The sequence below is a fragment of the Aphis gossypii genome, chromosome X (genome assembly GCF_020184175.1).
Source record: "Aphis gossypii isolate Hap1 chromosome X, ASM2018417v2, whole genome shotgun sequence".
Lineage (NCBI taxonomy): Eukaryota > Metazoa > Arthropoda > Insecta > Hemiptera > Aphididae > Aphis > Aphis gossypii.
In genome coordinates, this window is record NC_065533.1 from 45,574,940 (window position 1) to 45,716,410 (window position 141,471).

The 141,471-nt window shown below is 26.5% G+C and overlaps 12 protein-coding genes across 43 annotated transcripts; 4 read left to right on the forward strand and 8 right to left on the reverse strand.

Moving 5' to 3' along the window:
• The first annotated feature begins 6,757 nt into the window (after positions 1–6,757).
• Positions 6,758–19,713, forward strand: LOC114122701 (histone-lysine N-methyltransferase SETDB1-B-like). Of its 2 annotated transcripts, XM_050206246.1 has the most exons (4): positions 6,758–7,283; positions 7,369–7,700; positions 17,624–19,058; positions 19,125–19,713. In XM_050206246.1, the coding sequence occupies exons 3-4, from the start codon at positions 17,852–17,854 to the stop codon at positions 19,478–19,480; spliced, it is 1,563 nt and encodes a 520-aa protein (XP_050062203.1). In that variant the 5' UTR covers positions 6,758–7,283; positions 7,369–7,700; positions 17,624–17,851; the 3' UTR covers positions 19,481–19,713. The 2 variants fall into 2 exon arrangements, with proteins under 2 accessions (XP_050062203.1, XP_050062202.1); XM_050206245.1 differs by having other exon boundaries at positions 6,758–7,700.
• A 638-nt stretch (positions 19,714–20,351) lies between these two features.
• LOC114122710 (E3 ubiquitin-protein ligase UHRF1-like) lies at positions 20,352–26,366 on the reverse strand. The gene is made up of 13 exons (XM_050206243.1): positions 26,131–26,366; positions 25,841–26,062; positions 23,231–23,416; positions 22,970–23,169; positions 22,548–22,897; positions 22,296–22,482; positions 21,995–22,214; positions 21,718–21,929; positions 21,497–21,640; positions 21,136–21,292; positions 20,800–21,066; positions 20,629–20,727; positions 20,352–20,555 (listed from the first exon to the last, which is right to left on the reverse strand). Exons 2-13 carry the CDS (start codon positions 25,988–25,990, stop codon positions 20,409–20,411), a joined length of 2,319 nt encoding a protein of 772 aa, XP_050062200.1. The 5' UTR covers positions 25,991–26,062; positions 26,131–26,366; the 3' UTR covers positions 20,352–20,408.
• A 2,556-nt stretch (positions 26,367–28,922) lies between these two features.
• On the reverse strand, positions 28,923–35,486 carry LOC114122704 (beclin 1-associated autophagy-related key regulator). Of its 2 annotated transcripts, none has more exons than XM_027985445.2 (10): positions 35,390–35,486; positions 34,576–35,231; positions 32,842–32,947; positions 32,674–32,755; positions 31,906–32,146; positions 30,367–30,560; positions 30,128–30,281; positions 29,878–30,054; positions 29,320–29,443; positions 28,923–29,249 (listed from the first exon to the last, which is right to left on the reverse strand). In XM_027985445.2, exons 2-10 carry the CDS (start codon positions 34,809–34,811, stop codon positions 29,118–29,120), a joined length of 1,446 nt encoding a protein of 481 aa, XP_027841246.1. In that variant the 5' UTR covers positions 34,812–35,231; positions 35,390–35,486; the 3' UTR covers positions 28,923–29,117. The 2 variants fall into 2 exon arrangements, with proteins under 2 accessions (XP_027841246.1, XP_027841245.1); XM_027985444.2 differs by having other exon boundaries at positions 30,116–30,281.
• Positions 35,487–35,489: 3 nt separating this feature from the next.
• On the forward strand, positions 35,490–44,217 carry LOC114122709 (sperm-associated antigen 6-like). The gene is made up of 11 exons (XM_027985451.2): positions 35,490–35,621; positions 36,572–36,673; positions 36,756–37,021; positions 39,989–40,202; positions 41,048–41,232; positions 41,984–42,157; positions 42,512–42,664; positions 42,751–42,897; positions 42,960–43,121; positions 43,764–43,909; positions 43,994–44,217. Exons 2-11 carry the CDS (start codon positions 36,643–36,645, stop codon positions 44,160–44,162), a joined length of 1,647 nt encoding a protein of 548 aa, XP_027841252.1. The 5' UTR covers positions 35,490–35,621; positions 36,572–36,642; the 3' UTR covers positions 44,163–44,217.
• A 1,739-nt stretch (positions 44,218–45,956) lies between these two features.
• Positions 45,957–60,492, reverse strand: LOC114122707 (uncharacterized). The gene is made up of 5 exons (XM_027985449.2): positions 59,785–60,492; positions 48,894–49,227; positions 47,473–47,544; positions 46,925–47,014; positions 45,957–46,856 (listed from the first exon to the last, which is right to left on the reverse strand). The coding sequence occupies exons 1-5, from the start codon at positions 60,246–60,248 to the stop codon at positions 46,734–46,736; spliced, it is 1,083 nt and encodes a 360-aa protein (XP_027841250.2). The 5' UTR covers positions 60,249–60,492; the 3' UTR covers positions 45,957–46,733.
• Positions 51,231–57,610, forward strand: LOC114122706 (uncharacterized). Of its 4 annotated transcripts, XM_050206875.1 has the most exons (4): positions 51,231–51,684; positions 56,049–56,778; positions 56,812–56,910; positions 56,944–57,610. In XM_050206875.1, the coding sequence occupies exons 1-4, from the start codon at positions 51,670–51,672 to the stop codon at positions 57,546–57,548; spliced, it is 1,449 nt and encodes a 482-aa protein (XP_050062832.1). In that variant the 5' UTR covers positions 51,231–51,669; the 3' UTR covers positions 57,549–57,610. The 4 variants fall into 4 exon arrangements, with proteins under 4 accessions (XP_050062832.1, XP_050062831.1, XP_050062830.1 ...); XM_050206874.1 differs by having other exon boundaries at positions 51,232–51,684; positions 56,049–56,910; XM_050206873.1 differs by having other exon boundaries at positions 51,233–51,684; positions 56,812–57,610.
• Positions 60,493–62,916: 2,424 nt separating the features above from the next.
• LOC114122723 (uncharacterized) lies at positions 62,917–68,901 on the reverse strand. 23 transcript variants are annotated; one of them, XM_050206708.1, is made up of 5 exons: positions 68,678–68,901; positions 65,272–66,213; positions 63,860–64,595; positions 63,605–63,649; positions 62,918–63,391 (listed from the first exon to the last, which is right to left on the reverse strand). In XM_050206708.1, the coding sequence occupies exons 1-5, from the start codon at positions 68,681–68,683 to the stop codon at positions 63,174–63,176; spliced, it is 1,947 nt and encodes a 648-aa protein (XP_050062665.1). In that variant the 5' UTR covers positions 68,684–68,901; the 3' UTR covers positions 62,918–63,173. The 23 variants fall into 23 exon arrangements, with proteins under 23 accessions (XP_050062664.1, XP_050062665.1, XP_050062663.1 ...); XM_050206701.1 differs by having other exon boundaries at positions 62,919–63,772; positions 63,857–63,898; positions 64,025–64,595; XM_050206707.1 differs by having other exon boundaries at positions 62,917–63,265; positions 63,605–64,595.
• A 9,108-nt stretch (positions 68,902–78,009) lies between these two features.
• On the forward strand, positions 78,010–82,497 carry LOC114122722 (mitochondrial import inner membrane translocase subunit Tim23-like). 3 transcript variants are annotated; one of them, XM_050206025.1, is made up of 5 exons: positions 78,010–78,258; positions 79,963–80,118; positions 80,229–80,481; positions 80,604–80,772; positions 82,196–82,497. In XM_050206025.1, exons 2-5 carry the CDS (start codon positions 80,082–80,084, stop codon positions 82,241–82,243), a joined length of 507 nt encoding a protein of 168 aa, XP_050061982.1. In that variant the 5' UTR covers positions 78,010–78,258; positions 79,963–80,081; the 3' UTR covers positions 82,244–82,497. The 3 variants fall into 3 exon arrangements, with proteins under 3 accessions (XP_050061982.1, XP_050061980.1, XP_050061981.1); XM_050206023.1 differs by having other exon boundaries at positions 80,604–80,776; positions 82,196–82,489; XM_050206024.1 differs by having other exon boundaries at positions 80,070–80,118; positions 80,604–80,776; positions 82,196–82,489.
• Positions 82,498–86,609: 4,112 nt separating this feature from the next.
• On the reverse strand, positions 86,610–88,402 carry LOC114122711 (uncharacterized). The gene is made up of 3 exons (XM_027985453.2): positions 87,599–88,402; positions 87,426–87,521; positions 86,610–86,882 (listed from the first exon to the last, which is right to left on the reverse strand). Exons 1-3 carry the CDS (start codon positions 87,839–87,841, stop codon positions 86,784–86,786), a joined length of 438 nt encoding a protein of 145 aa, XP_027841254.2. The 5' UTR covers positions 87,842–88,402; the 3' UTR covers positions 86,610–86,783.
• A 2,713-nt stretch (positions 88,403–91,115) lies between these two features.
• On the reverse strand, positions 91,116–103,304 carry LOC114122716 (venom dipeptidyl peptidase 4-like). The gene is made up of 16 exons (XM_027985457.2): positions 103,188–103,304; positions 101,709–101,916; positions 100,766–100,860; positions 100,607–100,681; positions 99,042–99,094; positions 97,725–97,930; positions 97,002–97,171; positions 96,824–96,924; positions 96,513–96,645; positions 96,223–96,440; positions 95,335–95,542; positions 94,451–94,638; positions 92,950–93,144; positions 92,157–92,317; positions 91,419–91,624; positions 91,116–91,353 (listed from the first exon to the last, which is right to left on the reverse strand). Exons 1-16 carry the CDS (start codon positions 103,188–103,190, stop codon positions 91,264–91,266), a joined length of 2,310 nt encoding a protein of 769 aa, XP_027841258.2. The 5' UTR covers positions 103,191–103,304; the 3' UTR covers positions 91,116–91,263.
• A 3,596-nt stretch (positions 103,305–106,900) lies between these two features.
• On the reverse strand, positions 106,901–111,979 carry LOC114122721 (terminal uridylyltransferase Tailor-like). Of its 3 annotated transcripts, none has more exons than XM_050206341.1 (6): positions 111,886–111,979; positions 111,725–111,801; positions 111,006–111,218; positions 107,762–107,984; positions 107,461–107,687; positions 106,901–107,308 (listed from the first exon to the last, which is right to left on the reverse strand). In XM_050206341.1, the coding sequence occupies exons 2-6, from the start codon at positions 111,792–111,794 to the stop codon at positions 106,923–106,925; spliced, it is 1,119 nt and encodes a 372-aa protein (XP_050062298.1). In that variant the 5' UTR covers positions 111,795–111,801; positions 111,886–111,979; the 3' UTR covers positions 106,901–106,922. The 3 variants fall into 3 exon arrangements, with proteins under 3 accessions (XP_050062298.1, XP_050062296.1, XP_050062297.1); XM_050206339.1 differs by having other exon boundaries at positions 110,961–111,218; XM_050206340.1 differs by lacking the exon at positions 111,886–111,979 and having other exon boundaries at positions 110,961–111,218; positions 111,725–111,879.
• A 3,505-nt stretch (positions 111,980–115,484) lies between these two features.
• Positions 115,485–130,659, reverse strand: LOC114122720 (relaxin receptor 2-like). The gene is made up of 21 exons (XM_027985468.2): positions 130,000–130,659; positions 129,801–129,926; positions 129,278–129,364; positions 125,597–125,708; positions 124,594–124,662; positions 124,428–124,499; positions 124,163–124,306; positions 124,033–124,101; positions 123,848–123,919; positions 123,665–123,736; positions 123,507–123,578; positions 123,372–123,443; positions 121,631–121,705; positions 121,488–121,558; positions 121,205–121,372; positions 120,987–121,132; positions 120,398–120,551; positions 117,098–117,227; positions 116,801–116,994; positions 116,566–116,706; positions 115,485–116,271 (listed from the first exon to the last, which is right to left on the reverse strand). The coding sequence occupies exons 1-21, from the start codon at positions 130,085–130,087 to the stop codon at positions 116,132–116,134; spliced, it is 2,274 nt and encodes a 757-aa protein (XP_027841269.1). The 5' UTR covers positions 130,088–130,659; the 3' UTR covers positions 115,485–116,131.
• Between the last annotated feature and the right edge of the window lie 10,812 nt (positions 130,660–141,471).

The window sequence follows — 141,471 nt, forward strand, 5'->3', positions numbered from 1 at the left end:
AGAATTTTTTTTATAAGTTTTAAAATTTATTTTATCGAATTTATTATACGTAGGTATTATATTTAGTAATCGTGCATGGAGAGTAATAAAACAATATTATATTCTACATTCAATCATAATTTTTCTGTATTATCTTTTGTGGTTAAATTTAAGGGCCCACACAAAAAAAATTTACTGGATCCGCGCCTGAATAAATATTAAATAGTTTAAATAATAATATTTACAACATTTACAATTCGAAATCAATGATTTAATCAATCATTCACATACATACGTACTATATTATGCTGATCGCGTCTAGTAATAATATTGTAAGACATTAGACAAGAATTATACGTGCTTAAAATATTATATACCTATCATTATAGATTATAAATGTATAATATTTATTACCTAACTAATGTCAGATTTAACGGATCATTGGCATTAATTCACTATTTTCCGCTCATTGATTCAACTATTTCAACTTGTTAATATTCTATGATTTAGTTTAACTTAATATGTTAAACCAAAATAAACTTAAAACGTTGAACAAAAAAAATATGTATTGTCTATAAAAGATTAAATGCTCAAAAACGAGCCAAAATATTTAAAAAATCATATTATACATAGAAAATCTTAAATTTGTTGAAAAATGCATAGGTTATCTACGATTATTCATTTTTCGATTACAATAAAAAAAGAAAATCGTTATTTTAAAGGTGAATATCCAATTTCATAAAAGTTAAATATTTGTGGATTTGTACAATTTTATTCGTATTTGTAGTGAACGGTGAACGATATCCTTCTTACATGAATAATATTCACAAACATATTATTCTATGATAATTGTATACTTGCATGTATTAAAGGTGATAAAAAAATCGAAAATCATTAATTATTACCATAGATTAAGATATATCTTAGTATATCTTAGTCCGTGATTACTACACATTTTTGTATAAGAAATTAGATATTCTAAATAACAATAATTGCTGATAAATCGCGGACTTGAACGATGGGCGCAGCATTGCACTTATAATAAATTCATGACTTCATGAGAATATCCTAAGACAAGTACGTCGTACAGTCGCAACCTCTGACCGCTATCGTATGAGTTTCGCGTCCGACGAGTGTAAAACAATAAATACATAATACATTACCTATGATGTTATAGTTTTTTTTTAGTTATTAAGTTTAAATCTTAGTTTTATATTACGTCGTAGACTCGTAGATATACGTTTTTCCGTAATCTTAAAATAAACGATATAAGTTTATGACTTTTGGTTCGTTTATAATATTATAAACATATTACTTATTTGATTATTCTACACAAGTACCTAAGTATATTATTATAATTTGTTCATTTCGGTTAATTGTTATTAATAATAATTATAATTAAATAAGTATTTCCCAATAGTGTTCCAACTTTTTTCTTTTATATTTCTATCCATATAATCTTTTGACCCTAATTCCCAAATTGATGAATTATTTTGGATACAAGAAATAAATTTGTCAGTTTCAAAAACCATTGCAAGAGCTAAAATGTTTAAGATATGAGAAATAAATTTAAAAAAATTAAATAATTTTAAAATAAATTTTTATAAATTCAAAAGAAACGCAACCGCTAAAACGCACAGTGTGACACGCGCAATATAATACATGTTTTGTATATACTTCCCGTCGACTTGGTTCATGCCAAACCGTAACATGTTACGGTCGGTAAGCGACAGGAATCCACTGGTCCCGATAAAATGCACTCACATTAGTGTGACATCTACAATTAGAACTTAAGCGATTCGTTGTTCCGGTCGACCGAATGCGTTTTGACCGGACCCGCCAAAACGCATAGTGTGGCACGGCCCTAAATCGCAGCTTAAACGTACTCGCTGGCATTCAGAATTATATTTATAATTACATATTCAAAATTATTATTGCTGAATACACGGACGACGCTGTGTGTGCAGTGTGCATGCGTACTCGGTAGTCGGTACTCATTATGCTTCTGGTATATGAGGGAAATAAATTTAATGTTAGCACACAATAACTATTTTCTATTTAAAAGTTTGTCATTTTTTTTAAATTTAGTTTTTGATTTTAATAGGAGGTGCGGTGCGATCGTCTCGTCGTCCAAGCCACGAGCCCGCCACTGCCCACTGTTCATAATGAAATATTTTTTGTATTAATAAACTGTTTAAATTTTGTATATTATTTTAATTTTAGTTCAGATTGAATGGGCTTACAAAGCTTTTACATTAATTAACAACATAAGATTGGATGTTGTTGAAAAAATTATTGGCGAATAGGTAGCTAAAAAATCTAGAAGGCTACAGTTTATTTTATACATATAATAAATAAATAAATGATTCATTATTTAATATGTTATATGTTATAATAATGATTACTATAAGTTATAAGGTTTATGCACATTCCTATGAATAAATAAGAAACGGAAAAAACCCAAAATGCGGACTAATTGGTTATATTGGATTATTATCGTTTTCGTTATCGGCTTGTTGATTAAATGTATATACTGCCTATGTACGTATTATACTATACATCCTGTAGTACCTATACGGTCAGTCAATATGCACTTTGCCTACAACCACGTCCACGGTTTAAGATAAACTGTGCATACAACATCAATATCGATGGTTTCAAAATGTAAAATTTTGTGTTATAATTTGAAACCTCTGGTATGAAGCATTTACCGATCACTAATTCAGTGGACGTAAAGAGTTCGTTTTATGTGTATAAAAATATTCCGGCGGACAATAATCAGTTTTACTACTACCATTTTATTTTTATCTCCCTCCTCAAATAAATCTTAAATACGCCACTGCGTACCACAGCGATCGAACAAGTATTTTGACCATTTGAGATTCTGAAAAATGAAATATCTACATGTTATTATAATACGTTAAGTTAACGTTTGTTTTAAATATTCTGAGGAGAGTGTCGGGAAATATTAAACAGATGTCGTATACCTACTTGCATATTATTATATTGTTGTCTCCTTGTCTAACCAACAAAGAAAATGGGATAAAATGTACACACATCCAATGTATACAGTATACACTCTAATTCTATTAGTTTCTAAATAGTACCTAACTATCAAAGCATAATATTATATATCAGAAAATTATTATTATTAATTATTATCAAATATTACACGTATCGGCAGCTCGTCAAATAGTAACTAATTTTATACTTACAGACACCATATTGAATTATTCTGTATTTATAACTTATTATAATATGAGTATATTAGTAATAAAATATTGGAAATAATTACGAGTATTATGTGTTTTAATTTTTCATTAAAATATGTATTTAATATTTATACACCATATTTTGTCCATATCATAATACCATATATTAACTTACACGACGCTAATATACAATATCAATATAAAATTATAAATGTTTACATTTACTAATTATTAAAACAATTTTCTACCTACCGCGTACTTAGATAAACTGTCTTCAGCTAGTAAAACATTGAAGGTTTAGCCTAAAAATATTGTTTATACCTACCTACATAAAAATATAGAATATAGAAAATGATTTTTCTACGTCCACCGAAGTTATTGAGGGCTGGTATTTTCTAAATAAATAATTATTTAAATTAATAAGCCATTAATTTAAAATAATTTTAAACATAACATCGGCAATGCACCGTCTTCACAAGCTCTTATCGATTTATACCGTTAATACGTGCCTATATGTATGTTGCGTATAAAAATATCAGATCAATTGTAAATTCCTACACATGATAGTCCTCAGTAAGTGGTTACGATAAACGATTGCCATTTTTGTATTACTAGATAGAAAAACCAGTATAAAATGACTAAAATATTATCAAAAATAATTTAAAAGATTCTAGTTTCTACAACGAAAAATGTCTCTCATTTCGTAATGTATCGTCATAATATTTGTAGTGACGGAAAGGAGGTCAACATACATTTTAGGCGGGCTTAGCTACCTCAAAGTTTATATTATGCATACTAATAAATTATATAGACCGAATTATCGAAACCGATAATTTATTTATCGTAGTAACACACACGGATGACTCACGGTTATAACTAACAGAATTTTGATGTAATAATAATAATATTGGTAATGTTTAGATATAATTTATTTTTTTGAATTCATAATTCTTATTTTTATTACTAATACATTTCATACAAATTGAATTTACATACCTAATAATATTATTATCGTAGAGTTATTAAAAACAGCCATATGTTTTAGATCTGAGCATAGCAATATGAATGTATTTATTTTATGTTATAAAATGTATAATGTTGTTTTATTCATTTTTGTTATTACTTACTGGAACAGCAACAATTTCTTATAGTAAATTGCATCTACTTAATTTGCGATCAAAAATAAAAAGTATAATACAATATAACCGGGAAATAAACAAAAAAAAATTGAGGAAATTCTAAAAGTTAAACGCAAATATATTTTTTTACAAAATCGATTTTTATATGGTTGTAGGTAATTACTGTAAATACTTGAAATTTTTACCAAATGTTCATGTTAGCGTTATCTATACACGGTTACATTTAACAAATATTTTGAGCTATTTATAGACCACTGAAATTAAATTATCAAGTATTATAGCAATAATAATTTAACATTTAAAACATTAAATTTTTACTTTTATAGACTTGATACTTTAATAGAAGGTTCCTCATATTAAAAGTTCATACTGATATTAAAAATTCTAAGAAATTTATAATTACAATTTATTTATGACTATTTAATTTGAAAATCCGATAGAGCAGAGGCTAAATATATTTTTTTTCGTATTACACACTGTATATTAAACTTGGAGTTACTGTGGGGGGCTATGCCCCCCACACCCCCCAAAAGAGTTTTTTTAATCTATACACATAAGCATAAGGTAGTAAATTTTTATTTTTATTTTTTTTTTTTACCTACAAAATACAAACTACATTACAATAAAATATTATCAAACTTGAAAACACTATCTATGATCCATTCATTATATAAAAATTATGGATAATGTTCAATTTACAAACTGTGAATATATAGTATGTAAGTACCTAATCTAACTATTAGTCTTCTTTTTATTATTGTTTGTATATATTTAATTAAGTTATACAATATCAATGATGGTATCATTGCTTGTGATATTATCATGAATAAAGATATCTATAGACAGTTTTAAATAATGAATAGTTTACAATATGTTATTATACATTAAATTCTTATCTATCTATTTACCAACAATAATTCTTCAATTATTGAAGAATAAACTGTAAAAAAGTTACTAATTATTACAGGTCATTGCTCATTACACACTTTTTAATTTCGTATTACACACTTAGCATTTCGTACTACACAAAGTGTGTCGTACTACACACAATTTTAGTCCCTGCGATAGAGTAAATACCTATTTAAACGATGAATAATGATTTTAATTATTTTATCGGAATACAAAAATATTATTAGTCGGATTTTAAAACTCCTCGTTAATGTCGCCTAAAAGCAGTATTATATATTTATAGTTTATACACAATATACACATCATAATAAAATTTTCAAATATATTTATTTTTAATTTTTGCGCCTGTGATCAGTGTTCACTGAACCGTTTGAGAAAGCAGCTAGTACTTTGGATAACGATATTTATTATTTAGTTATACCTAGTTTAAAAATATTATTTGTCGGGAACTCGGGACTTAAAACTCTTACGTATATTATGATTGAAAATTACGATGAAAATTTCAAAATAAGTAGATTAATTTATAGATAACACGTATTTATACCATAGGTAGACTTATATATTCACACTGTTTTTTAGTTCGTTAAATTGTATCAAAAGTAATAACAATATTATAATATAGTATGAATATATATTATATTATAATGATTTAATATTAATTTGATATTTTTAGTAAAAATTAAACTAACCTATTGGGATAGTAAAAAAATAATAATGAAGTATACTTGGTGATCAATTTCTGCACAGAATAATTTTTCACTTACAATCATAATATATAATTGGATTCAAATTTAATGCATCCACTACTGAAATGATTACAGTGAATATTGATCCGATACACACACCTATTGCAATGCATTATAGTATCTACTAACCCAGAGGTCGGCAAATAATTTCTATTTTAGTCTTAAAGATTAAAATAATAAATCAATGAGGTCCAGTGAAAAAAATTTTTATATTTTAAAAATGGTAGTGTAAAAATAAAAATAATTATTTAGTAATTACAATTAATTTATTTTATAAATTACAATATTAGGAGTACCTATGAAAATATATGAAATTATCCAGTTATTACAGTAATTTAGATTTTAGATTTTAAAATTACAATATTAGGTAAATTATTATACAATAACAATAGTAATATTTTACCACGGAATTTAACATAGGCGAATGTACACGTACTAAATCGTTAACTAAATTGTTACCTATTTAGAAAATACGAATTACAGACAAATAATGGAACAGTTTTATTAAGTAATTAAGTTTAAAGAAATAGTTACTATTTCAATGGATAGCAACGATAAGTTATAAATGTAATTTTACTCCGTCGGTATATTCGATATTTAGTATTGTCGCGACTCGGCTGTCAGCCGATAACATCGTAATAAAACCGATTACCTGCCCGATAAAATATTTGCGATGAATTATGATTTAAGATATAACTATAATCCGAGTTTGATAAATTAAATTAAATAAATATTCTCTATTCACACTAAGCGTTTTGTCGGTTGCCGATCAACGGCAAGTGAACCGCAAAACTCAAAATAAAATAGGTTTAAATATTATAAAACGCGTTATCAAGGCCAGTCTATACCGATTTCGTCGGGAGTTCGGGACGCAATCGCAACATACGATACGTTGCGTAACATCGCAACGTAGTCGAACCGACAAAACGCATTAGTGTGATCCTGACCACGGTAAATAACAACATAATGATGTACAATTATGTGTTGACAGAGTCCAGAGTTTTGCCTTCCGCCAGTTGCCGACCTCTGTACTAACCGCTCATCTTTTTTTCATTTCTTTATCAAAAATATTCGAGTTTAAAAAAAAACCAAAACGGCAAGATGATAAAGCCATTTTTACTGTAGTAGTGTAGTGTAAGCATTCGGTTAATCTAATGTAAATAATGTAACGTCTTTGACTGCGATCACAGATATTTTTTTTGTACACGATTGTATATATATTATATATTATATTATACATATTGTATATATATAGTTCCATGCAGTGGCGTAGACGGGAATTTTCATTTAGAAGAAAGGTATGTAATATAAACCTTATAAAACTATAGCTAATTTTCGTAAAAAAATTATTTTTTATTATTATCGGTAAAATGTATAAAGTAGGTACCTATACATAAAAAAAAGGTCATGAAGGGATCCATTTCCCATCTCACCCTTTCTCCCCGTGTCTACGTCCATGGTTGTATGCATTTATAAAAGAAGATTTTAGTATTTAGTTGCTACAATGACCACAGCATAGCGTTGGTGCTGCATTACCTTAAGAAGTACGTGTGACCTATAGCGCCTACGGGGTGGTTGTATGTCAATCGTTGTTTGCTGTTCCACGAACGTGTACCTGTTGTTCCAAACGTGTTGCCGGTGTTCAGAGCGCATTCCTCGTGGACCTCATTTTTTGCTGTCTGAAGATTTTATAAAAAATACACTGTCATACTTCAGTAAGTACTTAATAACTTTAATTATTAGAACATTCTGGTACTAGTGGTCGTAAATCGGCTGACTACGGGGCGCATCCGACTCTCGAGGCTATTGTATACGGGCCGTTTAAAATTCTGAAATGACGATATTCATAGCAAATAATTTAAGAACAACAATTTTTTATTTTTGTCTGGCCCACGAACTCTTTTTAATTTGTGAATGTAGCCCAAGAGTTCAAAAGGTTTCCGACCACTACTTTATACATTAGTAACATTACTATATATTATACAAAACGAAACTATGGAATAGTATGTATAATAATTAATATAGGTATTGCCATACTGTGGAAAATAAATGTGCAATATGTATAGAAGTTGTTTCATATTTTTAAATACTTAAAACTTAAATTTATTCTTTAATAAAATGTTTTTGTTATTATTAATTACTATCATGTAAGTGTCGTATGTGGTAAACAGATGTACAATTAGGATAAATCTGATATAATCGTTTTTTTTTTTTTTAATTTTAATTTTTTTTAATTTTTGATATTAGTAAAAGCCGTTTATTAACTAAATTAATAACTTCAAAAGTAATTATACTTTAGTTTTCTAATAAATCTGTACTATTTTATTACCTAGCTTCAGGTCCGAATTGGGCCGCCGAGTTACCGAGCAAAACTCGATGGGCCGGGGAAAATGTGAAAATTTTAGGCCGGTGTTCACTACTCGATAATGGGGCTTATTAATATAAATTTTTGCATTACAAAAATTAGAAAATAATAATTTGTTGATAAATTATAGTAACTAATTTTATACTTACAGACACCATATTGAATTATTCTGTATTTATAACTTATTATAATATGAGTATATTAGTAATAAAATATTGGAAATAATTACGAGTATTATGTGTTTTAATTTTTCATTAAAATATGTATTTAATATTTATACACCATATTTTGTCCATATCATAATATCATATATTAACTTACACGACGCTAATATACAATATCAATATAAAATTATAAATGTTTACATTTACTAATTATTAAAACAATTCTCTACCTACCGCGTACTTAGATAAACTGTCTTCAGCTAGTAAAACATTGAAGGTTTAGCCTAAAAATTGAACACATGATAGTCCTCAGTAAGTGGTTACGATAAACGATTGCCATTTTTGTATTACTAGATAGAAAAACCATTATAAAATGACTAAAATATTATCAAAAATAATTTAAAAGATTCTAGTTTCTACAACGAAAAATGTCTCTCATTTCTTAATGTATCGTCATAATATTTGTAGTGACGGAAAGGTTAAATTTTTGCATTACAAAAATTAGAAAATAATAATTTGTTGATAAATTATAAATATTGTAATACGTGATAAGAGTTAATTGTCTATCTCAAAAAAAGTTAGAATCATTTCTTTTGATGTCTGTAAAAAGAAATATTTTGAATTTTTAATGTTAGTAACAGTTCCGTATTAGACAAAATGTGTCGAGAAAGCAACACAATCAAAAATCTGTTGTCACTAAAATAAATAATGTGAAATACAATAAAAAAATTATTTATTTTAAATTTTATTTAGATAGCAATTTTATATGACCTTTTTTTTAAATAATAAGAATTAAGATATCAATAATATAATTATATTATATAATTTTTAATTTTACGTATTATTTACTATTTAGCAATTTTATACGACCATTTTTTTTTTAATATAAATTAGCAATTGTATATGACATTTTTTTTAAATAATTTTTAGTTATGCGAGCAATTATTTCTCTTCTATCAATTGTTGTTTATGAGCAATTGTTTTTCAATCAAATAATTTTCGAGCAATTGACGGGATACCCAATTAATTAACACATTTAAAAACAGTAATCATTATAACTGTCACATTTAGCAAAAACAATTTTAGAGGGAGTAAAACCATCTTCACAAGTCCCTCTAGCTACGCCTATGATTTAAATATAATTTTATAATTTTAAGTAGTGGTGGTTGAGGGTGGCTTTAGTTGTTGTCCTCGGGTCCACTTTTCTTGTCAATCCGGCCCTGCTTAGCTTCCTTATTAAGTATTTATAGTCCTTGTTTTCGCCGCTTATATTATACACCAGCGGTTCCCAAACCTTTTTAGTTTACGCCACCCTAAAATTAAAAATAAATAATTGCGTCTGCCGTAAATAAATAACGAAGTTATAGTATTTAAACATACAAATATTTTTATCGTTATGACAAAATAACAAGGCGCGAGCCTCCCCCGTCAAGTGCTCGCGCCTCCCAAGGAAGGCGCGCCGCACAGTTTGGGAACCGCTGCTATACACAATACACTATTGGGAATATAGCCCGTACGATTAGGTACCGTACACCCTTATTCAACTTCAACAGACAAAATAATACCGTCTACATTTGAATTTACACTACAATAATGCACTGCTATCTTTGTTACCTAGTCCATTCAAGTGTGCCTATTTAAATTTAGTATATATATCTACATATACAACCCAAAAAAAGTAATTATTTTATTTTGAGTATGTATAAAACTATACGTCGAGTATTGGAAAATAATTTTGAATACCTGCTATATTGTTATTATTTTCAAACCAAGTAGTGAATCACGGTACAAATATGTTTGGTAAGTCTATTCTATATGTTGAAGATACCACACCCTTATTTATTATCCTCGTCTTACCGGCGCCCTGCATCGTACTTAATAGATCGGTAAATGGACGCTTCGACCCCACCATGTAGTCCCTCCGTCAAAAAATAAACTAGCCCACGGACGTTTCGTCCCTATAGCAGTTATTAAAATAGGACGTTTCGTATAGGAGAGTTATTAGCCATAAAACATTTGATCCGTGGCATACTCTGATAATCTATAAAAACAAAAATGAAAAATTTAATGTTTAATTGGCAATACTACAAAATATATAAATACATAATTAATAATCATACAATATACTGAGTCAACACAAAATTTCGTTCAAATAAATAAATTAAAATTAAATATTATAATACTAAGATATATTATACATTTATTTTTAGGTCAACTGACTTATGTTTATTTCATAGTATAAAATATCATTATCGTTATTGTGTTTAAATCCTGTACATTATAATATATATTTTTTTTATACCCATGTAGTCGTTATCGCAGATGCACGACTGCACATCTGTATTGATTCAACAAATATGTATACTGTATAGGTATCCGACCATACTCTTATTTTATGGTATTTTACACATTCCAGATGTACGATATGACGAATTTCTTTTCCTTTAAACTAACAATTTTTAATACATTTATATTATCTCATTTTTTTTTACCAATGCAGTCGTTGCAGACCCACTACACTTGTATTTTACATTTGTAAATACAGCTTAGGATATTGAGTTCTTAGAATTTTTTGAATTTCATGTTGTACCTTTCAGACAATGTTGTTGGTACGGCCATAGCCTTCTTTTGTGGCAGTGTACACGTTGTTGGTCCGAGTGTCCGGTCATAGCCTTCTTTTGTTCGTTTGTGGTATTGTACACGTAACAGATGTGTGGTGAAAATATTGGTGCATGTCGTAAGAAGCTAGTTGTCCGAACCTCATTGTTATGAATTCATTTGTTTGTACTTGACCTAAAAATATTTAACGCCGAGGACAAAACGTCCGTGGAATGGTTTTTTGACAGGGCCGAAACGGTGAGGGCGAAATATCCATGTTTTAATAGATCATGTTCAGTAATGCGTTTTAAATTTTAATATAAGTGTAAAATTGTAAGTTAATAATATTAACTGTATTTGTTATTCTTTACGATACATTAATATTTAATCAAATTTATTATGAGGATATTGAAAATAAAATATCAATATTTTATATGTTTTATTAGTTAGATTCGCTTAAAAATTTTAACACAAAAATAAGCCGATGTACAAACATAAAAACGTTGTTTTCCTTTAAGTTTAAATTAAATAATTCATCTTAATATTATAAGACTGACAAAAATAACATGATCGTCATGAGCTGTAAATTTTTAATTTATCATGTTTAATTTGAAATATACAACCTAACATAACGAAGACAACTATATTATGAACTAGTTAACAAATATACAGATGTGATGTCCTTTTAAGTTTTAATAATATTAATTATATTTTAAAATTTAAAATTTAGTATATAAAGAATATAAAGAACGCGAAGTAAAAATAATATAACATATTATTTATTTTTAATTATAGAAAAGTAGATATTAATTTGATTTTTTTATACAATCCAGTATTTTATACGTAGTATTATTACACTATTATTAACATATTATTAATTAAATTCTCGAATTTGACTTGAGTAAGTACAACGGACAAATATGTTCCCGTCTAAATGTCACTATAATATTTAAACTTTCAAGTATATTTAAAATAATATACATAATATACAAAATAAATTGCTTGTCGTAACATTTTTATTCCGATTATAAACTTTAAATTAAATAAGTCCTAAGTATGTCATTATACATTTTTATATTATAAGAAATACTGTTTATAAATAACTGAATGATATATAACTCCGGTCTCCGACAGTTTTTTTTTGTCTATTAAGTGGTACAAGAAAAACACATATTAGAATATAGGTGTCCATACGTTATAAATCATAACTAAACATATCATAGCAATATAGTAGACACTTGTTTAATAAGTTTAATAAATAAGTAACGATTACAAAATACGTACGTCCAAAAAGCAATTGTTAAAGACGTTTTTTTCATAAACATTTTGTATCTGTATATAATTCTGTCGTTTTCACTTAAATGGGATTCAGGCGAGGTAAGCTATATTGTTAATCGCAGTCCTTTGTATACGGCACCCGGGTGGTGTTAGGGGCGAATAGGGGTGAATGGCTGGGTATGTTCTTACCTGTGAATTCAGAAACAAGTAATTGTCTACCGAAAACCCGACATTACAATGAAACCTTCAGAAGGTAAAATATCACTGCGAAGACAAACATTTATATTATTACCTATATTTTTACATATGACTTTATGTAAAAACTGTTTTTAAAACATGGCTTATTTTATTGACGATTTATAGTGTATTACCACTATTACCTCTATAATTTATACACTCATATAGCCACATGTGTCATTAATATAATATTTTATATAAGATTACATTAGTATTATTCATGACTAGCGCATAAAAATTATAGATAATAACTATAGTTATTAAATTTTCTCATTTTATGAAGATGTATACATGTAGAAATTAATGATCCATTTAAACATAATTTTACTGTAGCTCATAACTGGTCTAAATTAAATTTTAGTATATTTACACTTATTAATTATTATACTTACCAAAAAATTATTTAACATTTCCAGTACCTGTAAATTCAATTTCATTTTTAATATGTTAAAACGCTATGTAGGTACATTTAGTAATTGAGATATAAAAAAAAAAAAAACAAAATACAAATTTCACAATTACATTATCTAAAAAAATGAACAAAATACTAATCTCAAAATTTAAAAAAAAACAATGAAAAGTGAAAGTGTAAACCGGAGTATTTCGCCTTAAGCCGGATTCCCATGACTAGTGTACTTGGCCAATATTAGGTGCTAATGTGGTTACTTGCCATGCCGTCGAATCGGAATACTTGTACAATTATTTGTCACTGTTACTGTTCCCGAGAATTATTGTTAAATGTCAACACAAGTCAATGGAACGGCCAATATTACTTGTAGAGTACTTACACCAGTCGTATGAACACCGTAATTGTGCATTAGTGACTAGTCAAATGCACAATTATTGGCGTATTTGGTGAGTACACCAGTCGTGAGAATCCGGCTTTATATACTAACTATATTACGTTAGATTATGCTGACCTCGAATCAATAATGCAATTATTGTGAAGAGAAAAAAATACAAGTCTTTAGATAATTTTAAAATGTTTAGTTCATTTAGTTAACACAAATCATGTATAATACAGTATGTGTTTTTTTTTATAGAATCAGGTGTATTTGATCCCATACTTGGATAAGTCGATTTATTTGTGATTTTGATCTGTTAAGCATGGACCTAAAACCAAAGTCAACTTAAATTTAAATTATTGAAATATAATTAATGTTATTCTTTGTTCAAATTAAATACAGTTAGGAGTAAAATGGGCAGTTAATAACTTTCAATATTTAGGTAGGTATTTTAGCTAAATAAAATATAAATACTAATATATTTAAACTTCTTTAATGTCAAAAAAAAGAGTAATTTTAAAATATTAACTAACTTTAAATAATTATAGTTATTATATTATATTGCAATTAATATACTTGTTGTAAGCATAAGGCATGTACAATACTAATTTTAAGAATAAAATATATTAAAATTAGTGATAGTAGTTTAATGATATGATATCACCTAATTTAGCGTTTACTTACATTAATTAAACCATATTTTGAAGTTTTATATTAGTCAAACTCATCTTCAGTTTTTCTGTGTTCCTGTAAGCTTATTTAAATAACGATGCACAACTCTGTGCGTTTATGTTTTTAATTTACATATATTTTATCAATTTGACGTTATTGCCGATCCGCCGATAGGTTGTTGTTCACATAATTTAAGATAGAAAGGGGTAGGTTGGGGATAAGATTGTAGGTAGATATTATCTTAAATCGTAGTTGTTCGTGATGCTATTATAGATCTTTTTCTAAAAGAATATATGGATGTTATACACAAGGTATAAACATCACCTTCTCTGACATCACATACTCACATAGTCTGACACATTTATCAATTAAGGGAACTTCAATCAGTCGTGCTTTAAGGCAATTAATATAGGTAATTTAACATGATGACATTCAAGTGACTTCTTGTAAGTCTATGCTATCTCGACGAACATAAGTGTATGTGAGTCTAATTTGTCTAATTATTTTCGGTCAATATTTCCTACAAACCATCGTTCATTGCCAATATTCATCTGATATTAGAATATCCTGTTTAATTTCTCTGAATTTACATTAGCCATTATTGGACAAGGCTTTTGAATGACAACTACTATAGGTTAAGGTTTTTAAAGTATATAGATAATAGATAGAATTTTATTTTAATATTAAAATGACTTCAAAAAACGAATACTGTTTAAACCCAATCTGTAATTCAGTTTAAGATTTGAGAATAACAACCAGAATGGTGTGTGATAACTTTAATGCTATACATGAACTATAAACAATCTAAAAATGTACATTATTAAGTAATTTACTTTTATATTTAACAGGACTAGCAATGGATATGCTAGCCCGACAGGGTATTAAAACTTTTCTCTGGGGCCTCAGCTAGTAATGGGTAACACACAATAACTAATTTATTATAATTTATAAACTATAATTAATAATTAGGAGTACCCTTGCTTTACAATTATAAAAAAAAATATATTGAATATTGATGTTGAAGACATTGAAATTGTTAAAAATAAAAGTAACTTATTGGGTAAGATAAATAAAACTTCTTATGTACATTTTTTAAATATAATATTATATTTTTATGAAGTACAAAATATGAGTTATTTTATTTGAATCTTCAAGCAAGTCTGACAAAAAAGACTGGTAAAAAGACAAAAGTTCAGGAACACCCAAATTAAATACTTTTATAAAATTATTGTTTGTAGGTAATTCATAAAAATTCCTTATACCAATCACAAACTTAAAATGTCTCTGAAATTATATTAAATAGTGAACACAGATATAAACTAACATATGAAGTGTAGTACGATAAATTCAAACATGTAGTAGGACATATCCATCCAACAATATGGACTTAATTCCAAAAATTATGTATACAAATTAATTGCTCTGAATTACGCAATGAAGTGTTTTCTTAACTCATGTAGGTCCTAAAGCATTATTTATTTATATAAGGACATGGCACAGATTATACACTAAATCAGGATATTTTGACATCCTCTCTGGAAAAAATGTATTATATTTATTTGTTATAATAATTTTATTCCACGTTCTATATTATTATAAAGATAATATACATATTTTGTAGCTAATATATATAAATATTAAATATACTCACTGTAAATTGTTTTTAGTTGACAAAAAATATTCATATAAATTTGTATTATTTTTTAAAGATTTTTCATAAGACTAAATTATTTGTTTACATTATATACAAGTATTTAAACAAAGTTAAATGTTAATAATAATTAGTGAATATGTTAATTTCAAAAAATAATAATACCTGCAGTAAATCTATTACATAATAATAAAATAAAATATTAGATTCTTACCACTTTTATTTCTGAAATTTAATTCTATCAGACTTTTTAGCCAAACTTTTAAGCAGAATACCTCGAATTTTATTTTTTTTTATAGTTTGAAACTTATCTATCTGAAATCTTTTTAAATGCTTGATTATTAAGATTTAAATAAAATGGTTCAAATACTTTTTCCGTTTTCGTTCTAAAATATATATTTTAAATACTTAAAAATATATACATAGGTATTAATTTATTTGCTGAGATTTGGTTAAGTATTTTAAATATTTTCTCAAAATATCTGTATTCAAAATCAAATAGCTATATTTAATTACTTTTTTTTCTAGTAGCTATTTATATAATTTCTATTTTAAATTTAATAATGTAAAATTAAAATAAATATTGATAATAAGTTTTAATAGTAAAATAATATATTGTTTTATTATGAATTATATTAAAAATATTAAAATACCTTGATAAAATAAATAGATGAGTAATTTACAGTTTCATAAAATGATATGATGTAAAATTTTCTATACAAGTAATGCATAACATAAAAATACTAAAATAAAAATCGGTTCAATGGATTAAAAGGTATAAATTTATTTTTGTTACAACTTAGTAAATATTTGAAAGTATTTACAAGGCTAGTAAGATAGAGCTATAGAATAAAAATCTGACAGAAAACTTACAGAAATAAGGATTATATTGCTTAATCAAGTAGATAATCTAGTTTACTACTTTAAGTGTTAAAGATTACATCACTAAGATAGCAGCCATCAGCAGTGATGATTTCTTGAATCTCAAATACATATTTTATATACTTTTCTAAATAATATTTGTATTTGTACCTGATAATTTTAAATAGTACCTTTTATAACAGTAGCAGTAGCTATTTTTTTTATTTTCTGTAGTGCACATATTTAAATTTGAGCTTATAGTTACTATCAATTCATCCAAGGTATGGTTGCAGAATATAATGTAGTACTATTAAGATGGTGCATATTTTTATTTTGCGTAGTGTATAAAATGTGTCGTAGTACATTTTATAAAACTAAGCAAGGAAAATTAATTTACAATCAAACATCCAATTACCATAATGAACAAAGGAATATCATACAAAGCATGATTATTTACATATTAATGCACGAATACTTAGGAATAAGTATGAAAAACATAAATAATCTGCCTTACAAAAATTAAAATATGAATGTTATGAAATACTATGTATTGTACCTTATTATTAAAATTAAAAGATATCGACAATTTTTTTTTTAAATGGGCCAAATATTCTAAAATATTATGCTATATATGTTAAATATTTCCAAATATTCAAAAAGACCTTTTTCATTTGAAACTCAATCGTCCACAATTTTTACTCTTGTGAGACTGCATTTACTCTGTAGCAATATGTAATAACATATAAATCCTGAACCTATAAATTATCAACAATTTTAAGTCTAAAAATTGTAAATGGATAGGAATATATTATCAAGAACCACAATAGTTTAATTCACGCAATACAGTATAAATTATAAATACTATAACACAATTAATTTTAACCACACACAATTTGTATAGGTAATAAAAAGTGAATTGGAAATTATGAAACAACTTAGCATAAAAATAAATACATAAATTGATAAAAAATAATTTTCTTAATTGTTTGTTGAATATAACTTAAAATTTGATTTAACTTTTTTTTAGATTTGTGTGCGCTGTTTAAGTATAATAAACAAAATAAAAAGAGATTTGAAGCTGTAGAAGGTTAATGAAACATATTTTGTCGTTAAATCAGAAGAAGATGAAAATACAAGAATTGCTTTAGATATTTCAGAACAAAGTATAGATATTACTAGTACTAAAGAAAATAAAACTTTTAAATGCAACAAAAATTATAATTGTAATTTGAATTATATTACATCTATAGAAATCATGGAAGAATCATGTAATTTTAAGTTTTGCAAAATTTGTTCATCAACAGTAAAACAAAAGAACAAATCAAATACACAATTACATTTACTTAAATCTAAACACAGTGATTCAAATAAAACAATTCTTAAGAGCACAACTAAATATGAAACCAGCCACAATATAGTACAACGTATAAAAATTAAAAACACCCCTATAGGAGATATAACTAAATCTATAAAAAAAAAAAAAATTCAATGTCCAAAATTCCTCATCTTGAACTTACCAAAAATTATTTTAAAACCAAAAACAAGGAATATTCATAAGTGTAATTACACTTGTGTAAAATGGACAAACTATAATCTGAATAAAACAGCACCTATGTATATGTTAGCAATACCATTATATTTTGGTTTCAAAAGACACACAACAAATGTATATGGTGTGCAAAAATCAATAACATATAAGACTCCTTGTGGAGTTCATATTAAAAGCATAGAAGATATGATGCGTTATCTCATGATAACTAAAAGTAAAATGACAATCGACCAATTTGATTTTGATAGTGATATAGATCCAATGGCCAAATTTCGTTTTTTAAAGCCCATTATGTTTTTAGATGATATATCTGAAGGTTTAGAATTTAGACCAATAAGTTGTGTGAATGGTATTGATAGTGAACAGTCACCAAAACTCAATTATATCACTAATAGACAAGCAAAAACCGATGTAAATTTAAATTTAGATACTGATTTTCTATGTGGATGTGATTGCTCAGATAACTGTCAGGACAAATCAAAATGTGCTTGTTGGCAGTTTACAATTGAAGCACAAAGTAGTATACCAAACTCAGATAAAAACGAACATTTAGGTTATGAGTATCGAAGATTATACACAGCTATACCAACTGGTATTTATGAATGTAACAAGACATGCAAATGTAACAGATTGTGCTTAAATCGTGTTGTACAACAACCATTATATCTTGACTTACAGTTGTTTAAGACGGAGAAAAAAGGTTGGGGTGTTCGTTGTTTAAATGATATACCAAGAGGAACTTTTATATGTTGTTATATTGGAAATATATTAAATGAAACTAATGTCGATGAACAAGGTTTAAATTACGGAGATGAATACTTGTTAGATTTAGACTTTATTGCTAAATTTAAGAACCATAAAGAAGATTATGAAGAATATGCTTTTCCAAGTTGTCTAAACAATACGATAGATGGTAATATTTTTTTTTCTAAAAATTTATAATATGTATTACATTTTCAAATTTTTATCTATTTTTTAGATGAAAACTCGGCTTCAGATAATACATTACAACGGTTGGGAAATCTCAAGCTTAAGAATTTCAAAGATTCAATAAGTAATTACTATAACGGCAATAGTGAGTATACCATAGATCCAAAATATAGCGGCAACATCGGGCGATTTTTCAATCATTCGTGCAATCCTAATTTATTTGTACAAAGTGTATTTGTGGACACACATGATTTACGTTTCCCATGGATATCGTTTTTTTCGCAATGTGTTATAAAAGCAGGAACAGAACTTACTTGGGATTATGCTTATGAGGTAGGCAGCTTACCAGGTAAAGAAGTGGCTTGTTATTGTGAATCAGTTGAATGTAAACAAAGACTTCTCTAAATAATTTAAGTTTAATGATGTATTATTGTGAATTTTTGTAAAGTATAATTAACACCATATTATAATGTTATGTTTACATTACTGACACCAAAATAACTTTGGCCAGAATGTTAAAAATGTTATGTAATTTTAATATTTGTATAACAGACAACAATTAATTGTTAATACGTTTACATTACTATTAATAATAATGATAAACACTAATGAATAAATAATTTTGTAATTAAAAATTAGTAATAAATACAATAAATAATAAGTATTATTATACAATTAAAATACATACAAACGTATGTCTTCTTTTGAAATGACTGTTGTATTTTTTTTTTTTTAAATAATTATCAACATGTTATTTTATATACAACCAATATTAAGAAATTTCAATTATAAAAATTTATTGATAATTTACTAACTTTGAAATTCAAAATATAACTATTAGTTTTGAAATAATATTTAGAAATTAATTCTAGATGTGATAAAAATGTCAATTTTTAAGAATTTATAGAATCATAATTGAATGAATCAATTGGAAATTCTTTGACTTAACTAAATTCTTAACTGTATCATAATATATTTCGATATTTTGTGTAATAAAATAAGCAAATCAAAAATAAATTCCATTATTATTTTATTAACACATTCTCAATCTATTAAAAAAAAAAAAAAATAATTGATTCAAAGGACAAGATATTACTGATATTTAATGTAATTTTTCATAATTTATTTATTAAAAAAAAAAAAAATATAAATAAAGACATAAAGAAATGCGATATAGAAATCAAATTTAGTATAAAGAGATATAAATCAATATGTATAAATGTATGAATAAGTAAATTTTGCAATATAGAAGCAACTGAATTACCCTATGTGTTCATGCTGAGACAAATAATGAAAATTATATTAAGTAATGTTTAAGCCACAAAAAAAATTATTAACGGCCAGTGTTATATCCAGGGAAGAAATATAAAAGTGTGTTATCTAACATAGTATTAATGTTCATGAGATAAGTTTTTCCCAATTCAGCTCTACATGATGGGCATTGGTAAACCTTAGAAGCAAATGATCTTTTCAAACATCCCTAGAAAAATAAAATCACTGTAAGAACAATATTTTTTAACAAAAACAAAAATAAATATTTTTCACAAGCTTACTTTACAAATATTATGAGAACAGTTTAATGTGATTGGTTCATAGACAATATCCTGACAACATATGCACATAAAAGTTTCTTCAACTCTATCCAAAAATGCCTATAATGGATTATATTTACAAATTAATTATACAAGGAAATTATGTATATTAAAAATTAAATAGATGCATACCTTTTTGCCGTCTTTTAACATCTCTTTACAATCATCCCAATATTTTTTATTGGCAGCATCAGCTTTGATTAACTCTTCCGCTTCTTTTTCGAGTATATATTGCATTTTTGCTTTCTTCTCAGAACTTTTTCCTTCATCTTTCTTTTTTGGTAAAAGTTGGTCTGTTTCATTATTTTCTATTTCAGTATCATGTAGTGTTCTCTTTCTGTTAGAGCCTGGTAATTTTGTATTGTCAAGTCCAGTAGAAGGCATATAGTTTTCTGGATACTAATAAAATAACCACATAAAACGACTGAATAAATAATGAACTATTATAATAAATATTATTCAACTAACAATTATTTCAAGACCAAGTTGAGCTATACGCTTTTTGCCTTTGGCTGTCCAAGGTGCTGGAGCAGGATCATCTCTTTTCAATACAAAACGCCATACAACAAACCCAGATATTCCAGTTTCTGGATAATACTTTGTGACTTTGTAAAGACCATCGTAACTTTAAAATAAATGTTTTTCATTACATAAAATTTATAAACAAAAAGTTTTAAAATTCGCAATATTTTTAATTAATATAATAATTTCCTTATGTTTGGATGATAATTTTTCTCATAAATCAATTATAATATCTATTTATCAATATTTCATTAGTATAAATATATATTGATATATAAATATGTTGTTTTTACAATAAAATTCATACCGATTGCCCACTTCGGGTGCATATTTGGAATGTTTATGAAGTTTATAATTCCGTACAACTCTAACCGGTTTGCCTTTTTTCCAATCCACAGCTGTCGCTCCTTCCTTATCATTGATTTCTGCATTACAGTTGAGAGCTAAAGCCCTAAAATAAATATTTTAACAATTGTAACAATAATAGAGATAGACAAGATATTAAATAAATAACTGATTGTGGATTACCTGTTGTTACGTGTCAATTCTTGGTCACAACTCTGCAGAGCAGTGCGTTTGTTCCCTGACAGATCTCTACCACCTGAACCAGTGTACATGAATTCTTCACCATTGTCAATGTCATCTTCATAACCACCACTCAATACAATACTAAATGCACCTTGATTATCACGGCCATGTATTCCTCCAACTGGTGGACGGTGAATACCACTTTCAGATACCTTAATAATAACAATTTAAAAACCATTTTATACGCTTTAAGAAGAACAATTTTTCTTTAACTCACTTGAACGCGAAATAGCCATGTTGTACCGACTTCAACACCAGGAATAGCACCAAAATGATTTGGTGGAACAATGTTACACTTTTTGGTTCTACCAACACATGCCATACCTTTTCCCCAATCACGTTTTGATGTCGAAGCTAATTTCTTCTTTTTGGTAGCTTTTAATTTTCCACCAGCTTTCACAATTTCGTTTTCATCATTTTTGCAAGTTGGACAAAACCTTAAACAAGTGTTTTAAATTATTAAGTATAAAGAGTTAATGTAAAAAGTAAATACCTACAATTCATCATTGATCACTTACCATTCATCATCTTCTGGAATTTCTGTCAAGGGTGGTGAAAGGCAAGTTATATGAAAACCTTCATTACATTCATCACACATTAATTGTTTTCCTTCGTCTTCTTTACCACCACAAATACTACATCCGCAGTCAACACATAGTTTATTAATGTTGTCTTTGCACTTAGTACATGTTAAAGCTCCAGCTCCTTTTTAAGAAAAAGAAATTTAATATTTTTTAATAAAAAAATTTGGTTCAAATTGTTATTTTTACTTTCAATGGAAGGCATTGTTTGCATGATTGCATCATCATCTTCAGTCCTCTCTGCAACCAACTTATAAGGTTTTATTTTTAGGATATCATCGAGGAACATCAATCGACAATTGTTCAATACTGCTTTATTCGATCCAAGTATTATATCTCCTATTACTTCACGGTTTCGTCTATTAACTGTTATCTGTTTCACTTGCACGTCATACCAATATCCACGTTCTTTGGGATGCTCAGTATTATAATTCATAAGAACTTTATCATTAATTTTTAATTGATCAAATGGCAAATTTTCAGTAGAATATGGTCTTATATCTTTCAATGTAACTTCAGTGGGCGGATCATTAGAAGCTCTAAATAAATATTATTAATTTACCTAGACTTTAACTTACAAATATATTTTAAGTAAAAACATTAAGACATACCCTGCATCTTCTACAAAATAAATAAGTCCATCATGTTCCTCTTCTTTATCATAAGAAGTTTGTCCATTTTCTACAGAATTATCTTTTTTTATTTTCACTATTTTACCCATGTACCACAAACCATATTCAAAATCTCTTATATCAACATAATCGCCTAATTTGAAATACTTGCTATTCTCAGAAATATCCTCTAAGTCATTCTAGAATAAAAAAAAAAAATTATACATCATGAATATTTTATTAGGTAAAGAAACTTTTTACTTCTTCTATTGCAGAACTGGTGGCTGTAGAACAACTTTGATTATATGTTTCATCTTTTGAATTCTTAGGAGCTTTTAGAGGCAAATTTTTAATAGAGTTATTTTCAGTTATAGTTTCCATAACTATCAATTGTATAACATCGTTTATATTAATACTATAATCAAAGAGGTTATACTGGTTTTCAAGCTGAAACATACACATAATAATGAGGTACCTATTTATTAAAATAAATACAAGGTGTACATTTAATGTTAAATAGTTTAATGGTTCATAGTTATGAATATTCATTTATGAAGTGTGAACTCAAGTCATTTTCGGAATCTATTAACTTAACACAAAAGTCAAGAAATGGACTGTTAAATAGGTTTTATAATTTTTATAACAGTTAAAAATGTCAACGTAAAGAAATATTATGCAATTGAATAATGATAGTTAGCATGCCACTGAGTCTGATCTCATTGTTAAAAATAAGTCTTATGCTACCAAAAATACTTTGAATGAAATAAATACAGTTAAAAATAAACTTGAACATTATAGTATTTACCAATACTATTTTAAATATTAAGGTAGATACATATTTTATTTTTAAATAGAAATATAGAATAGCCATAAAAGACTTGTAACAAATAAATTTAAAAAATAGAGTACACTTATAAATATAGCTGATATTTCCTCATTAGTATTAAATACTGGTTGCTGCCGAGTATAGTAATTAACTTAAGAGTATAAATATTTATCAATAATCAATGTACTAACTATGTATTATATAAAACTAACATATTCTATATACTTTTACAAGGCTTCTTATCTATAATATAATATCATTGAAAAATAAACATATTTTTTAAGATTCTTAAAAAAAATATTACTAATTTACTTAATATTTATTTAAGGGGGGTTGATAGGGTGTATTATATCAAAAAAAATGACTTCACAGGAATAATTATCAAAGAATTGTAGGATTGTCGGATTTTGGTAACTATATTTTTATTTGAAAGAAGACATCCTATAGGCCGCATCAAACTCTGATTTTTATTTTATTCAAAATAATAGTAAAATATAAGTTATACAAAATTGCTGAAAATTGTATTATTTTTGAAGATAGATTACAATGTTTGAGATTAAAATATTGAAAACGGAGATCGATGCGGCCTGTAGAATATTATTCTCTATTAGTTAAAAAAAAAAATATCAAATTTGGTTGATTCTACAGAACAGGATTCCTATTCCCGTAGAACATATTTTTGTGTACAAAATCGGATTGGCACTGCGCGCCGTAATTCATAACTACCTATAGATCATAGGGTATAGATTACTCAGTTAAATAGGTACTAAAACTCAAAAAATAATGATGAAATATGAATTTAATATAATTCTAAGTATAATGGAATTTAAAGTTTCTAATCTAGATTATGGTATATTATATTAGAATGGTAGATATACATAATATATAGTTTACATAAACAGTAGCTTTCATTATTTATTTGTGGCCCCCAAAAAATGATAAAAATTTTAATAAATAAATATTCTAGGATTGACAGATTTGAAACAATTCAGCATCTAATTTAATCAACACTAAGTATATTAAATAAATGAGACCCATCAGATAGGTAATTCATCTTTACAGGAGTATGTGGATGATATGAATAACACTGAAATAAATTATTAATTTAACTATTACCTATGATTCATCATGCTCAAGTATTACCAAGCTGTAATAACCTATACAGATAAACTTTTGGTCTACGACTATAGCTTAACTTTTTATTTTTTAAACACAAATAATAAAATAAACGTATTATTCATTTATAGTTATTGATAGTAATGCCATTACAAATGTAAAGCAAAACAGTAACAGTATTCTAACAGCAAATTTTTAATAAATCTTTCGTTTTAAAAGAGATTCGAACCATAATTTTTCTTCTTTGTCTAAGTACAAAACATAGTTTAGAATTTTAGATATGTTCTAGCTCTAATTTGTTTAATGAAACTATAAGATTTCTGAAAACAGATTTAAATTTTTTGTAACCAAATCTCTATCAGAGATCAACTTTTTTAGGTTTTTGATTTCATTGCTCTAAAACCTAATCCTATATTAAATCATATATTTATTAGGTACTTATTACCCCGCTAACTACTTACATTTTTAAAGAGATTAAATTTAAAAAAAATCAAAAATGTAGGAGTTTATTTCAAGTGGAATTGATGACAAATTCAAATCTGTTTCCAGAACTCTCATCACTTCACTTGGTCAATCGATAGGTACATTGGAAATAGAAAACATCTATTTCCCTATGTTACGTAACGTGTGCATAGGACAGAGAAAAATTCACCGCTTCTAATTACTTAAACAACCAATTTAGTATATTATCCAAATTAATTTATTATGTAAGTATATCAACTCTTTACCACGCAGTTACTAAAGTAGGTGAAAATAAAAAAAATAAAAAACCAAGTGTCTAAATATGGGACGAGATATTTGTAGTAGATGTATCTTTGCAGGACGCGAAACAGCTCGTGAAATAGTAATTGATAGGTATACAAAATATAAATACAGACATTAAATAAACTGAACTCGAACACGGGAGAGCGGTTATCGAGAATAATCACCTGTTTGCCGGCGAAGAACAAACGCTGGTTTTCCGGTTTGACGTCGAATTTCTTCTCGACGAGCGTCTTCAAGTCACCGATCTTCGTCGTCCTAGACGTGGGTATGGCGATCGACACACCGGAATTCATCATCCTCACTAGCACGTGCATGGCGACGGCGTTGTTATCCTCGCTCAACTAAACCACGTCGGTGCAGCCCAAAGCGGGATAGCGGTAAGGTAACTATACGATTATTATAATATTATTGTAGCGTTTTTTTTTTTTTTTTATTATTATAGTTCAAGACTCACGTTTTTGCACTTTCAATGTGGCTACTGCCCCTGCTCAGTAGTGGTCAGTGGACCGCTGACGCGACAAGAAATGACGGACGACGAGAGCGCGCGCAAAAGACGACCGGTAAATAACCGAACAACGAGAGTCACACGATGTATCGAGATACGACACACACACACACACACAACAAGTGAAACGACCGACAAGTAACGGAAAACGTGTTCGAATTCGATAATCGATACTGCGCACCGTACGACTTAGGAGTGTGTACGCGTGTAATGTGCACTATCGATATATTCTTTTGTCTCGGACGAAGGTAAGCCTCCGCTATAAATATACTCGAAATACCCGAAAACGATATCGACAAACGACGGTCTCGGCTGCGATTAACAGGTATTGCGCGCGTCGTTGTGGGATGGAGTGAGAGGCGCGGGGCACACGACGCGTTATTATTGATGTTATAAATAATATATTATTATGACAATACAACATTTTACGAATTTCGTACCGAAATCACTGATATTATTATCGTTGTTCATTCGCGCTCGTACGAGCCCCTCACAATTATTACTATTAAAAATACGATAAAATTATTATATACCTACTACATTAATACCTACGGGGAATATTTGATTATGTAATATTATATTACATGAGAATTAATATTGTTTTGTCGTCTATTAATTCGGGAATAAAAATATGTATACCTATACCTATTCGTATTTAAAACACTGGACTTTATGCACACTTGAAATCATAAAAAATACAGTATGCGCTCACATAATATTATGCATAATAAAATATCGAAATATGTGTTAATTTTAATAAAAAATTTAATTAATTTGTTTTTGACTCGGACAAATTCAATTAAAAAAAAAAATCTTATTCAAACTGTATTACTAAACAGGACCTTGAATACAAGTAGGATAAATAAAAATAATATTGTTTCCCCGAATAAAATGTGGTCACGTTATCGTCTTATCGGCTTTATTGCAAACGAAATCCTATGAAAAAATTTAATTTAGAATAAACATAAAACAATGTATCTATTATCCACTCGTTTTTTTCCTAAATAACATAATTAGAATTTAGAACGCGTCAAAAATAAAAATTCATCATTAATATTTTTATTTTTTATTGCTATTGCTTAATGAAATTCAAAAAATATGTAGAATATGCATTAAAAAACGATTAAATCTCATCTTTATAATATGGATTTGACGAAAAAAAAACCTAAAATAAGCAATACAATTTTTTAAATTTGAAATCCTTATACATCCAAAAACATATATATGTATTGAATCCGATTACTCCTATCTATTACTCAAAGAAGTATGCGAATAACTGTCCCAAGTTGTAGCATTTAATAGTATTATACTTAAAATAAAAACACAATTTATTTAGCTATGATAGAACTAGTCTTGTGATCAGCTTAAAATGAAAGAAATAGAAAAATGGTGATCGAATATTAATAATTACTCTATACCATCAACCAATACTAAAACTGGCGAAGTATATAAAAAAGAATGAAAACATCAGATACTGTTAAAAAAATGTTTTACGACACTATGGGCCTAAAGAACCAAAAGAAAACCCAAATCAGTTATTGGTGAAGTCACTTTATATTTCACTGTTGACATGAAAAATACTAGACGTTAAATTAATTTAGGAGTTTGTGGTTTTGATATACTTGAATTCAAAAAGAAAAGTTATAATTTGATAATATCTTTTTTGTGCTATCTTCATTGATTTAATAAAAATAATAAATAAAATCCATTTTAAATCATTTATGAAATACTTTCTATACGATTAAAACACTTATACAACACCAACTATTATTCAAAAAATTTCTCATGTAAGATGGACAAAATCATAAACCATAATAAGATCTCAAATTTAGAAAAATATTAACAATTTATATAATAATTTTATATGGATTGAATTTTGACACCAATGATTTTTAAGTGAATAGATCATTGAGGATTTCTATTTCTATAATGTTTTCTGAATAATTGGGTTTTAGTACATGATAGTTTTATGTGTCATAAACATTTAATTTATTTGACTATTTCCTCTAAGTTTCAATACCAAAATTGTGTAGTTAATTTTACACTATTTAAAGCTATTAAGAAATACTACGAATCAAGGTAAAATTAAATTATTGCTTTTAAATAACAGAACTACAGTTAAGAGGATTTAAAATGTTAGAATATAATGCAGCACTTCAATTTTACAATTAATATAAATCAAAAATATTTTCTGTATTTTAAACCGATGAAATTGTAAATGTTTATTAACATAAATATTTATTTTTAATACAATTGGTTTATTGAATTTCATAAATAAAAACAACTCAATTTTCATATTTTGTTAATGTCTTTATTTTCAACAAATTAATTCTTAAAGGTATTATTTAAAAACTTCATTCAATTGCCAATTGGTATACAATAAATATGTTATTTAAGATTCTAATATCTTAAAAAAATAATTAAAATTTTTAACAAATATAATTACAGTAAATTTTAATTGAATTATTATAAAAAAATGTTCCATAAATTATTTTTATAATCTGATTATTGGTCATTAATATTTTGTGTTGGGGTCTTATAATAATTCAACATTTTATAATTATTTAGCTAGTTCATGACTTTATAATAATATATGTATACATATTATTATTGATTTGAAAATGAAACAATATTTTGAAATCAATGAGTACATGAATAAAATAGGTACAATATAATTTTTGGTAACAACAAAATAAATTTTACTCTGTTTCTAATTAATATAACATACATTTTAAAAAGTAAAAAAAGCTGAGGTTTAGTATAATATCTAAACAAATAATTTATATTTGCTATCTAAATTTGCACTGTTTCAGATAATGAAATTTGTGATGTGCACAAAAATAGTCTTAGGCAAGTGCAAATTTGTGGGATCATAAATTGATTTTAGATTAATACAATAAAGAAGAAAATGTTTGTCAATTAGAATTTATTATTTATTATTTAGTCCAACCACGCCACATAGAGGCTAAACTGGCTGCTGTACTAGCTACAAGTCCTGCTCTAACAACACTACTAGTAGACTGTGAAGAGAATTGAGTATGATCTGCAGGGTATTCCACATTAGGTACCTTGAAAAACAAAATTTTATTATTAATTTAACAAATTAAAAATTGAATTTGTCAATCATTTTAGACTCACAGCTTCCCATTCATAATAATTATCTTCTTCAGAATCCGAGTCCCCAGTAAATGAAAATAATTGAAAAGTTATCTTTTCTTCGAATGCATTGCATAGTTTACTATCAATGTCTGGTGGCTCCACTCTAAAACAAAAATGTATTATAAAAATTAAGATATTAATTCACAGTTGTACTTGAGTAAATATACATAAATAAGTAGATTATGTATCATAATACATTTAAAGTATGAATCATTTTTTTAAAATGTTATTTGATAACTTAAAATTAACACGTTGACTCCATACTGGCACAAGACTGACATCACAAGGATTATTAAAAAAAAAAAAGAAAAACGCGGTTGACACCATTCCCTACTGAATTTTTTTTGAATGTTATTTTATTATCATTTAGTGACTAAACGTGTTAAAATATGTATTTATACACTTTGAACACAAAGCTATATAGGAGTAATTTTTATGTTATTTAAAAAAAAAAAGATACACATTGGATGAAAGCTGCAAAGACATACGTAGTCAACGTGTTAAATTTTGATGGTTCATAAAAAATGTTGATTTTACCTTCCCAAATCACTAACAGATGTATCCAATAGTAGCAGCAAATTTTTTAATGTATGGTCAGGATGTAGTAATTTAGGATCAACATTTTGTGAAAAGCACAAGTAGAGAATGTTAGCATTCAAGTGGGTAACATATTTTGCAAATTTTGTTTCATTCAGCTCATTGCCACAAAATTCACTACAAATATAAAAATATTAAGTAATATACTTCAATTCTAAGGTATTTAGTGTATGTTTACCGATTACAGTACCTAAAATTTGGACGTCTAGGTAAAAAAACGTCTATAAAAAAGGAAATTTGCTTTACTAACTGCGAGGTATATGTAAGAGCAGCACTTATTGTACACGCAGGATTAGGTTCAACAAAAGTTTGATGAAATGCATAATCCCTATTCTTATCTGAAACTGGAAAATAAATAAAAATGAAAAAAGCGTTATTAAACTGTACTATTGCTTAAATATATTAGATACATTTATTTTAAATATAAACCCCATTCATTATATGCAGAGTAGTCTCCATTTGCTGGAAGAGTGGGTGCTACGATGCGGTATCCGAGTTCTGTTTGTCTTGACCATTCTTCACAAGTATCAACCCATTGGCCACATACATACGTCAGTTTTGAAGCTTCTGCTAATGCATGACTTAGACTATTATTACTATTATTGACATCCAATTCTTCATTCCTATCACAAAATAAAAAGTATAATTTTATTAAATTTCAAACAAAGTATTGTAAAAAAATTATTAACATTTTTAAAATAAAATGTATTCTAATATATTCTAAATAAAATTTCAATTATGATATAATTAGCTAATAATAATATAACAACTGGAGCTATATTCAGTTAAAAAATAATTTTAATATTGTTTTTTACGATCTTATATATTATAATAAAAATAGTCAAAAAGGACAGGTATTGTAGGTAATACAATGTTTGTTACTGAGAATTTAACTCGTATAATAGAATTATAAAAAATTGTAATTTTAAGATGTTTTATATGTTTATAAATGATTCAATAGATATAAGATGTAAGTTTGGTTATCACTAATCATATTTAATACATTTGTTGTTTTAAGATTTAAAGAAAACATCTAATTTTTAAGTGTTATACCATTTTACTAATACATAACATACTAAAATAAATATTCAGCATTACTAATTTTGTGTGGTTAGCTTTAATATTAGAATAAATTTACCTATTAACGAACCTTAAAGACATCTGTGTTCTTTGAATGGTTTCTGAAGATATTTAAATTGTTTATTGTATTATGAACATTTTTAATATATAAATTCATAGTTTGCTTAGTTGTTTACAAATTATAGTAAAAATCTAACAAGAGAATACAGATAATTTTTTTACCTAAAGTTTCATAAGAGAACAATTCACTTTAATACATAAGCTTTAACAGCATACAAATGGAATTGCTGATATCTTCAGCATAAGTAAGACTCAGATAATATATGTGAGTATGACTGTAATATGAAAAGTGTAGGCAATTTTTTTAGACAAGTGTTTATGTATAGGAATTATATATATATATTGTACGGGGTCAAATATTTATTTTTAAATCATAAAATTATCTGTAATGTATGTAATAAATAATAATCATACATTTATATAATTTTAAAATAATTAACTTGACATATTAATTTTATAAAAATGAAGCTATTGAATTTTATGAATTTGACATAATAATTTAATATAATGGTATAATCATATCATCAATCAATATAAAATAATAACTTATTATTCACTAAGAGCTAATACAAAATAAGTATAGTATACATAATACTAGATAAATTATTTTTTAACAATCTAACCATCTACATTTTACGTGGTTCAAAATATCAATTTAAATGCATACTTAATGTCACTGGTATTAATAGTAACATAATGGAAAATAACCAATAATATTTATAATATTAATTTTGCATTACCAACATTAATGTTAAAAATTATAATTCATAGCTTGTAATCAAATATATTATAAGTACAATTTAAAGCATAATGAAATATTATACTCACTGTAAAATAGTTGGATGCACTTCATTCAACGAAAATATATGAGTTACAAGTTGATTAATACGTGTTCGAATTACATTTTTTAAATTGGGTCTAATAGCAAATAGTTCATTATTTTTATCATTTAAAACAGATAATTGACCTTTGGTAAAATCTTCTAATCGCACCACACGACTTCCATATCGATCGACTCTTGATTTTTGATTATCTATTTCTAATTTTATTTTTTTTAGTTGATTTTTTTCTAGAAACAGAAAAGTTAAGATAAATTCATTTAATTAATAGAACAAATTATGTGTAAAATGTTATATAAAGTTAGTAGGTATTTCATCAGTAATTTGATATTATGCAAACTTTAATTTTTAGAAGTAAATAAACCTAGATTTAAAATTAAATTTGTTAAATTATATAAACTAAAATAGTACAAAATTAATTTATTAGCATAGAACTATTACCATAGAGTATATATATAAGTCTGTATTAATGTAATTATTTTTATAATTTAATTAAAATTAAATAGAATGGGTTTTAGATAAACATGAATTACAGTATTACATACAGAAATTAATTTATAATAAGGATCATTAAGAAGCTTTTAAACTAAATTTAAAAACATTGTGTTACCTTAAATGAAGAAAGTGAATATTTATGTTATATAGGAATTTGAAATAATATATAAATATTAAATAATATTAGTAATTTAAAAACAAATTCCAGATATTAAAAGAATAGTGACTTCATTATTATATTTATGTTAGCCATATTTCTTACTATCTGTAAGGATTTTGTTTTTGTCCGATATAGCAAGTTTTAATAATTTAATTTTTTCTTGTAATATTGAAGTTTCCGTTTTCTGAAACATTACAATAAACATTAATTGAACTATTTCATTTTTGAAACATTTTTTTGACCATTATAACAGTAAATAAATATTTATACCTTCAAAGTAGTACACTGTCTTTTTGAAAAAATTTTAGCACAATCATTCTTGAACAAATTAGAACTATAGACAATACTTTGAAATTTCATTTGTTTTTTGAAAAACCTAAAAAAAAATCAAAAGTAAGTTTAATAAATTATACTTTACCATTTTCAATATTTAAACATACTCATTACTCATACAATTATTATAGATATTAATAACAATTTTAAATATTTAAAAAATAATATGTTTAGTTCGAGGCTTGAACTTGAAAAAAAAAATTGTTATATTGAATAAAAACATAATACAAATTTTTTAGTTTATTGTTAGGTATTCAACTTTTGTGTTTATTGTTATTCAGAATTTATATTTTAAATACATTTATGTATCTGTTTCAAAGTAACAGGGCATTACTATTAGCTATTGACAATAAAATTATTTTATTAATACTTACTGATTAAATTTTAAAATAATATCTAATGTGGGAATTGTCCAGATAGGCCAGATACGGAATAAAATTAATTCTTGAATTTAATAAAAATAGATGCTCATGCCCTAGACTAAATATTTCTTTGAAACCAGTATCATAATATTTATAACTATCAAGTAGGTAGTTAGAAATTAATTTTTTTTTAATGGTATACTATGTATAAATAACGTTTTGCATTATGTTTTGTTTTGTGTTATTTAATATTTATGTTTATTGTTTTCCATTATAATTACATTTACAAATTTCATTCGTTTTTTGTCAAATATAATGTTTTCAAGCCCTGAGTCAGTCATTTAATTACAATTTTATCTCGTATTTAATAGAATTTAAAAATTATAGAAATACTTATTAAGTAGGTAGGTACTGAATACTGATACATGTAAATTTTCATTAGTATAGCAAAAAGTTGCAGGATTTATTTATAAAAAGTTTAGTACCTAGAGAATTTATAACATTAATTTGAACATAATGAATTGACGAAACATCAAATAGTAATGTAAGTAATGGTTGAGGCATTGCGTTTTTAGAATTGTGATGTACCATAATAAATAACAATAATAATATATATTACTATTGATAAGATGATGGTGGTGGTTAGTAAGCTAAATTGCAAAAATCTAGTGTGAAGTCAAAATAAACCCCATTCTAATTAGTTACAGAGAACTTTTAATAAAATCATAGATTTGATATGAACACATCATATATTTTTAAGATATGGTTTGGTGGCACGATTGGCCAAATACATTTTTTATTAAATTGATCATATTTTTATAAATATCTAGTTTTAACTTTTAACATTTTAAATATTTTTATAGCTGATAAAATTTATAAACTAAATTACTTATACATTTTTTAAATAAAAAATTTACCAAAATGTATTTTATAAAACAATTATTATATAATAATATGTGAAAATATTTAAAATCAATATATTTTATTGAGTTTATTTATCTATTTCCAGAGTAGTAGAGGAAAGTGAGTAACATGAATATAGAAAGTTTTTTGGTTAAAATATCATAAAAAAAATGTGTAATAATCAAATACATAATATTGTACATTAGCTATAGTGGTGTTGGTGAAGGTAAATTGAAGTAGTCTGAAATATCTGTTTAGCCAGTGAGAATTTTGGCTACTCAGTTTCTAATCGCAACATAATTGAATAGATAAATTTCTATACGCTTAGGTATACATAAATAATATATCAGCTAGCGGAATCGCGTTGCTAAGGTGGACTTGAAACCACGCACAATACTGAACTGACCTGCCCTTGTCGAAGGCCGTCGAGTGTCCAAAGTCGCCATTCCCCACACAGGTCTTGCAGTGGAACAACTTGCGGAATCTATGGCACATCGGACACTGTTCGGTGCCACAACACCACTTTTGGCTGCTCTTTCGGCATCCCGGGACGCCGCATCCCTTGTTCGACCCTGTCGGGGTCGGGGCTGCAGACGAAGCCGCGGCCGGTCCCGCCGGCACAATCGTGGATGGTCTATCCATCGGCGGTGGCGGCGACGGCGACAACGCAATAGAACAACGTCAACAGTAGTTGTTGTCGACATTGGACGGTATAAGTGGGGCGGCCATACGCGAGATCAGATACCTACCGACGTCGTCCGCGAAACCACTGAAACGACAAACGACTACGACGACGAACGTCTACAAACGAGTCGCGAGACTATGATAATTTTATTATAAATCGCGGAGACCAAGACGACATCGACAACAACAACAACAGCGCGTACTGACGTACCTTTGACTTTTCTAGTGTTATACTGTTATTGTACGCACGCACGCACACCTGCACACACACGATTGCGTAGTTTTATGATAGCGATCAGCTGACCGTTTCGGTCGTCGTGCGTCGTCAAACGAACGAGGCCGTCGACTCGGATCGGATCGGCCGCCGCCGTCGTCGCTCTTGTGCAAAAAAAAAAAATAAAAAATATAACCATGTCGATAATTCGTACAAAATACGAGCGTTTCCGCTCAAACGAACGAATGGCCGATAGCCAACGATATTTTAACAATGTCAATGGAATATTATAAGAGCTAACTACTTGTAAAAAAAATCAAACCTTTTCGTATGTGGGAACTGTGTTAGATTTTAATTTTGTACACTATGATTTGTAATCCTCAGCAATACTGAGCAATAGCCAACAGTTATTAATTTTTATAGATCATTATATAATATTATTATGTTACTGCCATAGAAACCGCCTCGATTTGTTCTTCGAGTTAGAAGCCTAGTTAGGTTTCACATTTTAATACATTTTAAGTTATACCATATACACGTTTATTTCTAAAAAGGTAAGTAATAAGGTTTAAGTACCTATAGTCATAATTATAATATTATCTAAGATGTATCAAAACAAATAAAACATTTAATTTGAGCAATTGTTATAAATCCATTAAGATTTAATAACTGTTTCAATTTTTACAATTTTAATTGATTTTTAATTTTTTTTTTTACCTTTAAATAATAAACAGCTAGATTAATAGAACATGCGCATTAAACAGTTAACGAACTGATATATCTATGTGGAAGTTGATAGTTAACAGGACGAACTAAGATTAAATGTTTATTATAGTTATTTATAGGTATACCATTTATATTTTCCTCTGATCGCCACCTTGGACATCGTAAAACGTAGCAGTCTATGTTAGATGTTAGGAATAAGATTATTACCTATTTAAAAACGTATATCTAAATAATACATGTACCTACCTATAGTAATTAATAATATGATGTTATGATATACCTACGTCCTACATCTTATAAAGGTTATGTCTTATGTATATAAATAAATACTACTCATTTACCTATCTATTAATCTATTGTGCACTTGTGCAGGTTTGGTTAAAACTTAAAATTGTTAAAATAATTGAATCCTATTTATCTACGATTCAGTTTTATATTTTATATTTATATAAGTTATTATTTATGAATAATATAAATTATCAAATAACAAGTTAAATTAAGTTTTGATTTTAATTTCTTAAGAATAAAAATTCAGAATTTGTGATAAAAAAGAACCACAGTCTACAGGCACTCAACTCGTATTGTTATGTAAATTAATATAGACCATGGTTAAAGTTATATTAATTTAAGTATTATACTTGTTTATAAGACCTTGGTATCATCTGTAAGCGTTAAATAATCACATATTATTTCCAAGTTAATATGATAAATATTTATATTTGATTTTACATATACATAAGTATGTTTCTATAGTAATACGTAAACTATTGTATTTTAGGTATTTAGATATCTTCTTGCGAATCTTTGGATTTGAATGTGTCACTAGTCAATAAAAATATTTCCAGTATCATGAGTCCATCTCCAAAAGTCGTCGTACAAAGTATAATAACATATTTTATGATATTCAGATATAAAATAAACTAAACACATTATCTACAAATTTATTTCGTCCACTAAAATAGCTTTTGATAATTATGCAAAAAGTCAGTTAACATTCGTGCAGAACATAGCGGAACTAGCGGCCAAGCCAGCTTATATCGAATGTTTATACGAAAGTCATGTTGTCAAGATAGTTCTCCCATTAGTGACTAACATAAATCCTACTGTGAGAATGAATGCAGTATTGTGTTTGGTAAGATTGGCTGGTCATAGCGAACCCTGCGCCAAACAAATAGTATGTTCGAAAAATCTACTAAGTCGGTTACTCGGACAGCTTGTGAAGGAAAATGTATGTTAAACTTTATGTACATATATGTAAATACGTTATAATATTACATATACCTATAAATATAATAATTATAAACAATAGTATATTATAATAATATAATAAGCGAATGTATATATTTTTTTGTATAATAATACAAAATGATATACGCGAATACGCGATTGTATTTTAAAAGAGGAAAGAAGTTCATTCGGACACTTTTTTATCTGAAAAAACGTATCTGATTGAAATTACGTTTCCTCTATAGATATTGTTTGTGAACCATGAAAACGTACACAGGGTGATCCATACGTAGACAGCTATTATTTCAAAAAACACTAACGTTTTTGAAAATACTATTTTACATAATTTTAAGTTATTTTTTATTATTTCTTATCATTTTATTAATTATTAGCTTTTACTTTTTGAATAAAATACATTTTAAACTTTGTAGAGAGGAGCCATGAATAAATTTATTAATTTTACAATTATGTGATTTTTGTATTTGTACCTATTCACGAAAAGTAACATGAAAAATGATTTAATCAGTTTTAATTATCATAAAACCTATAAAAATATTTATAATAGTGATTCAATTATCCTATATTTGTGATTCCAATAAAAAATTAATTTAACATTACTAGTATAAGATTTTTCATTAGTTTTTAATAAACGAGGTTTATCATAAGCTGTTAAAGAAATAATTTTTTTTTATAAGCAAGCATTTAAAGTTTAAATTCGCATGATTATGAAAATTTGCCAATAATTTTGTAGTTAATAATTCATATACAATTTGTAATATTAATGCTTAAGATAAGGAAATTTAATACGAGTTTTCATACTGAAATTTTATAATTATACATTTTTATAGACATTTTAACTTTAAATTTGGACAAATAAGATAATATTTAAATAAAGACTAATGATAAATTTAGTTATTTTGTTGTAATTCAAATATATTTTAGTGAGAATTTCAAATCTTTACGAATTATATTTTATATTTAATGTACACAATGACATTTTCAAAATATTTAGATTAATACTATAGGTACTATTGCCTTTAGTATTTTTATCTATAAAAATCAGATTTTGGTTAATTCGTTTATTAGTTATAATTTATAAGTATTTAAAGTTTAAATGAGTGTTGTACTGGAACAATATTTTATATGGTACCTCTATACCATCAACACACGCACTTACACAAGCGTTAAATACTTAAAACTTATAACTTATAAACTATTCAAAATGTTTATGCACCAAAATATTTTTAAATCTATACCTACTGATTTAAAATATGCAATTTAAAAAAATAATGCTGTAATGTTGTAATGGGTAGAAAGAATACTTTTAAAGACATAATAATTATACTTAATTGTGTAAAAAAAATATTTTTAAAAACAATAATAGTTTTTTTTAAATAATAAAGTGTCTTACTTAAAATATATCACTTAGTAAAATTTAATCTAATTTAACCTAACATAAACAATTAATACACATTTTGATTACTATAATACAAATGTATATTCTAACAGAAATTAATTTTACTATTAGCAGGATTCTGATAGATACACCTTGCGAAAAACTCTGTTGATTTATAGTTATAACTAGAGCTCGGATTTTTAAGCATATGCTTCTTTTTTTACATATGAGATAGAAATCTAATTTTTATACATTTATAAATTCGTTTCACGTCATTCTGGTTCCAAATAGTTATTTTAGCTGTAGAATGTTTATATGTTTATTGTGATACTATAATAATAATAATAAAAAATTGAATTAATAGGGAATGTAAAAACCCAGAATGCGGACTAAATGTTTATTTTAGATTATTAATGTTTTCGTTATAGACTTGTTTATATTAAATGTATTAAACTTATCGATTTACATATAGCCTGCAGTACCTATACGGTCAATATACCTATAACACCGATATCGATCGTTTCAAAATTTAAGATTTATTGTTGTTATTTGAAGCTTCTGTATGCACCAATCACTTTGGTGGATGTAGAGAGTTCGTTTTTTATGTACCTATAAAAATATTCTTAGAGTCAGTTTCACTACTTGCAAATCTAGGGAAATACACGGTTATGGTAAATAATTTTTTTTTAATTCAAATTGATTTTTTGAATTTTTTATTAATTTTTATGACTAGTTCATGTTAATTTTTGGTCATCCTTCTTTTTTTTGCTTTTTTAAAAAAAACCTATGTTTTTTTAGTAGCTTATTATGTTTTAAAATCCGAGGTCTAGTTATAACAAATGAATTATTTACAGATATTAAGTGTTATAACTATTAATTACAGGTAAAATGTGTAAACTTGAATATTAAAGCATAAAAATGATGTATTATTATCATATAATAAAATATAAGTATAATACACTTAATATAATATATATTATGTATTTTATAAATATTTATATATATTATAAATAATTGATAATATTTATCAATCATTATCCTGTATAGGTGTGTAATATAGTAAGCAGTAACTAATATATTAAGGAAGCGTAACTACTATACTAAAATTATTTTGTACTCCTTCAAAAAAAATCTTGCACACGATTTTGGTCGTAATTTGTAGAGCCAATAAGTACTTGTGAATACTGGTAATTCTGAAATATATTGCGAACCCTAATACTTTATAATTGTACGATTTAAATATGTATTTAAATTTAAATCCTATAAAATATAACTAACATACTAAATAAGAATTACCTATGTAAAAAATTATCAAAATGCAAATATAATTCTACACAGTATTTGTTTTATAAATAAGGTTAAGGTAGGCAAAAATGTATTCCTAACTTTCTAATTACCTATTTAAATTTTTTTCTAACAATGTTGGTATTCTTGGTATTTTTCTATTAAAGCAAATAAATTTGAATTTAGATAAGATGTAAACATTTTTGATTTTTTAAAATTTTAAATAAAATATAGGTGAGAATAATAAGTATTATTACATTATAATCTTATGTATTCGTTTTATTATAGAAATATTATAAAAAAAATTGCATGAACCTTGTTAAAAATCTTTGTAAATATTCATCGGAAAGTACTGAAATCGTAGTTAAAGAATGTGGAGGAATAGACGCTATTTTGATATGCATGAAGGACTTTGATTCATTTGTTAGAGAAGCCGCTATGCAAGCAATTACCTGCATTACTCGCCTAGACGTGAAAATATCACAACTTATAGTAAACTATGGTATTTATTAAAATATGTACTTACTAAATTATTTTCATAAATATTAATATCATTAAAGTTTATATATATTTCATAAATTTAAATTGTTTTGTGAATATAAAAATTGTACATAATTAAAATGGGTTTAATTAGAATTTCAAATATACGGTTTTAATAAAATCTATCATAACATTTATTTTAATGATAATTAAGTAAAACAATTATTTAAAATGTATTTATGTTGCACATAACGCTGTATAATACTATATTATGTTTATCTCATCATTGAGTAGATTACTGTAATGGATGTGTTAAATTTGAATTCAATGAATATGTAAATAACGATTTTTATGAATAAATTGACATAAAGTCAGCTTCTATTTCTAAGGATATTTTAATATTTATTTATATTGATACATATTTGTAATTTATTTCCTTATTAGTTAGATGGTAGTTAGAACAAATTTTTGTCAAAAACTTCCCATAATAATAATATATTTATATTTTATTAATTATTATTACATTACCTACATCATAAATCGTTGTTATTGTACATATGCCATTATTATAATTTATAGAAAAGAACTAAAATATTTGAAAATTTTAAATGTTTGTAATTATAAATTATAATATAAGTAATTGATATTCTCTAGTTTTGACGAAATTGGATGTTTAAACAAAAATAACTTTTCTGTTTATTAAAACGATCAGATAACAACATTTATAAATTAACAGTTAATCAATATAATAATATAATATATATAATGTTTGTATAATATTTTATACATGACCTGTTCATGCCGAACGCCCAGACAAAAAAAACGTATTTATAATACTGGAATAATATACGCGTTTTTTGTTTTCAGGTGTATTACCTCAAATTGTTCAATGTTTAAAAGAACAACAACAAAGCTTAAAATTATATGCTTTATCTGCATTAGATGAGATGGCCAAAAATAACGAAGATTTAGCTATAAAAATTGTGGATTTACCAACTCTACCTCATGTGATACATTTTTTAATGCCTAACTTTATTGATAAAAAAGTTCAGGTATGTTTTTCAACTTAATTACATGTATTATTATTTTATTTTCATTATAATTATTATGATATTATTATTATTATTATAACTATAATATTACTTTGACTTCTTGTTATAAAAATATGTACAAAATACATTACATTTAATTTAACCCTTAAAAATATTTAAATAAATATCGTATATTCTAAGTGATTTTTAAATCATTTTAACTGGGCCATTTTTCAAAAAATATCATGTTATTTTGAAAACTTTGAATAGCATATTTTTTATAGTAATTTTAAACCAGTATAGATTTTTAAATTTGGATTTTTTAATTCTAAAAATAAATCTATCATGTCTGAAAGTATTGATATGAATTAATCTAGTATTGTGCTTTAATAATTACAATAATTTTCAAAATAATTAGATGTTGAAAAAGATAATATTAAACAATAAATGTTTCCTCTAAGATGCACCACGAATAAGTCGTAGGTATATCATATTATGAACTATTATCATTATGATGTCTTTGAAATTAAATTAGTTTTTAAAGGTCAAATATATATGATTGTGTACGGACTACGGACTAAAGTTTAGCTTACTTCTATACCTATGTATATATTTTATATTGTTTCCTAAGTTGTTTAAAATGCTTACACAAATTGTAAATATTTACATAATATATAATATATACATAAAAAACACAACTACAAAATAATAATAAATATGTTAGATTTGATTATGTTGTTAATTTTCTTTTCAAATTGTTTAACATTATTAGAAAAGTGCATTGACATTGATTAAAAATATTGTTAAGCATTCATTGTACTTAACTGAAAATGCAATTGAGTCAAATTTATTCCCAGAAATATTATTATTGATGGCGCATCCAGACGAATCGATACGTAACAATTCGGCCAAAGTAATTCGTGAAGTAGTACAACATAGTGTTCAGGTACAGTATTACCAGTATCAATATATCATATTTTAATAAAGAAACTTCATACATAATATGTATATGTTGTACCTATCATATATTTTTTCTCCGTAAATAAATAAATAAATAAATAATTAATTATTATAACCATATAAGAAATGTATTCTATGATATATTTAAATGATTTATTTTTTAAATGCATTACCTACTTTATGTTAATGACTTTATGAGTAAAGTTTGTAATATTAATGTTGTATATCTATTTATAATAAAATGCACACAAGCTTCATTAATCACCGTTATGGTTACCACCATATTATTCTTATTTAATCATGTATAAAATCCATTAGTTATACATTTTTGTTTTTAAAGATTGCTCAAATGGTTGTCAATAGTGGTGGAATAGAGAAGTTGTTAAATGTTATTTCATGTAGTCAAGAATTGTCTCCTACCCCTGCTGTACTTGCTTTGGGATACATTGCTGCAATGTCGCCAAAACTTGCATTAGCCATAATTCAGTCTCAGGTTAAAATGCATTTTTTAATTTTTTTAATTGTACGTAATAGAAGAAATATATTAACTTAACAAATACTCTTATATATTTATACAAGGCATTGATACATTTGGCTGCTATTTTAAAAAGTAATACAGACAAGTTAACGAAAGCTGGAACTATTTGGACATTAGGCATGATAGGTCAACACAGCGCTGAACATGCGAGGCCTATTTTAAGTGAAGTATTAAAGTATATTATGAATGTAAGATAAAAACAATAATTTGTTGCAATATTGGTAAATAACATATTTTATTCTTTATTCAGGTATACATGGATTCAAGTTTGGATAGCGAGAGCCGACACAAATGTTTAATTGCTTTAGAACAGATATTGAAAAATTGTGATGATTTTAATGTTTTAGAAAAATTGTTGACACCAACCATCCCTACCGAAATAATGATGTTTATACTTGAAAAAATAAGCAAAGTATTTCTAGTTGATTTTCATATTTTGTATGTGTTAAGTGATATTACATAATATAATTCATTTAACGTTGTTACTTAATCATCACATTTAAGATTTACTCATAAAAAGCGTTAAATAAATTATTTTTTTACAGGACAGCCATACAGGTATAATGACAGTTATAAGTTATTAAGTACCTAATTCAGTGGCATATTTTCAAAATCTTTCTAAGGGAGGAGAATCCACAGTTTATACATAATTAAATAATTTTTACAAACTATAATAACATTGATAACTATAAACCTATTGCCTTTATCATACTTGAAAACCGTCATCAGAATACACAGAATATCAATTTCCATACTTACAGGAATATAAATTGGTTTTTTTCCTCTGGAAAGGTCCAGTACCCCTGACCCCCCCCCCCTGTAAATACGCCACTGACCTAATTTGAAAATGTTGGTAAAATTGTATTTGTACTATGTATATTGTATAAGTACAATTGTATAATGTAGGCACTCTTTTATGATATTAAAATATACGCGGTCTAGATCAATAAATACCTAAGTAGGTACATATACTCGTACTATTAAAATTGCCTTATTACTTTTAAGAATATAAATTGGTAGTCAAATTTAATTATTATTGTTGAATGTTTCACAGATATTACCTAAAAATGCTCAAGCTCGGCGAAGTTTTATTACTAATGGTTATTTGAAAATGATTCAAAATATTAAACCCGACATAAATTCAGAATTATTTCAAGTTATCAGGGCGGTAAATTGTTGTTTTCCAGAAGACATTATACAGTAAGATAAAAATATTCTTTTGTTCATATTGAATTGACATATTTATTAATATTATCATACTACAACTTTTATTTTATAAACTAGAATGGTAGCTGGAGACTTTCCGGAAACTGTTATGAAAACGGTGGATAAGTATGTTCCACAAAGTGATTGTATATTTTTTAATCGTCAATTAAAAAGTGATGAACAACTGCATAAATCCTATTCAACTCCAAAAACTCCTTTATCCGGCGAAGAATCAGTTTTTAAATAATTTTTCATAAACGTGATTAATTATATTTAAAACAATAAAATAACTATAACAAGAATGTCCATAGTAAAAACATTTTTACACTTTTTCAATAACAAAATAATAATATTAATATTATGGATCTTGGATAATGAAATCAATGACGAAACTTGATTCTGTACTTATAATATCTTATATTTTTTGTAAACATTTATCCAATTATTGTATGTTTGAAATAATTACACAAATAGTCTAAAACCTATGTGTTAATTTGGTTAAATTAAAAAAATAAGACTTTAAGTTAAAAGTACATAGGTACTTATATTATTATATGCATATTAGTTTTTATTATTGTTTGATAATAAATAATGATAACACTAAACACATGTACAATATTAATAAGTGTTTCTATTTTTAACGCAAAGAATGCAGACTTGTATTCCTGTTTATAATAAAAATAATATTTTATTACTTATAAACTATTAAGTCATAAATTATATTATACTATATGGTTTTATACTTGATAATATGAAAATAATACAAGAATAAAAAAAATTTTAATCGTTCGTAAAACGTATGTGTTTGATCACAAGTATGAAGTAGCATTTTATGTGCAATTTAAATAATATAATACTTGAGCTTGAGCATTAATATTATTACTGCAATGCTGATTCGTGAACCAAATTTTTAGTTTCACCATTTTATAATAAATCTTGAAGTTTGTCAACACGCGAACAGTCAATATTTTCAAGTTCTAATCCACATAATTTTCATTAATGATTGATTTGCTTTGTGCTTTATTGATGGCCATGATAAATGCAATGAAAGTACAACGCCGAAACTAACTTTTCTTTTTACATTTTCTTTTTAAATATACCTACGATATTTATTTCAAAACTAACTCTGGCCTTTTATAGATGAAAGTTCGTTGACATTTATGCTTTAATGAAAATTCATCATTAATATAATGTCATGCCAAACACGTAATACATTATATTTTCTTGTTTTATTTTTATAATCAACAGGTTTTGGTATAATTTATAATGTTATGCAAGTTAAAACTCAAATAGCAGAAACAATAAACTGATCCAAATGATGATGAGCTTTCATTATCATTAATATTCAATATGTCATTCTCACTAAAAGAAGTATTTAGTAATCCAAATACTTTTTTTAATTCAGTTTTTAAATTATTTCCATCACGTTAATAAAAGCTATAATATAAATACTATTTGAAAAATAAATAATAATATTTATTTTTCTAACCTATATTATCATGGATATACTAACATTGATAGAATAATTATTTCAAAACCTTAAGTCAAGTAACTTAAAAATAACTCGTATATATTCTGATTTAGGTATATCAATATTTTATAATAAATCATCGGTTCAACAATTAATAGATTTAAAGATAAATCTTATTATAAATAAAAGTTAATACATTTAAAGTAAAACAGTTTTTTTTATTATTAATAATCGCTTAAAATACTATACGCATTATATTTTTCTAAATAATAAAATAATAAAGTATTTGAATAGGTTTCAACTCACATACTTAGAATCAATAGAATCTACTCGTTTTAATAAATTATGTATTGTATGGTAAATTTTGAAATACTAACTTAGTTTTAGAAATTAAAAATAAAATTAATGAAAAAAATCAATAACATTCAAGTTTATTAGTACAATTTTTTTTTAATTATTTATTAATAAAACTCATAAAACACATAACTTAAAAACTAAGCATATCAAATTATGTCTGATATGCCATATTTATATACAATATTCATAATACAAATAAAACATATACTGCAATACACCTTTATTATTTAATTTTACATTGGTATAATACTTTAATCTCTGAATCCATTTCAATGGTTTAGTTCATAACGAAATTATTCACGCGTGCTTTATTTTACAAATCACGATCGTGATATATAATTATATTTGAAAGTTTATTTGGTTGCAATAGTTAAATCATAAACACTGTTTGACAGTTTCCTATGTTTTTAATCAAAGGACAGACGTCAAACGTAATAATGCCATAACAGTTGTGACCTTCAACAATGAACCTGGAAAAGCACATCTAAAAACCTTGTTATTATTTTATTCTTAGTTTTAGGCTTAAGGTTAATGTTAAACAAATACGAAAACCTATTTATTTTAACGTTTATAAAAGTGATTTGATAGAAAATAGAATTTTAATAAAATCTAAATTATAATATTATCTAATAGTAATAAATGCGTGTCTTATAATAAGTACATATTCTGTTTTTTAATTTTTTCTTTTATTCTATAGAGTCTAGTAAATTGTGACAAATTTTCACGAATATATAAGGTTATATTTATATTTTATATAATATATTTTCATAGTTGAAAAATCAAACTGTGAAGCTTAGTGTTACTAAATATTAATTAAATTAAATCACTTCAAAATTTAAAAATACCGTCCGACCTAGTGGCTATCGTAAAAATTCGTATATGCTTGTTTTATTTTGTAATTATAATGTTATTCAAAGTTTTAAAATAATTAACACGTTGCGTCTTAAAACTGAAAGTAATATTAATTTTAATGAAATTGTACTGTTTAATTTAATGTTGTGTTGATGCATTGGGTGTTATTGTTGTCGTTGTGTTCAACGCGTTTACCAAGTCTTCAGGTGAAGATCCTAATTGAACCAAAATCAGAAAATACGTAGCTATGGTACCCATTATCTGAAATTATAATATTTAAAACTTCATAGAAATAGTTCTTTAAAATACTAGAAAATAAAATGACATACCGCCACAAACATTTCAAAGTCCAGACAAATAAAACCATAAATAACAAATTCTATTTTATGATCCAACATCTCCAAAATGAATAATTGTACCTATATAAAAAAATTATTAATTCTACTTTTAAGTAAAAATGTTTTCAATTTTTTTTAAAACTAATTTATCTTTTAAAGTGGTAAAAATCTTATTTTGGATAGATAATCAATAATTTGTCGAATAACACTGTATACCAAAATAATCAACCGATTATGTTATGATCAAATATCTGACAAAACGAGTGAATTAATAAAGTATTATAAATTGAAAATAAAAACTTGGTGGGAGGGGGCTCTGAATATATTTTTATAAGATTTCTTTAATCTCAACCTATAGGTTTATAATTTAGAATTTCAAACGTGTATTGTGCTCGATGAAAACCTCAAAATGTGTGGGACGTTAAAAAACGTGTGACTCTTAAACGGTAGTATTGTATTATATCCTATATAGTTACTGCAGAATACAGAAAAAAAAAATAATAATTACAATATGTATTATAATTTTTGATAATACATACCTTTTTTTTGGTGAAGTTTACGTGATTATATTCACTAATTTTCTTCTGAAATGTGATATTGATGGAATTCGCCTAAACAATAGATCAACATTATTATTTTCACTACCAGTCAATATTTTTAATAAAAGCGAACTATATAAACTAAAACAATATTTTAAATGTTTACTAGATTTATTTTCAATAATAAATAGAAAAGTTAAAGAAAAACGTTCTCTTCGTATATATTTAAAATGTATTTTAAAATTACCGGTTATACACTTATAAGTTATCGTTATAGAAGTTATATTAGTATAAAATTAGTACCTATATTCTTAGATAGTTTAGAGTTGAGAATTCAGTTGATTTATTATTTATTTCACGTTTTTTCATTTAAAACGGAATTGTACACACACTTATCATTATTTAAAACAGTTATAGAACGATGTCGATAACAGAATCGTCGTTTAGTGACTAGATTAATTTTTAACTCCCCCCCCCCCCACACACAAAAAATTATATTTATTATTTTATTTGAACACAAGTTCAAATTTCGGAAAAAATATTTAGGTACAACTTTTTTTCGAGTCAAGTTGGACCCGTATAATACAACCGTGCATACCTTGCATTACCAGCTGATTACTATACTACTGGTTAAGTGTTATTAAAATATTAATATTATACATATTATTTTTTTTATATATATTATATAAAGCTAACATTATACCAGTCCAAAAAAAATATTTGGAAGATATTTTTTTGTATTATATAGACAATAGTAGTAGTACATATAATAATAAAAATACATATTTTATGACCCGATGAGTTTAACCGGGCAACTAACTTTTTTACCCTAATTTAAGTTTCTGTTTTATACATAAGGAAAGCATTGCACCAAATGTTTGTACTCCATTCATTTTCTTGTATTTTTGATCTAAAATGTTTAAATATATTGTTAAAACGTTAGCTTTATTTTGAGAATTATTCACGGAAAGTTTATAATTTCCGAAGAATTTTTTAAACCCAGTCAGCTGCTGCTGGTACGAAACAAAATTACACGGAATAAGTATATACATACTGTGGCAGGGATGGCAAAACCTTTTTTGGCACGATCTACTAAAAATATACTTCACCTTTGGGGATCGAATTCTATAGAATTTTTTTTAAATTATTAAATAACTATAATTATTAAAAAAACATATAGGGCGCGTGACCCTAAAAATTAATTCTAACATGATCGACTTTGAAATTGTCCGTGATCGACTGTTTGGCGGCCTATCTTATCTATGCGATTCGCGTATAAATAATGTTTACTTAATATTTACTAAGTATTATGAAGTCGATCGATTCTACACTCGACCTATGCACGTCATCGTTATATCGTTTCGTCGCTACTATATACGTTATGTTATGATATAACAATTTTAATATATTATGGTTTTTACCTGTTCGACGGTCGTATGGCAAGCGTCAATGACAAAGTACATCTGCAGCATGCGTATCAGAGATTCGTAAAGAAAGTACAGCGTGATTTGGATGGTGCTCGCACCGTTGGACATGAGCGTGTTGAACGCGGAGAGCATCATGAACGTGACGCCAAACACGTTGCCCACGATGTTGATGAACAATTGCGTTTGGAACGCTCCCGTCAACGTTGTGCAAACGTCGCATATGTCCAAGTACGCGAGTCGTGCGGTAGACACGGAGAATCCCGGCAGAAACGATTTCGAAATCGAGCTGAGTGTATCCATTATCTGGACATTTAGTTTGTACAACACTCTGAAATAAGACAATAACGTTAAAAAAAATAATATATACAAATAAATTTTATGGCGTGTTCGGGACCTATATAGGTATTCTGTTCAGATCGTCAGTTGCTTTCGCCCTCGCGGTTACGAAACTATACGATTAGTAGGTAATATTTATGCATAACTGCGGTTTGGACCGTTTAGTAATCGTACGGCCGAGCGCATTAATTATCGTACTTATGGTAATACGTTTTTTTGATTTTTTTTTTTTTTAACGAAAAAGATTATTGAAATCTAATATCACCAAAATATGACAGATACAATGCGTGTCATTATACGATCACATCATATATAATATGGTCTCTACATTGGTATCATAGTACCGTTTACAGATAGACCAAAATAATAATATGAATTTATTAATATTATACAGACACGTCGTTACGATAATAACTAAATAAATTTCATGATGCTGAAAAACAACTATTGGAAAAAGTGACCAACTATTCTATCAATTGGGACTCAGTCACTCAGATAGTATTCTCCATACTAGTTTATAAAGTGCACTCTGCACAATAATAGTTAATCTTATAAAGATTAACTCAATAAATCATCATTTATCACGCCAAAGTTACAAACGAAGTTTAACTAGACTAGCTAGGCAAAAATCGATTAGACTATATATATATTATCGAAATAGATGACTATTTGCTCCCGTATTTTTAGTAGTTTTATTAGGAATGCAAAAACCGATCATAGCTTATCAGGTCAACTCAAAAATGATCCAACGTTATGATATATACAATATACATATATAAGGTAGGTTGTACTATCATAAATTATATAAAATAATAATTAGTAATTATAAATTTTAGCTATATGAAGTTTGAACAGTACAAACAACGAATAATTACATTAAAATATATTTTATAAACGGGATCGTGAGGGTATAAAATATAATATATATATATATATATACAGTATACACACAAAAAACCCTACCGTTTTCGTCAATAACTTATTGTTTAGAACTTTAGAAGAATATAATATAATGAAAGTTTAACAATATTATTATTCATAGCGAGACTGTCGGATATTTTATATTATTTGTATTCAGCTTACTTATAATTTTTTCGCAGTAAAATATTTTGCATAATATTCAAAAGTAAAACGGATGTATTTAAGTGGGGATCTTGTTATCCTTATTAAAAGTTTTAGAACTTTTAACGCGAACCAGTATAATCGCCATTTTAACCGAGGAATCTATAGTATGCGATATTCACATTTCGCGTACTTACTGTATACTAGGTATTTATAATAGTATCAGTATATTATCATAGCAGTAAACGGGCAGGCATACCTCTATAATCACGGTGACAAATAACTGCAGGCACGCATGTTTTAGAAACTTTTTTCTTTTTCGTTTTTTATGGAACAAAATCTACGAATAAAACCGAAAACGAATTTACAAAGTTTGAGGTTTCTCTACATAGGTTACCCATATCGAGTGAACTACCTATATTATAATACACACATAACAACGGTGTTACGCGTCTCCTTATGAGGATGACGGCGTGGCGCGGGGGAGTCGGTGGCGGTTTGACGGACGCCGAAGGTCGTCGCGCGCGCGATAGTGACTGACAGACGGCGGCCAAGTCCTCGAGACGACTCGTATTATAATGTGATGTGATATGATATATAAAATATTAATATAAGTCTGCTGCGGTGACTGGTTTTCTCTGTTTTCCGTTTGTCTCGGCGTCCGGTGGCGTGGAAATTGCCGCGGAGACTTCAACTGCCGTACGACGACGACGACAATAATAATAATAATAATATGACATAATGAGTGTGTGAGTCGGCAGTCACATCATCGCTCAAGGCTCTAATGACTCGTTGCCGTCGCGCTTTTCAGAGCTAACCGATTGCTCACCGCCGCCGCCGCCGCCGCCGCTCGACCCGATAACCGCGGCGAGAACTACGTCACCGGCGTCTATTGTGCGCGTGCGATCCGCGACGACCCTTCGTGACGGCTAAAAGGTTGCGGCGAGTGACATCATTATACCGTCGTTTATTGTGCGATCATTGTCATTGTTCTTCCTTCGACTCCGCGGAAGGCCGCACGCCCATTACACTCGCGGCACACTTTTTTTTCCGGCGATCGTTCGGGTGCCCGTCGGCCGCGCGTATATATAACGCCGGACGCCACACAATCCGCCAACACTCGTACGCTTCCGACCGTTTAAGTGACAACCGCCGCTGGCTAACCTATAACCTAACCGTCCGGGTTTTAATCGTCTTCCGACGTCGCACGCCAGTTGACGTCCACGCTTCCGGCGTCCGGTGTACGACGACGTCGCACGACAGCTTCAGCAGCCGAGGTCTATATATATTATAATTACGCCGTACGAGCCGAACCGGGCCAATCGTCGACAAGCGCACGAGCCACCGCGTTCCCACAACCGTCATCGTCGTCATGTGGACCGCTAAGGTAACGATCGCATTTTCTTGACTGTATATATTATTTTTATACGCTCGGCGAGATCGGTTAGGTTAGGCTTTAACGCATTATTACTTTCAATATAATATTTCTATTAGTACTAAATACATTACGGTTTTTTTGTGTACGTATTATAGAGTATTCAATACTTATTTCACCCTTTTCAATCATTTTAAGCCACAATAATGCGTTTAACGCTGTATTACAAGGCATTCGAATAACTTAATTAACAAACATTAGGCTAAGAATTAAAACTTAACACTACTGTAAATTATTCTATGACTGGATATTACGAATTAGATAAGAATTCAAATTATTAGCGACAATTTATCACAGCGATAAACCAAGTTTAGATAGGGAAATGTATGAAAATATTGTCGATTGAGTTTTGAGTTAATAACATTTTATTTCATACATTAATAAAAATTTGTGAAAATTTGAAATTATATTTTTTTATTAATAATTATCGAGATTCGAGTTACCGAGAGACGCTAGTCGACTAAGGATAAAGGGATCTATAGAAACTTAAAACTTGTAAGACACTTTCAGCCTTTTTTTTTATTCTCATTACTAATTGGTAAAAACTCTAATCTTCACTCTTCTCGTGAAAATTCTCATTGTATTCTATTAGGTTAGGCATTGTGAATATTATAATAATATAATATAATGCACATCGTTAAACCGTTGTATGGTAGGTATTATCAATTATTGTACATTTATACACTTCTTACGATGTGACAGATTTATTACGGAGACCTGTTACGCCTAAAACGTATTGTTTTAAGATTTTAGTTTTATTATTGCAGTTTATAATGTTTCTAAACTTACAAAATCTGTAAAATAAAGTGTTCAAAAATAGATCAAAATAATTATATTTAATTTAATTTTTATTTATATTAAGACGTATAAACTGGGTAATACATGTATATACATGTAACTGTAATATTACAGTTGTACATCTTTGTTTTAAATGATTACATAATATTATGTAGGTTATCTATGTTATAAATGTAACAGTCAACGAATGTTGGTTATTATTTTGGTTGTTGACACAAAATGTTCAAATGTATTGTACATTATACCTACCAATTGTTTATTATTAAATGTTATAAACATTTATTTTCAATCAATATATATATTATATTTTTAATTTAAACAAGTTATATGTTATTTATTTTAATGAAAAATATGTCCTGGCTTTAATGTACCTAGGCTAAATTGTTTTTAAATAATAAACACAAACAAAAACGTTAAGATATATGTATGTTTCTTCAGTATTGTGGTGAAAATTGGGTAAAGGCGTAACATTACGGTAAGTACTATCTCTGTGAGTTTCTCACACGCAAAACCATTTCATAGACAAATTACTGGTTGTGTGGTGTTTTGAATTTGGAGTGTTACACCCGGTTATTTATTTAAGGAAAAAAATTCAAGATTCTCTAGTCTCGTAATGCCTCATACAAATTGCATGGAAAAAATAAAATCAATCTATACTTTAATAATCAAAAATGTTTTATTGGAAAACGAAACTCTTCGTAGATTAGTAGAATAGGTTTTATATTTAATCTTTTTATTTTATATTTAAAATTGGAAAACTTTATTTAGTACACATTGAACTTTGGTTTTGAAATAAACTTAGAATAATGGCTGAATAATTTTATATCATAAAACTTAGAAATTTGTGAAATGTTGTAAAATATTTTTTATTAAATTTGAGTCTAATGTAATCTGCGCACAATTACTACAATTTTCATCTTTCAAATAAAAGAAATTATTAAGATCTAACTATTTTATGAACTATGAATTTTTGAGATATTTAAAAATATTTAATAAATTAAATATTAAAAATAAAATATATATATATATATTTAATATTTAATATTTAAATATTAAATTTATTTTTATATATATATTTTTTTATTTATAGGTATATTTTTTTTTTCGGTTATTCATAACAACATATATTAATAAATAAAAAGATAAAATATAAAAGTTTTAAATTAAAAATTGTGTTAAAGATTGAGTTATATTATTATTATTTAAAGAAATTGAATAAGCTGCTTAATGATATAACGTAGTGTCACATTTAAAGGTTGGTGGGTGGGTTGAATGAATACTTTTCTTATTTTTTATTTTGCACGCTCTTAATAAATATCTTAAGAGGATATCAACGTACTTTTTATTTTATTTCTCTTGCCACGCATTATTATGCATTATTATTACACAAAACACGTACACGCTATAAATATATACATTTTTAAAATGTTTTCTAGTTACTTATGTGTTAAATAAACCTATTACAAAAATTAAAGAGAATAATATTTTTAAGAGTAGATATATTGATTTGCTTTAATATCGAAACAACTTAATATCAATTTAAAATTAAAAACATTTATTTTTCATTTTTAAAATTGAATTTAAAGTTAAATAATAATAAAATATAAAATCGATGTATTAAACTCTTAAAAATATTATTCTCTACAACATTTTTAATAGTTGATTTTACTCTAAGGATCCCTACTCAAAAACCACGAAAAAAGATTTTTGATTAATACTTATTTATACCTATATTATAGGTACTGCGTGTTGGTCTGAGAGAGAGAATAAATATTTGTTCATTGATGGCTGTATTTCTAATGCTAAAAATATACGTTATATATTTTGTAGTTTATTGCCTTCAAATGTTTTTACGACGAGTAATAAATATTATATGAAATAACTAAAATAACTAAAATGCTTAAAGATCATCATACCCAGATAGCAAATCAATTTATTTTCTCAGCTGATACTAAAAACAACAGTTAAATGTAACATTATCATATTATTTAAAGGCAATATTATATATTAATAAGATAGAGACAATACATACGGATACAATTTACTTAATGATTAATGTTAGTTTTGAGAGTAAGGTTCGGGATTTCTTACATTTTCATATTTTTGTAATGATCATAGAATACTCTAGGTAAGACAATTAATATTATTTTCATGAAGTAAATGATTTAATTACACAATTTTATTTTGCATATTTTTGTATATATCGTCATGTTTTAAAGAAAAAACATATTTGAACAGTTCTTTAGAATATTCATTTTCATATTTTTGAATAATATTAAAAAAAAATATTATTGTATGATCATAATTTTATTCACTTATATTGTATTTTAACAACATTCAAAACATTTTTCTAAAATAGTAGATCTTGACATAAAATTTTAAAATTATCTTTATCTATCAGTAATTGAAAGAAGATGTTGTTATCAACAAATTATTATTGTTATTTATCTGATAGGAAAAATTACAATCAGAAACTTATTAACATCTTAATAACATCTTGATAAAATCGGTACGTATGATGTTCGTGTATCTTGATTATCGTATCCTACATGCAACTACTAAGTACTAATACTTATCGACTTACCTACATAATTTAGTGTATTTTCTCAAATAATTTTTATTTTAATTCGCGAGCTTAAAAATGCCTAAAATATCAAATAATAGTCGTGTAAGTTAATGCATACCCGAGTTTTTATAAAATATATTTTATACTAATTTTAAATATACCTAGTTATTTTATTTTATAAGCTGTATGAAACGAAAGTAGGTGTTGATACTTAATGGTGATTTATTGTCATACAATATTTAACAGAAAAATATAAATCAGCATAGCCGTGTCAACAAATACATAAAAATAAATAAAATACATAAACTTCGGTCTAAAAGTATTAAATTAGTATTTACATCTATGTAGTTAAATAAATATATATATATATATATATATATATATATATTTAAATACATTTTGCATTTTTTAACCATATTTTGATAGTTTTAACTGCATATTTGTACCTATACATATTTTGATCGTTTTTGATGTAATAAATCCTGAACCTTAGTTATAAGTAAACAAATGCGACATGCGTGTTGTCGTAAATTTATAAAATACATATTATATATAATTTATTAAGGATAGCTACTACCTATAATTAAAATATAGGAATAATGCAATCAATTGGTAAGAATATGTTAAATGAATCGACATTAGTCCTTATTGGCATGTTACCGGAATATCAACATTTTGCTAGATTAAGTTTTTTTATTGAGTTTTTAAACACGTTACACTTACCTTATTTCTGTATATTATATTCTATAAATTAGTTATTTGTTAAATTACTTTAGGTTACATTATAGATATATACTTGTATAATTATAGGTTATTTATGACAATTATTATATTTTATATTTTGTTATATGTTTAATTAGTCAATATAAAATGTCGGTATATTAGTTATATTGTTATTACCATATAAATGAGTATAGAAGTAAATAAATAAATAGAACTACTTTTGTTTCAGGAATTAATTATTGTGGTATGTCTATTGAGATTGTGTATTTGCCAGCAATATGAACAGTCAGGAGGACCAGGAAGTTATTCATCTTCAAGTGGGAAATATAATGCAGGAAAGTCGACAGCATTTGGAAGACCAAATGGTGGTTCTGGTGCCAATGGTTATGGTACTGCAACCGGATTTCTCGGCCAAGGTCAAGGAGGAAAGGGTAGTTACGGAAACGGTTTCAATGGAAACACAAGATATCCAGGAAGTCAAAATGCAGGTGCCACAAATTGTGGACCCAATGATAATAATGGTGGCTTTGGTGGACCCAACAATGGTTTTGGAGGATATGGAAGTGGAACTAGTGGTTCCAATGGTGCTGGAAATTATGGAGGTGGAGTCAATAGCTTTGGAAGCAGTGGTGGGTATGGTAATGGAGGTTTTGGTAGTAGTGGTGGTAGTGGTGGGGGTGGATATGGTAGTGGAGGTAGTAATGGGCGTGGAAATGGCGGTTCAGGAAGCAGTGGAGGATATGGAAATGGTGGTCTAGGAGGAAGTGGAGGATATGGAAATGGTGGTTTAGGAGGCAGTGGAGGATATGGAAATGGTGGTTTGGGAGGCAATGGTGGATATGGAAATGGTGGTCTAGGAGGCAGTGGAGGATATGGGAATGGTGGTTTAGGAGGCAGTGGAGGATATGGAAATGGTGGTCTAGGAGGCAGTGGAGGATATGGGAATGGTGGTTTAGGAGGCAGTGGAGGATATGAGAATGGTGGTTTAGGAGGCAGTGGAGGATATGGAAATGGTGGTCTAGGAGGCAGTGGAGGGTATGGAAATGGTGGTACAGGAGGCAGTGGAGGATATGGAAATGGTGGTTTAGGAGGCAGTGGAGGATATGGAAATGGCGGTCTAGGAGGCAGTGGAGGATATGGAAATGGTGGTCTAGGAGGTAGTGGTGGATATGGAAATGGAGGTTTAGGAGGTAATAGAGGATTTGGAAGTGGAGGTTCAGGAAGTAATGGTGGAAATTTTAATCCGAATCAAAATGCTCCTCCAGCTGCCAAAGTGAGTTTCAATAGCTTTTTTGGAAGATCCGGACGAAATGGCCGAGGACAATTTGGCGGTTCAAATAATGGAGGATTTAACAACTTCGGCAGTCAAAATGGTGGAGGTACTGGCTCCTATGGCAGTCAAAATTTTGGTGATTCTGGCGGTCTCGGCAGTCAAAATGGTGGTGGTTCTGGATCTTATAGTGGTCAAACCAGTGGAGGTTCTGGTACTTATGGTGGACTCAATGGAGGAGGTTCTGGTTCTGGTTATAGTGGTCAAAACAATGGAGGTTTTGGCTCTCATGGAGGAGGTTCTTCTCCAAATGGTGCACAAAATGGTATTGGTAACGGTTATGGATCTGGATATGGAGAATCTGATCTTGGTGGATCTGGACAAAATAATGGATTTGGAAAAAGTTCTCCAGGAGGATTTTCATCTGAATCTTCTGGTCAAGGATCAAATGGGTATTGATACATTACACTGTACTTATAAATTATAATTAATTTATTAAATTATTGTTTTATAAACTAATATTGTGCATTAAAATTAAATATGTGTATTATTTATAAATATTGATTTCTTATTTGAATTGTTTTATAATAAAAACTTTCTTAAAAACAAAATAATTAGATATTGAGATTATTATCTATACACAGTTTTCAGTACACATTATTGTATCTGTTACCGCTTATAAGTATGAAATTCGTTATTTAATAATTTAACATATTAACGTATTATAACTACCTACGTTGTTGTATAGTTTTAGTTGTCTAGTGTATTTTGAAATACAAAAACTACTAAGAGCAATGATCAAAAACTATCCGTCTGCTTTTAAGGTTATAAACTATATTAATAATTATATTTTATCATATATTTATATAGCTATTAAAGTATTTTACTATTAGTAATACGGTAGGGGGAATTAATATTTGAGTAAAATATTAAATTTATTATTTTATTAATTTTTGAAATTTTCAAGTGTCTACTGTTATTCTTTGAGTTACACCGAAAAAATAAATAAAATCGATTTTATCATAAACTGGTTTTGCGTAAAAACTCCAGTTTCCCTTATATTTTGTTATCAAATGTTTGTATTCTTAAAGCTCATACTATATTACTATTTACTATTATAGGTAAGTATCCAATTTTTTATGAGAAAATTTCTTTAAAGTTGAAAACTTAAGCATTTTTTCAACTACTTATCATTTATAGGTACACAAATAAAATAAAAACTCACACATATCATTACAAAATTAATAATATTCAGCATTTAAAAAGAGAATTAATAAAAAAGGATTAAATAAATATAATTTTGAATTTATTCTAGGTTAGTTTAAGTTCAAACTTTCGTTTTTTTGTTAACTTATTTTGTTTTGTTTTATTATTTAAATATCTATTTATTTTGTATAATTTTATAATAGGTAATTAGAATATTTTTAAATTGATTTTGTTGATTTTGGCAAAATTCGTTAAAATGCCAAAGTTTATAAAAATGAATTTTATGTATGTCCTAATATTGAATTAAATTTTATTTGTCAGCAAAACAATTTTGTCAATATTGTCAGTCAAATTAACTAAAAGAAAATAAATAATCATAAATAAATCTAGAAAAGTCATATTCTTACTTACTAATCATAGACACTCACATCTTATCTACTCATACTTTATCAACAAACTAATTTAAGAACTGAGACCATCTGGGAACATGCTTAAATTACAATTAAACACATAATTCATTTTAAGATATTGCCCTAATAAACCATCAACATCAGAAGAAGCTTTCAATCAATGCAACGCCGAAAATAATCTTTTTATTGAAACCTGTTTCCTGTATCATGATAAAAAAATAATAATTATATTTGAATTTATTTATTATAATCTAAAACAATAAGATTTACAGATTATAATTTAAACTGTAAAAGATATATTTTTTTAATGAATCAAATTATGTAAAAAGAAATATTTTTTTAAACAATTAAAAAATTAGAATTTTTTGAGCTAACGAGTGTAGACACTTAAGTTAATTCATTGTACTTAGTTTTAATGTAATTATAGTAATATAATTCAATAAATTATTCAATAATTGCCATGATTATTTTTTTTTTTTTTTATTGAACAAAAATCAAAAATTTAACTTTTGGTAGATTTGATTACAGATATAAATAGAGCCTCCTAAACGATTGTATCCACGAACCTCGTTAAACGTAGTTCGGCCATTGTCTCATACTATAATAGTTATTGTCTTTAACTTAGGCTAGTAAAACTTAACTAGCAATAGTGGCGAATTAGTACTTGTAATTTGTACTTAAATTATCTTGACCAAAGTTTTGAACATTATCATCAGCGATGTTTATGAATTTCTCATAAAATTCGTATATTATTGTTTTATCCGGAGCGCAAAGTCGCGAAAATTCTCTTACAGCAGTGTTTCTCGACCTTTGTAGGTACCATTTTCATTGGTAGTACAAAATATATAATCTATATTATGTCAATACTATTACCTATCACGTAGTTTTTGTAAATCGTGTCAACAATGTCTGATTGCCTATGCGTGTTTCGTTTGATATTTTTGATACTTAGTGATTTTTTAGACTTGTATTCTGGTATTCACACGTACTCGTCATATATATACATTACTCGTCGAATGGTAGGTAATATCGTTATGCAGTGCTATTGTACTTGTGTGTAATGTACGTCGACGACTTACCTTTTGGCAAAAAACACGTGATCCACAAACACGAGCGTCACGTAATAGTTGCCGGCTATAGATACCGTGTTGAGCATCGCGACGATGACGGACGTGGACACGTCTTTCCCGTCGTCCTCCATCAGCAGCCTATACTTAAGGTAACCGAACAGGATGACGGCCAGAGCCAGCCAGACGCGGGTTCGGTATTCGATCGACCAGTGACCGGACGTGACGACGCCCACGCATTCGCCGCCGTCGCCTTTGGCTTGCAGCGACCGTTCCAGGCGGCTCAGCGAGTGTTGGATGTGCCGCAGTCGGACTCTAAACACGGCCGTCAGCAAAGTGCTGATCGCACCGATCGCGTTCGTCGACAGCGTGTGCATGCTATTGCCGGTCCCGTCGTTGTAGTCATCCACCCACATCGACCGGACCTCGTCGAATGCCAAGTACAATTGTACGAGGATTACGGCGTACAGCAACATGATAGGCAGGTATATGGTGTTTGACCTGCCGATCGCGATGGAAAAGTCGTGTCGAACACTGAACAACACGCAGCTGATATACTCAAATGACGTTATTTGTGAATGTTTTGTAAAAAATATTTTTGAAACGACAAAAAAATCGTGACGGACAAAACCCGTACCTAACGCCAAATCCGGGCGGTCGTTTTTCGTGGTACCAAAATTAAAGGCGCACGTTTTATAAGCAGGGGGATCCGGCAATTGATACAACGCTCCTTCGCGGACATCGTGTCAGCGACAACTACACACAATGTCATTATTAAAGTGGTCGGTTGCCACTAGACGTGTGTGTTATTGCCGAGTGTTAACCTTTTCGAGTGCTCTCGCTGTCATAATGTATACAAACAATTACAAATAGTGTAATATATAATATTATACTATGTATAACAGTAATATACGAACCACTCGAATACCAATCGATTACACTGCGCCGTTGTAGGTGAAAGGTGCACATTTATGGGGGGTGGTCGAGGAAGCCCGTCCTAAATGTCTTTGAAAAAAGTAAGTGGTCATCGTTTTATTATTATCTACGTATACCTACAAGAGCACTTTTCCGAAAACGTTGTCGAAGACGATTTTAATAAGGAATGTTTTTTTCGTAGACATAGCATTTTATTTTCATTTTAATATTTATACACACCACCTGTAGTATATAACGTTTTATGTTATTTTCATGACCGATTTCGATTCCTTAAAAACAAACCAAACATAAGTATGGGAACATATAACTTATACATTATATATTATGAATTATACTATACACAAAATACATTTTTAAAGTATAATAATTATGTAGATTAGTTTTGAGATAGTCTCTGTTTATGTTGGCATTGACTTAAAAATTAATAACAATAATACATAGTATGATATACAGCATATACATTTATATTAATATAATAATTAAATATTGATAATAGGATAATTGCAATGTTTTCGGCAAAAATTAAATCGATTTACCATCATAGTAAAAATAAAATAAATTACTTTAACAGCAATATCAAAAATCATAACATGAAATATACTAAGTAGACTACTTGGTAAATTAGTGATTAGTACACTACTTAAAGTATAGTATAGGCTGACAGTCCGTCTCTGCTAGTATTTGTTTTTCGCAATCAATAATATATCATTGAATATACATTTAACATATACATTACAGTGACCTCACTGTACAGTAAGACGGTACCCTATTATGGTTCGTTTATTAAATTTATTTATTATATTTTGTTAATTTACTTATTTATAATCTTTGTTTGCGAATAAAAAACCTTGAATCATTTAATAAGGGTTCTACGTTAGCTATTATTTTTTTATTTCAATTTTTAATTTTATCACCATATTTGATATAAAATTCACACTAAGATAATTTACTGGAAATAAAAAAAATAATGTTTAGTGTATGAGCCAAAAAGCTGCTTCTGCTATAAAATAGGCTATTGATTATTATTATATGCGGTATGTTACTCAAAGTGATATCGATCTTTGTTTTTTCCATTTCTCCTCGTAATCGTTTGTAACAATTATATTATTATCATGTGAATTAATCTAATTATTATTATAATTGTTATTTTTCTTATTATAATAATTAATGTCAATTAATTTATCATATATTATACATATTATTACTTAATATTCATTGTCTTTTGATATGCATATATAATATATATATTACATCAAAGTCACTTATTTATTGTACTCTAGATTAATGTAAATTAAGTTGCATACAAATAAAATTACTAGCTACTAACGGTCTTATAGACGTTATCAAACGGTCTTTCCACGTATCTCACATTTTAAGCGCTTACATCAGCAATATAAAGATTTATCAAAAACAACCGAGGTAATCTATGTTTAAAATATCATTATGAAATAATTATCAATTTGAATACCTACGTATTATTAATATTAACAAAATCAATACAATCCTCATGGTTTCATTTTATGTAAACACAGTAACTTATATTTATTTATTTAATTGTATTACACTTATGTGGTAAGCGACTACTTTTTATTTTTTATTGTTCATATAATCAATAAGTGTTAGTTATATATTTTTTTATAAATCTTTATATATATTTTTATTAACATTGTATACAGTACTATATCTCTACAGACCTACAGTACTAAAAGTGTCTAAAACGTAAACTAAAGGTGTGAAATGGCAAGAGTCCGACCGATATGAAATTTTCTACCGTCACAAAGGCGTGACACGATTTTTACATAGCAACCGGTTGCTATAACAACCAGTTGCTATAAACAATCACCGTCTCGACTGGTAACGTTCTCGGTGTCACACAAATTAACAGAATGACCCCCAGCCATAAAACATATACATGTCAAAAATAGATAAAGATTTATCCTCCGTCTGTCCCCAGACAGACTTTTGCTTTTTTAAGTTTTAGTGCTAATGAGTTTTATCCATTCACTTAAAAAATTATACGATTTATAGATAATGGATCTCACGTACTCAGTATTTAAGTGATTATCTATTGAAAAAATGTATGTAATAGTATGCTAAATGTTGTAAAGTATAAATTAAAACAAAATAATAATAATCATTTCAATAGAAAAATAAGGTTTATTCAAATAAAACAAAATTTTACATCAAACAAGTATTAAAATGATTAAATTGATGTTAAATATGTGATTATAAAATTAATAAACATCATTGCCATAGTTCTAAAAGTAATAGAAAATTATACATTTCACCAATAAAAAAAATAAATGTGATTTATACATACAATTATGTGTAACATAATAGTAAACAGAAATATGTGTAAAGCAACTAAAAAATAAACTGTGCAAAACACACAAGTATAAAATCTTACGTTTAGTTTAGATTTTATAACAAGTTGATTATAAATTTGAGCAATAAATAATATAGTATTAATAAGATGACCCACTTCCTAAACCATTACGATTACTACCATAAGATCCACCTAAGCCACTACTTGAACCACCAGATCCTCCATAACCTCCTCCTAGACCGCCATTTGAACCACTGGATCCACCATATCCACCTCCTAGACCACCGCTTGAGCTTCCTGATCCTCCATATCCACCACCTAGGCCACCACTTGAACCACCAGATCCACCATATCCACCTCCTAGACTACCGCTTGAACTTCCTAATCCTCCATATCCACCTCCTAGGCCACCACTTGAACCACCGGATCCACCATATCCACCTCCTAAACCACTTCCACTAATACCCCCTGATCCACCATATCCTCCTCCAGTACTACCACTTGATCCACCGGATCCACCATATCCACTTCCTAGACCACCACTTGAACTTCCTAATCCTCCATATCCACCTCCTAGGCCACCACTTGAACCACCGGATCCACCATATCCACCTCCTAGACCACCACTTGAGCTTCCTGATCCTCCATATCCACCACCTAGGCCACCACTTGAACCACCGGATCCACCATATCCACCCCCTAGACCACCGCTTGAGCTTCCCGATCCTCCATATCCACCTCCTAGGCCACCGCTAGAACCACCAGATCCACCATATCCCCCTCCTAGACCACCGCTAGAGCTTCCTGATCCTCCATATCCACCACCTAGACCACCGCTTGAGCTTCCCGATCCTCCATATCCACCTCCTAGGCCACCGCTAGAACCACCAGATCCTCCATATCCACCTCCTAGGCCACCGCTTGAACTACTGGATCCACCATATCCCCCTCCTAGACCACCGCTTGAGCTTCCTGATCCTCCATATCCACCACCTAGACCACCGCTTGAGCTTCCCGATCCTCCATAACCACCTCCTAGGCCACTTCCAAGGCCACCGCTTGAACCACCAGATCCACCATACCCACCTCCAAGTCCACCGCTTGAACTTCCTGATCCTCCATAACCTCCTCCTAGGCCACCTCCTAGACCACCACTTGAACCACCGGATCCACCATATCCACCTCCTAAACTACTTCCAGATCCACCATATCTATTACCACTTGATCCACCATATGAAGCACCATTAGATCCCCCGCCATTAACATTATTGTATAAACCTCCCGAATTACCACTATTTCCTCCAAAATTTCCTGAACCACCAAAGCCTCCATTTCCAGATTGACGATCACCGGCATATCCTCCTACTGGGTCAGTGTATGTAATTTTAGGTTTGTATCCATCTTCATCAGCTTCGTATTCAACAATTTGTGTTCGACCATCAGGTAATAGTACATGATACACTCCAGTAGCTTCATCACCTTGACGACTTTCTTTATGACCAAAAATAGCACCAGATTCCGGCGCATTAACTTCATAAGAAAATTCATAGTTGGCTGGTTCCTATAGAAAATATAAAGTTTTAATTAGATTTCATAAGTATAATAAATTACACTTAATAAATAATTATTAATCAATAAATAAATATTTATTAATTGATACGGAATTAATTTTAATTTTATATTATAGTGGAAATGAAATAATATTTTATTTTTTATCTAGATCTTGATAAGTTCAATTATTTTATTAATAAGTACAAATTATAATTTCGATAAAAATTAAAAATAGTAGAAGTAATCGAGATTTAGCATATTGTAGAACGAAATGAATAGTTTAGGTCAGCCAATTTAGTATCTTTCAGTTTACTGACATAATCGGTTGAACTTACCTTCAGATTTTGATATCACATATTTATATGTATTAAAATAACTTAATACATATTTTTAAGAATATTTATAAGACATTTGAATGCTTTTGTAGAAAATGTTTAAAGAACATTAAAATATGAAATACATAAAAATAATTTGAAATATACTGTTTCAAACAAACTAATTCAATGAAGTAGTAATTACTTATTTCACAAAATAACTACTTTAGGATGTACTATTGCAAAAATAATTATGAATAGGATAATTTCTTAATTAATTATTAGATGAAATAATTTATATAAATAAATAATCTATTTTTATTTCATATTAATATTTATAAAGTTGAAATTGTATCTATAATATAAACTTACCGAAAGAGGATCGTTTCCTGATCCACCAAGTCCATTACCATTGGCTCCTCCAAGTTGGTCATATGATCCAGAACCTCCGGCTCCATAACCATCATTACTGCCCAAGGATCCTCCACCAAGTCCTCCACCACCACTTCCATAATTTCCAGATGATCCACTGCCGAAGCCTCCCGAAGACCCTCCTCCGTAGCTTCCTGATGATCCACTGCCGATGCCACCTGAAGATCCTCCTCCGTAGCTTCCTGATCCACTGCCGAAGCCACCCGAAGATCCTCCTCCGTAGCTTCCTGATCCACTGCCGAAGCCTCCTGAAGATCCTCCTCCGTAGCTTCCTGATCCACTGCCGAAGCCACCCGAAGATCCTCCTCCGTAGCTTCCTGATCCACTGCCGAAGCCTCCTGAAGCTCCTCCTCCGTAGCTTCCAGATGATCCACTGCCGAATCCTCCCGAAGAGCCGGATCCATAAAGCGATCCTGCAGAACTGCCTAAACTACCTGAAGAACCACTTCCATAACTACTAGGTGATCCATTCCCATAACTTCCTGAAGATCCACCTCCATAACCTCCAGTTGATCTTCCAGTGCCACCTAGACTACCTGATGAACCACTTCCATAACCATTTGTCGATCCACTACCATATCGACCATTGTTCCGTGAATTAGATCCTCCATAGCTTCCTTTGTTACTTCCAAATTTAGATCCAAATGAAGGATACCGATTATTGGCTGCTCCCGATAAACCAGATTGAGATCCATATTGATTAGCACCACTGAAAAACGGACTGGCTGATGATGATCCTACTCCACCGCCATTTCCTCCACCATATTGTCCTTTGCCTCCGTATCCTCCATTTCTACCATTTCCATTGCTATTGCCACTCCCACCACCATATGGTGATTCAGCAACAACAAAAGCAATTGATAGAAGCAATATTAGTGCTCGCTAAAATGAAATAATTTAAAAAAAAATTACTTTCAATTTTTTTTTATAAGTTAGCTAACAATTTATTAATACTAACTTTAAGTGGCATATTTATTGTTTGATTACGATTAAATTTAGTCAAAATAATTAATTTTTGTAACAAATTAAATTTTTTTAAATTTAAATTACAATCATATTATCATTGCTATTCCTGCTCTGAATTCAAGTTGTATAGTTTTTTAATATCAACGGTTAAATATGAATAAAAACAAATAAAATAAAAATTTCTTAAATAATATATACTAAAAATTAATTTAAAATTTAAAATGATAATAAATAATATTCTATTCAGTTATATAAAAAATTTGATTATATGTCGGTATAATAATATCTTTATTAACAAAATAATCATAATTAGCTTTTTAGACTTGTGTCATAAATTATTACTTAAAATTAAAGTGTTAAAATAGTATTTATAATAAACTATGTTTTCTGTAAAATTTTACTTGTATAGTAATATAACTTATAAGTAAAAGTTTTTTTTTAATTATTACTATTAGTAAATAAGTATAAATATTTACGGAGCACCTGATACATTAAATAATGTTATATAATTAAATAATTATATTTTGATAGTTTGCAATAATTAATAAAATAATTCTGAAAACTCTAGGATATGTACTCAGAAGTTTCATCGTATAGTTGTTAATTTAGTCAATGGTCTATGCAAATTTGTTTATTCCAAAGACTTTTAGTTTAATTAATAATTAATAAATATTAAATGTTAAACAATTTAATCTAGTAGGTAGAAATCGTATAGTTCTGTATTACAAATATTTATCACATTACACACTATAATTAATCAATTAAAGATTAAAACCAACGGAATTTGAAGTGAAGTTAAAAATAAGCTTATTATTTTTGTCGTGTGTAATGAATCATAGTCTTTGATTCTTTGAGATGATCACTACACGAATGCTCATGAATATAGTCGTGTATAGTATATTCCATTTATAAAGACATAGGTACCTACATAATGTTTTTTTAAATATGTCATAATAGTGTGCTATCCATTTTAGAATTGTAAATAATACATTCTTTTGTTTTAGCTGTAATGATTAGATAATCTATTATTTCGTTATAAATGACAAATTCAAAAAGACTTGCATACATTAAGAAATATCTTTGTTTAGTCTTAATGTTCTATTTTAAATTACACTCACTGCCATCTTTATTAATAGTTAAATTGTTTATACCATATTATATATAATAAAATATGTATTATGAATATTACATAATATGTAGCGCAGTTGTGTTATATATAAATATATTATTATAAGGATATTTAAATACAAGGATAAAATGCTAAAAATCCAAGCAATATGAATTTTTAAATTTTTGTTTATTTTTTCATAATTTATTATAAATAAGGCCCATAAAACAAATTACTTGTAATTACTCGTTTAAAAAAATATTTAATTTCCAAATATAAAACTAATATCAAAAATGAATTTCAATGGGGTATTTTTTTCATAATAATTGTTTCGGTTTGATTATTGATATTTACATTTTACGGGAACTTACAAGAATTTTAGATTTGGTCATAATGGTTTTGTAAAAATGAGTGCGGAGATGTATTTCCTTAATGTTTAGGCAAATATTTAGTGATGTTTATTATTTTAAAAATCGACATATATATTGCATATTTATAATATATAATATATTAACTATAGCATATTTATTTATTTTTATTTCATTATCTATTTTGATTTTATTCCTTAATTTCTATTCAACGCATTGTATATATCATTGCAAAAGTTAATACTGATATAACTATGTATAACGCAGAAACTTTAACAATGTGTGGAATTAAAATATAAAATAAAAATATAATTATTATAAAATTGTGTAAAATATTCAATCTTAAAATTTAAAAATATAAGCTATTAAATGTCTCGAAAATTTATAATTCGTAACCTACCTTTTATATTTTAACGTAAGTACTTGACTTAAGTAACTATACAAAGCAATTATCTAAACGGCCTTTTAAAAACATTTAGTTCAAAAGTATCGTTTAAAATTATGGACCTACATTTTTGTCACTGCAGCAGATTGGTGGTTTTGTTTTACACAAGTGGTACATTACACACAATACAACATTTAAATTTGTTACCTATCTTATAATTTATCAATTTTTTAAGACTTAAATAGATAGAAAATTTTTTTTTTCTTAACTGATTTAGGATATAGTTTTTTTTATTAAAAATACATCAGACGAACGATTACGGTACTCTAGGCATATACATTTTTAATGAACGTTATGTATATAAACTATACAATATGTATATAAATATATAAAATAAAAAACTGATATAATTATAAATTTATAGTACAGAAAAAATACGGTCGGAGAACTTAAAAGGTTATAAAGATAAAGCCGAAAAATTAAGATCGTCATGACTACTTATATTAGTAAGTTACTCACGTTCATGTTGCGGACGAGTTTGTTGGATTTGAAGTCGGACGACTTTTACTATGCTGTGATGACTGGTGGATAAGTTTGACGACGAAAGTAGCAGCAGCAGCAGCTGTGGCTAAGTATTGACGACGGCAACCACAACCTAACGATCCGCGATTTCTGTATTCGTTGCAGACCGTGTAGTGTGCGACTTGGCAGACGACGATGCGAATGATGTGGTCTCGGGATATGGTCCACGGGATTATATACCCCGAAGAGACAGGTCTGGAGAACGGTTGAGCAACGTAGCCCCTCCACCGGTGGCTGTCCGAAAAGGTTTCGATGTCGATTACCGATCGTCAGTATAATAATGACGAAGAAGACTTACTCCGAATTGTGTGCGTGTGTGATGACACCACCCCCTCGCCCACCTAGCATTAGCGTGCACCTACACTTCGTGTATACTTGTATATTATATTATGTTGTGTCTGGTTATGATATCAAACGGTATTTACTATTACCGAATAATATGTGTTGTGCGTATACATTTAGTCGTGACGACGGGCGAACGGGCGAGAGTGATATTGTGTGCAGAAGAGACGGCCCACGGTCGCGGGTGCGGGTGTCAAGTACGGGCGAGGGGTGGGGTGGTAGTGTGTGCAGCGCGGGCAATGCTGCTGTTGTTCGACGGGTATAGGACACTGTATTATAGGATCACATATGCATAATATAATACGGACTTGTACGACGACGACGACGACGAAGATAATAATATTATATATTATGTATTATAATCGTGGACAAGGACGCGCGGACGGTCGTCAGGTGTGCGTATATTATCATGACCGCAGTTTTGTGGGAAACGCGGAGAGCGTTTCGCGGGCTCGGTACGAGTAAAGATCTCATATCGGATATTATATTGTTATCAATATGATGGCATGTGATGTCTCGTCATCGTGTCTCGAGCGTGTAAACCCGAAAAATTTGGTAAAATTGCGCAACTCGCCGTTTGTACAGCGTACAGGTACACGCACACACGCACACATGCACGTCTCGGTGATCTAAATAGATGCGTTAGAAAAAAAAAAAAAAAAAGAAAAAATAATAATGAAAAATACATAACAAAACGATTGAATGAGAAACGGTACTCGTACACGTCGTCGTCGTCGCTTCGTCTCTATCTGTGCTGTCGTCGTCGGCCGTGTATCGCATCACTCAGCCTCCGCCGCCACGATTTTGCGCTCACGGAGTTGTGTCATTTCGATCACGGACGACGACGGATGATCTAGTTTTAATAATGCGTCTTCAATAACGCGTTACGTTATTAATTTCGTGTTATTACATCGTCGCCCGTCCGCGTACAGTACCGAACCTATTATATTGCACTTATCGCGGTCGTCTAGCCCGTCGCCGCCGATACAATAATATATAATATAATCATTTATACATAGGACCTACGTATCTACGTATTATGCGAATAGACTGTGTTATACTGTACATAATACGAATACACATATTATTTATTATTATTATTATCGTCGTCATCGCGCCGACGTGTGTGTAATAACCGTTTAGTTTTTATTTTTTTTTCACGGCACGTTTCTTTTTTTCTTTATTATTACCGCGTATAAACGACTCGTTTTCGAAACACTTACTTTTAACTTTTATTATTATTATTATTATTATTGCACGCCAAAAATACGGGTATATACACACACCTTCCATTAGCTATATACACACACACACTGCACGTCCACGGTATATCGCGGTGTTTGTAAATCATATTATAATACATAACACGCAGTGTTCGGTAGGTTTGTTATTTTATGATAATATAATATGGGATAGGTATTAAATAAATCGTATATTTTCACAACCTTTACCGCGTGGGGATGGTTTAAAATGTGAATTAATAATAACAATAACTATATCGCTCTCTCGTTAAGTGCATAATACTCGAACTATATGACGTATACCTATATTATGTATGCTTGAATTTGTTTTTACAGTATAGTCAAAAAGACATATTCAACTTAAAATATACATTATATTATAATAATGAGTACCTATTAACGATGTATAAATTTGTAATTAAGTTTTAGCTGGTTAAATATAGACTATTATAAAAGATAATATAGTTACTTATATAATAGTTGGTTTTGCAAAACAATGTTTCTAAAATAAATGGAAATATAAATCTGACAAGGGTGACCAAGAAGTTAGAAGAGAAGGAAAAACAGAAGAATAAATTTCAAACAATGATTAGAGGTAGTTTTATTAAAAATATATATTCCTAAATTATTACAACAATACATTAATGCAAATATATACTTTCAAACTTATAATATTAATAAATGCCAACACTATACTGTAACGGTATTAGTAGTGATATTAGTGTGATACTATAATAAAAGTCTTAAATAACTGATAATATAATAGGTATTATAAGTAGGTATCTAAAAAATAATAATGTTATAATAAAAACAAAATACCTACAGTAACTTTTTATCACAAAATATTTAAAAAAAATAGTAACATAAAAGTTAATGTAAAATTATTAATAAAAGGTTAGGTTAAAAATACATTTTCAATTTTTTATAAAAGAAATAACATAAATTGCAATAAAAATAAAAAATCTGCACAAAGAAGTCAGACTATATGAACAAAAATATATATTACGTTAGACGTCTTAATGAAATAGAATCAAGACGAAAAATCCGTTTTGATAATAATATTAATTAGATACCACATAATGATCATACTTTTTAAGCATAACTAATATTATTATTATTATTTTATCAAAGACAAAAATATACCTACTCAATAAATTAAAAATATATTAATAGAAAAAGGAATTATTAATAATTATATACTTAAACGAATTGTGTATAAGCTATTATGTATATTATATACGCTATGAATGTAAGACAATGATATGGAATAATAATGTATTATAATTTATTGGCTCAATTCAACGGGGTTTTTTTCTTTCATAACAACAAGTAAATGTCGATATATTTAAATTTAAATGCCAAAATTATATGGAAATAATAACGACTTTGTGAAAGGCGTGACCACTTCCAAAACAGTTTTTGAGCGGTTTATATACTCGATTAGCTTTTAAACAAAATTCATAACACTTCTCACTGTCCTATACTCCTATTACAATTCTACGAAATAGTGCACTTGAAAAATGATTTTAACGCTGACAGCCGTAAAGTGGTATCTATTTTAGGTAAAGGTCATACACTATAGTATTCTATGATGAGTTAATGCGTTTCATATTTATACTGCTTTACTACTGTTATATTGTACTACACTACTGTCTACTACTGTTATATAGCACGATAATTTGGTGCCTACCACATTCAATTGGGGGCAACGAGTGTTCATTTATGATGAAATTTTATCATTTGAGGGCCAAAAACGTGAATAAAGAAAAATTTCCCGGCTCGAGTCTAAATGTGAATTGAATTTTGAAAATGTATTCATTTGTCGTTATTTGTACATACACATATAGACTACGATTGAGCATTAATCGGCACATATGACGTACGTATAATAGACGTTCATATTAATAAAAGAGCTAAAAAATTTCTAAAATAAGAAACACCGCATACTCTATTTACCAACATCTAGGGACTAGACACTTGTCTAACATAATGTTAGTATATTACCTACAACGTGGTTGGTGGTATATCGTAAGTGTTATGCAGTATAAATGATTATTATCTAATCAGGTCCTCGTATAAGTGGTACTCTGTGCTGCTTAGTGCTTATACACATTTAAATATCTGGGGATTTTTATCATGTCACGTCTGATTATAAAATTATTTTTTATAGGTAGGTTTATAAAATAAAATACATTTGTATTATTTTATTTATTGCAAATTTATTCATATTTATTATTGAGAATATTTATCATACATTTTAAACCTATTATTTTGAGATCGAACTCACTGTAATTATTAAAATGGACAAAATGTTAAAGGAATATTTTAATGGGCGCAATCTATTTTCCGTAATTCCGTATGGTAACACTAGTCAAAAGCCACAGTTATTGCAAAATTAGGTAACAATAGCAAATACATAGCGTCGGGTTAACCATCCTCCGTGTGATATTAGTTTTAGGTCGCAACCCTCACAGTATCTAAATTATTTCTACTATTATACGTTATTTTGTTAATAAAATTAATTTGAGTATATATTTTTTTTAATTATTGTCACTCATGTTTTGTATTAAAATTATTATATAATAATTTAATACTATGATTTATTAAAAACAAATTAAGAAAATACAAATATTGTTTAACATACCTATTTAGCTTGAACAAAAATATATTTAATTGCATTATGCAGTAAATTTTTATGCGTACTATATGTCAGCACTATAGTTTATTTAATTGAATTAAAAATATATTCACATTTATTACTTATTATAATGTACAAATTTACTAATAAATACTTAGACAAAAAAATATTCCAAGTATTAAGCATTGCGAAATAAAGTAATAAACAATAATATTAGAATTATGTATGACAGTTTAGTAAGAAAAATATATGTCATCTTAACTATTTGTCAATAATACAGGCTTGAATTTAAGTTACCTACCACCAAATTACACACATTATATTAATTTATACTATTACTTTTAGTATAAGTAGGTCTATACATCAAGGTATTAAATGAACTATTACAACATAATAGGTACATAATAATATTACTGTAAATGATAAATAAATAAATTAAAACATTATAATGTTCATTTTATGTAATTTAGAAATGGAATTCAACAAAATGTAAAAAAATGTACAGTTTTCGTATAGTAAAGTATATAATATTTTCGATATATTTTTTAGACAAAACTTTAGAGAAATTAACATGCTAATTCATTTAAAATTTAAATGTCCAATTTTCATTTAAGATTTAATTATTATTTAAACATTATCAAGTTACTAACTTATTAATTTTATTTAATTTATTAAAAAAATGTTTAATTACGTTTTATATTTATATTGATTTACAAGCGCTTTTTGAAATATTATTTTCAAATTACATTAACACTTTTATTAATAAAATATAAAAGGATAAAATTTAATGCGGATGAGTGCCATCTATTTACATAACAATAAAAAAAAAGTGTGATTTAATTGCTTTTATTTTATTTGGAGAACCTCCTTGTATAAAACACTGAAATGATTTTCAATTTATTTTTGTTAGTTATTATTTTATTTTATTATTCAATATTAATTAATTCTATGAATAATTTTCATTTTTTTATTATTTATTTATTATAATAACATAAAACAATTAGTAACATTATAGATGTAACCATAGTATAAAATTCATATGTTAAAGGTAGTCTAAGAATGATGCCCATTGTTTGTTGTTGATACTTAGTATTACGACAAGTATTGATAAAGATTTAGAAATCAGCATTACTATTTGAAACTGATTTCGGTAGCTTTTATAGTTTATTAGGTAATAATGAGATATAAAATGTATTAATTAATTATAAGTCCTACGTAAAATAAAATAATATATTTTTATTTCACTAAATGTTTGACATTTAAAGTGTAAGTTTTTATAAAAAATTCGATATTTAAATGAAGAATAACAATTTAAATTATTTCGATGAAATTCAAAAATATTATTCATAGAGACTTGAAACTTTTCCAAGTATTATATCTATTTTGTTTCACTATGTAACATGGTATTTTCAAAATATTTAGATTTATTTTAAGCGTTTGTCTATTTTATACGATAAACTAATTCACACCGTCGTACGGTGTTGACAACGACTCAAAAGTTAATGACAATAATAAATTAAGACATCAATTTATATTATTATAATAATTAATAATGTAATGTATATTCATGAAAAATTAATTGAACTTGCCGTTTAGTTAATTACTATTTTAATAAGACAAATCACTAATAATAGCCCTAGATAATTAATATAATTAGTGGTACAGATGTCTGACAGTATGTTCTCCGATCAGAATTTATTGTCTTATGTACGAAACTATGATTTATCATTGAATTCAAATTATTTAGCACATTCATTACAGTGACCTACTCATCAATGATGAAGTACACTCGACATCTACAACTGCAGTGCAGTAGAGTGGTTATCTACTTGCCCGCATTTTTAAGTTCAATTTCGTAACAGTTAGGTACACATTCTGTAGGTTTTTAAATAGGTATTATAAATTTGAGAAGTGGATATCAAAGCTTAATAATTCTGTCACCGATAATTTTTCAATCGGTCGTTATTAAATTATTACTACCTAGTACCTACCAACGCCAACAGTATTATAAAATATTTCCAAACTATATTAACAATAACGCAATATTCATTTACTACGCATTTCAAACACACATCTTATGAATAAGCGCACCATCGCTATATAATATTAATACATCCATTGGCAATATTTATATGCTAAGCCACAAAACATAAACGTATAATGTAGACGCACATAATAGCTTTTTCTTGAGGTTTCGTTCGACCAGTACTCATCAAAAGTAGAAGGGATAACATTACAATAATCCTATAAAAGGGTCAAACAAAAACAACATCGCTTCAGTCTCCGTCAGTAAAAATTTCAAGACACATCGTCGATACCATTATACACTACAATTTTATTTATTATTCAAACAAATACTTTCCGTATGTGTACAGACAGTGCACTCTTATTTAATATTGTATTATGTTGGGTTTTTCGAACGTTCGGGTATGATCACATAGGATTATCTATAGTACTTTTGTATTCTTTTACTATTAGCCAAACTAACTCGCTATTTTATTTATATATCACACCTACTTCTACCTTATTTATTTTTAAGCATTAAACTCTATGTAGGTGTCTATTAACTTAGGAGGATATTGTCTGTCAGCACACTGTTTGTTTTCTCTCTGTGAACCATACACAACAACCTAATCTTTTTTTTTTATATATTATTGAGTAATCTTAGAGAAAAATCGACCATTATAAAACCGATATAGAATAATATTTTTGAGGGTATGAAACATCGATTTGTCTAAATATTGTCTTAAAACAATTTAAACATCATTTAAATTAAATTTTTTTTTTTTTGAAAGTCAAATACCATATCAAATACAATAAAATAATAAAATATAACAATGATAGATATGTCAATTCCTCAAAAATATTATTCTCTATATTTTTTTTAATAAGTGATTTTAGCCTTAGATAACTCAAAAATCTTAAAGAAACGATTTTAGGTGAAAGAGTTTTATCTGTGTTGCGCATGAGTCTGAGAGAGAAAATAAATATTGCGCTGACATCCCCTTTTATTGTAATTTTAATCTCGTATTTATTTCTAGTTATAGAGTAATAATATTATTAGATTTCATTACTAATTAGCTTATTTAGAATTGTAAGATTGATATTTGATAGGTTTACTAGATCAAATTATTCTTTTGTTGTTCCGTTTCACTTTCACATCATTTATTACGATAAAAATCGTACTATTCACCATATGATACATTATGTCCGTGGAATGCGCATCTAAGCTTCTTTTAATTTATTAATATTATTATTGTTATTTATATAAAAGTACATAGTATGCTTTTTTATTATTATTATTTAGTATCACCATATAAATAATTAATTAGTTTATTGAATAAGCTAGTAGTATGTGATTATTTAAACACATTTGATTGTAACTTGTAAGTCAGTGAGCAGTATATAAATAGTAGTCTCGTGTGTATTAATATTTAAAATGTAGAGTATGCTTTTAATTAAGCTTTCAAACACCGTATAATTTATTATATCCAATATTACATTGTATAATTACTTTAAGATTCCCACTTGTCAATAATAAATTAATAAACAACATGTATACATTCCTACTATATTATAAAATGTATATAAACAGTGTTCGACCTAACTTAAATTATCTCATTTGCAACAATAAAATGTATGAATTAGAATTCATCTCAATATTGTATTGACTTTCTTGTAAATGTAGTACATTATAAACACATACGAATAATGATTCGCGATAAATTAATTGGATTGGGAATTAAATATTGTAGTGACTGTTACTGACCATCATTAAACTCAACGCTATTGTGACGTACATCTGAAATTATATTAATATCGTATCGCATACAGTAACAGTTAAAACCAAGTTATAAGTGAAAAACGGGTGTACCTAAATAAATTTCACCGAAAGGTAAAAAAATTATGTGATAGAAAAAGGTATACATCTAAATTGCACTGAACAAAAAACGACAAACACCTGTGAGTCGTTTCACACAGTATTTGAGAAATATTTTTCCTCCCTCCATTCAAATATTTTTGTTTTTATGAAGTTTAAAATGTATGAAACTTATATTAGAATAAATAGCGTTGAAAAAGATAATAAGGCTAAAAATTACAAATACAAAAAACAAAAAATCCTAGTTGAAGAAAATATACTCAAATACCTATATAAATAAATAGAAATTTAGATATGTTTGAATATGTAAAAAAGATAAGCTATCACTACAAAAAAGTTTAATAAGGTAATAAAATGAAAATCTATATGATGGGTAGCTATATGTTTTTCTTATTTGCATTTTATTTTTTTAGAAAAGTAAAAATGAACACTACTATACAAGTTGTAACAGCCGTACAACTCAATCATTTTGTAACGTATTAACTCTTGAATTATAAAAATTAAACTAAACAAGACGATTTTTGTATTCTTAACAAAAAAAAAAATTTTTGGAGCAATTGATGTATACTTTTTTATTACACTTTTTTTTGTACTTGCGCAATAGATGAATGTTATACAGGTAGTTTAAAAAAAAGGCGCAATTGACAAACACCGTGAATAACATGTTTAATACAGTAGTAAATAATAACAAGCTAAAAGCACATCAAGAATAAAGAGATGAAGGCATTAAACGTCCCCAAACACTCCAACCACTAAAAATGTACCGTGATACATATAATACATATAGGTCATAGCTGCCATAGTCTATATTCTATAGCAAGCGGGTCTTCAATTTTTATAGAGGCAACTGGTCACACATTTTTTTTTTTTAATTCAAAAGCTGAATTTGTAATATTATCATGTAGATATTAAATGATTGAAAATGTATCTATTTAATTATTATAATAAAATATATGAATATATTTTTAAAATATAATTATATTATTGATATTTACTTTTGAATTAATACCATTTTACCGTAAAACAGTACGAATAAGTGCATAGTTTAAAATAGAAATGGGTAAATAATATCTTAAAATTAATCTAGGTACATCTATAAAAAATTTCATTCCGTTAATAACATACGTAGAAGTTCTAAGGTAACCATAACAATATTAAAAAACAATTATTTTAATTATAATTTTGTTTTTCCGTATAGATTTCCGTTTTTCTTAATTTTTGTTAGTTTATTCCGATTAAAAAAAAAAAAAAAAAAAAAAAAAAATGAGAATGAGAATTTTTAATTTTTACATCTCTAAAATACAGATCTAATTTTCTATCCAAAACTACCTTCGAAATCAAAATATCGAAGCTATTTTCGACTATTTACTGTACATAGACACACAAAAAATAAAAGTAATACAAAAGTAATATAAAAGTAAGTAAAAGTAATAGTAAGTATTTTAACATACATATTATTCTTAAAATCGGACTTAAAATAAAAACAAGGGTGGGCTACAGGTTGAATACCTTTTCAGTGGAAGTAATTGCGTAAGAGGTTTCCACAGCGTCGTCAGTTCAAAAAAAAAAAAGTTGAATACCCCTGGTTAATAGTCTCTGTCGTGTATTTGTCACACACACACACACACACACACATATTTCGCTGTTTAACACAATAACACGTGACATATATAGTTGCCGGGTGTCCTCGTAGGATTTCTTTGTTATAAAAGGGATCGCAACAATCGAGCAACAACCACCCGGACAGCTGGGCTCCAATAAGGCGGGCTGTAGGTATATAGTTTTTCTTTACCCGTCTTATATTTTTATACAGTAAACTCCGCTTAATGGGTTACATAAATTCAGGACGTTCAAGTCGTTTTGATTTTATTAGCTGATCGATTCCATAAAACATTTTTTTTTTTTTTTTTATCATTCTATGCATTTATACGTAATACGTACCTATGCTTAAAATAAAATGAAGTAAAGAAACTGTTTACTTGAGAATCTACCAATTTCATTATTTTAGCCGGAAATTAACATCCCTACTTAATTAATATATATACATAATTTTTAACGATTGATAATTAAATATATAATAATGTATAATATAGGTAAATATTATGTACATTGTACATACTACATAATGCTGTAATTGATTTTGATTATTTTGAATACCATAAACACAATAATGTTCATTAAAGTAATTCAATTATATCTGATACGGTACTTGGAGATTCTATTAAAAGGTTAAATTACTATGAGTAGTATTGGTTTAGGATTTTTATTTTTGATTCCGCAATAAACTGTTGATTCTTTAAACCAGTGATCACGTTAAGCATATAATAATAATATACATTATACAATATACGTGTTTGATGTTTCACTGTTTAACACGTATTACAATATTACATAAAAGCCGGGTGTCCTCTCTTTTTAAAAGATCACAACAACTGCTCGCATCTTCTCGTGTCCTTTCACCTATTTTTTTTTATAATGGATCATTAATCCTCTACAATCACACACAATATTTTCTATTTTATTATCTTTCTTTTTAACAAATCATTCCCATGTATTTACACTATCTCTCTTTTTTATAATTGTATTCTACTACACAACAAACTCAACAGCCATATGTACTTTATCGCTATTTAGTTTACTAATTATTGTACATTTATGTATAATTCATGCTTGTTTAATATAGAATGGGAGTCGCCTCATCGAAATAAATTAACTTGGTAGTCGTGTATCAAAAAAAGGTCGCGCACCACCGATTTACAATAATAATACTACGAAAAAACTCCGAAATCCGGTTCTGTAACGAAATACTAATATTCTACCCAGGGAGTCGTGCGCGTTCGTAAATATATTTATATTCGACGTCAACCACCGTCCTTGATGAAATCAGCCCGGTACAGCTGCTTAGATGGCGCCACTCCGTGCGCAACAACGTTCGAAAATGCACACCCTTAGGCGCATCCCTCTGAAATAATATCCTCGTGGCGCGTCGGTGGTCGCCGTTCCAATCAATCTTTGTATACGCGTGTGTGTGTGTATCATAACGCTCCGAGCGTAGTGATAGTAGTGTATATGGTGTAATCAAAAAAGCGTTTTTGGGAATTTATACGTATCGTCTTTGCAGTCACAGCAAGTGCAATACCACTACATCTTTACGCAAAACGAAACAAAGGAGAAAACCTACGGTTGTTTGTGATATAATTATTTATTTATTGTTTGTATTGTTCTTAGATCGGCTATAAAATGGTAGATGTATCATATATACGACACGATACTAAAGGTATTTAGTTAAGCACGCTTTACATGCACATAATATACGTATATATAAATCGCTTGATATATGTATATAGCAGTTAACTTAACCGATCTTTAACACTTCTGACATTATAGATAACAAAGAAGAAGCATTGGTTACGTCGTCATATTTAAATTATAGCCCAGAAGTTCTGCCTCGTCGGCCGGAACCTGAGTATATATTTCTAGAAGGCGCTGGTTCCAAAAAACGTGGACGTTTTGAACTGTGTTTTATTGAAATCGGTACGTGGTACACTGTGGGTGCTACAATCGGTACTGCACGAGGATTACATCATGGCATGAAAATTGTAAAGCGCGATAAACAAAATCGTACATATAACAGGACACAGTAAGAACATTTAATATTGTTATTTTCTTTATAAAATATATCAAATTATCAACTATAATTTAATATATTGTTATTATTGTGTTTATTAGAAAGTAATAACATGATTAATATGTGATATTTAGGTTGATAAATAATGTTTTAAAACATGGAGGTAGTGTATCAAATAGATTTGGAACGATATTTGTATACTACAGTATTTTTGGTATAATACTAGAGGAGAATCGAGGTGATAAATATGATAACTATAATAGTATCATTGCTGGAACAAGCGCAGGACTTCTATATAAATCTGCAAGTAAGTTTTTAATAATTTAATTATTTTTTTAAATTTTAATACAGTTTATTTTAGTATATTGTGAACGTATTTGTAGGTTTAGATTTAATTTTTACTGCTTATACAACTTATGTACATTTTATATAGATACATAACTTAATTGTAATACATTTTTAGGTATCATCTTATCACTTATTCATTATTATAAATTAAAAATCATATAATGTAATATCTCAGTAATGTGAGTAATGGAAAATGATATCAAAACAAAAACTGTGAATATAATAAAAACCATTGTAATTGTAAAAATTTATTCTAGTAATACAGTTCCATAAAAAAATTTCCTTAATAAATATTTACTTTTTTACTAAATTTTGCTATAAGATATTTACGAGTTAATGATAAAAAGCCATTAATGAATATTCTCTCTTAAAATTAAGAAAATATTTTCAAGTATAAGGTAGGAATTAGGAATAAATTTATTTTAAAAATCATAACAACTATCCATTAAAATTTATTTGTACATAAAATTAGAAATTTTTTATCGGTAGGTACTGGCATGAATAACTGATGTATACAAGTATATGTACTAGTGCGTTTGTATATAGGTATAGTAATTGTTGATCCAATTTTCATTTTCTTATTGATATTTTAATCATGAGTATTATTATTTAATTATGTAAAACCAAAAAATAAAAACAACTTTGGCATACTTCTGATTTTGATCCATAAAATATGAAAATATAAGTGTCATTTTGGAAAAACGTTTTTGAAAATTTTTTTCATATTTCAAGTACCTAGGTATTTAGGTAATCGAATATAAATATTGAATTGTATTAAAAATTGTTTTTGAAAAAAAGTTAAAAATTAAAGTTTGATCCAAGGTTACTGAATCCGTGTAAAAATAATTCTATAGAGGTTCTCAGACTATGAAACGCATATCACTAGTGGTTTGTGAAAAACAGAAAACTACACGAAAGCACTGAAAATAATTCGAATTTGTACTTGTATTTTATTAATGTCTGTAAGAACACTGAAAATCATATATTTTTAATACAATGTATTGAATTTTATATTTTGTGTAAATATTATTTATTATCATATATCCTATCTTTTTGATATAAACGTGTAAAAATATAGAACAGTTTTATTTTTTGTCATTAGCGGTACCTATGTTACTGATGTGTAATATACATATTTTATTATGTATCAAATCACTGCTATACCCTACCCTAATGAATTTTTGACTATCTATTGTTTTGTAACTTAATTTTACTTTCAACAATTTTTATTATTTTGAAATATATACAAACGATACGAGTCTAGTAGATACTTAGTATCCAATTTGAATCTACTTACATGATTATTTAAATGTAAAATAATTTAAATATGGTATGTAGTTTATAGTAATGAAATTAAAATAAATTGAAAATATTTCAGGTGGTCTTAGAAATTGCGGCATTGGTGGTCTTATCGGATTCGGCTTAACAATGATGTACAATTTGATTTCATCAAAGTTTACAGTTATAGAAAAATTAAAGAAAACCACCATCCATCCAGGAAACCGATAAAAATATTATGTACATCACAGGTGTCCAATACCTCATACTCCACCCAATTTTGTTCAACTATAGTACATCGTATAGTTTGTATTATTTTTTTTAGTTATACATTATATACAATATACATTGTCATAATTATATACAATTCTAAAATATTATTTTTTTTTTAAAAAGGTCTTTTAATATATAAGCTAGGTATAGTCTTTTATCTTGAAATTTTGTAAAATTAATGATTTCTACCTAGTGAATACAGTTATTTTGTTATTTAATAAAATAAAAATAATTTTCAAAATCATATTGAAAATAAAATAATTTTAAAACAATTATTGACAAGAACAAACACTATTATGTGAGGATATTATTGAATATTTTACAAGATTGTGTATATTTTTTTGTTTAAAATACACATAGAATGATATTTTGATTGTTATAAGATATATATCTATTACCTCATAGTTTATAATTTATCTTTATTAACTCAATTATTACAAATAATATATATTATAAATTATTTTATCTTTTTTCATATAATTGTGTTTGATAAAATACATATTATTATCATTTTATACGGTTTTGTACAAAAATGGAGGTTTCTTTCTATAATCTTGCCTAAATACACCAACCATCTGTTACATTCATTGATTTAACTATTCACTATGTATCTAATATTTTTTTTTTTTATATACTGAATTAAAATAAATTGTGCGTACCTACTGATGTATTCAAATTTAAATTTATTGTGTTAAGAACTAATTAATTATTTTAAATGCTATTGTTTTATAAATACTGAATGTATTAAGCATATATTATGCATACCTACTGTATAAGTCGATCAATATAATATAAAATCAATTATTTTACTACACTTAACTTGCACGATGTTTGTACTTTCACATGGTATTTTTGTAATAATTTATTCAAACTTACAAGTTATAACGTTATAATAACTAATCATAATTGTGATAACAGTATTTTGTAATGTAATAATGTATTCAAACTTTAACGTTATAACAACTTATTATAATTGTGATAAATTATAGTTCAAAGTAAGCTACAATAATTGAGAGTAATGAAATTTATTTGTAATTTTGAATTACCATCTAAGTATTTGTTATTATTATAATTACTAACTTTATATAATTATAAATTCATTTATAATAACATCTACATCCTTTAAACAAGTTTGTGGTGGTGGTAGAGAGTTACAATTTTCATACGATTAGATTAAAATAACAATTAGAAAATGATTGACTATGCAGAATACATATAGATAGAATTTTAAATTATGTAATTAAACTTTTAACTACGTTATTGTTTCATAATATTGTTATACAAATTATTCTACTGGCGTGAGTAACTAATTTGTTAACAAATACTTTATTTATACTAGACTTCTTAGAATTCCTAGAGTAATTTAACACATATTTTTTTTATGAAGTGACAAAAAAATGCGGGTTAAAAAACGTAGGTATTATGTTGTCGTTTTTATTTTTTGAGTAACTTTTGCGAGCCGCTAGTCACGAAGCTTTATCACGTGCGCTCAAACTTCCGATAGTTCTTGCGCTGCATTTTATATTCTACCATCAATCAACCTAAGTCTGTAGGTGTGTATAGTGTATATGTGTATAACGCTAAACAAAAAATAAACATGTTCATAGATCTAATCTTATGAATGTTACTATATTGTGCGGGTGGTGTGACGTGTGTGTGTGTAAAAATAAGTTACTCGCCGCCCGGCAACGAATTACGTATGCGTAAAATATAAGTTGATATTTAATAAGAAATAACATATTGTACCTAATGTTTTAAGGTTTAAACATAAGTTGAAAAATTATATTGTTTTACATTAGTCTTAATACATGCTTTAATATAAAACGTTGTGTTACATGTTAGCTGCAAAATGTTCATAATACTATGTTAGTAAAAATTAGTGTTTCGATAATCATAATATTATCAAATTTGTAAATTAGAAAATTATGTTTAATAGTCAAGCTATGAAGTCATCTTTTATATTATTGACTAATGTTTTAAAATAAGATAACTAATTTTGTTTCATTATGTATATTTTTTTTACTTTAATAATTGATCTGTTTGTATGGTATATTATCACCATCATTTATCAGCGGCACCACTAGCTAATGTATGCCAAATGGCTAATGCTTTTATTTTCTGAGGTAAAGGATCCAAAATAACTGATTTGTGAGAAGCTTTTTTTTATGTTTTCCAATTGTTAGTATAATTGCATTTAAATATTGGTAACAACAATCATATTTGTTGGACATAATTATTTATAAGTTTATAACTATTTCAATGATTAATACCTACATAAAATAATTAAAATTTAGGCGTGGTTGTAATTTTTGATCCTTAACTATTGCTTCAATAATCTCTACCTATTGCATATCTGTATGTGATACCTAATTTTGCTGATTACAGGTATATTTAGTACTCGGGTTTGGGCAATAATCATTTATATGTATCAAAGGATAAATTACGTAACCAAGTTACATTCGTAATTTATAACTTGTAATGAGTTCCCTAATTTTAAAATGTTACTGATTACAATTTTAATTGAAACTTAAAATAAAATATTTATACATGTATCTAAATTCTAAAGATTAATTTAAATAGGTCCTACAATTAAATTATATTAATATGAAATGTGTTGTACTTAATTTTTAAAAATTAAAATCATGAAAGTTGTATTTTGTAAAAAAAAAAACTATCTTGATAATTATTATTTAGCTATTTATTTAAAGTTTAACCAGAATCATTCCATTATATGTGTTATTTAATACATTGACTATGTACCTGCTAACTACCTATTAATTTTTGATTTTCTATAATATTAGTAATATATAACATGATTACAAAGATAAGAATTTTGTTATTGTTATGATAGTTATATTTAATGAGATATTAACTATAAATGTTTGTATTCAAAATAAATATTAATGTTATAAAATATAAATAGTAAACGTATTATTGCATTATATAAAATTGACTTATAAATGTATTTACTGTCTATGTGTTATTATTATATTAATTTCGTATCAACATAATATATTATATTTATCGTTTGATTATGCTTGTATATTTTCTTTAATCAATATTATTATGCTATAAACACATTAAATACTTATATTAATTGATACATTTTATAATATTTTGTAAACAATATTTTAATAAACTTAAATGTGGATACTATTGAATTGTAGTTATTACTAACTGTTACTTAATGGTTTGAATAAAACATTTTTTTTTCGTGAACGAGTCATACATACAATAAATACTCAACTCCATATTTTCTCGAAGAAATAAATGTAAACAATTAAATGCCTAACTTATACCCTTAAATGTAACTTTAAACCTGTTACAAATTTCTAAAGTATAAAACGTATCTTGTTACTCCACAGGTAGGTACACAATTTAACGTACCTTGTAATTGTAACCCGTTACAACTTACAACTTATCGAGTAACTTGACATTTTCTAAAGATATCTAATATTATTATACTTAAACGATAGTTTAAAATGTATTCAGCAAGGATATTATTGTTTGAAGAAATATTAAAATAACATATATGTGTAAACTATCTATGTACTAATAAGTCATATAGGAATATTGCCAATATTGGACAGTATATATTTAAGTTCATTATATTATATATCAATATAACTATTGAATATATACCAATGTTTAGCCACTTATTTTCAGTTTAAAATATTAATTTAATTAAGTATTTATTAAACCTTTAATACTTTAATTGGTATCTTGAACAAAGACAATATTTAAATATAACTCTGTTAATGTAATATTTTATTAGACAAAAAAAACTTGTTTTTCTGTTAATTGTACGTTAAACATAATCATATGAGTCATAAATGCAATATGCATCTATGCCATCTATAGGAGCTGACCCGGTTTGTTTTTATGGTAATTAAATTTATGTGTCCTAATTTGCCTTTATTTAGTATTAAAAAAAAATGTTGCGCCTATAGATTTTTATAAGTATTATGTTTTCAAATATATACTTACGATATTATAATCCATATAACCATATTATATAATATATATGTTAGATTTATTTTATACATAGAATAAATTAATAAAATATAATAGGTATGATATGTTATATTGTTATGTGTTATCGTTGTTGTTTATAAAATATTAAAATGCCATTTTAGTAAATATATAATAGTCAATTTAAAGTCACCAGTGTTTTAATTGTTTTCAATTTAAACTTATTTACTTGGTTAAAAAGATCAAAAGTTTATACTAGCAAGAAAATATTGAAAATACATAGTCTCAGTTTTTTTTTTTTTATTTGATAAACTAACAAAACAAATAAGATAATTTTTAATTATTTTACTGTAATTCAAAAAGCATTAATCTTAAGCTTTAAGTACTTTTCATAACTTATTTTGAATATATTTTTAACACACAATTATTGTGTTATATCTTCATTAACTATAATCCATAATCCCATCAGTGTTCTTGAGCTCGTTAGTAGTGTATTTCATAATTTCCTTGTACAAAATGTCCCAATCCTTTGATGTCAAATCCTATAAAAAAAAAATCAATGACTTGTTTCAATTTTTAATTTCAATTGTGTCACATACATCAGTCATATCTAATTAAATAAATTTTGATAGCAACCAAAATGACATCAGAATAAATTCGCTGAATAATATAGGTTAACTGTCACGCTAAAACTTCAAGACTTACTATTATCGCCATGTAGGATCTAATAATCCGACAGTATACTGTCTTAGTATATATACTTCTACTACCAGGCTTTAACCGAGCAGTTCAAATTAATTTCTATGGCATATAAATTTGTATGAAAAATACTTTGGTATGGCCCCCTTGAAAATTATTTGAAATTGTTTTGAAAAACCAATATTATCTCTTAATATATTTTTATAAAATGGAAATTTAATCAAAAATCTAAATACGAGAATTCATAAAAATCGATCATGGCAATCTCGTCAAAGTTATTGTTAGATCAATTCATCCTACGGCCTACTTAGCAGTTAACCTGTTAATCAGCTTATAATTATTTTTTTATCAATTTTATACAAAATGTTAAATAATTTATTACTTACAAAAATACTTTTTTCAAAAATATCCGAATTTTCTGATTTTACGATTGACACATCGTTTGATTGTATATTAGTTTCTATAATAGATTGCTTTTCATTCTAAAAACAAGTAACGTTCAAAAACAAAATGCAAGAGTCCCTGTGTATGGCATGTAATTGAAGATTTTTTTAATTACTTTTTGTGCATCAAATTGATTTTCGTTTAAACTTTCGGTTTTATTTTTATTTTCGACAGATGCTATCACTGTTGATTCGTGGGCATGATTAATAAGCTCAAACTCATCGTTCAACGTACAAGCATTTTTATTACTTGATTCATAGATCAATCTTGTACCCATTAAACCTTTAAAGAAAATAAATTTAAACAGACTGTACAACAATTTGAAAACAAAAATTAGTTTATTTATAATATTAAACATATCTTTTTATTCAAATAGATCAGACATTAACATATAATATGGCAAAATTCGTAAATGTTATTATTAGGAAAACAGTTGCATAGTAATTTCTTTAGTTTATTTTTATTTCATGTATATTATATTATAAATAGAATTACAGTTTTTTTTTTAAATTTATTTAATTTTTAAAATTTAAGAGGGATTATTCTTCTCAGAGTTATTTTTTTCGTGATTTTCTACCACCATAATAAATGTTTACAGCACTTTTTCACGATCACACGCCAAAATATATTATCCTGACACAAAAATATTTATCGCATACATATTATCACACATGTTAATAACACTATAATATTTTTTTTAGGAAAACCAACATTTAGGCGTGTAATCGTCCAAACGTTGTGAACATACATTATAAATTACTATGGTTTTGTGTTACACAGAAAAAAATGACTTTGTGGGAGATTATCACACTTAAACTTTAAAAATCTCTATGCCAAAAATGCTGTGAATATACAAAATACATGTTACTTTAAACATTGTACTAAAAATATTAAAAATCATGAATATTAAAGATAAAAATATACGCACAAAACTAGTATTATATTAAAATATAAATTAAAAAAAAAAAAAAAAATTATAATTAATAATAAACTGATTTACAATATTTGATTGTAAAATTTACTATCATATACGTTTCCAAATTTTTTTTTCTGTAAAATTATGTATATGTATAATATAATATCAAGTATCAGCTATAAAATTGTTGTATAAAACACGAGTTAACTACTGCTGCTGAGGATAGACTGCGTAGTTATATGTACTCGTAGTATAAAATTATGTGTATATGTAATCGACAATCGTAGTATAGTAGGTATTGTTATTATTTTAATTACTTAGTATTTTATCGATATAAATCGGTAAATATTTTATCGGTATGTAATTGTATTCTTAGATATAAAAGTCTAATACTTAATCTAACAACATAATATAGCAATGATACAATTGATAGACGTTATAATATAGTTAATGGAGCAAAAGTATCTACTAATTAGTAAATTTTTACAAAAAAAAAACCCGAAACATGTGCGATTTTGTGCAAAATAAAACTTTCTATAAATTAATCTATTGATTTGGATTTGTAGTAATTGTTTCCGTAGGATTTAGAATACGCCATAAAAAGATGCAATTGCACGGAAATTCGGTCTTAAGTAATCGTTCGTTAAAGAGCTCTAAATGTATAGTTATTAGCCACAATGGCTCGCACTATAAGGTATGGTAATAATATACTATAGTAAATATTGTATGCTATTAGTGCTTAACCGACTAGTCGGAATAATAACACAGGTAAAACATAGATAGACTACGTTAATGAATAAAAAAAGTTAATAAGAGGTGAACGTCTCCACAATTATACAATGAATAAATAAACAGTAATTGTAATGATAATTTAATTAATAATACGTGAATAACAGTTTACGTGTACAGAATATTATATATAAATAGAAGTAAACGATTTAGCAATATAATAACGAAATAAATACGACCATGATAGCGCCGACGAAATTATATCAGTTATCATGGAACTGATTGGCGGCGGGCGATTTGTGCGACGACGGTGACGACTTCTCAGCCCCTCCGCAGACCAATGTCCTTACGTGCGAAACGACAATGCGTCGAAAATAACAATCTGGTGCGTCTCGAGATTACGCGGTTTAGTATACAAAAAATTGTCGTAAACGAACGGAAAAACGCACAAACCACTGCAGACTTACGACACCGCGAAAAGGGTGTCAAAGAACGCGGAGTAGGTACTTCCGTGTATCGATTTCGGTTCGGAAAAGATAACAAAATAAACGGTCGTGTTGTTCGACAAACGATGGACCAAAACGGTCAATCACAAACGAAAAACCACAAAATGCCGGAAATACGGTGGAGCGAAAAACTGAACACGCGACAATAAGCACGGCGGGCGGCTCGCCGGAATACGTAAGACGGCCGCACGGACATCGTCAATGATGTAGATAAATATTAGTCTGCGTGTGAGTCGCGAACAGTAATCATACTGGATCACATAAATTACACCTACGGAAACAACGACTTTTGAAAAACGTGTCGATGAGACCATGACCAAGTCGCATGGACCTCAGGTCCAGGGGAGAGGAACGGGGACGCCACTTATAAGGAAACGTAGCATGAGCAGATGTACCAGAGTCGTTGAGTCCGAGACACTTTTACGCCACGTGTTATATCACTATGCTTAATCGTTAAGTTGTTAATTCGAAAACTTTAATACATCTAAAAAATAATTACTATTTCATTAAATAAAATATACAATTAAAAAAATTAAATAATAAAAATGGAGTTTTTATGATAAAAAATGTTGTCGAAAATATGAGGATTTGTTAACTACAAATCCTCATAAAGCCAGTAAAATATACATTTCAAAATGGACAACGAATCACATAAACTTTCCATAATAATCTATGGTGAGTGGTGACATGATTTTAAAGCTGTTTTTCTCTACCACAGTACGCATGCTATGCGTATTTGATATTTATATTCAAAAAAGGAAGGACGGGTGGAACTTGCATGAAAGGAATACTGTCCAATTTTAATTGCCATTCTCTGATAGTAAGTTCCGTCATAACAATCGTATTTGAATCTCTGTTTTTCTTTCGGAGTTAAATAATCTACGGATCTTTACACCACTTATTTTTTGAGAAACTCGTCTCAGTACCATATAAACAGGGCTTTAAACGGTTTTTATAGTATTATTATAACGAGGAAATATAAATACATTAACGAAATAAATACTCGAAAAAATTCAAATACTATTAAGCATAATTAAAAAAAAAATTAAATAGCATTATTAAAAATTATGCTTGTACTTTTTTTACGCTATACTTATCACCATTCCAAATTCCAATGGACATTTTAATTTTGTTATTTTTTTAAGATCTTTCAGACATGATTAATTCAAATTTCGCTAACTTTTCTTAATAATAGTTAATATATTTTATTGAGATTTTTATTTTATTAAATATCCTTATTAGTATATTTCTATAATCTAACTAATTCTTAAATTTTAATGGTGTTTACAATTTTTATTTTTAATGTTTAACTTAAAATGTATAATAAAAATAACGTTAAAAATAGGTATTTAATAACTTTAAACACTCGGAAATGTAAAAACAATATAATATCATTTTATTACTTAAGGCTTGGTTCTAAATTCAAAAAAAGAACTTGCAGATTAAACATGATTAAAAATAAAAAATAAAATACAATACAATTTAAAAATAGAATAATTATATTGACAACTTAAAAACATTTTGATACTACATACAATTAAAAACATACCTTGTACATAGTAACAAAATATTGTCCTCTTATATAATATGACAACAATTTTAAAGGATATTTACATATAAAATTACACTTTATATTAAAGATCTTAAAATAAATAAAATAATTGTACGATAAAGGTGATTTTTTGTTTTTGTAAATAAATGCGATTCGTCTGGGTAAAACTGAAATATTAAATTATTAATTCTGTTAGAATTTGTTGGAAAATATGGAAATTCAAAACACGTACTTGCTGTTGAAATGTTATGGCTTTGTGTTGCAGATCTTTGGATAACATTACGGAATGTTGAAAATGAACATTAGTATCAGCTAATCCATGAATAATCATGTATTTTTTGTAACGTAATCCATCAGAATTTTCTATCAAACTAGCATTTTGATAGTTTTCAACATGTCCATTGTACGTATCCATAAGCCGTTCAGTGAACATCGAGTCTATAAGTTATTTTTAGTTAATATGAATTAATTAAATTAGTCAATATTAAATAAATTACTTTCATCTACTGTGTGTTTTAATTTTAAAGATATTTAGTTTCCATCATAGTTTTATCATCAACTATACTCGTATATATATAATATATATCTCATTATAAATCTTATTTAATTTTACCTTATAATGAGCCCTACCATAACCTACATTACATGGCGAACGCTGCAAATTTTACTAAATGAATCATCAACCGCCAGCTCTATTATTCATAACCATAAGCTATAATTAATAGAACTATATATATATATATATATATATTATATATATGTCTTCTACCAATAGTAAATAACGTTAATATGTGGTTATAAAAACAAGTCTTCGATAACCTTATATTCTCTTATATAATACTAAAATGGTTCTATATTTTTATCAAATATTTCTGGTAGAGTCTTGTATAAAAAATAAAATAAAATAAATAGGAAGTTATGAATAACAATAATAATTCTAAGAAAAAGATAAAACAAAATTATACAAAACCATAATATATCCAGTCTGTGACAGGTGCAACGGACAATGCGCATTTAAATATCTCCTCGGTGTCTTTAGCTAAAACCATACCGGCAATGTAACCACCAAAACTCCATCCCCAAATACCAATTTTATTCTTGTCGATGTATGATAGATTGCTTCGTAGAAATCTGTTTAATAATAATAATTATTAATTCGCAATAAGTTACTATTGAAAGTATTTCTATGGAACACAATACATTAGTCGATGCGTGACATTTTATAATGTTATAAAAACAATATTTGCATTTGATATAAATATTGCTAAAATAAGTTTAAGTAACAGATAAAGGTATAGGTACATCATTTTTAAGATATTAAATTAATCAAGTACTATCACTTGTTATTGAAACTATCCCATAAATAATTAACGCATCGGACGAGTAAAGATTGATTATAGGTTATAACGTTTATTTAATACCTAAATAATTATTTTCGGTGTATGTATTTTATCGAGATCTTAAAACTTATATTATTTTAGTATCATCTTTGCGTATCGATTTTGATACAGGCATTGGTTTTAATAATAACGTTGAAAAATTTAATGTTTTGATTTAAATAAATTGTCTGGTAACCATATTAAATCATTGACCACATAATATGATATGCATTTATGACAATCATAAAATATAAAAATATTCCATACATTTAATGTTAGGTTAGGTTAGATTCGGTTATACCAATATTTTTATACATATATGTGTGTAAACATATAAACCATAGAATATTTTAAAATTTAAGAATTCTACAATAGTTTACTTACTTTGCGATAGTCATTTGGTCGTAGATTTCAACTGAACCCAATTTTTTATAATTTGCAAATAATGTTTTACTACCTCTTCGTTCTGTGCCACGACCATCAACTAGAGCAACAACAATATCATGATTTGTACACAAATACATATTCAAATCTATATTAAATTCGTCCAATGCTAAATTCATTGTAGGACCACCATAACTGTATCAAAAATAAATATCACAATGAATTAGACGATTTTTAATATAATTAAAAATTATACACCTATATTACTATGATTAGACATAATTGTTATTTTTTCTATAGAAATAGTGGTCGACTGCGTTTGATTTAATTATTGGCATTGAAAATATGTTTGATATGATACACTAGTTCAGCCAGAGCAGAGGAGATGTCGGTATTTTGAGTAGAAAAGTGTAGATTTATAATGACGAAGGTAGTCAGGGGAATAGAATGAAATCATATTAAACCACATTTATTGGACGAAATGAAAGTTTTTGATTTTTTATCATGACGTGGTAACAAATTTGACAAGTTACGTTTAATATAATTGGATGAGTTTGGTGAAACATAGCCAACATTTCACATCAAATATTTTTTGTTTGAAGACATTGTTAATTATAGAATCTACGATAATACGATAATATTGACTATGGTAAATTAACAAACACACTACATCAATAACGAAGTGAAAACTAAACGACAATTTTTTTTTTCCCATGAGATTTCATTATAATGAAGTTTCACTGTACTACGATTCATAAAAAGCAAGTTATGGATTTGATAGTGGTAGATAATGTACTGGGTAAAACTAACAAAAAGTTTAATGACAATTCTGATTTTTTAATTGCAATAATAATATTCAATCCGACATCAAACAAAATTTTAAACGATAATTTTTCTTTTATAATGTGAAAAATATTATGAAGATGGTGGATATTTCTCGAATAATTTAGCGAGTCAAAATCTATTAGCGAAAAAAATGTTCAGTAGTCGTAAAATTGTTTTGGACTTTTTAAAGAAACGTGCTATAGTGGAAAGTTATTCGAGGAAATTAGATTGTAAATTGAACACGTGTTGGTTATACCATTAAGTTTGGCATCAGCGGAAAAAGTTTTACAATGATTAGAGAAGCTAAGGCGTATTTACGGATATCTATGACTAATATAAGTCTTCATAATTTAGCTTTCATATCAATCAAAAGGGAGTTAAGTTTGGAGTTATTATAAGATCCTACAAAAGTTATTGAAAAGTTCACCAAAACTGAAAATATAAGAATTCAATTTGCCAAATAAATATCATTATTATTATTAGTATATATTATGATTAACTACAAACTATTGTAGCACAAGTACATTTTAAAAAATATATTATAAATCCCCTTAAAAAAATTAAATGTTTATTATACAAATTATTCTTTAATCGTCCTTGTCTTGAATTTTGATCCTGGACACGTCTCTGGCCGTCACCATTTTATATCATAATATATTAATACCTATATACTTACGTGTAAATTAATAAAGGATATTTATTGTCCGATGAAATATCAACTGTCTTTGGAATTAACAATTTGACACGAGCTTTATAGTCATCAACAAGTGGGACGTTTAAAAATGTTACGTAAGGTAAAGCGACATTTTTTAATTCATTAATCAGTTTTCTATTTGTTTCCCAAGCAGTAATGCCATATTCATTCTTAAAAAAAAAAACACATATGTATAAATAAATATTAAAAATAAGTACTAATGATTAAACTACAAGTATATTAAGCATGACAAAAAGTATAACGCTTCATATAATTATTATTTTAGTTGTTTAGATGAAATACAAGTTAATACTTGACTTTGCGTTGTCAAATTTATTTTCATTATTTTTTTAAGTACTCACAGTTACTTGTTTTATTGCTATTAGTATTTAATAATACTTTTTTTTTATTACTAAAACAATGATTATGATAATTAATGGCGTTTCTAGTATAACATATTTTATCATATTATTCACCTACTCAAATAGAATAAAATCATTTTTCGATTATAATTAATAATTGTAATCTCCAAACATCGAGATACACACTGCGATTAACACAGTTAAATAAAAATCGATATAAATATTATTTTCTTTCATTTCTACGATAAATTTGTTATATTTGATTTGATTAGATTTCGTATATTTAATACTATTTATACTAATCAGCATAATATATTATACTTGAAAGTCAATTGATGTGAAGGCAAACGAGGGTATATTAGGCAGGTATAACATATTTCAACTATTACTGTAAGAAACAATTTCCTAGTTTACAATCTACACACACATATAATATATGGTTGATGTAGCTTGTAAGATAGTTTGGTTTGGTGAATGTATAGCTAACGATCAATTAAGACATACGGTTTTCACTATATTCACGTAAGGTATGTTTGGCCCTGTACATGTATGCGCGTAATAAGTATTTTTTTCACTGAACACTGCTTTGTTGAAAGTACATCCCGTATTACATGTCAAACACTCCGGTTTGCTCGGCTGTTGTTCCAAATCTACAAGCACTTTGTACACGTGTTGTACTTCGGAAATATGTTCTATATTGGCTGAATAATATCTGGAAAATTATTATTGCAATGTAGCGAACGTCAGTCTGCCGAAAATACTCGATAATAAAATATATTAGTATATCACTAATATACCTAAGTAAAATTAATAATGATTATATTATCACTAATACAGTATTATAGTACCTATACGTATAATTTGAATAATCACTATTGGCTTTAAACTGCAATTGCTGTATTATACATCATAAAACATAATGATGGCGCATAAAAAAGAAAAATGTTCTTTTATCTTTATTCTATTCATTTTATGCATTGAAGGAAAAAAGATAAATTATTATTACCAATACGTTAATATTTTAGTTTTTGCGCAAAATGAGGAATTTATTATAATGATTTTCTTTTTTTAGCTTTTTTCTTTTACGAGTAAAATAAGTTTTTCAAAAGTTCTATGTAACCTTTATTTTTCGAATTGAAAATATAACCAATTTTTAGGTACTTAAGAGAATATGAATAAATACCTGTGATTTTCTCATTGGTTTCTGAAAAACCACTGAAAAACTCGGATAATCATGCGATACGACAGTTTTTTTGTCATTTAACCTTGTTGTAATTCAAAAAAATAATGATCCTAAAACTCGAACTTACTAATCAATAGTTTTATGTGCGATTTAAACATTCAATCCTAACACGTAGTTTAATATGGTACGTACAGTTAACTAGAGCTTACATATAATTTAATTCGAAATCCCATTTTATGAGTTTATCGACTTCGAATTTACCAGTGGTTATTGGCATTATTTTTCCATTTGAGATGACACAAACATGTCTGTACATATCACCGTCATCTTGTTCCAGGGGGTATAATAATGCAATCTGGTTGACGGAGTTAATAATGAGTGACTGTCGAAAATTGAGCCAACCGTTTTCTTGTTTAAATTCCATCATCTGTCAACATAATTTTTTTAGTTATGATATGTTACACATTAAATTATTTTATATCGCTTAATTTTTACCCACTTCTTTCACCTCAGCCGTATTATTAGAAATATGGTAATGTACAAGATGAGATTCATTTTGAATTCTGTTCATCCACATTGCAAACAAATGTTCATCGCCTGACCATAAAACAGTATACAATATTGTCTCATTACTGAAAAAAATATACTTGTTACTAATTTTTTAATTGATTTCTGAGTTTCGATGTCTGAACAATATATATATATATAACTATTATACTTTAAGTGCATAATCTATAGGTATGAATTAGTATATATTTTATTATTATATACGTACACACTTTTGAATATCGATATGTTACTAGTACTTACGTGTATTCCTTTACTGGTTTTATTCGTATAGGCACGGGTTCATAATTTGTTATATTTAGAACTTGTACAAATAATTCGACAATTGGATTGGGGTCATCAACCTATGTAACATTTAACATTATTTTGATTATTTAAATAAATTACACTAAGTTTGAACTTTACTGTTTTGATAAAATACTTTTGGGTAATGATAACTAAACATTTTGCTGTATTGGTCGTACATAGTATCTGGTATGCCGTATGTTGGTAAGTATACCGTTGGTACCAATTCTTCATTAAATGTCGCGTAGGCTAAATTTTTTCCCGTATTAGAAAACCACATTGCAGAATTTGAACTAAAGATTTCTTCTAAAACGTTAAATAAATAATTAATATACTTTTACATTATAAAGATGTAGTATACAAGTTATAATTTTTTTTTTCAAAAATCTTTTTTTAACAATAATATTATTCTCGTTATTTACATATATATATTTATTAATTTCTATATTTCAATATTATATTTTAGTATTAATATAAATATGATAAAAGTGAATTGATTATAACGTTTTATATTAGTAATAATTGCGGTGAAGTGACTTGGTTTTATTTCTCTTACAGATGATGCTAACTGATTATTTGCTCATATTATATCACCGAGATCGGTATTTAGGATTCAACTGATTATTGCCTATCAGATATTACTTTAGATGTTTGGTAATTTAAAATCACATAATTTGTTTTGTGAAATTCACGCGAATCAAATATAAAATAGGTTCACATCGGTTAAAACATTATAAATGTTTGTATTAGTTTAAGTAACGACTTGACAGTTAAGTTGATATTTTATAAAAATAAATTATTATCTTCATAAGCGAATTATTAAAATCAAACATCACTAGTTATAAATAAATATACTTTCCTGTGTACACCCAATCAGGGATACCGTGGTACAATTTTTCAGATCCGTGAAAAGTTAATTGTTTGACATGGTTTGGTTTTGCAGCTGTTGAAATATAATATATATTGTAGTTGTCAACAATGGCTAGACTTGAATCATTAGGAGACCATTTGGCGATCATTATATCTCTTGGATTATGTTTTGTGTCTCTAAGTGTTACTTGTTTCCTGACAAAATAAAATAAAATTATTGAACAGTTTAAAGACAGGTAAACCTAAGATTATAAAGTAGTACATTCATAATAGTAATGTGTAGTATACGTCACTTTCCTCATACACTGAAAAGGTTTAACGTACTCAGTTTTTCGCACTATCAGTTAATTTTCAGCGATTCTATTGCAAATTTAACAAATTAGTTTAACTACTATTATCTTTCATATGAACGAAGTACGTATCATTGCATTATTAACCGTGTACGCCACTTGTCACAATGGTTCATAATCTATACGGCTATAATATATTATGTGAATTTTGCTGTTAGATACATTAAATCGCAGGCTAAGAATAAAATTGTTCCTGAATTGCTCTCTTTTATTCATATCCTACTAAATTGACTAATTTTAAAATGTTAGATATAATATATTGTATACAGTGCCCAAAATGCTAAACTAGATATATACCTATACTAAAATATAACGTTATCATTTTCATCCTATTTATTGCATCTACGTGCTAATTCGCTGCTATATGCCATATTAATATTAACTGCCAACAATCTCTAACCTATAATTTGTATATACTTTCAAGTTTTCTAATTTTTCAAATATATCTGAAACGAATGAACGCAAACAATAAAATTAGAATATTTGGAGTACGGCGCTGTATTTAATCTAACCATTGTAAATATATTAACATGGACGTTAGATGAGATACCTACTTACACAATTTTGAACTCTGAATAAAATTCTAGAATTACATTATGCTTTAATGACATTTAGTGGTTAAATATTAAGTATAATATATTTAAAAACTGAAGTAATTTTTAAAATATTTTAATAATTTGTTTTATGTACTGAACTGCAAATAATCATAAATCATAATACTCATATTAAAGTTGTGTAATATATATATTTTATATACATGATAATATGTATTTTGTATTTTTGTCCTGATTCGGTTATGTATAGGAATACTATGTTCTTATAGATTTATAATATTATTTATTACTAAGACATTTTACAAAAATTGTGTTCAATGCATATATTATTATTAAAATACATATGTGTTTTTATCAACAAAATTCAAAAATAGATATATTTGCTTCATAACTTTTACTTACCCAGTCTTGATGTTGATAACGTCATAGGTTGCTGTCGATAAATAACTATAAGTCTTCATCATGAAAAAAAAACATTTAAGATAAAACTTGGAGACTGTATAAATGAAACTATAGCAATATTATTTATTCAGTACACTACAACAAAAATACAAAAACGCGGAAAAATGTTAGTCTGAAAATAGTCAGATACCAGAATAAATTGGACCAATGAGTTGAATTATTTACATTTCAAATAGATGAAAAGTTATTTCATTCTAAAATGATTAGGTCGGAGTTAAGTTTAGCCAATTTGTCCAAGGTTGATTTTGTTTTAAATGGATGCTTGCATAGCTACTTTTTCCTCGTTTTGTATTATGTATCTTAGTTTGTTTCGAAAACTACAAGAAAATGTATGTAAAACCTCATAAATGGACCCATATATATATAAAACGTAGGGAACTTGTCTTATTTTATTATTCAAAAAAATATAATATGTATTTAGGTATAATTAATATCAATATTTAACTTAGCATTACAATAATGATATAATAGTATTTATTATTAGAAATAGGTACTAATTGTTTTTAAAGATACTAAAGATACCCACGTATATAAATATTGAAATATGAGATAAAATAAACAAGCATGGGAAATTTATATTAAATAGTTATTTCAAATATTCTTGTATATCTATGAAAATTTAAAAATTATTAGATTAAAATTTAATTTTTAGATGAATATTATTTGAATTTAACAAAACAATTATTTATTCAAACATTGTTTACTTTTTAGACCATGGGTATTTCATATAATGTATTATATTTTATGTAATTAATTTAACAGTAAGTACTCATAATTTTAAAAAGGAAAGAAACATTAAAAAAAAAATAACATAATTTAGTAATAATAAAACAATTAAAATAAAAAAAAATTCTCTCTTTTATCATTTATTTATAAGTTATAACTTTTTAAAATAACATTTAATTTTAATTTTATATTAATTTCTTATGCAGAATATCATTCTGAAAGTTTTGTTGTAAAAGCTAATATGTTTATATAGTAGTAAAAAAATAAGTTATAGTTTATACGTATTTAAACTTTTAAGTTGTAACTAACGAGTGATATTGAGTGGCACAAGGATAGTCAGCAACCTTGCTCATATACCTAAACTTTAGATATTATGTCCTAAAACTAATCACTTAAAATTAGATTTTTATGATTTCAAACAATTAGAATAATTTAAAAATTCTTAGAAAAATGTTATTTTTCATTCATTAAAAATGCATGTCGGAATTCAAAAAGTGAAAATATATGTATAATATATATTTATGTTATTTTGTAATGACTAAATTATGAAAAAATATTTTCAAAAACGTTAATAGTTACAATATAATTATCACACTGAGCACAGGTTCACTAAGTCACCCTGTATAATTCAGTGACTTTTTAAACCTTTTTAAATATCAATTCATATTTAATCAATAGAGTTACTATATTTAAATGATAGATGAATTTTACTTTAAAGTGTTGTCTATTAAAAAGTATGACTTATAGCATTACTATAGTTTGGAATAAATAAAATTTACCTCGTTGAGATTATAAGCTATTAATAAATATTTCTTGTCAGCTGATAGCTCATATTTATGACAGTATTTCATATGCTAAAAATATAAAAACGCAAATAAACATGTCCATTTAATACTTGTATTTATGGAATCATTCATTTATAAGTTGTATGTGTTTACCTGCATTGAATTGAACGCTAAAATAGATTTAATTGATTTATTTACATCCAATAAAATAATATTCTTGTCTTCATCTTGTGTCAATATACTATCATCTAATTAGTACATAAAAAATGCAATATTAAAATTAAAATAAGAAAATAGGGTATTCTATATTAAAAAAAAAATAATTTAATTTAATTTTCCTGTTATATAATGTTTTGTTTCAATATTGAACAAAAAACATAATTGTAGACAATTTAATCTGGAAAATACTTTATATTAAAATTTAAAATACATGATATCGTAAATTATTTTCAATAAGTTAATAATTTAATAAGGACACAGATAGATGATCTATTTATTCGTGATTTATTGGTTTTTTGAACGTAATAAAGAGATAAAAAAAAATATATTATAAAATATTTAAAGATGTTTAGTTTTGGTTTTTATAAAATTTAACATGCATGGTACCTATTTCAAATATTTCTAATAGGTATTTCTCACTATAAATGTATTAATATTTTTATGCTATATTCCATGCCTACTATTTACAAAATAGTGTAATGTAGTATAATACTTACTACTTAGAAAAGTTTATTCATTCAAACTGTTTATATAATATTATAAAAAAAAAGTTTTTATGTATACATTATCCTCAATAAATTGTTTTGTAAATAAGTATTTGATAATTTTAAATAATTGACTTAAATTAGTCTTTTTACATTTGATATTTAAATCTGTTAGCATATTGTTTTATATAGAAAGTCATTAGTTAACTAAATAAAAAGATGAATATTGAAACAATTTTACTTAATAAATGTAAAAAAATATTTTGTATACATAAAAACCACAAATACTTCTTACATATAAATTAAAGAATTTAAAAATGTAAGAGTTCACATTAAAAATCTATCAAAACTGGGTGAATTATAAAAATGATAACATATAAAGTACAATATACCTGAAACCCATGTTGCTTTGAAATCAAGTTGGTTGTTATTCAATAATGTTTCAAATTTAAGTGGTCTTGATTTTATAATTTGATATTTGGAATATTTAGGCTCATCAATTGTAAAGTAAACTATGATAGTTATTAATGAAACAAGAAAACAGAATGCTAACCACACTATAATAAATCCATTTCTTTTAATCTTCCATAAAAAATATTCCTGAAAATAATGATGAAATTAAAATGTTAAACACAAATAAATTATTATTTGAAATTCACATTTTCTAATAAAGTTTCTGAGACAGAATTGGAGAGTAGGTCAAACGATTCAAGTAAAGAAATTAACTTTTATAATTATTTTCCCAAATTCCCTTTAGACCACGCACAAGCCCTTATAATCTGCACCAATTATACACATGTACAATAAATTATTTTACTCTTATTTCATTTAAAAATATCGATCACATAGCTGATAAATTTATATTTATAAAATTATATTAATGTATGAAGCCTACCTTACAAGTATTGCTAATGCTATACTTTTACAAATAACTTTTTATGAATATTATTATATTAACTATATAGTATGTACCTATATTATTATACAAGTATTATATAAGTATTTAGTATATAATATTTTAATTAACTACTAAATTTGTGAATTTTTATTTAATCAAAATATTATCAGAAAAAAGTTCAATAATAATATTTGTATCATATTATTTACAACTTTTTTTGATGCCCGATTATATTATAGTTTATTAAAATAATTATTTCAAGATTGGGTATATCAATAATACTGCTAATATTTTTGAGTAACTATTAAGTGAACATCCTTGTATTGCTATGCGAAGTTTAAAATACAATCACATTAAAAATGTTATACTGTTTGAAAAAGCGATATTGAATTGGCTGAAATACCTATTATTTAAGTATTAAAAACAAACATTTTCTAAATAAAATCTTATTTTTAAATACATATATTATCTTTATCTAAATTATTAAATTCATATTTTCTAGTTGTTTTTCTAAACTCATTATTACTATAGTCTATAATATGCCATCAATTTATACGTGTTAGTTGATTTTATATTGGTATTTTATGTTTAAATTAGTTTTTAGTCATAAAAGAAACGTCAAATAAAAATATTATATAATATGTTACGGGTAATGTTAACATTTGGATAATGTCAACATTAGTCATCCGTTTTGGCTAATGTGTAATTTTTCGTTTATTTTATATACATGAAATATTAAAATTATTCGGATAATGTTAATCTTAACTCGTCAATATTGAATAATTTTAAAAGTTATATATTAAATAGACTATTGAGTTTTGTTAGCATTCTAAACTATTATAAAGAGTCAAACTGCCAGAGTATAATATTTAGGTTTATCCATAGACATGTAAGACAGTGAGTTGACATTATCCAAATGTTAACATTACCCGTAACATATATATAATTAAAAATTCGATTTTAAATCACTTACCATTATCAAATATTTTGTGTGATAATTTTTATTCACCGATGAAACTGTATAATGGCTGAGTAACAAAATACATATAGGTGAGTATTACAAGCGTTTACGTGCATTAATATTTTAAGTATGACTGCTTAGTATTCACTTAATAACAATTCACCACACGTATTTATAAAAACATATGGTATTTAAACAGATGTTTCAGCATTGTGCTATTTAATACATATTTAAATGTTAGTTTCATTTCAATTTTCATTTATATTGTACTACGTATAGTCTAGTCATTACTAATATTTTTTTTATGACTGATTGATGAAACAATTATAATTTTATTTGATTTCTTTTTGATATGCTTTTTTTTCTCTAAAAACATCTAGACAGACTTAAAAGTATTAATAACAATTATTTAAATAGGTCCTAATGAGTAGAAGCAGAAGTATATGTATTTACATATTTATTTTTTTTTTGTTTAAAAAGTAAGAAATTAAGCATACCTACGTTTGAATCTTAGCCTAACGAGTTGGTGTGAACAATTTAATTTTGCATTTTTTCACGTATTTTAAACATTTTTAAATACTACCTAAGCATATTATTTTAGTCAGTTTCCGATTAAATACATGTATTGGAAAAAAAAATACTAATAGATAATATTATTAACTGACTTAGCATATCATATTGATATTTCAATAATTTAAGATTCTTTAACGGAGTGATGATGTAATGTAATTGATTTATAATGTGAAGGTGTATGTGTGATATTTTTCAGTTAAAATACTTAAGCATTTAGTTTCAATATTTTAGCTGATACTAGAAAAGTAAATATAGTTGGTTCTTTGGAAGTTAAAAAGAAAAACACCCCAATATTTACTTTTCTTAATAATCAGAAAAACAAAAGAAAATTTTAGAAACACGGTAATTCTTACGGAAAACCATTTTTTTATAAAATAGATTTTCTTATTTTGTTGTAATTCAAAAAAAAAAAAAAATAATAATAATAATAATAACCGAAGACACTTAACATTTTCATCGAATATATATATTTATAATTTATATCATATATTAAAATGTTCTAATACTTTTACATAATATATTTTATTATGTTTTATACTTCTATGTATAGATACAATGACATTTTTAAACATTAGGATTAATTTTATGTTTTTAAGTTTTAATTTTTTAATATTTATACCATTGTACAGTAAGTTAGTAAGTATTGAATCAAAAATTAATTACAATAATATATTGTAATGTATATTTCATACCTACTATACTACAGAAGGGTTATCTACTTTCTTTTACATAATTTGTTCACGCAAGGAATAAGAAGGAAATGTTATAGTATAAAACACGAAGTGAATGACCTTTCCGTCGATGGAACTATTCAACTATGACATATTAAGGATAATAGCTATTTTTTATTTATTTATTATTATATTGTAATTCAATATTTGAAAACGGGTGTCTAGTGTATTATTAAGTAAGCAGTTCACGACTACGCAGTATTTTTAATCTTTTAGTTGGTATATTTGATAAATGCAAGTCCTTAATACGACTATTTGGGTGATTTTGGATTTTAGAGTTTTAATTTTATCTTGTAATATAGTTTAGCTAGATAAATCAATATTTAAGACTAAAGATATAGTGTGATAATTATATGTAGAGTGATTAATATCAATGGAAAATATTATACTCATTTGTCCTGCAGTGACATTTATCATATTTTTCTTTTTTTTTAATTCATCTATAAGAATTGTAAATTATTTTGCAGATGAAAATTTATAAAATGTTCAATTTTAATATCAAAGGTTTAGAAATTGTATATATGGTTGGTCAAGAGAAATTTATACTGAAACTGATAAATCTAAAAAAAGTCGGCAAGTGGGTACCGCTCTGCTGTACATTAAGGGGTGGGGTGGACCTCGGACTAGGGTAGATTAAATTTGAATGCAATGATAGGTATCATTGTATACGAAAAACGATTCTGAACGGAGATGATTTGTCAGTCTAGAATATATTATAATTAAATATTGTCATATATTCTATTTTGAAACAAATATTCCGATTTCATAAAAATTTAAAACTCAAACGCTCAAAACATTTTTCCTATAATGACGCTTAAAATTTTCTGTATAGCTTTTTGAAGCAAAACTTATGAAAAATCTTGTATTAAATTTTCAACTCTTAGCTACCTATACAAATATTTTTATGAATTATACCTACAAAATAATTTACAAATATTCATAATTTTGACGAATTTTCGTCAAAATTTGAACTTCAAATGCTAATAAAAAAAAATTGTGCCTATGTATTCTTATAATTTTTTAATCACTATAAGAATAACATATGAGGAACTTTGTATAAAATTTTCAAGTATTTTGATAGGGCCAAAAAAATTACGCAATAAAATTATAAAAATATGTAGATTAATTTATAGATACCAAATTCTTATTTATACCATTCACACTGCTTAACGGTAAAGTGGTATTGATTCAAAAGTCAAACACAGTAATATAATATGATACAAATAATAAATATATATAATTTTAATAAACAAATATATATCATATAATAATTATAATAACATGTACTATCATAATATATAGGCTCGTGCCGGGACTTAGCGTTTTTAATTTTGTAAACATTATCTCGTTTTAAGCAATGTTCTTTGTAGTGATTTCTTCTGTATTTATGCGTGTATTACTTAATTATACTAATATTAAAATTAATTAATTCAATAGCAATATCAAAAAGATATTATAAAATATACTTAGTGATACAAGCCCACTGCAGACTATCTCCACTTATCCTAGTTTTTCGTTTACAATGATATTACATTATTGAATTTAAATTAAGAATATTTATTAACAGTGACCCTCCGACAGCTAGTGTATAACAGAGCGATACCTATTATACTTACTCATATTTTATTTATTTAAATTGTTTTCAATAATTATTAAAAATTGTTCAATTTGATGTTTAAAAAACAAAAAACGTCACGATACAGATCATCTTCTTTGTAGGATGAACGGTGAACCATTTGGTAAATTTACTATAAATAATGTACTCGTAAATTTTTTTACCACAAAACTGTCTATATAATCTCATTATTACAAGAAACCATTATTGGTACTTGTATGGGACACTTTAAAAATAATTTATGTCATTATAATAATTGCCTATAAGATCCTTAATTACTGAGTTTTAGGACATCACACGATTCACACGTGTTCTCTCAATCTCTTAATCAAAATAAATTACATTAAATAGATAAAAAGAAAACGTTGATTATAAATGAATGTTTTTAACATTTAATTTATAAAAAATGTGTACCTACGTTTGAACATCTTTTTATAAGGTTTATCTCGAGCAATAATAAGCCGAATAATCTGCAAACAGTGACACACAACACTACCCATAAGTACCATATACTGAAGAAAACTCTTTTCATTACTACAAATTACATTACCTATTTGTCTAATTATTTATCTTAGATCTGGCTTTTCTATAATTTTTTGTAAAATCTTAAATGTTTGAAAAGTTTTTGAAGATAAGTAGATAAATTGTTATTAATTGAGTTAAAATTATTTTATTATATTTTTAATCAAAATAGTACCCTAAATTTAAACGCAATTTACGAATACACTATCATAGACTTGCAATAATAAAAATTTAATACATTCTTAAATATAATATTACTATAAAAACTTTATTGTTGTAATGTTAATTACAGTTATTTAACAGTACCTAATTTAAATATCTGTTCTTCATGCCTTCCATAGTTAGATTGCATAAATAAGAAAACATAGTTAACTTTCTTTGTCTTATACGTTTTGTTATATTATTGAGAAGATCTAAAGGATCTTGTAGTGCAAGACCACTACCACAAAAGTTATTTTTTAATTTTCTTAATGTCTCTGAAGGAGGTTCACTATTTTTTTTTTTCATTGGAATATTATATAAATCGCTTTTGGGTATAACCTGTCCAATAATCGGACAGAGAACACTTTTTCTAAGTCTATTTAAGTCTGAATAATAATTAAAAAATCCAAATAATAAATCAAAATAAGAAATATTCGGTACTCTCCATATCTGTTTGGCTTTTTCTGGAGTACAAAAAGTGCAATCCCAATCTGAAAAAAATCATATCAACTAATTGTAAATATATTGTGTAAAATATAAATACCAGTTATTAAAGTAAGTATATTTGATTATGTTTCGATGCAATTTTGTTACAAATTCCTATGTATAATTTAAAAAAAAATGTACCTACCTAGGTACTTACCTTCTATAAACATGACATCTGATGTTAATGATTTTGAATAATCTGCATGTCTTCTGAGAAACATTAATGGAGGTATAACATGAATAACTATCAAGTAAAAGAGAACCAACCATGCTAAGCTATAGCTTTTAAACATATTTCTATTTTTCATACAACTCTGTAATGCCCAATATTTAACAACTGCACAAACTATCCAGTTAACACGTTCGTCCAATGATAAGTATAATCTGAATTGTCGAATACAAAATATGGTCAATATTATTATAAAATAATCAATAATAAGAAAATGTTTATAATTTACTTGATTAATTTAGTGTTGTATACACTGAGGCCACTTTTAAAAGATAAATCACAATATAAACCAGATGGGACATGAAAAAATGTAACTATAGGAACCCTTGAAGCAGTTATTGCTAGTATTTGTGAATATTCATATTTTTGAGACCCAAATAATTTTGCAAAATAACGTACTAGATTCGTTTGAGCATGTAGATCATTACTCAATTGTCCCCAAAAAGTGCCAGCTATATAATTTAATTAAAAATTATACTGTTGTTATTTACAATTTATACAGAAAATTTAATTCAATTTAATAACTAATTAAATTATAACATTATTTGTTTTTATTATTTATTATAAACGGTAGCATTATCTACATTAGAAAAATACCCCTTCAACGACCGGCTTTATAGTCTATAGAAATAAAGATACCCTTATTTCATTGATCATTAATAAAAAAAAAATAAATCACATTATATAACCATGTTTAACACACGTCCATCACACCACACTTCACACTTCACACAATACATACAACTAAACTCCTTGAGCACAATAAAAAAGAAGTAAACAATGTCATATTAGGAAGGTGCCTCTCAATTTGAAAATGTAATTCAACAAAATTTCTCTAACAACATACAAAATATATTCAGACGTATCAAAATCAAAACATAAAGTATATCTAGTATACAACAAAGATAACCAGTGTTTTATCAGTCAAAAATTAAATGATATATGAAGAGATATTACTAGCAAATCCTCTCAAATTAAACATAAATATTATACTAATAACAGTAATAACTTGTAACTCTTTTAGCACTTTTTTAAAAATTCAAAAACTTCTAAATAAAAAAACTGAATCACTATAAATATCCAAACCATGCTAATCTGAACAAAATAAAATATAAATATAAATCATGTGGGTACCCCATCTCACATTGATATAAAAGGTAATAAAAAAGCAAATAAATACTTCAATTAAGTAACGAATACCATTTCTAACCCAACAATAAACAATGTCCACAAAAATTATCGAAATCTATCCCTAAAACAATCATCTCAATTTTGGCAAAATCGTAGAAACTCAATATCAATTATGAACAACAAAATAAACACAAAAACATTAAAAAACAACTTAAAAATGATATACATTCCTTACTAAATATCACCCGAGCCCTATTATTAGAATTAGATACACTCCTACTAAATTTTAGTAAAGAATCTCAAAAAAATGGATCATAATATGGCAAAAAGTACTAATAATAGTTAAACATGTATAAGAGCAATATATAAAATATTTTGTAGTACTTACACATAAATCTGATTACCTCCTAAAGTCCTAACACAGCAAAAACACTCGACGAAAACCAAACTATGAAAATATCAAATTCTTTAGTTATACTAACATTATAAACAAATTATAAATTTAAAAATATAATATGTTTTTAATATCTGATATGTATATTTAAAACAATGTGAAACCATTTTAAGAACTATTTGATTTCGGTTTTTAAAATATGAAAATAACAAATTGTCCAAAAAATAAAACGATATTTAATGAACGATGATTTTACTTCATCAAAAGCCTTTCACAGTTCTACTTTATAATTAAGTAACAATTATTAATTATTATTTCTCCTAAATAAATTACAGCCCGATACTATTGTCTATTTTTATTGCTAGTCGTTATTGTTATTTTTTTTAGATTCTGAACGGAGTGATGAATGTATTGATTTTACAATGATGTGTGTTTTTTTTTTTTTTATTTTTTTTTTTTTTGTGTCTGTCGACAACATTTGGAGCAGTAAAAATGCTTCGATTTTTGACTTCAGCCCCTCTTTGAAAAGGAAATTAAATCTAATTGGTACTTTGGGGGGTCAAAAGTTAAAAATTTATATTTTTGAAATGAATCGAGAAAAACCCGAAAAAAATGAGGGAAAAACGGGATTTTTTACGAAAAACCAGTTTACGTCAAAATCGAATTTTTTATTTTGCTATAACTCAAAAACTAATCTATGTAAATACTTGAAATTTTCACCAAATGTTTATATTAGCGCTCTCCGTACACAGTTAAATTTTTAAAGAATTTTGACTTTTTTTGAACTATTTATAGACAATTGAAATTTTCAATTTTTCTGAGTATTTTTTTTTTAAATAACGATAAAAAATTTTTGGCTGACCAGAAAATCTTTAAAATTTAATACAAGGTTTCTTATAAGTTAATCTTAAAGTGATAAAAAAAAATCCGAAATCGTTAGTCACAATTTTTTTTTATAAGTTCTTAAAGTTCGAATTTATACGAAATATGTCAAAATTGTGAAAATTTGCAAGTAATTTTGTGGTTGGAAAATCGTAAATTTTTTTTCTTTTATAACTAAGTTTTGAAAATTTGGTACAAGGTTCTCCATAAATTTTTCTTCAAAATCTGTAAAAAAATTGTATGAGTGTTTGAAATTTAAATTTTTACAAAACCGTGTTAAATTACGATTTATCCTCAAACGATTTTAAATATTTGTTATTATTCGAAAAGTATAAGTCGTAGATACTTGAAAATTTTATCAGTTATTTAGATTGGCATTTTCTTTACATGATTTAATTTTCAAAATATTTTGAGTTTTTTTGAGCTATTTATAGACAACTGAAATTTTCAATTTTTCTGAAAATTTTTTTTTGAAGTGTCGATAAAATTTTGTTGGCCCTATCAAAATAATTGAAAATTTTAAACAAAGTTCCTCATATGTTATTCTTATAGTGATTAAAAAATTATAAGAATACACAAGGCACAATAAGGCACAATTTTTTTTTATTAGCATTTGAAGTTCAAATTTAGACAAAATTATGAATATTTGCAAATTATTTTGTAGTTGAAAATTCATAAAATTTGTTGTGTATATAACTAAGGATTAAAAATACAACACTAAGTTTCTCATAAGTTTTCCTTCAAGTATCTATAGATAAAACTCATAACATCATTATAGGAAAAATTTTAAGTGCGTTTGAATTTTTAAATATAATATATCCTAAACTGACAAATCATCTCCGTTCAGAATCGTTTTTCGTATACAATGATACCTATCATTGCATTCAAATTTAACCTACCCAAGTCCGAGGTCAACCCCACCCCTTAATGTACAGCAGATACCCACTTGCCCGCTTTTTTTTATATTCATATACTCTTAGTTTTAAATAATATTCAATAAAATATATAACATTAGTATTACCAATAGAAATGTATAAATCTATGTCACTATTAGGAAGTGCAAGACCTGAAATACGTGATCCAAAAGCATATGTTTCACTTCCTATGAGATGATGCTTAGCACAATTACGTATTGAGTTAAATATCAAATTTAATTTATCAAATGTATAATGATTGTTAATTTCTTGATTGATTGACTCGAGTTGCGTATTAATAAATTTCAACAGTGACTCTGGCTGATTTGTTTCTTTTTTATGTAACTTGGATAATATTTCGTATTCTATAGGTAATTAATTTAAAATAGAATAAAATATGTTATTCAAACGAATATATTGACATATCAATAAATTCATAAGCAATAATAAATGTATAATATTATTAATACTATTAAGTAAATAATTTTAATAACTGTAGATACCTACTATTTTCTGTATTTTTAAAAATAAATAAGCAATTTACTAAATAAATATTAAATCTACCTAATCTATCTGCTTATTTATAAAAAAAAATATATTAAATAAAAGTATGGTAAATTAAAAGCTCACAGAAAATTAATCCAATAAACAAATAAAATCCATTAAAATGTTTTTCAAACACAAATTTCTAAGTAAAAAATTTAGTTTTTTTATTGTGTTTTAGAAAGAAATTAATTCTTGAAGTTTTATTTTTTTTTCTATATTTTTGATACTACTAAAAATTAAAAAATCAAACTTTATTATTTTTATCTTAACATATACAATGACATTTTTCAAGAGTAAAACATATATTTTCATAATGAAAACTTGCCTTTAATCATTATCTTTATGTTCACTTTTTGTCTTTTTAACAGTTTTTCGTAATTTAACACATTATTCATGGCGGCTCTATGAATATTATAAAATATAAATTTAAAACTTAAGATTAAAATAACATAACATATTAATTATATTTTTTTTTTTGGAAATTACCTTTTAATTTTTTTATTTTAAGTTTGAAAAACTTTTGTTGTTAATGTTAGAATAACAATATATTTTGTTGTTATGGTATTTTATTGCTTTTATATTTGTATTATTATGGAGTAAAATCTGTCATTTGAGTATCAAGATAAAATATGTTCTTAAGAATAAATACTTATTTAAATGGTGCTCTTATACTCGTATTACCTAGTATTATTATTCATTAATCTTGTTTATTTTTAATGGTACTTACTTATTTCTTAGTTTAATTAAATTATTATTTTTATTTTTTTCATGTGGTTATTTATAATACATTAAAAAAAACTAATTCAGTTTCTAAAAATTTGACTTAATCATTAAACATCTAAGATAATATATATAATACTAGTTGTCCCAACCCGATGTTGTCCGTGTATTAGTTTGACTTCTGGGACTTTAGTTGGCTGTGTGTTAGTATTTAATAATTTAAATATAAATATCCGACAGATATTGTCCTGTTCCCCTATTAACCTGTCTATCCTGTTAACCTGTTTCGTTTGAGTATATTTATATATCACAACAAAAATCCTTCGTAAACTACATGTAAAAATGGCTAAGTAAAAAAAAAAAAATATATTAGATCTTTAAACACTATAAATATGTGATATCACAAATAGATGCTAAGTATATTGAATTTAAGTAAACTTATTTTGTTTCAATAATTTATTTACTTGGCAAAGAATTATTTAGAATAGTATATAGGTAAATATTAATAATAATATTTTTTAAATAATAATAAGTTATATTTTAATATACTTTCGCCATTTAATTATTTTGTTCATCACACTTTGTTTATTTTAAGAAATAATTCTTCGTCAATTATAAGTAAATTATTGAAACAAAATAAGTTTACTTAAATTCTATACACATACTTAGCTTTTATTCATGATATCACATGTTTATAGTGCTTAAAGATCTACAATTTTTTTTTTTACTTAACCGTTTTCATACGTAGTTTACGAAGGGTTTTTGTTGTGATATCACTAATTTTTATCATCAATGCAAATAATAATAATAAAGATTATTATCAATGGTAACGATGACACTAGAAAGGGCTGCCGTGATTCTGAATTTAGTATAAATTTCCATTAAAAAGTTCGCACTTTTTCATTTATAACTTAATTTTTAAATGTACGATTTTGATGATTTTTACAAAAGCACGCTATACAAAATATTTCTGATGACACACACCGTCGTGTAGTTATTATTTTTTTTTTCTTATAGCTCTCGCCACTTGAATGAGTTGAGTATAAACTTAAGTAAAAAAAACTTGAGTAAAAACACAAATCATATTTATAATAGGTACGTTTTTCAAATGTACAAAAAATAAATGTTTAAATATCGCATCATGAATTAAATCACAGTAATGTTGTCACGTGCAGTCTTGAATTTTTTTTACACGCCTACATGTTAAAGAATGGACACACAATCAACTGATCCGATCACTTTAACCCTGTTATATAAAAATGATACTGTAGAGGTTCCCAACCTTTTTTGACTCACGACACTCTTAGTCATTTTTTAAAAATCAGGAGGCACTCTATAGACTACTTTGGCTTTATTTAGCAGTGCATGTAAGTATAAACAAAATTAGTAAGATGTAGGTATAATATATAGTATATAAACATATTATAATTCATAAAACAAATTTGTACATTGAAAATTAATTATATATTTTTATTTTTAATTATTATTGCATAAATAGTGTAATAAAAAATATATTTCAAATAATTTCACGAACCCAAAATAATATTCATAGCAACCCGGTTGGGAATCTCTGCTGTAAATCTTACTATTGATAACGTAGGTAATCATACAAATTAAATCTATCGGATCAAATTATGAATCTAAACCTCTCTCCAATCAACTTCATCGAGTACATAAAATTTCATAAAATCTGTCCAGCCGTTTAGGAGTAGTTTGAATACTCACACACGGACAAAAAAAAATATATATATAAAGATTTAACAGAAATTATTTGAAAATAATTCTGAAGTTATGTTAGTTCATAACTTATATTTTTATTCTCCAAAATGTACTAGTTAATGAATATATATATAAGTTTAACTAGTTAATTAATACATAGTTACATAATTAATTAAGTTATTTAGGGATGCTAACAAAATATTTTAGGATTCTAAGCGGCGAGAACCTCCCAGCCCTCTCTAGGTACATCTATGTAAATGCGCATTTAATAAATATTATATCTTTAATTGTAGGTATATCTACATTCAATGTCTATTGTTATTTTTATTATTTATTTATTTATTCTTTTTTTTTTTTTTTTTTTGGTAATTAATTAAGCTTTAGCAATTTCTCTATATACATTTGCTTGTGCATTCGCTTTCATTTAATTTATAGTTTTTACCATATCTTTATACATATCTTGTTTAAAAAGTTGATAATTACATTGAAGCTCGGTCCCAGAGCGTTACTCGATTCTGGGAACCATTAATCTAAATTTTCTAGCAATACCAGTGAACCTATTATTCATTATGTACTGGTGTATTTTATATTTACAAGTACTTGAATATAAAATACATTTATTACTCGTACAAATGAAAAAAAACGCACAATAAACACATAAATGTTCTGCACATACGCCACATAGTTAAACTTTCATTCTATCCCCGTGATTCCCATTCGAAAAACGGTGATGGGGTTGAAGGGAAATAATATAAGTATAGTTCTGTGATGTTATTAAAAAAAAAAAAAAAATAATAAAAACACCTCGCAGTTTATTTCGTTATATAAATATAAATAAATCATTATTAACCGTATTTAAAAGGTATATGTTTAAATGTTATCACCCATCTATTTATACTTACAAATTACAAATTAAACATAAATTGACTCTAATATGTATAAATCGAAAAATAATTAAATATTATATATTGTGATGTGATTGATGATTACATACTGTATAGGTACTACAATTATATGATGTTATTGTTAATTTGAATATGTATTATATTCCATGTGATATTATGATTTCAATAATTAATTTATGAAAAACCATTTAAGTGACTAGATTTAACACAATTCATCATATTTCATAATATGTATAGATTCAGCACGCATATAATACAACGCTGCAACACTTAAAATATGCATAGACCTTATACTTGAGTATAAGGTCTATAGAAATATAGCAAAATATGAAAAGATTTTGTAGCGGTTTTCACGCCAATAAGCTGTTCTCCAATTATCTAGTCAATATCCTTCAAAATAATGTTAATGCCTAAATGCCTTGTGGTATTTTAGTAATAATCTAACCCTCCACAAATATTTGAATGTTTATTTCATCAAACTTTTACAAATGGTTCTACAAAAAACTATATATTTATTCAAATCCTTTAATTCCAGTCCACACTCTCTTAATCTAATAGATATCACTCGTTATCAGAAAAAAATATGTATAATAACTTTACTTATTCTCGTTATTTATATAGACACCTAATACACAGGTTAGGTTAGTTCCTTATCGTTATAAAAACTGAAAAAAAAATGTAATAAATTTAAGTGACTAAATGTTTTTTGTTGTTTATTCATTTTTTATTTACTCAATGACTAATGCTATAATAAATTAAAAGCTTCAAGTGCAGATACATGATAATATGTCAAAGGAAAAAAAAGTACAATAAACGTATAAGTTGATAATCCCTATTATGATAAGCCCGATAAGGTTTTAACTGTTTTGACAGTGTACCTATCATGTGCATTGTACATAACAATCATATTAAATGTGTTAAATATAATTTAAACTAAAATAATTAATAGAATTATAAACATAAATATAGGTGTATACAATTTAAATATAATATTTCTATGAAAAATATCATGAAATGCATTTTATCACAATACGGCCGTTCACATAGACTTAAATGGTAGAATAAAATGTACATTTATTGTAAAATAAGTCATTTTCCAATTTTTCAATTTACTAACATAATAAATATTTATATTTGTAACTAGCTGTTACTTAATATAACTAAAATAAAAATAAATATCGCATTTCCACTATTCCGTGTTGTAAATAGCTGAGTATATTCAGTTTAAAGTAATATATTATCAAAAGCTTTTTTTACCTACCTAAAATGTACGGTACAATGTAAATTCATTTTTTGGTTTATGAAAAACAAACTAAGTAGTATATACCTATACTAATTTCAAAAGTGGTTTACATAATACTATGATATAATAGTAGTTCGTCGGAGAATTATTCACCAGTTGTTGTTTCTAAACTGTTTTCTTGAGTGCCATTTTTTTCCTTTCTCTGTTCTTCAAGCGCCTTCTTTCTATTTTTCTCGATAGATTTTTTACTGGATACTGGATGTGATGATTGTGACATTTCTACAACTGGAAAATTATCAACATAAAAGTTACTAACTTACTATCACCTGTCACCACATAATATTACATGTTATACCTAAACTTATTGCAATTATAGTATACAAAGCCCCCGTAAAGTCTAATTTTTAATTTAAATTGCCACTCCATTTTCTTATTCTAAAATTGGTAACAACGTTGGAATTTGTTGAGCTTGTACGTGCATTAACCACAACAAATCAATTGTTCAAATTTATAAACTTAATAACGAATATTAATAATAATTATAGAATTTATTGATTTTATAGTATTTAATTAGATTACCACTGCTTGAGTAAATATTCTTGAAAATATTTTTTAAGGTTAGGACTTTTATATTCTTGGGTGTCGTGAAAGTATATAATATTGGATTTACCAATGCATTTATTGGTACAACAAATATAATTAACCATACATACATTTTACCTGCAAAATATAAAAGTATCATTATGGTTTAATTTGGATACAAAATTTATTATTAGAATACTTTGATTTAGCAATAATAAAAACAATATTGTACTTGAGATATGGTACTTTCTTAATGCTGCCAACTTTAAAATGATTATTGGTGACCAACATAAAATATTCGCCAAGACTATGAAAAATAAACGAACTGTCAAATCGAAATCATCTGTTGAAATTCGTTGAGAACCTTTTCTTGTTTCTATGATATTTTTAAACAGTAATGCATACAAAATAGTCATAAGCAATAAACTGTAAAATCAATAAAATACTATTAATTATAGCCTTATAATAAATACTACTAACTATATTAAATATCGTGATTAATCGGAAATAAATATAATTTAAAAACTACCTCATCGCGTATAATCCCAAAAACATGAATGCCGAATACTGCCATCCACTAACAAATGGATCTTCAATATATAAGGGATAGCACAAACCGTTAGAACCGTAAAATTTTGACGAATGTTTCCATAAAATTACTATAATTAATTATAATATAATATAATAGTTATATTAAATGTGTATAGGTAAATAAAATATAAATATGCAGTTTTACATTATACCAAGTGATTCACTAAGTATAATCGCCGCAATTTTTCTTCAATAATGTACCTAGTTATTTAAAACCTTATTTTTGAAATTTTTAATAATACCTACTTATTAAATATTATATCTTAAAATTCTTGAGATTTTTTGTACTTCTGAAGGAGTACCCTTAAGTATCCACTAAATAATTGACAGTAAATAAAAGGGATTATCATTTGAAAAACTGAAAGATTTTATTGGCACAGAACACTCCTTAAGTAGAATAAAAAAATTTCAAGAATTTTAAATTCATTATTAAAATAAATAATGAAGTTGAGTATCTATATTTGGTATTCACCTTTTACTTATACTTCAAATTTAATGAATGTCAATACACTTTATTTGTGTGCCATCAATACATTTAATATAATATCTGATTCTAAAATTGTAAATTATAAATAAGTACAAAAAACAATTAGAAATTGAATAATAAATACAACCAATAAGATACAAAGATAACACCAACCATACATGTCTGTACCTTTTGATTTAAAAGTTAAACAATAACATTGATATATTAAAACAAACGCCAAGACTTAAAAATACCAGGCTTACTGCAGAATTTCTATGCAAATTTAAATAGAACTCCAGTGATGTAGATAGTATTTGTAAATAATTTAAAATTATGAGAAAATTATTTTGGCTTTATTTGTTGATGATGGGTTGATAGTAGCAAACGATTGTATTTTAAATGTTAAATAAACAGTAAAAAGCGCTAAAAGCACTATTTCAAATAACAAATGGTTCGTTCAATTATTTTCTTGGTATGAATATTTATATAAGTTTGAAAATGGGTCAATCATCAATATTGCATATAATATAACCAAAGAAATTACCCGAACAAACTTATGTAAGTAAATATAAAATGTTTGATACTAAATAATAATCTATATACCATAACATAAGTAGTTCAGATACAATCGACCTATATGACATCCAAATTTAAATAAAATTAAGAATGATAACTATAACTTATCGGCAAATCATAATATTAGCCTATTAATTTTATATTAAATAATGAGACTAGACATAACACGGCAGTTCATTATGTAAGTAAATTTTTTATCTAACCATAATTATGTAAATTGGGTTTTGAGCAAAAGTGTACCGAGGTATATATGTTATAAATAAAATACAATTTATTAAGGACTATAATATAAATCACATACAAGTATTTTCATTAAATATATTCAATTATACTGATTCAAAAGTGACGTCCAAACACGATAATCAACATTGGGACAAACATTTAAAATTAGTTTATCAATAAACTCATAGATATCACAGAGACAATACAATATTTCACTTTCATCAACAGAAGAGTTATAATAAACTTCATCATGGGAAGTAAAAAAAGGTATTTTAATATAGCTGATTAGACTTATAGAGAACACAAAAAAAAAAGGTAAGTGAATACTGCTCTGCTATATATTAAATGTTGAGTGAGTAACTATTATGAGTATGTTAAATTTGAATTAAATAGGTAATAATAGTATTGTATACAAAAAACGATTTTGAAAAGAGATGGTCTGTCAACATGTATCATTTATAAGTTTAATATGATATTATTTTATGAAATATTTTTTAATATAGGTAGGTACTGAAGCCATTTTTTTAATTTTTAGTGTTTAGGTAGATTAATATAACTTTTTCTGAAAGTATTGCATTTATTGTATAATTAGTGTTTAATTATTATAATAATAAATACCTAGTTATATTATATTGTAACAACTTAAAATGTAATAACTCAAAATATAATAAAATCTTTTTGTGAATACTGTAAAACATTGAAAATAAATCTAAAATATCATTGAATACAGTAAAATTCATTATAATATATTTTAAGTAAAAGTTTCAAGTTCCTAAAAATAATGTTTTTAAATAATAACAAAATATTTTACATCTTTATTAATCTTTAAATAAGTGATTTCATCTAAATTTAAGCTTAAAATGTCAATAGAAAATATTTGGCTTTATATATTATATTTTTTATATTTTATGTTTCAGTATGAATTAGGTACTTCTGAAAAATATTTTATTACATTTTTAAATCTTAAGTATAATAACAAACATTGTAATGAATTTCTAGCTATGAAATACCTATTTTTCTAAATTTCCGGGTTTATTATCAATTTTGTTAAAATTCCAACTTTAAAAGCTTAAAAAAAATATGTCAATAAATTGACGATATTTTTAAATTGATAGGTAAACTAAAAGCTTATAACGAACTTTGTATTGCATTTTTAAACATTTCTATCCTACGAATAATTTAGGTCTTAAATTATTTTAAGATGTAAGCACACTGTTTGTTTTAATTAGTAAGAATTACTCAAAAATCTTAAAAAAAAAAATAATGATTTTAGGTAAAAGAGTTTTATCTATGATGCGCATAAATCTAAAAGAGATTAATAGAAATAAAAAACCAAAACAAAAAATTTTAAATATACCATACATAAATATAGCTCAAAATTGGTACAAATATTTTTAAAATGTTATGGTAAATAGAAATAATAATATAAAAATTTTGTAAAATTACTAGTATCTACTATTTGTTTTCGAGTTAGACCAAAAAAAAAAATTATTTTGTCAACATTTTGTTTTTCATAAAAATTACCAACTTTGAAAAAAATACTGAGAATCAATGTTCAATTAGATTTAATTTTCTATCAGAAATGACCACCATTTTTGAAAAATCAAAGGATTTTTACTATAACAAAAGATAATGATAGACAAAAAAAAAAATAAGTAAACACATCGTTGTAAAATCAATATATTCATCGTTTCTCCGCTCTGAATCTAAAATTGATATTTACGGATGCCAAGTTAACTTCATTACGCATTGGCAACAATCAATCAACTATTTAATTTATGAATAATTAAAGTATCTATAAATTGTAATACACGTCAGTTATTGGTTTTTTGTAACTAAAAGTCTAAATAGTGTGATTACTGTTAAGCATTATATCTGTGTATTAATTAATAAAAATACGTGGCTTATATTCTTATTCTTATTATATCTCTTATAATTCAATAAAAAAACAATTTCTTATATTATAATACGTACATGGTGCAACTGATAAACTTATTCCGACCACCCAAATTGATGCCATACTGAATACGGCTGTTTTCATTTTCAATACTTGATTACCAATAAAATAATTTGAACCTATGATCATATATCTGTCCAAGCAGAGAAACACCAATATGAGCATTGATACCTAAATACAAAAATATAAAAAATTATTTCGAAGTGATGAATTATCGTATTCATACTACAACTGCATAATTTCAGATGTCAATTTTTTTAGGAAATACTATAATGATATAGTGTAATATTTTGTAGACTATGAAATCTGAAGAAAAAATATGAAAATTATCAGTTTATCTGAAGAAAAGTAAAAAAATAAACCAATTTAAAAAATCAAAATACATTTTTAAAACAGCAAAAAAAATATATTTCCGTAGATGTTTGATAAGAAGCAAGAATAATTCAAACAGGTACGTTTTTAAATGGTTCATTATCATTTATCAGTATCTGATTTCTTAATATTTTAAAAATAATGATCTACACATTGTGAAGAAAAATAACAAACATGTTATTCCAAACGTTTTATTTGTAATATTATTATTAAAATTTTGAATATTAGGTATACTTCTGACGAAATCACAGCAATAATTCCAACTATGGTACACAAATTAGATGACTCCCACTTATGTGCATACAAATAATACTCATTCCGGTATATTCGATCGTGATAACAAATAACTATTAAGTATATCGCCATAAACAAATCTGCAACTGAAATATATAATACATATATAATATTATGTTTAGATATACGACTTTGAAGACCAAGATATTTATTTTTACCAGCTAAATTCCGTATGACAAAGCCGACTGCTATATTGTCAGATTTAAATACATTAAACATCCGGCCGTATAAAACTATTGAGTTAAAAACCAATATTAGAACTGTTACCATCCATAGGAACCATCGAAAAGTTGAATTTGGGAGGAGATTCAAACTCGATGATATCTCTTTATGTATTGTATATTTTATATTCCATGAAACAATAATATGTGTATGCGATTATTTAAATTATAATTTTCATTTATTTGCCTAAATAATATTTAATTTTTGGCGGGAACTTACCATCTATGTTTGGAAAACAAAGTTTAGCATGCCGAGCATACAAAATACAATAATGGAATTCGTCTAAGTAACTGAAATCAAATCATTAAAGTAATTTACATTTTAGTGCCAACATTTTTTTGTTTTAAATCAATAAAACTCACAGAACATCCAGTCTAGTCGTCAAGTTATTAAATGACGAAAAATCGATATTTTCTTCATTTATACCATTCATATTTCTGTAAAATATATTTTCTTTATGAAATGCATATTATACAAAATCTATTATTTTGTTTTAATTTACATAAACATTCCAAATATTCATAATATTAGTAATAACTTCGCTTAAATCGGTAAAATCATCTTAATAATGGCAAAAATAATAATAATTCTACAAAGAAATAAAAAAAGCCTAACAATCACTTATTATTATTATCTATCAATTAAATCTAAAATAATATTTACAACGAAATGATACAGTTTATTCAAAATTAATTTTACAAAAAATTAAAACACAATTAATATATGGTGTAACTAAAACCTAGAACTAAATGATCTCTTCTTTCCCATTGATTTTACAATTACCTACACTTTCTTTATAAAATTGTTCATAACATGTGAACATTATTTTGCATGTACATTTCATATGGCTGAGGGAAAAGCTTGTTTAAATTCTAATTATGTATATTATTTGTTAATTACTTCATTTTGAAAAATGCAGAAATATTTTATAAAATAAATATAAAAATAAGATACTGTTATACGTCACTGTTCTCCGCTATTTTTCGTTTTCTTTGATGGATTAGAAAATTTGTATTTATAAAAATATATATTATATAATTCACAAAGATTATCAATATAATATAAAATAACCTAAGTACCTAGTAAATAAAGCTTATTTTAGAGAAATGTAACAAATTTATGACTTAGTTTTATGGAAAAAATTATAGAGTTTTTTCTTGTTTTAGAGATATGTTTTTTTTTTCATTTCTATCATTTACATTGCATAGATGATTATATAAATATAGGTACGTTGATAATAACCTTAACGTACATTCATAAAAAAATCAGTGTTTTTAATTTAAAAATACAACTTCTAAACATACATTTTTAAATTTAAATTTTAAATTCATTTTTAAAGAAGAGAATAAATTATTACTTTTATATAGATATTTTTTTTATAATAACAAGATAGTATAATATTATACATTTTATTATATTGTGTACTAAACATTTTTATAAATTAAATTTTAAAAATATTTTTTTATTATCAATATAAAAAAAAATTTAAAATATAAAGTTAAAAACTTCAAGTTTAAATTTTTATCATTAATAATAAATATACATTCCTCGACTACTTGGGTCTTAGACCGTACGAGGTAGTCAGGTAGGTCATTTATTTTAGTGAATCTTATTTCTAAATGGGATATTATACGTATCACGCATTCACACCTAAACGCAATATTATTGTTGCATTTTGAAACGGAAATTTTTTTACTATTCGTTTTGTAACCGATGAGATATTTAATTTAAGAACAAAAAAGGAAACTGAATTAATATTCCAAAATATATTATATTTTTTGTACATTTTGTATATAGTATAAATAATCTTTTGTATTTTATACTATTATTAACATCGTTCAATATTCAACTCCCAATTAAGAATGTATAATTTCACATTATACCTATGTATCTATTAGGTATATCTACATCATCACATTGGTACAAAAATATGAATAGTTTATTGTTTACATTTATATTGTCTGTTAAGTATATTTATTTTTTAACACTAAAAATTAATAAAACTTAAAGATCATAATTCAGGGTACCTATATCTTGCAAGTAATTAAATGAATATATTATTTTAAGTAATATATTATTTATCTTCAAATAAATACTACTTACAGCGAAGAGAGGTCTTTCATTTCTTTGAAAATATTACTATTTACTCTTGCGATTGGATTATTTCCAAAATTTCTAAAAAAAAATCAAAAAAAAATTATTTACTGAATTCAAAAATGTTTACATATCTAACATTACAATTTATCTAATAGTTTTAGAGGATTAAATATTTCCAGCGTGATTACAGTAATCTGATTATAAGATATATTTCTGTAAAATTCATTAAATTATTATAAAAAAAAAAAAATGTAAAAACTACAATATTTATTTATAAATAAAATATAATATATCATTACAAATCCGAAAGATTCAATAAGTTTTTAAACGCATTTTTATGAATCACTGTGATTATGTTGTTACTTAAATTCCTGAAAATAATAAAAATACTAAATATAAAAACAATTTAATAATTTATAAGAACAATATTGGTATGGTATTATTATTTTATATTCAATCAAATCAAATATATATTTTCTTACAAGACCGTTAGGTTTGGCATGTTTGCGAACAGGAACTCATTTATTGTTTCGATACGATTCCATTGTAAAAATCTATTACATGATGTAAAATATAATGATTTATATTATTATTATTATTATTTATTATGTACTATTATGTTTATCTCTTAGTGATATAATATAAATGTATATAAGATAATACTTACAACATTATAAGATTCACCAAGGGTGGAAAACATTCGTTATTAAAAGTCAACAAATTGTGTGATAAATCTCTAAAAAAAAAAGTATGATCGAAGCAATTGAAAAAAAAAGTATCAAACATTTTATTCTTACATCCATTTTACATTCGTCATATGTTTCCAGGAGTTTAAATTTAAAAACTTCAAATAGTTATTATCCAAATATAATGTTTTAACACTATTCAATCCATAAAATGCATTTGTTTCCAAAACACTCAAATCATTATTCAGTAATAAACTGAAAAAAATATGGTTAGTTATATTAAATAAAAATTAATCAACAAAATGTATTTATTAACATTTTGTAATAGATACAATTATTTATAAATGCAGTAAATTTAAAATTTAAAAATACTCACAGAAATGTCAATTTAGTTTGATGTTCAAATACAAATGGAGGTAGTACAGACAATTTATTATATTGTAAATTGCTGAAAAAATAAAATGTTATTACAATTTTATAATTTTTATTGCTCTTATATTTATTATTTTTTTTTTATATATATATATGTTGTTATAACTTACATCATTTTTAACGAATAATACTCATCAAATGAATCGTTAGAAAGAACTATATTGTTGTTTATCATCGATCTGAAATATATTAAGATAATGTTGCATGACTTTATTTTGAATTGCAATAATATTAAAATCGATAAGATGTATCTATTATTTTAGAAGAAATTAATTATATATAACTCATACGCATAGGCGTGGGGTGGTAAAATTTGTTGGGAGGTCTTTATTCCTTCTAAGGACAGATATTTACGAGTTTTTGGGAGGCTATGATTCAAACTGAGAGGCTTAGATTCAGACTGGGGGACTAAGCCCCTCCAAGACCCCCGCTAACTACGCCTATACTCATAAGCTAAAAGGAAGTATACAAATACTTATCTAGTTAATTATTATGTAATAAATCGTTTCAAAATCTAATACAATATTTAAAGCATTTTATTAATAATATATAACGATAGATATCAGAATTTAAGTCATTTAAAAATATTCAAATGCTTTTATTTAAATAAACATTTAAGTTATTCAAAAATTGTTGAAAATCTTCAAAGTATTAGAATTCTAGCCTAGGATTGCTGGTTTTTTGGTATTTGAGATGGTATTTAAGAATTTAATTATTAGATATTCAGCAATTTTGTCATAACAAAAACAACTTTTCGCACTGATTTGGTTTTATTAAGATAAAATATCGGTTTATTATGATTCGAAAATATCGAATCTCAGTAATTACTAAAAATACAGTGTACAATTAATGGCCAAAAAAATGTACATATTATAAGTTAAACCATTGATATAAACAAATATTGATATCAAAATTTGGAACACCACTATGTTAAGTTAGATTAGCCTATTTACTAGCCACTACCCACTGAGCGAATTCAAATATTATGTTATTCAAATTTAAAAACAAAATATATCATACGATCACTATAGTATACTTGACATACTTGTAACAAGCATTTGTAAACATTTTCATTCTAGTAAATAGTAAATTATTTAGATTATTTATACTTACATTTGTGTAAGATTAGAGGATATATTTCTAGGCACTTTTGTTAGTGAAATATTATTACATCGTAACCATGTTTCATTCAAACAATCACATTTGGTGGGGTAATTGCTTAAAGCTAAAGGACAGTACAACATATAGGTAGTTAAAAACAATTATATTATAAAATATAACACATTGTATATTTTATTGATGTCATTATTATGTGCTTGTGTGTACATTTCTTAATTTTTACTGAACAAAATTTGTTAATTTTATTCGGTTTCATTCTAATTTATTTGAATTTAATACTCGTATCATTTTTCATTGAGGCGCTATAATTTACTTTTTTGATCATATTGTTAATATTGACGTTGATATTTTATCAATTAGATATTAGTAAATCTGGAATTTAAACTATTAAAATTATTTTTTAAATCAAAAAAATGTGTGACAACACAATGTGCGAGTAGTGCCTAGCTACAGAAATATATTATTGTATTGTAATTGCATGCACACTTAAGTAATAAAATGTAGCACGGCGTAATGTATAGGCAATATAGCTACATACTCGTGTTGAATGAACCTTAAAGAACTCCCAAGTCTTAAGTTAAATTATGTGTGTTTCGTTTGATAAAATATTCCCTTATAAAGATAGCAGTCAGCAGACAGATCAAAACATTTCACAGATAAAAAAAAAACGTACACATATAAAATAAGAATTAATTCTTTTACATTTATTTTGTATACCTATATTTCTATGCCCCGGGTTGAGGTAGGTTACGTACTTACGGATTACGTGGTGGGCATTTCATTAGAAAGTGAGTACAGGTATTAAAACAACAAACATACTATATTAGTAAATTATTCAAAAGGTTATTTAAATTTGCATAATAAACTAGAGACTAATTGCACCGAAATCTCAAAGTACCAACTAGGTGGTATCAGTATCAACTGATTTATGTTCAAACAAAAGCATAATGGAAATACGTAATGTTGATGTTTCTAAAATATTCTAAATACTTAATTCAAATCCATATTTTAAGCAAATGGTTTTGAGTTGTTATTAATTCACGAGTTGCGACAAAGTGATATTTAAGCGATGACATGATGTGTTAAAAACAATATGTTTTGTAATGACAATATAATGTATTACAACATATTTTGTAACGATTATATAATAATAATTTTTATTGTATATAACTAGTTATTAATATTTATCATCATAAATATTTATTTGCTAAAATATTTTAATAATAATTTTTATATAATACATAATCCACTGTATCAATTTTATTTTTAGGTAATTGAAAAACTATTAACAGTGATCATGTAGAGTTAGTTTTTTATAGAAAATTTAATTATATGGTTAAATCTATTGATAAAATAATAAATTTAATAAATTATTATTAAAAATAATACTATAAAAAATAGCAAAAATTTATACTTGTCATTTGAGTACAAATATACATAACCGGCAATCAGATATTTATATTAACATTTCCTAGATATGCAATTATTTACAAATGTTTTAAATCCTCAATTGTTTTTATTTATTCGTCGAACTATGTTACATGAACCTAACAATTTTTATTTGTTAATACAAAAATATTGAATATTTTCATCACTTTTACAGGTTTTTCTTATAAAAATACTAAAAATATATATACATATTTTTATAATTTATAATTTTTTTAAAGATTTATTTTTACAAAATTAGTCAAAATCACTAAGTTACAAACTATTTTGTTGCTAAAACTAATTAAATGCTAACGTTTTATAGTTAAGATTTTGAAATTAAATATTTTAACCTTTCTCATATTAAACTGTTTATAGAGAAAAAAATCTGAAAAATACAAATTCATGTTTTTATAGGTATTTTAATTTAAAATTTCGAAGAAATATTAATACAATTTTATTATTCAGTAATTTTAGTTATATTATATTGGTAGAAATTTGAAATGTTCACCACCATGTTTATTATTAATTAATTTACATTATGCATTTTTCAAAGTATTTTTATTATAACCTATTTATACCACGAACCCATTAACTTAGAATAGACGAAATAATTTATATAGATATATATTGTATATAAGTATGATTTGTTTCTGGCAAAAATTAGTATAATCTTTTAAATGAATCACAATCAACACAAGCAGCATTATAAATTATAGTAAAATAGCCTTAGAAATATACGTTGACAAACCGTTTAGAAATTCTTAGTCAATAGTTTAACACTAAATTCAAATTAAATTCATTTATTACAATAATTTCCGCTAGTATGAGGTGTACTGTATAACAGAACAAGTTAACCATTTTTTCTTATAAAAAAGATAAAAATAGAAATATGCTATCAGATTGATAATCAGTTTATTTTCCTCAGCGCTTTGATTGATTATTCATTTGAATATAAAAAAAATCATATCAAAGCTAACGATTTTTCATAAAATATGTTTAAATTATGCAAAGTTAAAAGTATATTATCTTAAATTCGTAAGTTTATGGAACAAATTTGTAACTTTATTTTAAATATATATTTGGCGTATAGATTTAAGTTCAAAACCTCAAAATTTCTCTACTTCAAATAAAAAATACAGTATACTACGTAATTTATTGGTAATTAATTATTTTATATAATCATTATACATTTGATATAACTATATCACGTAACTGTATATGATACGTTTTAGTACTGTATCCAATATAAATGACCTATACTTGATGTTACATACCTATTTTATATCTTTCTCTATATTTATTTATTGATTTTAAATAATACTTGATACTTGACCACTTTTCCTTTATATTATTATATGATATATAATATACGTCCTATCTAATCAAAATTTGAATTTTATTTTTATTCTTATTTTTTACAAAAATATTTAAATGAACGAAAATTAAAAATTATAGTGCTTATACATATATACGTGTGCACTCGACTTATTCGATAGTATTATATTATATATTTATACTATGGACACATAAAATTATAAAAAATATGATTATTTCAAATACCAAATGCAAAATTTAAAATAATTTAAGAACTAAATAAGGGAGGGAGGGAGGTTCTCAATATGGAATATAAATTTAATTTTTCTTCCATTATGTGTATATAATATACAAATATACAATGTAGTCGTGTATATCTTAATACCTAAAATAAGCACATTAATCTAACACTGCATACTATAATAATTGGAACCTACTTTTGTAAATGTAAATATATAATAATTTATACAACTAAATATAAATTTAAATAAACATTTATTGCAACATTTTTGTTTATACGGCATCACAGTTCTGATATTGACGGTGATGATTAAACGAAATTCTACTGTACTTAAAAACACCAAACTTAAACATAAAACAATATTTAAAAAAAAAACTCTATCTATTTTATGTCTACTTTTTATTAATTATAAAACACTAAGTTCTGAATAAATCAAAAATATTACGGTATTATAAAGGCCTTATAAATAATATTACTATTTAAAATCACTAATAATCTATGTATATTTATTAAAATGTTCTCGGAAATCTAAAAATTATTAAAACCAATAGAATTTATAAATTTAATTTTAATTGTATATTTTCTCCACATAATTCCAAATATTTATAAAACCTACAATTTCATCCAATATAATGATTCATTTTATTAATAAATTATTACGTATAATAGATTTAATTTGATTGCAAACTTACCACAAGGCCTAGTTGATTCAAGTTCTGAATTCGGGTTTTTGATAGTAATGACTTTGTGATAATGTTGCATACTTCCAGAAAAGTCGGCTGTAAAAATATTAATTTGATGAAACAACTGCCAAATTGTTATGAATTCATAAAAACCAATGTTTACATTTTTATACCTGTAAGTTCGCATCATATAATTAATTTTCTATAATACACGGTATGTATACATTATACAATTAATTTAAATTTAACATTTTAATATATATATTTTTTTTAATTGAGTATTTGAATACTTAAAAAATAATAGGTATAAACAAATTTGTCACAATTTACAAGATAACAAAACTATTTTTTTTTCTAAACTTTTAAGACAATTATTTGGAACATATAGTATAATATGTTACCTGTTGAGAATCTACAAAATATTAATAGTTAAGTATATAATTTTGAATTAAGTTAAATTTAAATGAATAATAACAGCTACGCGTGTATTTTAGTGAAATAATTGAATATTTATAATTTTTAAAATACTAACTGCATACGAGACTATCTTCATCTTCTCCGTGTTGGCAATCAGAATGATTATTACATTTATATTTATTTGCAATACAAATGTCTGACCGAGTGCACAAAAATGAACCTTCATGACAACCGTTTGAGTCTAAATGTGATAAAATGACATTATCCGTTTATGAAATTAACATACTTAAATATTGCAAAAATAAAATACTAACCATAATTTAAGTAGAAAGTAATGAGGGTCAGTGATAAGAAACAGGAGATAATGAAAGTACTCATAATTGCCAATCTATTTGGTAACATTGTGGTTTTCAGAGATATGAACGTTGTTGAACACGACTAGACAGTAACTGCGTAAGCTTTGACATTTATTCAAATTTACCAAAATGTTTACAATTTGTGTTTGTTCGTCATTACCCCTCACTGTTCTAATCTGTGATGAACTCAATGATTACAATATTATTTAATGGCAACTAAAATTCAAATTTAACGTAGTAGTGGGTAGACGGAGTTCGCATTTAAATACTTTGGTACACTTTGCATATTAATTTATTACAATGTATAACTAGCGTGTTCAGATTATGAATAAACAAATCTAAATTTATAGTCTATTCGTGCCGATGGATTATTAATACATAGCACATTGAACAAATTTACAATAAAAAATTAAATCAAAAACATATTTACCAGTTTATAAGTATACCGAATGACTCACCAAACACGTTCATATTGATCGCATTTTTTTTCATTTCATAATCTATTCAAATTCTTTTATGTTTTGAATCTTTGAATATATTTAAAAATTCTTGAAATATTTTGTACTACGTATGTAGTTCCTGTAGTGAAATAAATGTCTGTATTTCAATTCAAAAACCCCCTTTTTTACCTGTAAATTATTTAGTGAACAGATTTTCAATTTTTAAACGTTTATACAAAGAACAAATGCCTTAAAAATGTTTTTACAAAAATATAAAATATGTGTAATACCTATCGAATCTAGATTTTAGAATCTATTATACGTCTTAAATTATTTTTACAAATTATCATTATTGATAGATTAATATTCATTAATTACAAAGATTAATAAGTCATTATTAATATGTTTTAATCCATTATCCGTACTATACAAACTTAAATTAGTAAGTAACCCTGTATTTACAAATTTCTATAGAGTATTATTTTTTTTTTTATTTCTATGATCTTGAAATAACAATATTTTAGCTTCGACTACTGGACTATTAAGTAAATATTTACATAATATTATGTATGCATTAATTATTATCGATAAACCTATAAAACGATATTATATGACTTTAAATAATTACATTTTTGACGATAGTTAATCTAATATTTGAATTTTCTTGAAGAATCCTGTGGTATTAATTTTGTTGTTGAGATTTAGATCGAAACTTTTTCCAGTATATAAAACTATAATTATAATACAAGATGATATATTTTTTAAATTACGACACTCAACATTTCTAAAATCAAATATATTTTCACTGGTATACTTATATATATATATATATATATATATATTTATTAATTTTTCGTTTTTTACTTTTTTGAATGACGTACATTTTTTTAATATCATAATATTCCAAAGAAGAATGTGTTTTTGAAGAATTCAATTCTATGTATAAATATTATATTACAAATGAACAATTAATTTATTAATACTATAATCAATAAACAGTTATAGTTTAAATAAGTAATGTAGACAATGTAGTGAACCAATATTTTACAGGATACTCCTTTATGCCACTCCGCCCGACTTTAAATACTTTTAACTCAAGATATGACTTATAAATAACAACGTATTAAAGTATTAACTTATTAATTACTTATTTAAAATTTTATTTTTAACAACAAATATATAAAATATTCCAGTAAGAATTCTTCTTTAGAATTTAGAATTAAAAATGAAAGCTGTGATTCAAAAAATAAAAAAAACTTTTAAAAATGTCATATTAAGTTGCAAATAATTTTCAAAAATATTAATTATTTTCAAAATAATATGTTTTATGTTTAAAAATTCCTCCTGATATATAGACTTAAAGTTAATATTTTATAAACACTCTTTATTAACTTATCAGATCTATTATTCTTATACTTACACCTATTTTAATTACTCTATTAATATAATACTTAATTATAAAATATTTGATTTAATAAATTAATAGATTATGCTATCACATTTATATATTTTTATTTATTATATTATTAGTATTAGTAAATTTAATCTTCGAGCATGATCATCTTTGTAGTGTCTATGCGGAATCTAGTGCATTAGGAAATTTAAATAATTAAATAAACAAAATGGAAATTAATTATGCCTATTACATTATATTTCTATTGTTAAGAATATTAAAATAAATAACAACATAAAAACATTTTATTACTAGATTTCAATACTAGATCAGGTTCACCGATTACACGTATGTGCATGCCTTATAGTGTTCAGACAATTAGAGACTATTAGACAAATAATATAATTAGATAACAAACTACAATATTCTGAGAAAGGTACTATACAAATAAAATCTCGAAAGTGGCTAATTTGCTTGTGGTTTTTCTATAATCACATTTATGTTCATAATATTGTACTATTGATTTACACAGTATTGATTCTTACATGAACCGTTAAGGCTGAAACTAACGTCAATATACATTAATTGAAATAAGTAATTCACTAAATATATGTACTACAACTTTGGTTAACCAAATCCCAAAAAATTAACCATTAACCTAATTAATAATTATACTTATACTTCCCAAATAACTTTTGTAAATATTTTTACCTATAAGCAACAATTTTGGTAAATTAACGATAAATGGCTGTATGATCTTTGTGCTAAGAAGTGTTTTTTTTTTTCGTGCAATTAGTTATATAGTAATAGCTAATAATAATTAAGACGTTAAGTTAAAAAATACAATTGCATTATAGATTTATGCATTAAAGATTTTCATTATTTTTTTCTAGTTATGTGTATATATCTATGATAAAACAATAAATTATAAGATTTAGTAGTATAATTAGTGTCTACTGTCCAATAGTCAATACAATATTTGAAAATAAAATAACAACGAAAAAATGTATTTTTTTTTTTTGAAATTTAAATTCATAAAAATCAAATTTCCAACTATCGTTATTTTTTTAACATTAATTAATTTACATGTATTTAAAATGTATATGAACGGAATACAATATCGAAATTTTGTGACGCACACTCAAGCCAATTCAACTATAATGTTTTGCTAAAACATAGTTTAATGCCTTATAATTCGTGACTTTATTATGAGGCATTTAAACATTATATTTTTTTGTATTAGTAATATACAAATATAATACAGTAGGAAATAACTTACTATATTTATAATTTTATGTATATACCTAACACAAAATCTATTTTTATCTTTTTTGAGTAGCAACCTAAATAACTTAATTTGGTGTTATGAGTGATCGGTGACTTGCTAATAAGACTTTAGTTACTTGGATAATGGGTATGCTAGACTATTATTGCTAATAGTTATTCTATTACTATTATAGTACTATTGTAGTGAATATATTAATTTTACATTATATATTGTGTTATTGTATAAATATTTAAAATATCCCAAGTTTATTTTCTAAGTATCAACGTTCGGCATTATCAATACAGGTAAACATTAATTATTATTATAGTTATTGACGTTACTCATCGTCAAAACTGTAAGTTTTCATAATTTCTACGCCGTGGTTTGTCTATGTATTAAAAATACCCATCTATAAACATATATTTCCTTAAGATACGAAATAGGGAGAAAGGTTATGGTAAAGGATCCATCCCGTATATATCCTACTCTGTAACCCCCTGTAAATACGTCATTGATAGAAACATAAATGATTATTATTATTTAGAAGAATATTTATAAAAGGGCCTATTCTAATGATAAAACTACTCAGAAGTTAAAAAAAAAGAGCTATGTTTATACGTATAATAGCAGTAATATATCTTTCGGTAATCTTGAGAGAAAGAAAATTTAATAAATTAAAAATAATAAAAATTATTCACGAAAAATCACTGGGAACGAAACACTAAACAACTTGTTAATATTATCAATTGAAAACCTACCAACTAAGCTTATACTTGAGACAGATTGCACAGGAGGTAAAATATAGTATGTATAATCAAAAATATTAAAAAAACAAAAACAAATTATTTAACCATTAATTAATTAATTGAAAAGTCTATACTAATTATTATTTGGTGTTTTGATGTTTAAACCTAACGCCACGCCCTGTAGGTTAATAGCTATACTAACATTTTAGTTTTTAAGTGGTTCATATGACATGAACTGTCTTCATAAAATATCACAAAAAGCGCGAGGGAAATTTATAGTGCTGTCAGCAAAGTAACTTTTAATTGCAAAAAAATTTACAACAAATATTCAGATTTCTAAAAATAAAGCACTTATTTTAAATTTGTTAACTGAACTTATTAACAACACGATTGAGTACTTGGATACACACTATAATTTTTATCGTGAAAATCCAATAAAAATTAATAAAACAATAATAAACAAACTAGAATTTTTTTAAACTTATTTTAACATTTAAAAGTTTATATGAATATTTTTAAGGATCACTTATCTCGAGTTACTACTTATAATTTATTAACTAATGATTCATAATTCGATTTTTATATTGGGTACCTAGGGGATTGGAAGCATTGATTTTCTGTCTTTGTCTTACACACATGGAATATAGGAAAAATAGCTATACGCGCCTGACAAAAATTAAGGTACTTCTAGTTGTTCGATTTAAAATATGTAAAGATGATTGAATTGGTATACAAGTTTACTTTGCATCGGTCGAAGCACTTTATCGATTGTTTTATTGTTTAAAATAAATATTTTGATGAGAATAAATATTTTAAATTTAATAAATTTGTCAATTTTTATTATTAAATATAAATTGAAAATATTAAAAATATACTTCAACGGATGCAAAGTAAACTTGTATGCCAATTCAATCATCTTTACATATTTTAAATCGAACAACTAGAAGTACCTTAATTTTTGTCAGGCACGTATAGCTATTTTTCCTATATTCCACGTGTGTAAGACAAAGACAGAAAATCAACGCTTCCAATCCCCTTAATTAAATTTACAGGAAAATATTTTACTTCGGAATATGAAATAAAAAATATATGTCATTATTGTCATTTTTCTTAAAAATTAAAAATTATATTAGTATAAAAGTAGTTTAAAAATGTTTAGTTACGATTTCAAATTAAGTAAACAAAATATTTGGAACATATTATTTAAAGAATTGACATACATATTTGTTAAATATAATACTGTTCAAGGAAATTAGGTCTGTAAAAAAAATAATTATAGGGAATGAAAATAGTGTTGACGAACATAATAAATTAACATAATACTTAATAACTGCTTGTTTAAAATCATTGGAACGAAATTAATTTTGCATAGAGATCTTGAGAATGCAATTAATTTGCAGCGGCTCGGCGGTTCTCTGTAATTGCACCTCTAATATTTGATTATGATAGGTTTTAACACAAATTGTTTGTAATAAGTTACAAGGAAATCGGAAATTGAAATCACAATATGTAGATATAAGATGATTAATTATTTTAAACATTATACTTTCGATTCATATAAATTTAAAAAGCAGTAATAAATAATTATATTTATCTTTTGGACGTCTAAAATAAAAATACTTCTATTTATTAGGTAACTATATAATATTTAAATAATATACTACCTAATAGATAAAGCTGAATTATTTTATTTAAATAATATAGAAGAATTAATGATGTGTATACATTTATTATACCAGATGGACTTTGTTAAGTTATTTGAATACAAAAACAAATTGATGAAAATAATGTATATTATTATTTACATTATGCTTTTTAGATGCAACAATAAATTTTTTATAATGTAATACCTATTTAACTTACACAGTGCCTATATTATGGTATTATAGTGTAAATACATAATTTAAATAAAATATTCTTATATTTATATTTATATGTTGATAAACTATGTAATTAAGTTTGGTTGGGAAAATAAATAGATTTACCAATAAAAATAATTAATAGAAAAGTCTCCTTTGAATACATATTTTTTTTTACCTTTGTTTGTATCACACATAACAAAATTATTATTAATCAAAAAACAAAAACAAAATAATTTAATTTCATCATTTTAATGTGAATTAAAAAAATTCAATTTTATTTAGTCGTGATATGAGTTTTATTTTTTATTTATTTTAGCTCAAGTCGATTTCACGCGGTTTTAAATTAAGATTCTTGTACATTGAAGTTTAAAATACGTTTAAACGAATATCTTTCAACGTTTTATAATTAACTTCGTTTAAATATTGATATTGTTAGTGAGTGAAAAAATTAATTGAAAAAAGTCTTAAAGCTTTTTTATTTACTTTTAATATTATATTTTAATTATTCTGGTAGCATTAAGCTGTAACTTACAGTTTTTCAATGCATTTACAACGAAGACTATTGATTTTTTTTTTTAATACATACAATGATATGAAAACATAGATAACATAAAACATATTATATGTACAATGTACTAATATTATACGTTTGTATTTATTTAAGATAACCTAGTATTACCTATTGATTTTAGTGAAGCGATAAGTCCAATACACGGAAAGCAAAAAACTAAAAACTTTGCCCTAATGATACTCATATAATTTATAATGCCTACCTACTCAAAATAAAGTATGCAGTTTATTTTTGTTATAAATAATTATCATAATTAGGAAAGATATTAAACGGTCTCGTATTTTTCTATTGTTTGGTCGAGACAATAGCTTGTTTATACTAAAACGTATTCATGACCTAATGGTTTTATACATAAAAATTTTATTTAACGTATTTATAAATAATATTATATAATATAATGCGATGTAATAATATTTTCAGATTATTTTTAAAGCCTATTTTAGTTTTTTAAATGTATTTATTTCGGATACCTTTTTCAAATATTTAAGAGGTCATCGTATCCACATGTATTGTCTTCGTCTTACTAACGCATACCATAATATTATCAAAATATAACTTAAACTCTTCCAATTTTGTGTGTTAGCTTAAATATTAGAGTTAAACGACAAATTGTCGTGGGAATGCTGCTTTTTCATAAATGTATTCATTTTAAAAAAAAATTTGGAACTTTTCGCAGTTATGTATTATATTTTTAATTGTACCTATTATTTTACAACAAATAACTAAATTTTATACATTTCAAAATACATTTTGAACATTCCAGACTATAAGCTTATACATTTGTATAACGACAATCACTTAAGAAAATAGCGATGATTCGAACTTCGAGATCGTTTATCTAATACTCTGATTTATTGTACGGCAATTATATCTTTGGCCATTGCAATCCAATTTGAAATGGTGTACAGCATTAGGTACTCTGCACCTTAGTAACGAGTAAATTAATCTTGTCCCACGTTTTATTAATATACGACTGCGAATTGTATCATTATCAATTTATATAAATGTACGTTATAATGCGTTTTACGTTGATACTTAACAATTGTTCGTATCATATGTTTGGCGTACAATATAAATTAGACGTTATTGTGAATTTATGTATAATTATCGTATAGTAACGCTGCATTATAAAGAAATAGTAAGTATTGAGAAAATTTAAAGCTATCAATATTTTGTAGCAAACTCATATACTCATAGATATCGCATACCGATCAAATATAAAGCAAAAATAAAACGATAACGTTTTTGAAAACGGTCCCGAATTTCTCATAATATGATATTGTTCACACTTTTTTGAACTTTTATTCTAAACTTCTAGTCGGTCGGGTTTTATTTTACAATCTTAATACTTCAGGAGTTTAAAACGTTCATTATAATACAAATATTAATTGACTTATGATGGATTAAAGTCTATTTTCCATACGTCTTATTATCCGATAAACAATCAATCAATCAGTACGATGGACATAAAAATTACACGATTTTGTTGAAAAAAAAAACAAACAAACAAAAAATAATGACACTATTGTGCACGCCTTATGTGCGGAAGCTTATTATAGTTATATGCACTCAACGGTACGGTTCGCATGTACACGTACTGTTCATAATGCGCTACATAAAAACTCCTTAAAAATCGGACCACAAGCTACCGCTTAATATACGATATTATACTCATAGAATCTACTACTATGATTGTAGGAAATAGTGCAACTCTAATAATAATAACTATAATAACTCTATAGGTATACGTATATTGATTTTTTGATTTTTTTGCCATAAAATAACAAATCTCGTACGATTGATACTTAACACGTATCTTACGCTCGCGACGTACAATAACACGACCGAACTCTATATTGAGTATTACACATATATTCTATATTCTATGTACGAAATGTACGTGTACATCACCAGAACAATTTTCAATCAAAATATATAGTACTAGTTTAACCAGTATTTTATTTTCACGAAGATGAATATTGTAGATGGAACAGAACTTTTTTATATACCGGCTGCGACACGTACAAAACGCAATGGCGGTATGTTATTAACTGCAAAATCTGGGACACTTGATGAAAAACGTTTCGTCAAAACACGGTTCGTCAACAACAATTCTGCGACGAATTTGTCGATAACATGTCTTGTCAAAGTAATAATATGTTGACATCAATAATAAAAACAATTTTACGCACCTACTTAATTTCGAACACGATTTTTTTATTTATTGTACTAAAATTAAAAATTATAAAATTAAGTCGTTGGAAAAACAATATTTTTATTAGTTAAAATTATTTTTAAATAATTATAGACTTAAATGTATTATATAGTATTAAAGAAATATAGTTGTATGTAATCATATAATCACATGTCAAACCATATATTAAAAAAAAAAAAAAAAATGTTGTTATAATATTTTTTCTAAATTTATATCATTATAACACTATACAAAACAGCAGTCAAGGCAAAATAATATATGTACCACAGCTGCGACTACGTACCACCTAATGTATGAATATTGTTAACTGTATTGGAAGACAGGAGAAGAACAGTTTTATATTATTATATTTTGTCTACTGAATGCTTTTACTTGGCATAGAATTTTAAAACAAACCTAAAATTAGTATTATCTGTTTAACTGTGTTTTTTTTTTCTGATGAATTATGAATTTGGTACAATAAAGCTTTTTACGGTACTCCTTTTTTTGACGAGTATATTCACTTTTAACGAACTTACTATTTCGTTATCCATAAATTATATTTATAGTATTATACTGTACAGTGCTTACTTGATCTGTAACCTGCTACGCCGCCCACGACGACTAAAGCACAGTCCACTTTTCCTCGTAAAATATATTAACAGTTTGCTCTTTAATAGTTTGAGCGTGTAAAACTGTAAACTGTATAGGTACATATATATTACATGGCTTTTACTTCACGACCGTTTAAGACTTCCACAGATCGGTGTACATATAGTAAACAACGTATAGAGGTTTGTAATAAAATTCGATAACTACACCAGACAATCGTGGTTTCGAGATTAAAAAAAAATACAATCGCTTATTGTTATTCGTTTATAATATCCCTGCAAGATGAAATGGCTGTTATAAAGATTTACAGCTTATTTATTGATTTGTACACGTATATTGCGACAAACCCATAGTCGTTACGACTTAAATTCACGATGATGGAATTTATAAAGTGTAATTATCGGTGGCCCGAGTCGGTCGAGACGCTTTTCGTCCGAACTTTATTGTTCTTCCGCAAATACTAGCTTTACCTACATCGTCGAAATCTCCAATAAAACTTTTAGAAATAATTCAAGATTACGTTTCATATACCTACTGCAGGAGTCAATTCAAATCCATTGCCAGTAAGGTTTGTATTATTGTTACCTATATCGGTTAATATCAAAAATATTCTAATCGTTTTCATACGCATTGTAATAGTTTAAAACAGAACCTACAATGGCTAATAAATATATTATAATATTATATTGTCCATTTTAAGATTAACGCTCTGTAGTCCGCAACAGTGAAATAATACGACTTATCATTTAAAATATTAAGATAATCATATGCTTAATATAATGCTTACTACTGTTTTATCGAATAAGAGGGATGTAAGGAGAATGCAAAAACAATACGTGTACAAATATTTAATAAACAAACGAGATAAATAAGTATTTTATTTCCTAAATAATATATAGAAACCCGAAGAAATATTCGTAAATATAAACATCTGCTAAAAGAAAGTCTACTCGAAATAAAAAAAAAAGTCACTCTGTGATCGCGTATGTCTGGTGAATGCGTGTGTATTTTGATCGGCTCTCCCTAAACATAATATATGTAACCTTTAAATTAGTTGTTCGACGGCGATTAAGCGTGAATTTCAGCGGAGACGCATACTGAGTAGCGTAGTCGTTAGAGTCGTTGACCATCGCGAGTCTACCGCACACGTGTGAACGGACGAGGTGTAAAGAGTCGTGAGTGTGGGGTAGGAGGAGGAAGGTGGTCGCCGACTGTGCATCGCGATGTTATGTATATAACGCATACAGGGTGATCCGTTCGACGTGAAGTACTCATTATTTCTGTAAACACAGACGTTTTTAAAAATATTTCAATTGAACAATCTAAAACGTCGTTGCTGGATATCGACAAAGTTTTTTTTTTTGGGAGGGGGGGAGGAATGTACTATTTTTATCGTAATAGTTTCGGAATTATTATTTTTACTCTTTTTAATATCGTTATTGCGGAGCGCGATATTATTCAGAGTGTTTTTAAGTATACACAAAAATCATATAAACCGATGAGTGTTTGGACGTTAGACGAGCGGCGGCGGAGTGGTGGACTTAAAAAGTAGAATTATAAAACTATATTATATTATTTATATATACTCGCGAATAACAAAACATAGTAAATAGTCGTTTCGAAAAACCGTTAACCCGCGCCGTTTTCGAAAATACAATATCAGGCGCGTCCTGCGAAACGGATCGCCCGGTATACACACCGTCCTGCACGCAAAGTGCGTGCGTATGAATCGGCCGTATACACACGCACACGTACACACGGCGGTTCGCGCGCCGCACACGTACACTGGGGCCAGCACTCCAACGGTGGGTGCGATTGTGCGCCGGCGCCCGCGTCCCCCGGTCCAAACGATTTACGTCGCCCGGCGCTACGGCGGCGACGACCCACATAACGGTCAGAGGGGGTAGGTGGCGCGGGCGGCGGCGTTTTCCCCCTATAAAAGCCACGCGAGTGCAGCACATACGGCGGCAAGCGCATAGCAGTCGCATTCGGTCGTCCTATCGACACGCACTGCCGCGGCGACATAGCGCTCGAACGCCGCCCGTGTCACGTAACGGTATATCGCGATACCGAAATAATATATTATCGTCGTTACTGACACTGCGACAAGGCGTAAAACGCATATATATAATATGGTGAGCATGGCCGAGACGGACGGCGGCGCAAACCGCACGGCCACGGCCGAGGCTTTCGGAGGAGGAGACGCCGACTGCAAAGGGTTACGACTTCTCCGCGAGACGGCGGCCACAGCGAACGACCACGACGTGGACGGCCGTCGCGGTCGTGGCCGCAGCGGGTCCTCCAGCAGCGGTGGCCGGCGCAAGGGATGCAGTCAACAGCGGCTG

What these genes read in the sequence shown, in the direction of transcription:
- LOC114122701 (XM_050206245.1), top strand. Translation starts at nt 17,852, where the DNA reads ATGGAAGAATCATGTAATTTTAAGTTTTGCAAAATTTGTTCATCAACA. An exon ending in TCTAAACAATACGATAGATG is followed by an intron (nt 19,059 to 19,124) that starts GTAATATTTTTT and finishes TCTATTTTTTAG; the next exon opens with ATGAAAACTCGGCTTCAGAT.
- LOC114122710 (XM_050206243.1), bottom strand. Translation starts at nt 25,990, where the DNA reads ATGCACGTGCTAGTGAGGATGATGAATTCCGGTGTGTCGATCGCCATA. An exon ending in TGTTCTTCGCCGGCAAACAG is followed by an intron (nt 23,417 to 25,840) that starts GTGATTATTCTC and finishes TGTATGTTTCAG; the next exon opens with CTTGAAAACCAGTATAACCT. An exon ending in TATTTTGTAGAAGATGCAGG is followed by an intron (nt 22,898 to 22,969) that starts GTATGTCTTAAT and finishes ATATTTATTTAG; the next exon opens with AGCTTCTAATGATCCGCCCA.
- LOC114122704 (XM_027985444.2), bottom strand. Translation starts at nt 34,811, where the DNA reads ATGGATAGACCATCCACGATTGTGCCGGCGGGACCGGCCGCGGCTTCG. An exon ending in AAACAAAATCCTTACAGATA is followed by an intron (nt 32,147 to 32,673) that starts GTAAGAAATATG and finishes TTCTGTTTCTAG; the next exon opens with AAAAAAATCAACTAAAAAAA. An exon ending in GTGCATCCAACTATTTTACA is followed by an intron (nt 30,561 to 31,905) that starts GTGAGTATAATA and finishes ATTTTGTGATAG; the next exon opens with GAATGAAGAATTGGATGTCA.
- LOC114122709 (XM_027985451.2), top strand. Translation starts at nt 36,643, where the DNA reads ATGAGTCCATCTCCAAAAGTCGTCGTACAAA. An exon ending in TCCAAAAGTCGTCGTACAAA is followed by an intron (nt 36,674 to 36,755) that starts GTATAATAACAT and finishes CCACTAAAATAG; the next exon opens with CTTTTGATAATTATGCAAAA. An exon ending in GACAGCTTGTGAAGGAAAAT is followed by an intron (nt 37,022 to 39,988) that starts GTATGTTAAACT and finishes GTTTTATTATAG; the next exon opens with AAATATTATAAAAAAAATTG.
- LOC114122707 (XM_027985449.2), bottom strand. Translation starts at nt 60,248, where the DNA reads ATGTTGCTGTACGCCGTAATCCTCGTACAATTGTACTTGGCATTCGAC. An exon ending in CACGTGTTTTTTGCCAAAAG is followed by an intron (nt 49,228 to 59,784) that starts GTAAGTCGTCGA and finishes GTCTTATTTCAG; the next exon opens with AGTGTTGTACAAACTAAATG. An exon ending in GCCATACGACCGTCGAACAG is followed by an intron (nt 47,545 to 48,893) that starts GTAAAAACCATA and finishes TCTATTGTTTAG; the next exon opens with GCGAATTCCATCAATATCAC.
- LOC114122723 (XM_050206683.1), bottom strand. An exon ending in CAGGAAACGATCCTCTTTCG is followed by an intron (nt 64,596 to 65,271) that starts GTAAGTTTATAT and finishes TATTTTCTATAG; the next exon opens with GAACCAGCCAACTATGAATT.
- LOC114122722 (XM_050206023.1), top strand. Translation starts at nt 80,082, where the DNA reads ATGGTAGATGTATCATATATACGACACGATACTAAAG. An exon ending in TATACGACACGATACTAAAG is followed by an intron (nt 80,119 to 80,228) that starts GTATTTAGTTAA and finishes CTGACATTATAG; the next exon opens with ATAACAAAGAAGAAGCATTG. An exon ending in ACTTCTATATAAATCTGCAA is followed by an intron (nt 80,777 to 82,195) that starts GTAAGTTTTTAA and finishes AAAATATTTCAG; the next exon opens with GTGGTCTTAGAAATTGCGGC.
- LOC114122711 (XM_027985453.2), bottom strand. Translation starts at nt 87,841, where the DNA reads ATGTTTAATATTATAAATAAACTAATTTTTGTTTTCAAATTGTTGTAC. An exon ending in ATCAATTTGATGCACAAAAA is followed by an intron (nt 87,522 to 87,598) that starts GTAATTAAAAAA and finishes ACTTGTTTTTAG; the next exon opens with AATGAAAAGCAATCTATTAT. An exon ending in TTTTTGAAAAAAGTATTTTT is followed by an intron (nt 86,883 to 87,425) that starts GTAAGTAATAAA and finishes TTTTTTTTATAG; the next exon opens with GATTTGACATCAAAGGATTG.
- LOC114122716 (XM_027985457.2), bottom strand. An exon ending in TTAGTTATCATTACCCAAAA is followed by an intron (nt 96,925 to 97,001) that starts GTATTTTATCAA and finishes AATGTTACATAG; the next exon opens with GTTGATGACCCCAATCCAAT. An exon ending in CACAGACTGGATATATTATG is followed by an intron (nt 91,625 to 92,156) that starts GTTTTGTATAAT and finishes AATAACTTATAG; the next exon opens with ACTCGATGTTCACTGAACGG.
- LOC114122721 (XM_050206339.1), bottom strand. Translation starts at nt 111,794, where the DNA reads ATGAATAATGTGTTAAATTACGAAAAACTGTTAAAAAGACAAAAAGTG. An exon ending in CATAAAGATAATGATTAAAG is followed by an intron (nt 111,219 to 111,724) that starts GCAAGTTTTCAT and finishes AATTACCTATAG; the next exon opens with AATACGAAATATTATCCAAG. An exon ending in TACAACACTAAATTAATCAA is followed by an intron (nt 107,688 to 107,761) that starts GTAAATTATAAA and finishes TCGACAATTCAG; the next exon opens with ATTATACTTATCATTGGACG.
- LOC114122720 (XM_027985468.2), bottom strand. Translation starts at nt 130,087, where the DNA reads ATGTTACCAAATAGATTGGCAATTATGAGTACTTTCATTATCTCCTGT. An exon ending in TGAATCAACTAGGCCTTGTG is followed by an intron (nt 125,709 to 129,277) that starts GTAAGTTTGCAA and finishes ACTGTCCTTTAG; the next exon opens with CTTTAAGCAATTACCCCACC. An exon ending in ATGAAAGACCTCTCTTCGCT is followed by an intron (nt 121,706 to 123,371) that starts GTAAGTAGTATT and finishes TATATTTTACAG; the next exon opens with AAATATGAATGGTATAAATG.